The sequence below is a fragment of the Coloeus monedula genome, assembly GCF_965178545.1.
Source record: "Coloeus monedula genome assembly, chromosome: 9".
Lineage (NCBI taxonomy): Eukaryota > Metazoa > Chordata > Aves > Passeriformes > Corvidae > Coloeus > Coloeus monedula.
The window spans coordinates 15403574-15539350 of record NC_138789.1 but is presented as its reverse complement, the minus strand read 5'-3'; the positions used below and the strand labels follow the sequence as shown (position 1 = coordinate 15539350).

Here is a 135777-nt window from a genome sequence, read left to right as displayed (position 1 = left end):
AAAAAATAGGGTTGAGAGCTTTTGGTGAAATAAGTTTGCATAATCTATCAGGTACTCTTAAATAATGCTGGAATCAAAAAGATAGAGGGCTAGGTGGGGAGGAGAAGGAAGTAAGTGGCAAAGGGCTGTGTTGAGGCTTTCTGACCAAATGTTTTGAGCATTCTGCTTGAACCTCTCCTAGAATTAACCAGGAGTTAATTTCTCATCTGTAGCTGAGCTAACGATACCTTTCCCTGCCCAAAAGTGGAGAGAAGTGGTCCAGTTCAACTTAAGCTTAGGAAATGTTTGAAAGAATTTCTGTCTTTCTGAACCAAATAATAAACTGCAATGTAAGCTTTTAAGTCAATTCCTGGAATGACTAAAGTTTTATCATTTAGATTTGAGAAAAAATAGTTCATAAAGTCAACGTGATTGAAAAGCCCTTTTTAATTCTTCCATCAGGTCATTGTATACCCGATGATAAATGTAATGATAAAAACATATTAGAGCCAATGTCTGAACTTCTTCCAAGAAAGGTAAGTGTTGCTCAAGTTCTATTTGAGAAGAGGCTGAGTTTACTTATGAGGTTGAATAACTCCCTGACCTGGGATCTTCTCTAAAAATCTGTTATTTTACAATTAGAGTATTTAGTGTGCAATAGGCCTTGGACATTGTTATAATCTGTACAGATTTATCTCATTTTTAGTGCTAAAAGCAAACAAATCTATGGACTCCCTTTATTTCAGAAAGTAAAGTATATAAGATACTTTTATATATATATATAAAATAGTATGCTCATGTTGTCATATTAAAATATGGCTTGTTTCATCTAGTTTTAATATTTAAACAAGGAGCTAGTGTTCCTGGATCTAGTTCTGATATCCAAGTTACTAGTGTGCTTTCCCTTGCTGATCTAGTAACAAAAGAGTAATGTGGAATATAGTCTTGGTGCTATTGGAAAACCTATTCTGAAAAAAGACAAAGCATTTTTAATGACTAAAAGTATTTATGACAGTTAAGCAAAGTATTTCCTAGCATACAGTAAGTAAATGGAAGGACAGAGATATTTTCTCATCTACTAAATTCTTCTCGTGTAACTAGCTATTTTAAAACATTAGATCAAAATTACTAATAATGGATCATGTGAATCTCTGGACATAAAAAGTTTTCTATATCATCTGTTGTACTAAAATATTTCTAGGATTTTCCTTTAGGCACTTAGCTTTCAGAAAGCTATTAACTAACATGTTGAATTCAATTCCAAAAATACGTATTTCGTTCATAAGAACATGCTTCTACTAGAAGCAGGATTTCTTAAGAATGCTGGTTTTATTCTGGTTTATGCTGTGAAGAAAATGCCACAGGGGAACAAACAAAACCCACAAGCCTAGTATAAAACTATTGTTATGTAAGGATTACATATAGAGGATAGATGGATGCTCTCTGTATTAAAACCTTGTCAATGGACCTTGTGTAAACTCAGCCTTGTGAATTCATGTTTTCTGAAATGAAAAAGTGGAGAGGTAGACTTAAATGGTAAGAATAGCTACAAATGCTAATGATTGCTGGCATATTGCCAACAACTCTCAAAATTGATGAGAACGCATATCAAAGTCTTCTCAGATTGCTGTGTTTGCACTAATATCCTGCCAAAGGAAGGATATTCTGGTGTAGATATTTCCAAACAGGCCCAGCCAAACAACACTGTGCTAATGTAAGAATTAAGCAGATAAAAGATGTCAGTAGTTGCAGCATATTTTTTCCTCTTCTGTGTTTTCCTTTTTCTAATAACTTCAGGATACAGAATTTAAGACTATTGATTCCTGGGTAAGCCTCTGTAAAACGATGAAGATTCCAGCTCCAATAAAAGCCTCTGCTGAGAGCTTCAATCAGTTCAGGGATGCAGTATTAAAGAGGACTGGGCAAGTGCAGGAGTTAAAAAGGCCTCTGGTGCAAGCTGAGAAGGAGCTGCAAAATCTTCCACAAGAAAACAAAAGGTTTGTAACCACATATGTTATGTGTTATGGTTTAAGTGTTATTCTGGTTTTTGCCTGTATGGTATACTGGGTGGCTTAGTTATTCATGAACAAGTGTTTTGGATTAGGTAATTGCCACAGGTGAGGTGAAGCTGGGGAGCCATACCACTGTAAGCACAACTGCACATCCAAAACGCTGTTAGTGTGCTTAGTGTGCGTCGGGTTTTTGGTTTTTTTTTGTTTTGTTTTTTTTTGTTTTGTTTTGTTTTGTTTTTTGTGGTTTTTTTGGGGTTTTTTTTGTTTGTTTGTTGTTTTTTTTTTTTTTTTTTTTTTTTATGGAGGACTGTTTGGTTTTTGTTTGGCCATTAAGGTGAGGGTTTTTGGTCCTCTGGAGCACTCAATGCCTCTGGTCATGACCAGAGTTCACATTTATCCTCAGTATCTTATTTTCCTTGTTGCTCTCCTAAGGGGACACAGGATAACATAGTCTTTGAGAGCATGGTATTAACATAGTTATGCAGGGGTTCCAGTGTGCATCATTTCAGACAGTAGAATTCTTTGCATTGCTGTAGAAAGGCACCTTCAATAAGCCCCTGCTGTAGTATTCTTCCCTAGTTGTTTGCAGCCCATTTTAGGGAATGCCCTGAGGCCTATGGTCATGCTGAGTGGGATACGGGACCACCTACCAATTACTGCATTGCAGTAATATAAAGAAGTATAGACTTTGTTTGCCACCTTTTGGAAACTGTTTTTGCAAGATTTCCCTCTTCAGTAGTCTTGATTTTTCTTGTCTGTTTGACCCTGTGAAAGATAAATCTGAGCTGGTTCCTAATTCTCCTGCACTTGCCCATTCCTGGTTGTATCCGAATAAGTCAATTGCTTGGATTGTTTTATTTTAATAATCAGAGCATTTGAGAGACTTAAGAGTATACTCCTGGTTCAGAATTTAGTGAAATCTACCTCAAGTAATTGGAGAGGATGAAGGTAAAAGAAAAATATCACAGGCCAAGAAAGTAACAGAAAATCAAGAATTTCAAAGCAAGTGTATGTAAGTTTTGTGTAGCACATCTATAAATCCCACATGGACACAGATTAGAAATGGACACAGGAAACATGAACCTACGACAGCCCAACAGCTGTGTGCACATAACTCTTGTGAAGGGAAATCACTATGAAACAATGTGAAAGAGAACCACAGTTTAAGTGCTGGGCACTGATTGAAATTATTTGCAGAATTCTATCAGGTTGTTATGAAAAAAAAGAACTTTTATCCTATACTGATTTCTTCTCCTGCTTTTAAAGGGACCATGAAAGCACAGGAGTGGATGCCATGGCAGCAACAGACTGTGAGCTTGAAAAAGAAATACATAATAGCAAACTGCCCAAAGCTCAACAACATATTCTTGATCAAGACCGTAACTTGGCTAGAAAAATGGAACAAGAACGCAGGAGGAAGGAAGCAGTGAGTTGCTGACTCTTGCTACCTGATTTTTTTTCAGCTTTATTAGAGAATAAACAAATATTAGGTCAGGTCCTTATTTCAAAGGATCTGAATGATTGAAAATGACAGAACTATACTATCTGAAGAGTTAGTCCAGAAAATGCAAAAGGAAACTCAAAGTAAGTCTTCAGGTGGCATCATATGAAAAGCTATCTGCTTGGTCTTATTACTCCCATAAGCTTAGAATAATTGTGTGGTAAAATAAAATTCTGAGGAGGAATTGCCACCCTCTAAATAATTTCCAGCCTTCAGTCTTGCAAGCTGTCCATCCTCTTTAATGTGTTCCATGTCAACAAAAGTGCTAGTCAAACTGTTCTGGTGTGAAATACCAAGCCTGAGCCTTTTTTAAACTATCTGGTTTTATTGGTGAAAGTAATTAATGTTTTTAATTGCTACCTTTTTTAGATTAAACATTTTTTAAAAATTCCTGGTGTTGTATAATGGAACGTAAGTAGCAGTATGAGACCTTGCTGGATTCAGGTAAGTTTGACTGAAGCTTTCATCCTTCAGCTCTTTTCTGAGGGCTTCAACAACAAGCACACTCAAATTTATCATAATAGAGAAGCCATACATTTTTTGAGAAGATGTGTTTATAGTTTTTCCTTAAATCATTAAGTATTTGACCTGCATAGTATTCATTAATGTCTGACTGCTCTGAAAAGACACTTGTTTGCTTTCTTGCAGACAGCTTGGATAATTGATGTGAATCTGCAGAGAGATATTATGGCATCTTTCGAAGAATATCTTGAGTGAAAGCAGTAGTTTATATAGAATTTAACTTCAAACTACTACAAATAGCACAATTTTGTACCTGTTAGGATCTTAAATGTTAAGACTGCTTTAAAGATCTTCTCTAAAATGCTTTGTATTAAAAGCTTTTTCATTAATACCTGAAGTGTCACAAGATTTTTTTTTTTTTCACTGCTTGTTTGTAACACGTAATCTAGTCTGCTACACAGTGGAATGGAGTTGTTAATTTGATTATAGTTTCATCTGTTGTGTATATATGGTATTAAAAAAATGATTTTTACTTTACTGTGACACACCTGCACAAAATCTGGGCTGTGACAAAAAGATCTCTTTAATAGTGGTACTGTCTAAGGAGTGTGTAACGTTACCTGTAATCATAAAAAAAGCTTCCATGAACTCTATAATTTCAGTAGTAAGTCTTATGTACTTGCATGTCTTTTAAGGCCCAGATGTGTTTAATGTATTTTATGTTAACATTTAGCTAAGGGTGCAAACATGTTTACCACAATAGTTCTAGTTCTTCTCAGGAAGAAATTATCTAAAACAACTGGCTCCAGTTTGAAAGATTTTCTGATTAATGCAAGATATTATTAATGTTGAAAAATTGTCTGAGGTAGAAACTGGAATGTAAAAACCATACATTCTTGTTGATTATATACAGCTATGGGAAATTAACATGGGACTAATGAAATACTGTTTTATAGAATTAATACCAAAACACAACGTGTATTAGAGAAACTCTGGGTGGAAGGGGCCCCCTTCAGACAATCTAGTCCAGTAATCTCCAAACCCATTCTGTCATGTACCCCATCATTTAAAAATTTTAAGCATGGACCCCAAGACATGTACATTTATTAATTTATAAGTTATATACAACATTTCACTGTACTAGTATATTTTTTATATTACATTATAATATTTTAAATTTCTGATGTTATTTTTAATCCTGTTTATTTAATTTTGCTTAGTTATTATTTTATTTTGTAATTTTTAAAGATTGTATTCAATTTTTTTTCCCGTACTCCACTTTGGAGACTACAGATCTCATTGAGCCTCCCACTCAAAACTCTGTCCTTACAGAGAACTTCAATTTATCAAGTTCCTGGATGAAAAGTGAAGGTAACACTACCAGTTGTGGTGAGATTCTACCACAGACAACCCAACTAAGTAAGCTAAGGAAACAAAACTTTTTACAAATAACTGAATTTTCATAGAAAAACAAAAAATTGCTTCTAAATTCAAAAATTCCACCTAAAGAATGCCCCAGAATGATAGCCTGGTCTTTCAGGCAGCAGGCTGATGAGTTAGTGCTAGATCCAATATATTTATTCAACAATAAAGTAGTTGTGGATCTTCAAATTCTGCCATTGCTGGAATGGTATTACTTCATTCAACGGCACAATGAGTGTATATGACAAACACTCAGACTGGGCTATCACCCTTTGCAATGTCTAGGGATGTCCTGGCCTGGAGGCATGCTCAAGTGTATGCTGTTTGGGAGATTTGAGGGCTTGGCTAGGACAGGGATTTGGGATGAAAGATGGGTTGTAATGTAAAGTGGTATTGTCAGGGTGTCTTTCAAATCCACATCAAAAGTCATCTGCCTTCATTTGTAGCTTATACATTGTTAATAGCTATTTGTCCTGCAATAAAATACTGCAGTTCACATCCAGGACTCTCTACCTTGCTGCCACTTGGATATATTTTGTCCCTGGGTTAATCCAAGCTCAAGACCTCTTGCTTTGGAAATAGGAAGTGATAGAGGGAAGGGCAAGAATTGTATCTAATTTTATATATATATATAATCCATTCTATATATATGTATATAGAATCCATTCTATACAGCTATATGGGCACTGCTGGTAGGAACGGGTGCTTTTGTCCCTTCAAAAACTAATTTCAGCTTCCATGACTCTATACTGTCATGACAGCTTAAAGTCACAATGTTAGTGCTAATGCTAATCTGATAAACCCTTTATCTGCAATCTCCAAGTCACTTGGAGAGGATAATCAGTTCCTGTCTCCAGACAGAAGGCTGAATCCAGAGGTAAGGGAGATGGCCTCCAAACGTGAGTAACAATTCTCTAAGGACTGTTTGCCCAAAGCCATGACCACACTCAAAGAAGCAGGAATACCACTTGTGTAGATTCCCCCTGCAAACAAGCTGTTTAAATAAACAGTTATCTAACAGTTACAAGGTGTACTAAGTTCTGTTACACCATTCATTTACCTTTATAATTTTGAAAACGGCTGCTTTAACGTGTCCCTTGTATACTTGTGTCTGTGCTAGTAGACTGTATCTACATATAAATGAAAGGTAAGATAGTTATTAGCTTTAAGAAGTTGCTCTGTCACTAAAAAATGGAATATGGTAAATTTCTTACTATCAGCTACAAGTTGGTCAGGCTGGAGGCAGAGGCAGAATCAGTGATGTGCAAAGTTGTCCTCTTTTGTCTCTCAGAGAAACAGGATTAGTTGAGCTGACAAAAGACAAATGGGCAGATGGCACTTTATAGAGGGCAAAGCACACTGTCAAGGCACATAAGACCATCTGCCCTGGGATTGGTTTGGCTTGGCACCCATTAGAACAATAATTTAGAGCAGAAGATGAGAAAATCAAAATATAAGGAAGACAGAAAAATAATTTTTGGGGCAATCAATTTTTCTTAATTCATATGACATGTAGAAGATTCTAAGCTTTCTTCTGCAAAATCTTGGAAAATGTGTGGAAGGTATTTGCCTCGTACAAACAGGTTTGCCACATATGTGGACAGTGTGGTCCTAGAGTATAAAGCAAATGTCCCTGAATAAAAGAGGAATTCTACAGCTTCCTTGGAAAACAGGACAGCTAAAATGGCACAGGTGGGGGCGCCCAGAAATGCTGCATTAGGGTGTGCAGCAATTTCATTGTGCAAACACTGCTCACAACTGTTAGGTCACCAGCACTACCTTCTTCCCAGCTCTCATAATGGATCCATATCCAATACCTGAAGATGGCATAGCTAAACTCCATAGCCAAAAGGTTTGCATAATTTAGAAGCTTGACATGAAACAGTTGAGGTAGTTAGTGATGTATAAAATAAAAACAGACTTAGTTCTATTCTTGTGAAAAAATTGGCTCTGCTTCTTCCTTTGTAGAAGAACTGCTGCGTAGCTTGGCCAAATACCTTTATATAATAAGGCACATCATGGTTCCATCTTTATTCCTTCTTGTATTCTAGATGACTACTGGAATTTTGTTATTGCTGTGCCTAAACCACCACTGGGCTTTCATCAACTTTTCTTTGGAGGCAAGTGAAAGCTTGTGGTCAGTTCCAGGATTTCAAACATGTTTTCCAAGCTTTCTTAGGGGATGTTTTCTAGTAATTCATTCTGATTTATTCTTGTTATTCATTCTGGTTTATTAAGAAATTTGATGGCTACTGTGATACAAACAACAGCATTGGTTGTTTTACTCCTGCCAAACTTCCTCATTTATCTAACTGGGTCACTGGTTTACTGAGGTGCACTTCAGGGAAAATTCTGCTGCTGCTTAGTCTGATATTGAGAAGTTGCAAAGGCTTCTTCGCTACAAGAAAGGTCATTAGCACAAAGTCTGATGCATAAGAAATTAGCTGTATGCGAATCCTAGGGTTGGCGGTGTGAGTAATCTGAGCACGAAGGGAAAGCTCAGGCTCAGTAGGCATGATTCATGTAATCCTACTGGAGTCTGCAGAGGCCAGTGTCTGAACTGAATCATCTGCTTCTGATGTGCCTTCTCTTCCTGCCCAAGAGAACGAAGGAGCCTTAAACAGCCCTGCACCTTTTTCCCCAGCTGACTTTTAAAGCTCCTCACCTTAAGTTTGTAAGGCTTGCATTCAGACAATGAGCAGGGATCATGAACAGTGTTATTCAGAATTGGCAGCTGGTGTAGGTTGCTGGTATTTCATTTGTGTTATTGATAACAGGAACCTTGGCAGCTTTTTACAGCTACTTAAAGATGTTATCTTTAGTAATAGAAAATAAATTCAGATTAGGGTTTTGGACCTTGTTTAAACTTTTTAATTCATGAATTTATGAAAATGCAGTAACAGGCCGTTCTTTATAACATTCCTTTCTGCTGCTTTAGTTCATTTTACTTGATTTTCTAAAAAAGAAAAATTTTGAACTTGTTGAAACCAGCATTAATTCTGTCTCTGCCTTCAATGGGCCTAGGATTCAACACCAGTGTCTATATTTGTAAGTCTGAATTTAGAACAAGTAGGAGAAAGCATTTGGTATATTACAGACAAAAGTCATCTACAAGCTACGTTTCATGCATAGTGAAAAATTTGTATATATTCTGTCTGCATACATGCTTATCCAATTTTTTTTTAAAAAACTAGCTCATTGAATTACACATCTTAGAGTTAACAGATGGATGCTGTCTTTGTACCAGCTTCTACTTGCACTGCTGGACAGAGCAAAATTATTTCTTGGAAGCTAAGTTTTAATCCTACACACTCATGTGGACCAAGAACAAATTCTGTTTTTCATTAAATTCAAGTAAAATTTGACAACTCTGCTCTCTTCAAATGGCAAGAAGCTGCATGTAAACCTACATATTAGCTGTGACTCTCATGTGGTCTCCAAAAGTATCCTCTAGTCTGAGAAGCAAAGGATTAGGAGTAAAGGTAAGCAGGCCATGCTGTGAGTTGGATCAGGATTTGACATGCAAGCTCAATTATACTTTTCTGGTAGTCAGCAAATACCATGTCCACATTTTGTTATCTTCTAGAGCTAATAAACTGTAATTTCTTACAACCTGCACTTTTATAACCTGTAAAATCAATTTCTTCATAAAGTTACACTTTTATTTACAGTTTTGGATTATGTGAACCATTCTAGTTTTAAATTACCCTTTACCCTGCATATCAGTAGGTTAATAGGAGACAGACTCGAGCCTTTTTTCTTACCCTGGCATCTGTGGCCTTGTATGAGACGGTGACCCCTTAGTGTATTCTTGTAGTGATTTACTAATGAGCAGGCAGGGGATTGTTCAGCCTCTGTCAGCCCTCAGGAGCTGAGATATCAATACAGAATAAGTTATGTTTAGGCAATTATATTGATATCTTTTTAAGAAATATTCATTAGTAATAGCATATAATAACTAAAATTGTAATACGTTTACAAAATCACCTCTAAATGGGTAATGGTGAAGGCGCAATGAAAGAATGTTGTCTCGAAAAACACTACGGTCCAAGCACACGGCCCCGAGTCTATCGCTATCCATCTCTAGCACGGCAATAAGGTAAGGGCGCTCAAGGGCGCGCTCGGAGTGTGCAGCGCGATCGCCGCCGGGGCCTGGGGCAAGCACGGTGGTGGGCGCGCTGCTCCCAGTGACATTCCGAGCGCGTTCCGATGTGTCTGGCGGCTCTGCCGGAGCGCGCAGGTGGCACAGCCACATCCCGCCGCCGCAGGGACGTCTTCTCCCTTTTTCACCGCCAAATATCTGGGGAGCACAGCCCCTCCTTGGCCGAGCCCTGCGCAAGCGGGCGCGACTCCGGCCGCAGCGCCGCCGCCCCCGAGGCGCCGCCCGGGGCCCGGCGAGCCCGGGCTGTGCGGGGCGGGCGGCCGGCGCTGTGCCCGGCGCTGTGCCCGGCGCTGTGCCCGGCGGCGGCGCGGGGCGAGGGCCGCGGGGCGGGCGCGCCGCCGCCGCCGCTCCCGGTGCCTCCACTCGGGCGGCTCCTGGCGGCGGCGGCGCTCCGAGCCCCTCCCGGCCGGCGGGGACGGCGGCGGCGGGGCCCGATGGCGAGACCAGGCGCTGCGTGCCCTCCGCCCGCCCGCCGGGTGATGGTGGCCGCCCGGGCGCTGCTCTTCTGGGCACTGGTTTACAGCTACTGCGGAGTGTGCGCCTGCATCGCCGGGCTGCGGCTGCTCTGGAGCATCGGCCGGCGGCCGGGCGAGACCTTCCGCTGGGTGGTGCGGGAGAACCCCCCCTCCTGCCTCAACGACCCCTCCCTGGGCACCCACTGCTACGTCCGCATCAAGGTGAGGGCGCGGGCGGGGAGAGCGGGCCCTGCTGGGCGCGCAGGCAGCCACCCCCGCGCTGTGCATGGCACCCCTGCCCGGCTGCGTGGGCTGCGCCGTGCATGGCACCCCTGCCCTGCTGTGCGGGGTGCGCCGTGCATGGCACCCCTGCCCTGCTGTGCGGGGTGCGCTGTGCATGGCACCCCTGCCTGCCCGGCTGTGCGGGGTGCGCTGTGCATGGCACCCGTGCCTGCCCGGCTGTGCGGGGTGCGCTGTGCATGGCACCCCTGCCTGCCCTGCTGTGCGGGGTGCGCTGTGCAGAGCACCCCTGCCTGCCCTGCTGTGCGGGCTGCGCTGTGCATGGCACCCCTGCCTGCCCTGCTGTGCGGGGTGCGCTGTGCATGGCACCCCTGCCCTGCTGTGCGTGGGCTGCGCTGTGCATGGCACCCGTGCCTGCCCTGCTGTGCGGGGTGCGCTGTGCATGGCACCCCTGCCTGCCCTGCTGTGCGGGCTGCGCTGTGCATGGCACCCGTGCCTGCCCGGCTGTGCGGGGTGCGCTGTGCATGGCACCCCTGCCTGCCCTGCTGTGCGGGGTGCGCTGTGCATGGCACCCCTGCCCTGCTGTGCGTGGGCTGCGCTGTGCATGGCACCCGTGCCTGCCCGGCTGTGCGGGGTGCGCTGTGCATGGCACCCCTGCCTGCCCGGCTGTGCTGTGCGTGGGCTGCGCTGTGCATGTCAGCCCTGCCCGTCCTGCCGTGCGTGCTCGCAGAGCTGCGCGCATCCAGCGCCTGCCCGCACTGCCCGGGAAGCGGTGCCGTGCCCGGCCCGGCTGCGGGGCCTCAGGCCGGGAGGACGCGGAGCCCGGCCGGCCCGGGTGCGGAGCCCTGGCTGGGTGTTGAGGGGTTCGTCGGCCCCGGGTCTCCCGCAACCCACCGCTCCCTGCACCGCCTCTGCTCTCTCTGGTATTTACTGTTTGCCCAGTTGCACCCGGGAGCTCGTTTCGTGCATCACTGAGAGAAAACGTAGAATAAGAAGCTAATTGCTGACCTCAGGTTGTTCAGTTTAAGCCACCAAACAATTTCTGTATTTGTCTCAGGTCTCTACCTGTGATTTACTCCTTTACCAAATGCTCTAAATGAAGTTGTATTACCTAGGTTTCTTTTGCAGTTATAGGTGAGCAGAGAATGCACAGCAAGTTTTGTCAAGTGCTATTTTTCATAAAATAAGCACAAAGATCTCTGTTCCCAGGGTTCTGTGCAGATGGTTTCATGCCAGGCAGTACTAATATAAATTACTGAGCCTCAGTTTGTCATGATTTGCTTGTTTTCTTTTGCTAACATCATTAGGAGGCATGTGTGGGCTTTTTCACTCATATGACATGTTCTTTTTTCCTGTAGCACGAAGCAGTAAATGAACAGGCTGCTGAGGAAGTGAGAGGGGTATGACAGTAATAGAAGAGCATTTGGGGGCAAATCGAATCTCTGTCAATATCACAGTCGATCACTCATTTCAGGAAATAAGAAACTCTTGCTGTTGGATAACAGCAGGCTAATGGATTACTTTCCAAACACATACATCCTACAAATCCATTCAGATTTCAATAAAGCAAACAGTCAGTGTTAGAAAAGGTGGCAACATCCTATGTCTGTTCTGGGGGTGGATAAAAGGGAACAGCAGCAACTGAAAAAGTCGAGGATGGGCTCAGTTTGGGTCATGTGATATTTAAACTGCTGCTGTACAAGTGACGATTGAATTTTCATGAGTAAAGGGGAGGTCCCAAGAGGACACTGACTGAAAGAAGCAACATGGAGGAGGGCTTACCCCCTACTCACCAAATGAGAAACTGTGGAAGGAGACTGAGAAAATTCTACATTTTAAAATATAAAAGGATCAAAGGCAGAGGGATCTGGAGAATTATACAGATGAGGTAATAGCCCCAAAATTTACTAGGAATTTACTTTTACCTCTAGGGACTTCAAGTTCGTTGGCATCCCAGAGGTGAAATATCAGTGTGATTAGGGGCAAAACTGAGCAAAGTCCCTATTACATCCCGAGCAAGTATAAAAAAATCCAAATAGTTCCCTCTTCAGAGCCCTTTCAAGAATCAGAATGTAAGTTAATGGTTTTGTAGCTAGTTAGTGACTTATGAGTATCAAGATATCTCAGAGCATTTGAAGCATCTTTGGCAAGAAAACCTTTTTTGTACGCTTTTGTGATCCTTGCCCTGGTATTAGCTCTTGATGTGCAGCAAAGGCATGGGTTCTGTCTTTCTTTTTTTGAAATAGCAGAGACAGTGCAGGCTTTGTAGGAGCTGTACAACCCTCCTTCCTGCAGTTTCTTTCACATGACTTCTAAACAGTATTTTTTGAGCTAACTCCCAACTTCTATATCCACTTGTGCAGAATTCAGTAAAACGTCTAGGTCATAATCAGAGTTTATTTAAATTCTACTGGATTTGACCTTAAGTCAGTGTAAGCTTGTGTACATCCATTCAATTCAATAGCATTTCAGTGTTCAGCTTCTGCAATAAGTAACTTGCCTGCTTGTAATTCTCGTAAGACCCATTTTCTTAAAAGATGAATCCGAAAAAGTGACTATTGACAAGGCAGAAAGAAGATTGTAACATTGAAGCTTAATTTTCTGAAGTGAGTCTGAAACCTAGAACAGTAAAAACTAGCAAAAACTACTTGCTTTCTAGTTACTTAATTTTGATTGCTGCTGGTTGTTAAGATTCCACATGGTCCTTTATCATGCCAGAATGCAATGTGATGGTTTTAAATAGTTGCATAATCTTACCAGCTAACTGAAAGATTGAAAGTGCATTTAAAGTATACTACCTTTTAAAATCTTTCTGTAAAGCACATGACTGGTGTCTGTGTGAAAGCAATATTCTTGCTTTGACAATAACCTGCATTTCCCAGTGGCTGTGCCAGGCAGTGCTCTGTCAGAAGCGTTGGTGTGCTCAGGGCTGGACTGGCACACAGGCACACAACCTGGCAAGTAGTAGAGATGCTCCTTCCTGGAAGAAGCTATGGTGTCCAGGGTGTGGGATACTCAGCATTGCCAGTGTGTAGCAGATACCTGATCTCAGAAGTGCAGAAGGCTTCAGCTTCAAAACTGATAATTTGATATTTTTAGGTGCAATATATTGTTTCTTAAAATATGGTCTGAAACCATCATCATTGTCAAATCCCGAAATAGCAGTTCTATGGAGCAATAAAAACACACTCCTTTTTCTCTTTTTTTTAAGGATTCAGGGTTACGATTCCACTATGTGGCTGCTGGAGAAAGGGGCAAACCACTCATGCTGCTGCTTCATGGCTTTCCAGAATTCTGGTAAAACTCCCTTCACGATTTTCTATTATAAAAGAGGCTGCATATGATACCCCAGGGTGAACATCTCTGCTTAAATATCCCCAGTGTGATCCCTTATATGTATTTATGAGCACTAACTAATGGCATGAAGTTTTAGTAGGCAATGAACCATTGAAATGGTTTTTTTTAGCTGCAGCATCCACAAAAAAATTCCTTCAGACTAATACAAACCAACCATCTTTTTTGTACTGCCAATCCATTTTCCTTAGGTATGTATCCTTTCCTGCAAACTTTGTGAAGGAACTGCTAGTTTTGAACAAATTTTCTGTGTGGATAGTAACTTGTACTATATGGCTAAACTTATGAATTATAGCAGAGGGTGTTAAACTAAGGATCCATTATATGTTAAGTGTAATATGGATTGCTCCATTTATTAAAAATACTATACATTAATTTTTAACTGGGGGAGGGAAAGAACTGTGAGTTCTATAGGCTATTGTGCAGCCTAATTTCAGAATGCTACTCTGGGAAAAAGCTTCTATTATTAGTTCATCACGAGATGAATGATGAATCAAACCCAATCCTAAATGTTTGTTTATAACAGTGAAAAGCAGTCATGTGTCCAATGATTTAATTAAATTGCTCAGGCTGTCATTGTCAGGTTTAACTAGTGAAGCATGGCTTACAGAACCTGCATGGAAAAAATAGTAAGGGAATATGGGAAGTACAAATGCCAGGAATTCAGCAAGGCAAATGATCCTTTTCCTTTCCAAACTCAGCTAAGGGGCTAGAGGCCACTGTTGGAACTGTGATCTTTCAATCTGTACTCAGGTCATACCATGCTGAACTCATCCAGGTAGAAAAGAGGTCAGTTCTCTTCCCCTAGCAATTTCCCCTAGGTACTAACACCCCTCAGGGTGAAGGGGCAGAATCACATTTATGTTAAGTTAAATTTATGTTTAAGTTAAAGAAGTACAATGTTCTAATAATAAATTACTATCTAAAATTATTAAAGCTGTAAATTTTGATTGAAAGGACAGATGGGGCAGTGCATATTCTATTCAAACATTATGCATATCTTGCATAAAGCATATTCTAACACAGTCAGGCAGTGAGACTACAGCTGATTTCCCCTACAGGGGGAAGAGTATTGGTGAAATTAGCATTTCATATACATATTCTACTGAGATCAGGTATATTATTCTTAAAAGCAGAAAGTCATTCTTACAGTTTAGAATATCGAGTCATGCTACAAGTGACAGCTAATATATTGTATTGTCTGACCATTCAAAAGGGTGAATAAAAAACCTGTTACATAGGTCACGGGGACCACCAATAGCATCGTTTTTCTATCGCTGTTTTTAAAAATAATACTACATGCTAATAGTCTGTAAACCAGTTACATTACCGATTCTCATGTTGGGTTGTTCATTCAATCAGTGAAGACTTTTTCATTCAGGAATAGTGATTGTTCTGAGAGCACAAGGTAAAATAACCACAATTTAAGAGAGATGTAAAGCAGCATCAAATCTGTATTGTTTGTCTAGGAAAATAAAAAGGATATGATCCACAATTCCAGTTCTTAATTTTAGCAAATCCTCTGCCTTCAAATGTCTCAAGGTTATAAATGGGACAAATACAACCAGACAATAGACCACTAAGAGTGATAAAGAATGTCTGAAGATGAAAGATCACTAAAGAATATCATGCACCAGAGCCAATAAGTGTTTTAGATGCATAAGAACTTGAAAATCAATATATTGTGTAAGGTCAATAATAAAATACTTTAAATTGGACATAATGTGTTGAGGCAGCTGAGTACTTATAAGTTGTGTGTGAGCGGCTACATTTTATACAACTTGCCTTTTAGAAAGAATGTGATCAGAAAGTCTAAAAATAGATTCAACCTTATGAACATGGAGGCATTAATAACATTTCCAAATTCTGCTTGCAAAGCAGTTGCCCAATAGTTACATATCATATAGGGTAAAAGGGTTTCTTTGAATATAAAACCTACCCATTTGATAGGTCAGACATTTGGAGACTGATGGGCTGTTGTGAAAACAGAGGATGAGAATAGCTTGTAGACATTTTCTGAAAACAAAAATAGTTGATTTATTTATTTATGAGCCTGGTTCTTTCTTCTTACTGAAGTATATAGAATAGCTGCAACAGTTACCATGGCAAATTCAGCTTCCAAGTCATTATATAATGCCTTTAAAAAATTCATTCCTGGGGATCGCAGCTAAACCTTGTCTGAGCATTATATGGCACTGAAATGAAAATGTTCTGACTGTTTTGTTTATATGAATACAGATTCGTATGACTGAGTGTTCCTGTAACATTATTTAAGTTCAAAGTCCCTAACAGGCTGGAGACAAAGGTAAAGTGGAAGAGCCCATGGTCTGATATAGACACTGTTTGGATTAAGGTAGAATTCTGTGCATCACTCTTACAACCACCAATGATCCAAATGTTATATATCCTTTCTGTGAAACTGTTGAAACAAGCAGAAGTAAAAGCTAGATCCTAGCACAGAGGGATCATGTTTTTCATGTATCTTTCTATTACAATGTAAGATAAGGCCATGTCTGTCTTGGTACTGGCTATTCTGAAATAGATTTGGTTTCAATAACAGCTGAAGGGCAGGTAGTTCTTGCAGGGTAAGACCCACCATTTTATTTTTATTTTTGCTTCATAACACACATCTAGTCACTGCATACTGTTACAGAGTGAGGAATAGCCCAGGCCTTTGCCCGAGTTCTTGATTTTGTATGTCTTTGATGTATGTAATGTTATGACTCTTTTCCATAGAAACACAAGGAAGAAATACTTTGTCTAGTAGCAACACATTGAGAGAGTTTGCTCAGCAACAGTTCTGGTACAGAGACACAGATGAAAGTGTACCCAGGATAAATCCTATAAACTTCACCAAGATCATTTGTTATTAGCTGGATTTCTTTCTTTGGTTTATTTAGTGTATGAATTATCTGACGTTCTTTTTTTGAATAGAGTAAAAAAATGAACCACGCTTTAGGGCATGTGTCCCTGCTCCATCAAAACATGGCTGTGAGTAAGGGAGAAGAGAAAGCTTTTCAGACCTTACTTTTTGATGCTACTATGGCTCCAAGGATGAAACAGAATAATCCTCCCAGTGGTTTGGTTTATGTCTGCTTCCTTTGCAGCAAAGGGATTGTGCCAGACTCCAGGAATTGAAAAACCCTGGCTCTGGCCATGCCCCACTTCTGGCAGCTGCACTTTGTTATTGGGGAATTCAAGAAGGGAGCACAAAACTACTGCAGCCACAAAGGGTCATCAGCACAGCACAGAAAGGAAAAATAATCTAATTGCAAACAAAGCCATGCTAGTTTACCCTCAAATATTTGGGTGCAAAAGCATTGAGTACATTTTTGGTATCATACTGCTTGACCTTGTAACTCCAACTTTTTTTCCCCTTTGTTAGGTATTCTTGGCGCCATCAATTGCGGGAATTTAAAAGTGAATATCGAGTGGTGGCCCTGGATTTGAGAGGTTATGGAGAAACAGATGCTCCTCCTCACAAAGAAAATTACAAGTTAGATTGCCTGATAGCTGACATAAAGGATATTTTGGAATCTCTAGGTGCGTTAGTAGAAGAAAAACCTACTTGACTCATAAATGACTTGATTTTCTAGGAAAAAAAAACCCATAAATATCTAGCATTGGGTTTTTTAAAAATATATACGCATTACAGAGGTGTATAGCTATAAATCTAAGGACACTAATATTTGTGGACTATTATAAATGAAAAAGGGTTGTTTTCTAATTACAATTTGTATGTCAGTATAAGCAATATGTAAAGATGATTTTTCTGTCATGAGTTTTTTTAAAAAATCCTATGTGCTGTAAAATCCAGCAGTACAAGTGTATGGTCTTTTTCCCTAAGAAGTCTTTCTTCCCAACCACTTGTACTTAGTGCATAATATTCTGAGTTAGAGTCTTAAAGCACTTGCAGATGAAAAAATTTATATCAGATGACATTCTTCTTGCACAAAGAAGACATAATAAATATTGTGGGCTATACAGAGATGATGAGAGTACATCTGCTGTATTTAAAAAAAAAAAAAGCCCTCCGAAAATACTACTGCACAATAGTCAGTTCTCAAGAGCCAAATCACTCTGTCTTACACAACAGTGAGAGCAGAAGGGAGAATGAGGGACATGCTGCTCTCTGTGGCAAATACAATGTAAAGGTCTAGAGCTGAAGTGCAAAATTCACCCCTCCAGTTCAGTTTGAAGTGTCCCTGTTTGGGTGATAAAGTGTAACCCCTGGTGAAGGGTATTTCCCTTCCACACCAAGAGCAACGCAAGGGATTAGATTGTCATTCTCTGAATCATTTTAATTCCCTGGATACTCTAGCAATAGTAAAACAACTTACTTCATTTCATATGAAGAAATAATAAAGTAGTGATTCACGTTGTGAGATCTGAATTTAGGATTTGCTTTACTTGTGGTGTTTAAGTATTGGCAAAAGATTGGGCAGGCAGTCCTCACACAGTGTTGACACTTTCCAGCCTTTGCTGGTTGTGTTAATTTCCATGGTAATGCCATGGTTATGCTTGAGAAGTGCTCTCAGCATAATTCAATTTCAGAGGGATTTAAAATTTTTTGGAAAAAGCACTTCAGAGGCTTGTTATCTTTGTTTGTCCTAATCCCAAGTTAAATTCTTTCGGAGGACTCAATTATATCAAAAGTGCTCCAAAAGATTTCTATCCAAGAGGGTTTATAAGGTTCTTTGACAACTGTGTCCAAACTCATGTCAGAATTCTAAACATCTTGGCTTTTATATGTTTCATTTGTAGTCTATGTGCTCAACATTCCAATCCTCGATGAGGAGGGTGATGATATGACACTATAGTATGTTTTCCAGCAGTGGTTAAAGAAGGAATAGTAAAGATTTCAAAACATTTGGTCACTATCCTGCCCATGCCCCTTCTATTCCTGCTAAAATAATACCATTTTTATTGATGAAAGAATAAGTATGTGAATGTCCAGAGCTTAAAAAATTGCCAACAACACAGCTTATGGAGAAAAGCTACGGGCCTCCTAAGTATATCAGTGGGAGTGTATATACATGCTATAATATATATCGCTATTAAGTATAATGCCCACTTTTTGCATCATGATGGCGTTGAGTGCTTAACCTCTGATATTCAGAGAAATTCATTAAGATTAATTTTGTTCTGGAGGTGCTCAGGAGATTGCTCAGTCTTTTTGTCTGCAGTTTCAAACTCCAAACTCCCTAAACACGGTAAGTGTACATGTGTTATAATGACTGCAAATTGAAGTGTCTATCTGACCCTGCATTGGCCAAGATGTCCAGGGTGGCCATCTGGATACTGAGTGACTTTAAGTTGACATGGAGGTAGTATAGGTAAAGTTTAATGAAGTCCAATTAAATAATTTTAAGTATTTGTAAATTTTTAAACTATAACAGTGCCCTATTTTTTCTAACCATTAGTAACGGAACCAGTGCAGTATTAAAGTTACCTTAATAAATGTCCCGAACCAGCTATTTAGCCCAATAATGATTTTATTATATGTGATAATTTCTATGGATACTAATGCCTTTGAAATAAAAGCATGTATCTGTGTTTATGTGGTAGGATATAACAAGTGTGTGTTGATTGGCCATGACTGGGGAGGAATGATCGCTTGGTTAGTGGCCATATGTTACCCTGAAATGGTGACTAAGCTGATTGTGGTTAATTTCCCTCATCCTTCTGTATTTACAGGTAAGTTTTACAGTAGCCTTTGTTAACCCAAAGTATCTGCATTTTGGTTATGATGGTGTTTACTTTGAGAACCAACAGCCTGCCCCTTTAGATGCTCAGTAAATGAGCTGCCAGTACTCTACAGCTCTCACTGTCTGGACTGTATTTTACGAAGCAGTAAGATACCAAGTATTTGACTTCTGGAAATAGATTTATTGTAGGAAGTGGGAATGCTTGCAAGAAAAGTTACCAATGTTTTTTTAATCCTTGAGGGTCCACAAACAATTTTCATACATATGAATCTGTTTTGTTTCACTTTATCAGGATAAAATTCCTGAAGAGGGGTGTATATTGTATTACACTTTGGTAAAGGCTGCACTGCATTATTAAATCTTCATAAACCTGCCTTTGTATAAATACTAATCAGACATTAGAATTAAATCCTGATTGAGGTAACAAGTGACAATTTATGATCTGGTACAATATTCATTGGAAGAAGACAGTCTTTCCAGACTACTTACTAGATGCTCAGGAATATACTAGTACTGTGCTGAAACAAGAACTTGTTTCACAGTTTATTGTGTGATAGAGTTGAGTTTGTCTACAACTCAGAATTACAAAACATTTCATAGGAATTATATCAACATTCAGTAATGAAAATGAAAGTACTATGTCACTACTTTTAATTTTTTCAGTTGCTGGCTTTACCCTATCTCCATTTAAAAAGTTACCCCATTTCTCCAGAAATAGCTAAGAATATTTGGTGCAGCTTTAATTTTTATTTCAATTGAATGTAAATCTGACCTTACACCACCATGGGATCAGAACCATCCACATTTGTTGTTCTCACAGTGTTCTTGGGCGCTTTTCTAAGATACTAAAGAACATCTGCCAAGTAGTTAATCCACACTTACCCTTGGAGAGGTGTGTTCACCACACAAGCAAGCAGGAGTTTTCACTGAGAGCAGGAGCAAGGCTGTAGAGAAGACAATTGTATTTTATTATAGTATTTGTTTGTATATTTGTTGAACTAAAAAATCTGTTCTGTAGCTTGATAAATTCTCCCTACATGAAATTTATTCTACTGTGGATTAAAAGAAAATACAGAGTTTATAAATAGTACAGAAAACTAATGTGATCAGTGCTGACAGTGGTCCATCAGGAAAAATATAATGGGTAATGCAATTTAAGAATGTATAAGATAGGAAAGTTTAGAAGATAGCTAACACTTCAATTTATGTTAGCTTAAAACTCATTTTTATTCACTGTCAGAATTAATATTTCAGAGATACGTCCTGTGTTGGGAATGCAGTTTTACATTCCAGAATTTGCACCTGTAAAGGATAATTTCTAGAATTCCTAGCACCTGCACACATTGTGTGCTTGCTTTGAGGGAGTTAGGTATTTGAATGTCCATGTTGGCTCTTGAAACTCATTGGAGACACAGATTTACAATTTAAAAAAAAGTCAGTGCAAATTTGTTATAGATATAATTTTCTTTTGCTATATATGCTCCTATGTCTTTAAAGATGACTGTAAAAATCTTTTAAAAATGACTCTATGTAGCCTTGATTACAGTTCTTGAAATTGCCAAGAAGGCGCTGTTAGAAAAATTCTATACTTCTATGAACAGGAGTGATGCAGTCTTTAGAATGTCAGTGGATCATCATCTACAGATTTATGTGCATCACATCATTGATGAGAGAAATACCTATTTATGCCTTTTACTCCATATCTGGGAAAAAATGCTTTGGACTAGCTACACAAATAGTTCTCTAGGTGAAAACCTACCAATTAAACTCTCCAGTGTTGCTGTCCTCACCTAATCTCTGGCAAACTTTTGTTTTACTGGCTGTTTGTACTAACATTTGTAAAAGAAGTATCTTCTAATGGCGACATCATATATTTACTCCTGAAACAATAATCATCTTTTGTCACACAGCATACTTTAATGTAATATTTTTAAAACATTCCTTTAAGTTTAAAAAATAGTAATATTAATAGTGATTTTGTTTGAGCCATCAGTTTTCATTTTTAATTCATGGACATTTTTGTTTCAGAATACATTCTACGACATCCATCACAATTGATTAAATCTGGTTACTACTTCTTTTTCCAAATGCCATGGTTTCCTGAATTCATGTTTACACTAAATGATTTCAAGGTGAGCAAAATGAATGCTCTTGTTTATATATGTAACTGTGAGTAATGGAAGAATTGCCACCTACATTGATCCCTTCTGATGTAGTTATAATTACTGAAAAAAAAATACAGAGCTTCCTGATTTTTCTTCTTAAGCTTTATATAAAGCAGGATACAAGTACTTAAGAGTCTCTGAGATTAACTCTTACTTCTGCATTTCTGGGAGGTGCTGAGGAACAGACTTTTAACCTCCAGCACTGCAGTGCATCACTCCACCTAGAGAGTCAGCTGGTTTTACTTGTGCCCATACCAGTGGGACATCATTGGTGCCTGGGGAATCCCTGCTGCCTTGTCTGAAGCTCCTGTGTGCAGTGGGACATCCTCTTATCTCTCGGCATCTGCCACAGGGCAGGCAGTGTGGGAGTCTGGGCATCACATTCAGCCAGGTGGTTAATTCTGCCTGAGAAGCCGAGGCCAACACCTTGTATAACCTTAAATATAATTACAAGCCGATAGAAGAGGACAAAGCAGCTGCAGGATACACCCTCCTACACACCAACAGCCCCCATGCACAGCTCCCAGTGCTGCACACACAGGGCACAGCCAGCTGGGAGGTCATGAATCCCTCCTGCCCTGTCACCTGCTGGGGTCCATCCCAAAAAAAAAAGTATGTGCCTGCACTTGCCTTGCCTGTGACAGGTGGCAGGTGAGGATGCAGTAATCTGGTAATACTGGTATTTCTCTATACTTGATTATTCTGAAATAAGTTATACTCAAGATGTTTACCTTGTGCTTTACACATAGCTCTCTAAAAACCCATTTGAACCATTCATTATACTTTGAACATAAATAGATTTATAAATATGCATAAACTGATTTTAGAAAGATGTGTCCTGTTGAAGGAGAGAAATCACATTTTCTAGCTATCTGACATAATAGCTTTTTCTTCTTGCTTTTATAGGTTCTGAAAAGTTTATTTACCAGCCAGGCCACTGGAATTGGAAGGAAAGGCTGCAGATTAACTGCAGAAGATATTGAAGCTTATCTCTATGTCTTTTCACAACCTGGAGCATTAACAGGACCCATTAACCATTACAGAACTATTTTCAGGTCAGTATAATATTCCCAAACGAAGGAAAATACTCTAGAGAGTCCCCTGGAGCTCAAAAGTGTTACTGCAGCTCCTCTCCTGCCGCTGAAACAGAGAGGGAAAACCCCAGGTGTGTTCCTGAAGCCAGGAATGGGCTTCACTAGGTCAGCCACAGGCCCGGTACAGCAGTGAGAGGCCAGGTGTGTTCTGTGAGGTGTCCACACAAAATGGCAAAACAAGCAGAGTGCACATAAGGAAAATCTTTGTTTCAAAATCTAGTAAAGCAAAAACCTTTCCTCATGCACAGCCCCTGTGGCAATCCCAAAAATCCACCTCTAAATAATACTTTAAAAATTAACATCAATCAATTGTTTGCTTTACAATTCATACTAAGTTATGATAATATCTATCAAGATCTTATTGTTACATAATACTATTAGATGACCTGGCATCCAAGTATGTTACCCTCACTTGTAACTTTACAAAACCATATCTGACACAATTTTATTGTGTTTCAGCTATTCATGTTTTTCAGAAAGGTGGGAGAGGTTTTTTTATAACTAATACTAACACTAACCTAACTTGGTTTGGGTTTGGGGTTTTTTTGTTCCTTTATTGGTCTTAGCAGACTAACTTCATAGAGTAAAACAGAGATAGCATCATAATAGGAAATATTTTTGCAAGATGAATATTTATTTTCTCAAACAGTTTTCTAATGGTTTTAACCTTCCTGAAAGGAGTTGGCTTGGCCTTAGAGACTGACACCCATTTTTAATCTACCAGAAACAGGGCCAGAAGGTCTTAACTCTGCATGTATTCTACTTATAGCACTAACTTGAAGGACTGTATCAAGAAGAGTGGCATTGAACTTGTTTTTCCTTTACTGTCTCCAGTCTTCAGCAGTGATAAATGTCCTGCATGCTTCTCTAACACAAGACCAGCTTCCCAATATCCTTTAAAATGACAATTCCCTTCTTTCCCTAAACTCAGGCAGTAGATATTTGAAGTGGATTACCTTTCCATTTTCCATGGTCCAAATTTACTGCCACTTCTATTGTTCTTTCTGTGCCATCCATGCTGTCACTATCAGGAGAGCAATCAGCAGGGAAAATACTGTGAGGAAAGCAGGGATCTGAGCTAGGTGCTGTCTTGTACAAGCTGAGACAGAACTGGAAGAAGAAAGCAGAAAGCTAACCCCAAGCATGGCTGACAATGGGGAATAAATGGGATGGCTGTGCTGGTAACAGTACAGTGATTTAAAGCTATGCAGAGAGCAGTCAATGACATCAGCTGGGATGTCCAAGGGTGCTGGGGCTGCGTGGCTGCCCAGCGGCTCCCTGGCGCTGCAGCTGCTCGGGGCAGGGCTAATGAGGTGCTGCAGAGGCGTGAGCGCCCCGAGCCCTGCTCGTTCCATTGGCCACAGCACCTCGCATCACTTCGTGTGCACATTAGCCAGATGCTCCTCTGACAGCAGCAGTGATGTGTCTGTGATAGCTGAATTGCTCTGGGAGTGACATGAGACAAATGAAAGAGTTGTGAATGTTTAAACTATTGTGTCAGGCCTTTTCAGACTCAAAAAGAAAGCGTAGTATCAGTTATAAGTCAGAAAGTATCTTCACAGCTGTTAATTCCTCTGTGTGCTTTGTGTGTTTGTTTGTGCCTTGTTTGCTTTATTCTTCTAATGAAAGTACACCTGTACTGAATTCAGAGAACCTTGTTTAGGTGCTATCAGCCCCAATGCAGCAGGCTTTGGGCTGGAAAGAAAAGATCAGTCATTCAGTTCTTGCCACCAGTTCTGATGGTCACACCTTATGGGATGGGAATTGTGAAATGTGAAAACTGGATTGCAATTTTTCCTTTCTCTCATCTAAGTCATTAAGCAGCACTTGGATGCTAGTGACTTGTATTCACCATAACTCCCAGTGAGCTGATACTGGTGACCTACATGTTAAAGGTTTCCAACGCATTACTATACACTTGGAGTTTCATTCTTCAGAGCCTGATTTTTCTGGAATGTTATTTCCAAAGAGATGACTGAAATAACCTACTTCCATCCATCACCAACACATCTTTTCCTACATAGCACATTGGTCATTCCCATCACTATATATTAAATACAAACACTTTGAGAAAAAATCCATAAAGTTTTTCTATCATGCTTGGTTAAGAAAGATAGGTAAGAAGCTGGAACTTGAATTTCTTCTGATACGCTATTTGTTTAGAAATGGGATCAGTTCTCTTATAACAGTTCAGAAGTACTTCACTGTTTACAGAGAAGCTGTATAACAATGCTGTATGAACGTCTGAGTGTTTTTCAAAAACTTCAATAATGGAACTTCCCTTTCTAAATGTGAAATCTGTGCATTAATCATTTTTAAAGGTGATTTCTAGACATTTCAGGCATGATATCATTTCCTCTATTCCAGACTGAACAGAAATAAAGTGTAGTTCACAGGCAATGAAAAGTGACCAAAAAAGCCTGTAAAAAGCCTGATAGAGTTTACTTAAGTGAGGCTACAAATCTTGCAAGGCACAAAACAGTAAACTCTACAGTAGTGAAAACACACACATGTTAATAGTGAGAGATCCAAGATACTGGATTAAAAGATAAAGAGATTAGTCTAAATGCACTGAATCAGATCACCAGATTATCAATTTTTTAAATTGGTACTACGAATAAGATGTGGTTCAGTGGGTGACATCAGGTTGTTTGCAAAATGAGATTTAAATCCACTGGTAAAAAAGGCCATTTCAAGAATTTTTGTAATTCATCAATCAAAATGAAATTATTATCTAAAGTGATCTTTTATTAACATTTATTGACTTCTCATGTAAGTAGAGAGGCAGAATGTCTTCACAGTCTCGATTTCTTTGTCTTATTTTAAACTAAGACATGTCATCTGCTTTGTCTTCCCTTTTTACAGAGCAGAGTCTCTTAACTAACTGCTAAGTTTAAAACTAGTACTTACATATATCATAAAAGTTAATTCAGGAAATCTTTTTTATACATTACTGGTTTAAAACAATCCTGTTTTTGCATTAATATAATAAAGATTTGATCTGATCAGATGGAATCTGTTTTGAATTGTCATAGCTAGTCTGTCACTGTATGTGGCTAAAAGTAAGTAATTCAAGCTTAGATAAATTTTTTAGCATCTTTGAAATGTGCTGGAATAAATTCTGATGGGTTAATGCTGAAAAGTCTTTCATTCTAGATCCTTGTATCTTTCATAATGTCTGTAGTATGAGGTAATACTTATAAAATATTCAATTTTAAATAATTGTATTAAGAAAAAATAATTTATTTTTACTGAAAGTTTAAGTAGGTCATTTTGGTAGAACTTGGAGTCACAGTGGTTTTTTGGTATTGTAGAAGATACCATGGAACCTAGAAAGTTTACAATGAGATTCACTGCATTGATTTCAAAAGCTGTGTTGACTGAAATGTCTTGGTGATTTTTTTATTAAAATAAGACCTAACTAAGTGTGTTTTATTTTCAAAGCTGCCTACCTCTGCAGCACCATGAAGTCATCATGCCAACCCTGCTGTTATGGGGAGAAAGAGATGCATTTATGGAAGTTGAAATGGCAGAAATTACAAGGATTTATGTTAAAAATCATTTCAGATTAACTATTTTGTCAGAAGCCAGTCATTGGCTCCAGCAGGATCAACCTGATATAGTGAACAAGTTGATATGGACCTTTCTTAAGGAAGAGATAAAAAGAAAAAGAGAATGACTGTTTGTACATGTTTTAAGGGGTCTAAATAAAAGCTCTTCAGATTTAAAACCTAATTGTTATCAGGGCCATATTTCCAGCCTGCCTTCTATTTTGAGCTCTGTTAGAGAAAAGTGTTTTCATTGTACTGTACATTTGGACACTAATCGTACTAAAAGAAGTGAGTATGAGAATATATGATACCAACATTGGTTTTACCTGTATACTTGTATTTTGCACATAAAAACACCTGCCTTAAAATACATATGTATTTGTACAGAAAGAAAATCATAGACAGTTGCTTGGTTTTGTTTTCTCCCTTGCTTTACAGTTTTAATGTGTGGTGCCTTTTACAAATTTATAATGAAAAAATAGAGTGGTGCCATACTGAAGAAAGTCACAAGTTTTCATTCTAGATTTGCCTGAATTTTTTTAATGTATTTTACCATTAAACAGTAATTAACTCTTTTTATCTATATTTTAGCATACTGAATGATTGAAAATTTTCTGGGTACGTTTCTAGTCTTCAAGTGAATAATGATCCGTATCTTGTTGTATTGTTGAATGCAGCTGCTATGTGCAATGTGTTTTTCTTTCTTGACTAAAAAATGGGAAACCTGTACACTCCACATGTCTGAACAAGAACAATGGAAAATTAAGATATAACGTATCAAATCCACCTCTGTCTAATAAAATGCAACTTACACGACTCCCTTTACTTCATCTCACTTCCTATGGAGAGATTTCTTGCTGAAGCTAAGAACTGGGTTTGAGTAGCTGAAGTGTCTGGTCTGGTATTCATCCTGGACACTCATGCTATGATTGTTGTAGTTTCTAGAAAATAATGCCTCATTGTTGGCATTATCCTTTCTATGTCAGCAGCTACTGTTCTTGTCTCCAAGAACTGCTGCCAAGCTCCTGTGTTTATTGGAGGAAGAGACAGTGTTTAGGACACAAAGGGTAGAATTAACTTGAGTGTGATGGCAGAAAACTGTGTGCTAACTACAAAGGGAAAAGAAGCAAAAATACAAGACCACAGAATAGGTGAATCACCTGTCTGTCAGGTTTCCAAAGCCTCCGTGTCCACCTGCAAGATAAGCACAGTGTCCTGGAATCAAAGATGAACAAGAACCCATTGGGGGAGGCATCAGGGCCAGGTAAGCCTGAACCAACTGTCCGCACCAGAGCGGGACAGAGCTGAAAGATACTGGGAGTCCCAACACATCCCACACTGCCGTGTGTGTCGTCTCTTTTGAGCCACTGTGTCCCACACAGGTACTTGGTGCAGTCCCTGCTCAGTGTAACCCTCGCAGGGAAGGACCAAGCGGTGCTGTCTGCCCAGCGTTAGCTCGTGGCTGGAAACCTGCTCTCGTCCCCTTCTCCAAATCCCAAAAGAATCTCCTCAGGATCATGACAATGGTGTTGCACTTGCCTCTTTCCATCCACCACCGGGACCTGCCTTTCAAGCATTTTTCCTTGAATACTTTCAGTACTTTATCAGCTAAAATGGTTAGGTGCTTCTGTTACTTACACTATGAAGCTGGAAATGCTCTTCCTTGTCTCAGAAGGTGGCATAGAGAGACTCCTATCACCTGTGTAGCGGTTTTGCTTTGGCTCGACAGCCAGTGCTGGGGAGCACGGATTTTCCAGCAGAGCACCGGCGGCTGGAAGCTGTGGCCCGCCCGCTCGCCCTCCTTCCTTCCTTCCCTGCGGCCCCTGCGGCAGGGGCGCCCGTCGAAGCCCGGGCCCCGCACACGAGGGCGCTGCGCTCCGCGGGGCGCGGCGGGAACGGCCCTCGGCGGGAACGGCCCTCGGCGGGAACGGCCCTCGGCGGGGCGGGGCGGGGCGGGGCGGGGCGGGGCGGGGCGGGGCGGCGGCCGGCAGGGGGCGCCGTCCCGGCGGCACCCGCGCTCTGCCGGCGGAGCCCCCCCCGCGATCGAGGAGGCCCCGCCCCCACGGGAGCCCCACCCTCCCCTCGGGCTCCCTGCCGGGGGTGGGGCCAGCCCAGCGCCGCCGGCCCTCATTGGCGGAAGCCCCTGCTGGCCCCGCCCCGCGAGCGGCGCGGGGAAGGCGCCGCGTCTCGCCCGGCGCGGGTCAGCGCCGGGGGTCGTTTGCTGCCCGCGCCGCGAGCGCTGTCCCGGTGCTCTCCGTGAGTAGGGCGGCCCGCCGCGGGGGCACCGCCTGCCACTCCCGCCCCGCGTGTCTGTCGCCGTGCCGGGCGCAGGGCGGAGTAGCGGCCGGCACATGGCGCGCTGCGGCGGCGGCGCAGCGCCGAAGGGCCCCGGCCCGGCGGCGGCGGAGCGGCAGCGGCTGAAGGAGGCGCTGGCCGAGCAACTCCGGCAGGACCTCGACAGGTGGGCGCGGGGCGGCGGCCGAGGCGGGGGCGGCCCCGGGCGGGGCGGGGACACGCGGTAACGATGCCGTCCTGCAGGCTGCTGACGGAGGGGACCCACTCCGACTTCACCTTCCGAGTAGGCGACGCGGCGCTGCGGGTGCACCGGGCGGTGCTGCTGGCGCGGGCGCCTCTGATCTGCGAAGGTCTGGCGGGGGGGCAGCTGCCCCCGGGGGAGCTGCGGCTGGACGGCATGGGACCCGCGGAGTTCCGGGGCTTCCTGCGGTGAGTGCGCTGCCGCGGCAGGATTGATGGGCTGGCCCCGGCACCACCTCTCTTGTGTCCTGCTTCTTCTTTTTTCCCAGTGCCAGCACCTGTTTTAAAGCTTTTCCCGTTCAAGGCAGTATCCTCACAGCCTTCCTGCAGAGTTTGCAGAGGACTTTTCTGTAACTTCTTTATTTTCCTTTGCCTTTGTCCTTCTGCTTGATAGCGCATGGCTGTACTCTCCACCTTAGCGTGCTTTTTTATGGTGTGTAAAGGACTTGTAATAGGAAAAGAGAAAGGCTCTGCCTTCTAACACCCTTTTAGCCAGATTCCCAAATGAAAACAGCAAATAAAACCCACTCTCAGCTCATATTTTTAAAAGTTATGGATATAGGAATCTAGGAGAACTTCAGCAAGTTGGATGAAAATGCATTAAGTTCAAAACTCATCTCTCAAGTCCTAGTGAGCCATGGGCTAGGCCAAACACAGCGTAGCTTTGATGCAAACTGGGATCCTAGAGGGAGATGTGTGGCCTGGCTACTCCCTAGGGACTAGTGCAAGGGCCAGCATGTTTTTGCACTGCCAGCTATTTTCCCATTGCCACATATGCAACATCTCTCATGTCTTGCTCTAAACCTTAGGTGAGTTACATGAGGGGTGTTGCCTGGTGCTGCCACCAGACCTTGCAATCCTCCTTCTTGTAAGTTCCTCTAATCCTTTTTTCAAAGAACTGCTTTTCTCTAACAAAGCTGTGGTGGTGCCACCTACTTTCCCTAAAAGAGAGTTGGTGTTAGAGCCAATCGGCACTTACAGGAATGCACCAGGAGCAAAGTGGTAGAAAGAAATCACTCTTAGTTTTCACATGAATTCAGGATGTGCCTAGAAAATGTAGGTATTTGCAGGCTTCTGGGATTGTTTTCAACAGGTACGGTATATCATTGCTGTTTTAAAATTTAGTGCTTGAAACGCAACCTAATTATGAAAGAAAATTTTTTCAACCCAGAGTAATATCTGAAACGTAGAATCTTTGTAGTGGAGCAGGTTGATTAACAGGCATTTGTTGGGTTACTGCCACAGCCTGGCAGGAGCATTAGCAAAAGAAGTGGTAAGAAACAAAACCACATGGGTTTTATCTTGTATTTTTCCTGATTCCACTGTTATTGTGATATCATTAATTTCTTTCACATTCATGTAAGTGGTGTTACAGAAGAATTACATGGAGAAACATGATAATGCAAATTTTTTAAAAATCAAATTAATTTAGAAATAATTATTCTGAATAATTATTTTAATTATTTATATACTGTTATATCAGAGGTTTGTATTCCTAATGGTAAGCACTTAATATGTCACTGATACTTGCTTTCAGTTTTGTCTGGGTTTGCGGTAAGGTAAGGAACGATGTCTGGAGTCCTGCATGTTCTCCAAAAAGCTTGGCATTGGAAAACACCTTTAAACTCAGCTCAACTAATTATAAACCTTGTGTCTTTTCACAGTGAGTTTAGAATCTTCAAATGAACCTCCCCATAAGTTCTAAACTGTGTATGAAGTGTGCTTTGCAAGAGAACTGCTTTTTCTTAACTTAGTCTTCGGTGCCATTTGATACTTCACCTTTTGAGTCCTCTAACCTGGCACTATGGAGATTTGTGCTTACAGAGTGTGATGAAGTTTAACAATGAACTCATTTGGATCAAAGAAAGGATGCAGCTTTGATTGAAAGGAGTCTAATCTATTGTTCAGGTGATCAAATAGTCTTGGTGGCTGTTGAATCTCAGTGGTTTCTTATTGTTAAAATGTAAATTATTAGCTCTTCATAAGTGCAAAACAGTGGCTTAAATTACAACTTTAGTTTTACTGGAAGCAAGCCTAGTTCTTGGAGCATGTGAACTGCCATGATGAGTTGTAACAGAGACCTGTAGCTGCAGCTGAGCTCCTGAGAGAAAGTTACTGCCTTCTACAAAAGTTCTGGTTTCTGGTATATATGGAGAAGTGGAATACTAGGAATAGTATTGAAGAGTTCATCAAAGCTGTAACAAAATTTCATTCCTTTTCCTGTTTGTATTCAGCTTTGCTTTTATTTTCCTGAGTAAAAATTATCTTTCCATGGGGATTTGGGGACTTCATTTTCTCATGAGCTAAATCTGGCCTGCATCCCAGTGAGGCGCACTTCCTTTGGGCCTCTGTCTCTCTTCATCAGGAGAGATGTGGGCTTGTGTCTGTGACCTACATGTCATTTGTGTGCTGAAGGCTGTGCAGCTCCTCTTGCCTCCTCTTTTGGGTTGGAGATAGGACATAGTAAACTTCATGCTGATCTTTCTGCATAGCCTCAGCATGAAGTAGATGAGCATCTAAGGAGTGCTTTGTTTCCCTCTGTACACTTGCACTATCTGAGGACACCAGGATGAAACTTCTGGTCACCAGACGTGCAGCGTTCCTGTTGTAGACACTATGCACCCTACGTTTTTGCCCGATGAAGTTAGTGTAATCTTGACTCTGCCCTCCAATAGCCTTCTGTCATTCTTCAGGACACAACTAGAAGAATGTCAACAGTTGCAAGTACGTTGATGGCCGGATACTGCCTAAGCAGAGTTCTGCAGTGTGGCTTAAGAAGAGAAACTTAGCATCCCTGAAGGACAATGTCTGTCACAGATCATTAGATCATTACTGTCTTGCCTGCTGAGAGGCAAACTGCTTTTTATTTACCCTTGCAGTTGGACAAAATATTGCTTTAGAAATAAAAATCTAGACATTGTGTCATAATATTTCTATTAGAGGGGTCTGATACAAGGAAGGACAGAGAAGGACCTAATGACAGTGAGATCCAGTTGAAAAGCAATAAATACAATCAAATACAAAGGAATACGATTGTCATTGTGACATTTACTGCCACAGGGGTTAGTTTGCAATACCAGCAATTGATTCAAAGTAGACCAGCCAAGGTTTCGACCGTGTTACGCTTGTAGAATTCTGTATCAGGCAGGACAAGGATGCATATCTCGCTTACATGCAGGCAGAAACTTCCTAGAAGGTAAACTCTAGACAGCATGGTGGCAATAACTTCTTTCCGTAGCGTCTATGTATGCACACCTTTCCTTTGTATAAAAAATCTTTGGCTATAGTAACTATGAATACAACAGATACCCTATAGCATTGTTCCTGTTTCATCTGTCACTTAGCCACACCTCTTGCAAACTCAGTGTTGCTCATGTCTATCAGATTCTTTTCTGTGTGCAGGGAAAAAAACCCTAAGCTATAAAGTGGGGTACCTGTTAAAATTACACAGCATCATACTCACACTACAGAAGGTGATGGCATAGCACTATTTCCAGCTTGATACTCTCTTGCATGTGAGGCTTTCATAAACAAGTTACACCAAATAGAATGTTTGTGAATATTTGTTCTTTAAGTACGATTCCCAGTTAAAGTTCCATAACACTGGATTACAAAGTAGTGAAAATGGGAAATACTTATTTAAATAAATTGTCTGTGAGTTTCTTCTTCCTGATTGCTAGATTGTCATAGTCCCCATTGGATAATTGCTGTTTTGGAGGAAACAAACCCGAGTTATGCATATGTACACTGAATTCCTTTATGTTTATGCCTCAGCAATCCTACCCTTAATATCTATGCTTGTGTATTCCCCCTAGTGGGTTATGTTTGCAGACCACTTTATTTCAGAAGAATAGCCTGCCTCACATGTTCTTGAAATTTTGTGGTTTACACAGACTATTCTGATATGGTCCTTCCCTTATATCTTTTTATCACTCGTGCCTGTTGATGTGGTGCCATGCAAGGAGTATCTTCTCTAAATGACTGATTCAGGGAACCTGAAAACAAATCAGCTGCAAAAAGGGCTTGTTGTGGCACTTGCAGGTGGATTTTTTGGCACAATAGCTACTCTTTTCCCTGCATTAAGACATAAGGGGATCAGCAGTACAGCTGAAAAAAATCATCCTTCCCGAAACTACTAAAATTAACAAACCTTGCCCTACAAGTGGGGCAATATGGGAGATGTGATATGACTGTCTTAAACTTTGCGAAACAATAAATCCTGAATTGTGGAAATTAAAACGCTCTGTTAAAAGTTACTTTTAGTGTAGAGAAGTGAGAAAGTTGAAAACAAATTATTGTGAACAAAGTTAAGAGATTGGGGAATCTGCGCCTCTTGAATACTTAAGGTGTTCTTTTTCCTACATTTTTTTTTTTTATAACCATATTCTCTGGTCTCAATTTGTCACTACAACACCAAGTTAGTTTTTTGTGGCTATAAAAATGAGCTAAGTCATTCATTGAGAAGAATTAGACTATGCTAAGGAGGCAAATAAGTAATGTACAACATGAAGCTTGTATTTTAGATTTTATGCTATATCCTGTTGGGGGAAGAAAGACTTCACCACGATGACCTGTTCATTTTGATGAAAATGGGCTTAAACACATGCCAGACAATGGCAATCTTATCTCCTTTCCACATACATAGAAACAATAAGTTTGTCTTTTTTCTTACTGGGTTTTTTTTTGATCCATGTTTATATCTAATCTCAGTTTCTCTGAGGCAGTTGAGAAGCTGAACTGCCAAGTCCCAATATATTCGGTAGGGCTGTAATGCTTTGGAAACATAGTATCTTAATGCAATGGATTTATGCCTGAAGGAGGAAAAAAATTTGATCTGTGAGAAATGGTTACAAACCTTTCACTGGGCCCGTGACTGTTTAAGGGTCAGATTCTTCTGAAATGCATGCCTGTCACAAGAAATTAGAAAATTTAATCAGCACCTGTATGAGGCAGTAAAGCAGTTGATGTTTCATCTCATGAGAAGAAATTCACTGAAACACCTCAAGAAATCAGTTAAGTTAAAACAACCATCTTGACTGCAAAAATTAAGCAGATGGTTCTTTTAGCAAATCTAAAGGGAAATGGAAGAATCTTAAGTTGTTAAGGTAGGTTGAAGTGCATATGAAATGCCTAACTTAGACAATGAAGATGCACTGCTTTAGGTGTATTGCTGAACTATTTTTGCAAGTCTTCCAAGATTAAATGCACTACACGAGAGTATTTACTGCAACTGGGTTTGCTAGACATGGGTGCATTAAAACTCTGGGCAGGCAGTGGTTCAGAGGCTTCCTATATTGGTTCTGTTTTTATTAATAGAAGTAAATAGATTTGGGTTTCATTTTGGCATTTAATTGTGGTAACTGATGGCTTTGTTTAAGTAAAACTGTATAATATGGTATTTTACACATGTGCAGAAGATACTTTAGTGTTAATCTGGTTATTGTGGCATTCTTGTCTCTCATCTTGAGAGGCTTGGGTTTAACAGAGGGACCATTCTGTGGATAAGGAGTTGGCTGGATGGTCACACTCAAAGAGTTGTGGTTTGTTAACAAGACATTCAACATGAGCCAGCAGTGTGCACTTGCAGCCAAGAAAGCCAACCCTATGCTGGGCTGCATCAGAAGCAGCCTGGCCAGCAGGTGGATGGAGGTGACTCTGCCCCTCTGGTCCGCTCTCCTGAGACTCCACCTGGAGTGCTCATCCAGCTCTGGGGTCCCCAGCATAAGAAACACCTTTTGGATCTGAGTCAAGAGGAGGGCAACAAAGCTGATCAGAAAGCTGGAGCACCTCTACCATGAAGACAAGCTGAGAGAATTGGAGTTGTTCAGCCTGGACAAGAGAAGGCTCTGGGGGTCACCTTCTGATGATACCTCTATCTCATTTAAAGAAGAGATTTATAACTTTATAGAATTGTTGTCTTTTGCTCTTTAGATAATGAAACTAGGATGGCACATTGAATGATGCCTGCTCAAGAGGTTTGGAACAGTTTTTAAAAACTATTACAATCCTATCCTATTACATCCTACTACAATTCTTTTATTTATGTGAAAAGACACCATTTAATACTCTGGAGGAGACAGTCTAGAAAACTTCACTCTGCTTTAGAAATGAGTCTATAAAATACAGGGTGCTGCCAAGCAAAGTTTTTTATAACAGGTTTTAGAAAACTGCAGAATCTTGCATTCTGGAAACATCTAATGGGAGTTACTGAGATAAAAGGAAATTTCTGAAAGATGTGCCAAAATCATTATTGCTGTCTGTGAAACAAAATGATGGATGCATCCATGAGTCTTTCAAAGTAGTACATTTACAGTCTGTATTAAGCAGAACTCTAATATTAAAATAACCTGCTGAATTTCTGGAAGTAATAAATCCAGGAATGTGACTGGATTTTAAAATGTTAACTGAAAGAGTCAAAGTTTCTTGACTTTTTATAGGAAAAAACTTACTTAAAATAGAACTAACTTTTTTACATCCAGAAACCAGTTACTTAGTTCTGGTTTAAAATGCCACTTTATTTTAAGTTTTTATTTAAAATGCCATTTTATTTACTGAGTTCCTAGTCGTGGTAAGGATGCCATTTTTATTGACTGAAGCCTAGTGATAACAAAATTAATTGCATTCCTGAGGTTGCTGTAGATTCTCTGAAAATACCCTGAGCATTCCCAGGAGAGCGTTGCCTTATTGCCTAGCTTATGAGATTCCCTATGGATGTTTTTCAGTTACTGCAGAAAGTAAGTAAGAATAGTAAAATAATTACTTTATGCCAAAGCACTCTATCTGTTGCTGCTAATTTTCTTTCTCCCTCAAAGTAAATTTGTATTGTCTTTACATGTTAAATATGCAAAAGCTCTGTAGCAACAGAAAGGTGAATAAGCAAAGTTCCAGTGCAAACTTAGCCTAACATGTTCAATGGCAATTTTTTTTTCAACAGATCCTTCCTAGGGAATTTCTTAAAGTTTTCTACATTCAGTATGTGACCAGTATACTTCTGTAATTGTGGTATTAGCTTACATCTGGTGAAGATGTAGGGATAAAGTGCAAATTATTGGATTTTTAATTTTTTTTTCTAGTAGTGGCTTTGTCTATGTGACTTTAAGTGACAATTCTTGGAAGGTCTAATGTGGACAAAAAACTTGAAGACAAAACTTCAGAATGCTTCTGTAAAATTTTGAAATCTCTAGCTTAACTGAGTTTCTACTATGAGTTTCTATTCTTGAGTCCTACTGCCTTAGAGCTGTAAAACACAGATGTTACATACTGTGAAGCACAGTGAATAGGGAAAAATGTGTGGATGTAGTGGTCTTGAATTTTCTAAAGAATTGCAAAGTCTCCCTGCTCCATCAAGCAACTTTTGCTCCTGTTCTTGGTAATATGGCATGTTATTACTTGTCTTTCCCTCATGCTATTAATGCTAGGTTGGAAAGCAATTTAAATATGAAAAGCAATAGGTGGTCAGTTCACAGGTTGGGAGTTCTGAAAGCACATACATACACAACAACCTTAAAATAATACCTTACTCGTTCCACGTGAAATCTTATTACGTGTTACATCCTTTCCTGGCCCTTGCTTTCAAAATCTAATAAAATAGTAAAATTCTCATTCCCTACATTCTTGTTTCTCCTTATTCTCTCCTGGTGAGGACCTGTATCACATAGACAAAAAAATTCTACCTGTCTCAATCCTTTAAATACAGGACTTAAAAAGGAAGATTATTTCTTCGTATGTTTTCTCTGCCCTTTCAGAGTACAGTGTTCAAATAACACGCTCAAATTACTGTTCTCTGAGTATTTACAAAAAAGCCTCTTTGCTGTGGAGTGAGTGACTAAAGCAGATCTCTTGAGTATGTCTGCTACATCCAAAGTAACTGTAGCTCTTCTGTTAAACTTTGTTAACTTCATCTATATGGTATGAAACCGAGGATAAAATGTGTTATCTGTGCTGGAGTGCAGTTATGTTTCCATAAATATGAGATCTTTGCAGTCACAGACTGCAGGCTTTGTTAGCCTTTCCAGATCCTGAGCCAAAAATAAGCTGGTGAAACAGATGGGAAAGTGGGAAGCTGGAATTACTACATGGGCAAAGTGAAAATTCTTGGGTAATCTTAACTGCAAATTTTTGTGCTTTAAGTGCTTCCTTTGAAATTGAAATTAATTTCTCCAATTCATTTATATCTCTATGCAATTTTTATGATTTTTATACTGTAACCTTGATGTTAGAAGGTTTCTGTATTTTGTGGTGCTTTTTTGTTTATTATTTTATTTATTATTATTATTTTGTTTATGCTTTTCAAGAATTTTCAGAAATAAGTTTTCCAGAGATACATTTTTAAAAGGCTGGGCTTTTTAAGCACCAGAGAGTCCAGCTCTTTGTTTTCTGGTCATGAATTTTGTTAGATGGGAAAAAATGTAATTTTTTATTTGTTTTCTTAAATTAAAAAATTACGAGAGTAAAAATTAGTGTCATCTTCTAGGATTCTATATTCATCTGATATAAATCTTAAAGAAGTTGAGGAGCTGGTTATGAGGAAAATACAAGAAGGGAACACTATTACTCTGCAGAACACTCAAAAAAATGTAAATTGTCTTGGACAAAGCAAAAGAACACCAATTGATCAGAATATTCCAAGTGGAGCTGTGCAGAAAGAAGTTGTTTGTTTGTCTGGTATTGAGGAAGAAATTCCAGAAGCAGTCATTGACGCAGAAAGCAACAAAGCCGCTGCAGGTAGGTTTGGAATTACACTTTTTTCTCTTTTTGTGTTTTAAATAATTGTTCAAATACTTCTACAGTTGTAAAAATGCAGGCAAAATTAAAACTATTGTTACAGCACAGCTTCCATGGATATTCTTTTCTATGGCCCACCTCATTCTCTCACACTTTGAAGAAATGAATTGCTGCAGAAGTTAGGCAGGCACAGTTCCCAGACAATGCGTGGTGTAATAAATCTGGAATTGTCAGGCATCAGGCATGGTCATCACCATATCCTGTCTTTTCCCCGGAATACAGTGAGCTCCACTCCTTAACATGTGGGACTTCCACACAGCAGAGTATCTCCCTTGTTTTCCTTTCCTCGCAAATTGCAGTAGTTCCACCGTTGTTTTATGAGGGTTCTGGAATCTTTCCATACCACAGCTCTGAACGAAATAATACGAGGAAATGTTTAACTGCATCTCCCCCAGAGGTGTTGGCTGCTACAGCTGTGTCAGTAACACAGGCTCAAGCAGCAGATCTGTTCAGGTGGAAGCCTGTAGCACTGCATGACCCTGAATTTCCTCAGGGACTACTCTTCTTTAGTGCAGAGGTTCTGGATCTCTGCAGAAAAAAAATGAACTGGGTGCATAATCTTAAAAAAGAGTAACTCTAGCACTTCTGTAGATACCAAATACGGAGCATTGGTCAAGTTTCTGATAGTCAAAATAAGAAGTAAAAAGCAAGGTTTGGAAAACCTTTTAAGGAAAATCCTAGCTTGAATATGCAATAATAAAAAATTTAATTATGTCAGAATCTTTTGAAATGTTTTGTCTGTGCTCTGTCAATAGTCCCTTGTGCACCTGACAAAGTGAAAACAGCTATTTCTCCCCATATGCAGGTAATTCCAGAGTAGAAACTGCATCTGTATTAGGGGAAGACTTATTGATGCTCTACAAGAATTGCTATTGTCCAGATATTAATATTTGCATAGAAGGCAAAGATTTTCAAGCTCACAGGTACATAAGTATTTACAGTAAAACGTTTTTCAATCAATAACCATCTGGTAAAAAATGCTGCTGTTATTACTGTATATCTGTAGGAAGTATTGCTGGTGCTGTTCCCTAGCTGTGAACTGTTCCAGCTTTTAGGTCTTACGTGTGGAGTGGCTGTACTTTGATACTAATGAATATAATTTATCATCAACAGCAACTGTTTTGAAAACAACTGCGCTTTTAGCACTTCTAAGATTGCCACTGAACTCATATATTGAGTATATACTCATATAAATACTTGTAGATTCTTTTGCTACATTTATATATATATGCAATACGAAACAATAAAAAATAATCTGTGCTCTGTTAAGAAAACAAAAAATCTACTAATAAACTATTCAGTTATTAATGCTGAATAAAATTTCCATACAGGCAGAAAATTTCTGGAGTAGTAATTTTTTTTTCTGCTCTTCAGAATCTGCATACAAAATCTGATTTTGGTTTCATTACTTCAGTTATGTAGATGTAAAGATTGTTGGGAGACTTAACTAGATCTAAAGTCCAAGACCGTTTAAGAACTTTGGCTGATCGTACTCTTGTGGCTTGGGAAAGCAAATTGAAGTGTCAGTACCATTCCATGTACCTTTGATATAAGTCTGTTTGCATTTGAGATAGCAAACTACACAGCCTGTATTTTGTTCCCTTTGAGTATATAAATAACAGAGTGACTATAAAAGCCCTCCACTACTTTTAGTACTTTCTCAACATAAAATGGGGAGGGGGTGTGCAGTTTATTACTGACATTATAATATCTTTATAGAAGATACGTCATAATAGTGTGGGGGGGTATTTTATTTTTTTAAATAATAGAATTTGGATGTATGCTACCTTTTCAGAATGTAGTGTAGTAAAGAATGTTTCTTCTGGTCTACACTATAAAATACGTTCTCAGATACGTAAGTTTGAGAAACAAATGCTTTAATGCAGAAAAAATAGTGTAGCAAAGAGTTTCTATCAGTAGAGCTTCTTTAATTTAGGCCACTTAACTGCCTGGAGCTATCTATCTAGCTTAACTAGCATCAAAAAATGCGGCAGTAAATCAGAGAAAACAAGGATGTTCTGAAACAGATGCAGGTCTTGAGCTCGTTTTAGCACTGCATCATGTGAGCAGTAGGAGCTAATAAGGGCAGTGTAACTTTCAGTATCATTGTGGTGAAAGCACCAGAATGATTTACTTACTACAAGGGGGTTTTTTTTAAGTTCTCAAACAGGGGACAGGTTAGACCCCCACAGTCTCCCACCACTTGTGTCAGTATTCCTTACTTTCTCATGAAGTCCTGTGAACTTCCAATAGATTTTAGTGTTGCTGGTTTATGTCTTCCTAGTGTTTTATTCTTACAGAGCTCTGCATGAAGCAAGTCAGATTTGTTTGATAATAAAACTGGCACTAACCATCACAGTAGGAAAGCACAGATAAAATTATTTCCAAATAATTTGGTATCTCCATATATTTTATAAATACATGCTGATAAAATTTAAACTTAGGTAATGCATACTTGTCCTTATTCTGCTGAGTACCTGTCTTACTTAAAATGAGTCTTTGAAATATCCACTCTAACTATGCCCTTGAAGTTGGTTGATCACTGTTCATTACTAAAATTTATTTGGAAGGGAATAAAAAATTGGAGATAAGTGTATTCCATATCTCTAAGATACTGTGTTATTGTATCTTATAAAAAAAAGATCGTGTGTGTACCCAGAATTTCATATACTTCAAGGTAGGATGTAATACCCATTTACATGTGGACGTATTTCACTGAGATATGAAACGTTCAGTAAGAGCTTTGTTGTTATTATTTTTGCTGGATGATTCACAGGAGGAATGTGCGAGAAGCTTCTAATTTAAAGTATTGAGACTTCTGAAGCAGAGGAGGGAAGGGAGATGAGAAAATACAGAATATGTAATGACTAGAAGAGACCAGAAATAGTATTCTTCTTGCTTCTTCCTACGCAAAATGAGAGTGCTCAGAGACATTTTAAGAGACAACAAATACATGTAACAGAAAGGATTCTCATGCCTAGTATAACATTTTGCTTTCTCTGCCACAGGAAATACGTGACATAAGCTAATTTTATAAATAATAGGAAGCTGAATAAGTGTCATGAAAAAATTCTATGTGTGAGAATATTATCTGTGGCTGCAGTAACCCAGATAAGATACATAAAGACTAACACTGTAACTGGTGGGGATCTGGAAAACTGAAATCATAAAGCAGTTTTCACCCACTGTCTTGTCTTCCTTTCTGCCACTGCACTTCCACCTTAAAAACTCCTGTTGCAAAGGTCTTCTTACCTGATATTTTGAAGACTGATAATGGTAGAGATACTGAGCTCCACAGACTGCTGCTCTGGGGGTTCTTTATTTTTTTCTATGGAAGTAGTACTAAATTGAATTAGCCCCATTATGGCCAGTTGTGCCTTTTAAATATAGAAGGGTAGTAAGTGTAAACAGAAGGAACTGATAGCTCTTGCTGTAAAACCACATCATATTGTCCTGGCGTATGTTGATATCGAGTTTTGTTTGACTTTTGGTGGGTAGCAAATTCTAAATACGAGACATTACATACTTACAATTTTGATAAATACATATTTTGCGATATAAGAAGAATTTAAAATGTTCAGAATATAATTACTTATAATGGAGCTGTATAAACAAGGTTATTTATTCTTATTTGATAAATAAAACAGGAGAAATAAATGTGAAATTTTATATGAAAGGAAGATACTTGGGGTAATAGACTTCCTCTGTGTGAATCTCAAAGTCATACTATAAACAAGCTTTAACTGAAAAATTTATAGAGTACTGTTTGGTTTTTTTCTGTAGCATATTTTGACATTCCAAACATACTCAAAGGAAAGGCATGCAGTACACAGCTGACACCTTAATGCATAAAGGGCAAAGATTTAACTCAATGTTATCAAAGAGTCTCATCATGAATATTTGTATGTAGTGGAATAATGTTTACTTTTTCTCTCTCAGGGCCATTTTATGTGCCAGATCTAGTTACTTTGCTGCTATGCTGAGTGGAAGTTGGGCTGAGAGCTCCCAAGAGCACATCACTCTTCAAGGGTAAGTGTTGTCTCTTCAAGTCGTGTGGGAGCAAAGGTAGGCAATTTACAATCACTGCAAATATGTAACAACAGCGCTGTGTACAGAGCGATGAAGATTAATATGCCTTGACACTTTTCTCCAGCCTGATACATCTTCTGAGTACTGTTTTGACTTCAGGATGAAACTGTGTGAAGTGTATTTGTTAATATTGTTAGCTGATTCAGAAAAGTCTTTTTCATCAGCAGAAGGGCACTAATCCTTTTGTGTAGAGTATGTTTTAATATTCACAATCTACTTGAGAATTCTTTTCTTTCGCTTCTTGTACGTGTCATGAAAAATACTGTGAGTGTCTGAACAATGTAATTTTCATACTTAGTTGTACAATAAGTATATTTACAATGTAAAGACAAATAACATTTCCTAAATAGTGTTTAATTGTGATATTCCAGCAGCATATACGAAAGCAATTTTATCTAGCATGCTTGTTCACTGTGAGAAATGAGACAACTCTTAAAAAGATTAATTTACTGAAAACAGAAAAATTGAAAAATTACAGAAATTAGAAAAATATAAAAATTTGGGATCCTATGGCTCAGTAGATGGTATGCCCCAGGAGCGCAGGGATTTGAGATCTTCTGGCTGCGACAGCACTAGACCTCAGGTAGAGAAAAAGAACTTGCAGTGCTGGGCTGACTTTTAAAAAATTACTAAAAGCCCCTTAAAAGGGGTAAGGCTTTGAATGCCCAGCACGGACATCTCCCACAGCTAATCTGGAGAGAGCAAGAGGGGAAAAGAGACCCCGCCTCTCAGCTTCATCTTTTTTAGTGTCTTTGCTCCGCCCACAGCCCACCCACAGCCCGCCCCTTCGGTCCAAGGCGATTGGTGCTTTCCCTTTGATGGATCATCTCTGTCCACCAATGGCTCATCGTTGTCAAGGGGGGTGGTATCAGTTAGAGATAAGGGAATACAATACCTTCATTAAAATTCAGGTATTCCGGTTGCCACGGAGCTTGCCTGCAGAGTAATGGCTCTGTAGCTAGAAATAGCTGCTGGCTATTAGAATTGGGGTTTTGGCCTTGGAATCAGAATGCAAGTGAAAACACCAAAAAAAAAGGTATTAAAATACATCCAACACATCTCAAAACACTTGTAAAAGTATACAGTAAACACAGGAAAGGTAATTCTTATGGTGTATAGGTGGTTTGAAGTTTGAGAAGGGGCAAGTTTGTGATTTTTAACTGGGAAAATTTTAACTGGGAAGGGTGCAACTCTCTTAATAAACTACTTTAAACAATTGAAAACACTGATAATGGAACTGAATGTTTGTACCTGGGCTGATGGGTTCATTTTAACATTCAATTTAAAAATATTTAACTCAGAATTAATTAATTAAAGTACTTAATATGCAAAGGCCAAGCACAAATAGGGATTTCATGTATGACATTCACCATGGCTTTCTGTGTGAGAGTAATTGAGAGTAGGATGAATACTTAAGACTTCATAGATAAGCTGGGGACTGCCAGGTTAGTTCTTTTCAGTATCAGAAAACTCTATTGAAATACATTCAATTTCCTTTAAAAGCAAAGGAGTACTGATCCATGTACATGTTAGCTGTTGGCTGACTCAGTTTTCTTCAGAAAGAACTGTGTACCTTACAGTGCTGCAAAATGTAACTGCTTTGTGTTAATATAAAATTGCTTGGTCAAGTGATACTTACTTAAATATTCATATTAGTTTTCTGTCAGTGAAAAATACTACTGCAAAATCAGAAAGGTTATCTGTCGATTTGATTATAACTTCCAAATCCTTACAAAACAATATACTTGCAATTTAATTTATTCCTTAGTTTTTGTGGTGTTTTAGAGGCTGATAGTCACCAATTACTCTGGTGTTTACACTTCTCTCTCTGTAATTGATTTCTCTGTGGTTAAGAAATTTTCATCCTTATTTTTCAGAATAGGCATTCTTCTGAGAAGTACTAAATCCTTATATGAGACTATTCTCATGCCAATGTTGCATAATTTCTGCTATTATGGGTTATAGTCATAATTTTACCTTTTCCAGTTCACTTTTCTGCTTAGTGCTGGTTTCTGTGCTGTCTTTGACATAACTTATAAATGAAGTATATGGCTTACTCTGAAATAATAAAAATTCTGCTTAAGGTAACAGCTGTCAAGACTGTGGGGAAGCTCCTTCTCTCTGACTTTATGGCAATTGTGTGTGCTGATATACGGGGAGACAACTGTGCTGATTTTGCTTCTTTGTATGTTGCAACGCTGGGTTTTTTTCCTTTTGTTTTTAGTCATCAGTTTCAATTGCATAAACATGTCTAATGTTTTAAAGGGTCTTAGCTCTGCATGACTCTTCCATTTATACTAATGCACAGAGCACTTGTGGGTCCTAAAGATTGCACACAAAAATGTATGTGCACAAGTACAAGAAAGTGGTGTTCAGATCATGTCCATCATTTAGGCATTCTGTGCCTTTCTGCATTATGATGCTGGGACTGTGAAAGGATGCAAACACTACTGTGTAGGACTTGCAGCTTTCTTAATCTGAATAAAGACTTTCTAAATATTCTGAGTAACATTTCTACTTAGCACTGTAATAGAACTACTAAATGTATTTTTAGTGTTGCAAAAGATAAATATGTCATAAAATAAAGACTTAGAGTAATTATAATAAAACAATTATATAGTTACTTAATATTGACTTATTGCTAGTAAAGAGCTTGGCAATGATGAAAAAATCCTTCCTCCATATTATCAGCGTCAATAATATAGTTATTAGTATTAGTCTACTTATTGCTTATTTTTAAAGATTCAAAGTGTTAGAAAATTTCAGCAAGACTATTGAGTAGCTAAATTCACCCCAAATGTTGTCCATTTAGATAGTTTTGCGTTGCAAAATCTTACTGCTTTAATTTTATCAGATCATTCACCTTCCATTCACAGAGCAGCTGGATGATGTATCAGCTTTTTGACCAACTTCCTTTGGTTAAGAATTGGGATGCATTTTATTATGGGCATGTCTTTATTTGTATTTTTTCATTCTTTTTTGCAGCATAAGCCATGCAGAAATGAGTGTCATCTTGCATTTTATATATGGAGCTATTTTGGACTTCCCAGATGAAGTTGATGTTGGGTATATATCAATTTTTTTTTTTTTAATTGTAATTTCTGCTTGTTTGCTTGTTCTATATTTTCTCAGTTAAAAGTCAAAAGGAAAATTCCAAAAATAAAGCTCTTGAAGAAATCTTATTTATTTGACAGCCACTGGAAACGGTGTGCCAGCTGTTTTTGGAATACTCTATGAGGAGGATGAAAAACAGGACGATGTTTAATACCAAAATAATTCCTAATTTGCCTGTACCTTCCTTTTAGTTTTCAGAATAATATATACAATGTGTGATAGTATATAACAGTTAATATTTTTAATTTATTTTTTAATAATCACTCAACTTGATGAGAAGGCTAAGTAGTTAGTCTTAGATCCATGAAAGATGACATACAGGAACCAATGTAAATGTTGGCATTTTCTTCTGGGATAGTTTTTAATCACCGTTTTATACATAATCCTGTATTAATGAAGTAAATTCTGAAATTTGTGAATTATTTTCTGAAACCATTTACATATTAGGTGATGAACTCATCCACTAAACATGAAAATGCTACAATTTCCTAAAAATATGGAATTGTTTATATGTCCCAATATCAGTGTATAATGAATTGATATAGAAAATAAAACTATGGTATTGATTATTATATAAAGTAACTAATAGTTTGCTCACTCTGCTTTCTAAGAATGTCATCAGTACCTTTTATGTAATCTCTGGAAAAAAACCTACAAAATTCCAAAACTCCACTGGCACAAATTTTTTTTTTTCATTTGCTATCCTTAAAATAGGGAAACTGAGAGTCTCCTAAACAGTTTCTCAGCTAGTGGCTGAGGCTTGCTTCTATATAGGCTGAATTCGATGGCTGGGAGATTATTATTAGGTCAATATATGTTTCTGTTTTGAAGATTATTCTTTGGTAAGTGTCACACTTTGGTTATCAATCTATTTCTGCAGTAAGTTCTGACTGAACAAAGAGGTGAAGTTAGCATGTAAATTGTCCTGTAAGCAAAATGAATATATCACAAGGATTTTTTTATTCCTGTCGCTACTGCTTTCTCTTTAGTCGCATGTTGGGCATTGCAGATATGTATGGGCTGGATGGGCTAAAAGAAGTAGCTATCTACATTTTGAAAAGAGATTACTGCGATTTTTTCCAAAAGGTATGTCACTTCTCATGCTACTTTGTGAGCTATAGAGCCTGAGAATTTTGAGTCTATTACTTAACACTTCATCATAGTGACAAGATACGTGAGATCTACACAGTCAAGGTGTTGGCTGAAGACAACAGTCCCTGTTTTTAGGTGTGAATCTGGGATTGATGGTGGGAATAAGGCCTGTGATATCATCCACCTATTTATAGACACTTGGAAACCCCAGCTGATTAAAAGCAGTATTCCACATGACTAATTCAATGTATTAAATCATGCTGAGTATAGTTTAATATGTGCCATTGTAAATGTAATTGTTCTTGGTGGGCATGTGCAAATGCTTTATATTTGCATATCTCGTTTCATGGGCATAGATTTAGAAAAAAATGTCTGTTCAATTAAAATTGGTTTAAAAACAAGCACCTGCGTAGAGTTGAGCATTTTCATGCATTAGGCTCATGAGGCTGAATCCTACTTTACTGACATGTGGAAATAGATGACTGCATAAAGGCAAACAAACTTAAATATCGTGGCAGCTGACATTACTTCTGTTTGAACTAAAGATTTTGTACTTCTGTATGGTTTCTGTAAATCAAAATGTACAATAATAGTGATAATTTTCTAACAACTTTAGCCTGCTCCTGGCAAACAGCAACCTGTACTGGAATGCATGGCCATTGCTCATTCAATGGGAGTGGAAAACCTATATGCTGATTGCATGAGGTAAGTAAAATAAAATAAAATATTTTATTTTTAATTTATCTGCTTTCTGTTGAAAATATTTTATTTTGCAAGATAGGGTTTATTTTGGCATATGAAATATTCACATTTTAAACATGTTTTTTCTTCACAATACTTCAGAGGTATCACTTATGCTAAAAAGTGAATATAGAACATTTTTCATCTCCTTACCTAAGAATGGCTCTCTTTTTAACAGATGGGTAGGAAAACATTTTGCAAGATGTTTTTCAGAGAAAAGCTTTGCCAATTTACCTACTGAACTTCAGAACAATTGTCTTGTTATGTTGATTAACTCTTTGGTAAGTAGTGTGCTTTGTATAAAAATAGAGCAATGTAAATTTTTTTCCTTATTTTGCTGTACAATGTAATTTAAGAGATAATAAATACAGTATCTTAAATATGTAGTACATTTATACTATGTAAAAGTTCCAATTAAAATAATAATTTAAAAAACTGTTTTGATGCGAGATGCCATTGTTATGCTTCGTGACACACAGTCTAATGATCATCACATCCAAGTCCACCATAATAATAGAAAATATGTTTATGAAACACAACTGTGACATCATAATGCAACATTGTGGAAGTGTTCAAGGCCAGACTCGGGGTGGAGGGGCTCTGAGAAACCTGGTCTAGTGGAAAGTGTCCCTGCCTACAGCAGGGAGGCTGGGATTAGATGATCTGTAAGGTCCCTTCCAACCCAGGCCATCCTATGATTCTCTGGTTATGTATTTGGATAGTGAAGAACAGGAAATCACTGTATCAGTCGCTATGTTACATGGTGGCATACATAATTTGTGATTGCCTTTTCATTTTTACCTGTATTCTAATTTGGAAAAAATTGACTTCTTTATTTTCAGACCTCAGGTGGTCACTGGCTATCAATGATCACAAGCTATTTGTTTACAGGCAGGCTGACTTTACAAAAATAAAGTAGCAGTATAGTACCCATATCTTTTACTTCTCAGATGAAAGTACTACACTGGTCCCCCCCAAATCTCTGCTTTCATTTTTTGTGGCACGCACTTACATTGTTCCAATTTAGACCTGCCTAAATTTAAGTATTTTCTAACTGTATTTCTGTATAAAACTGTGCTCAGAGCTGACTTAAGGTAACTGATTTGAACTAGACCTGTTAACAGAAATTTGGTCAAGTACTCAGCCTGTAAATACATGGAATTGTAACAGATATGAAAACTATGTAGAAATAAACGTAAATCAGTAGAGCTGCTGCCAAACATGACTGGTCTATATATGTAGCTGTAGTGTGGAATGTCACAGACAAAATGTAATCTAACTAGCTCAGGTAACATTCACAACATGATTTTGGTTCTAGCACACAACAGACAACTAAATGTGTGGCATCTCGTATATCGCATGCTGAAGTCGTTGTCGCCATGTCTGTGTTACCGTGTTACACAAACTAAATAGCTCCGTATGGCCGTGCACACTGTCAAACATACCTCTGGTTCAAGAGTTGCACTCTTAAATGGTTCTGGCCAAGATCTACCCCTTGCTGGAAGGACTGTGAAGCCTTCTTGGGAGTGTTTTTTTTTCAGGAATTCTATGGTGAAGTACTTAAAGTGCTGAGGCCAGCAGGTCAGCTATGAGTGGCAGCTGCAACTGCATATTCAGGTGAAAGCCTGCAAAATGACAGATTTCAGAGCTGTGTGCCTTTAGGCTGGAGATTAGATAAAGGTTCTATACCCAGAGGGTGGTTGGGCACTGGAACAGGCTCCCCAGGGTAGTGCTCACAGCACCAGCCTGACAGAGTTCAAGAAGTGTTTGGACAGTGCTCTCAGGCACATAGTGTGACTCTTGGGGTGGTGCTGTGCAGGGCCAGGAGTTGGACCAAGTGATCCGTGAGGGTACCTTCCAGCTCACCTGTGCTTCTGTGATCAAGAGAAGCTTGAGAATATCCACAGTTATAAAACCTGAGCAGTTCTACCACAATGCATAAATCTAACAGAATAAAGATGGCAGCTCAAGAGTATGCCTAGTATCTCAAGATGCTGAGTGTTCTGCCCCTATATTAGACCATTAAAGTGAGCTGTTCCTCATAAAATATGCACACAGCTTTGTATTAAATTGTATAAAATTTGAGATGTTTTAAGTAACGTTTTCAGATATAGATCAGTTCATTCTGATCTACACAGCTGTTCATAGTTAAACCACCACCCATCTCCAACTCCAAACTACCTCAGGTGTGTACTGTAGCCACAAGTGCACGTAGACACAGTTCTAGGATCTTCTCTAGGCCCTTTTGCAACATTACTGGGACAGTTTAAAGGTAAATGTTCAGGCCTTCCTTCCCCTCTGCTTATTCTAGTATATAAAGATGCTGTGGTTACAGTTTGTATTGAAATACATGTGCTACCTTGCCAGCATTTGCAGAACAGTCATGGCACTGTGGTACTTGGTACTGCCCCTGTTGTGTACCCAGCTTCTCTGGAAGGTTTTTGCAGTTTGGACTAAAGTGTGTTTTAGTTCCCATATTAATGATTTAAAATTTGTGTTGGTGTGTCTTTGCAAGATTCACTGGTATTTTATGGACTGAAGTCTTTGAAAGCGTCTAGAGTTGCAAAATTAAACAATAAAGTATAAGCCTCTTCTGTCCAGAGAATGGTTCTGGTGAGCATTCATTTAAGCGTTTAAGACACCCATTCCAAAAACTTGTGGAATTCCGGGGGGGAGTTTTTTGCAATCTGCAGAAATGCTTTAAAGCTGCTTGAGGGAGGAAGAAGAAAAGGTCTTACATTAATTTTGCAGGGGCTACTGTATGATTTACTATCCTTTTTCTCTGCTGCTAGAGTTCTCTGCTGTAAAACTAACAGTTACACCCAGTTAAACAGTATAACTCTGCCGATCCTTTCATTTACCAATGCTGGAAATGTAAAACCTAGTTAATGTGACAGCCCTTTAGAGGGAAAAAAGGTGCAAAGAAAAGGAGATTGCTAATGGGAGAATCACTGGGAAACCACAATCATGAACACAGAAACATTAAAATGGGAGTGCCATTTAAAGCACTCTCCAGGTGCTTTATATATACCTATCCCTGATGTCTCAAACTCATGCAAGAAAATTACTGGAGTTTTAGATAAGTAAAGTGGAGTCCACTTTACAATGCTTAGGAAAAAAAGTACAATGAGAGAAGTAAAATTCAGTTAGAACCACTTCTACAAAGTGCTGATTTAATTAGAAGTCAGTGAAGGCATTTTATATTTCACTCTAAGTGTCTAATGGGAGTAAATGCTTATTGCCTTGTGAGCAGGGGTTGAATTCGAGGCAATTCAAAAAGCTTGTAATTGAGTCCAGTGGGAGCAAAATCAACCCATAAGCATATATGTAATTGTTAATTTACGTGATCTGCAGAGAAGCAAACTGAGTTTGCCCAGAGATGAGTAAAATAATTTTTAAAATATATTTTAACAATGGATGGCCAGATTTTCTCTTTCAACTGTAATATGCACAAAGAAGGTACTCCCTGCTTTTTAAGTTGCCTAGGACAAATGTGATTGTGATCTGAATTTGCAGTTGGGGTTTTTGTGTCAAATATTTATCTGAATTGTTGCTTTTTCAAGTGTTACTGCATAATTTATCAGTGTCCTGCCAGGTCATGTTGAATAGAGCTTTCAGGCCATTCTAATGTGGATAACCATAAATTCCAAGTTCTTTTCAAGTGATGTGTTTGCCAGTAGAAGTTGCCCTCAGGTACTGTGCTGATGCCATGCATGAAAGAACCAAAGACACAGACCAGGGTAATAAATATTAGCAAATCTGTTTGCATGTTTGAAATGTAATTAGAAACATCACAGTTACTTTTCTTTGAGAAACTTTAGACAACAAAGAGGGTAAGTTCAGTTAAAACTCCATCTGGGAAGATAAATATTTGTTGTCTGACTCCTTTAAATAAAGCAAAAGGATTCATAATTACGAAAAAGTTTTATCTGTATCCCGAATGCTAGGCCATCCACACCCACCTAAAACCTCAACTTAGATGTTTTATTCAAGAATTTATTACATCTTTCAGTGACCTATAATGTTTTTTCTCTATTCAGCTTCTCCAGCTAACATTTGCCTTATTTTCTTCAGGACTGCAGTATGTAATGACACAGTTGAAAAAAATATAATAAAATCTACTGAAAATGTTACTACCTAACTGCAGGCAAAACAGAACCAATAGATTTTTCTTTTTCTGCTTTAGTTTCAAAGGCACATATAATTTTAAGAATTATAAAAATCCAAATTTATTTAAATAAGGGAAATAATGACATTGTGTAAAAGTTCAGTAACTGGACAGAAGCTACTTTACAATCAGCAATTCTTTAGGTAATTGCTTGGCAACGGGCTAATTTCTGCTTCTGTTTCAAGAACCACAAGAATGCTGCTTTCCGTTTGATGGAGAGTGACCGGCTGATCAATAGCCTTCCCCGAGTGAAATGGACAGAGACAGCTGTGGCCTTGGCATCACGGTTACATGAGGAATGTGTAACCTTTATTGTTGCAAACTTCCCACATGTAGTACAAAGTGAAAGCTTCTCTGTTTTGCTGCAGGTAAAAGTGCCCTCAAGTTATTATATGCTTCCAAATAAATTGAATTATATGACATTTTGGCAAGTTCAGGCTGTTAAATTACCAAAATACTTTCAACTTTTGTTTTGAAGTACAATTCTGTGGAAAATTTTAAAAATACTTGGGCAGCACTAAGATTTTTGGGGGGTGGGTTTTTCCAGGTTTGTTTTAAGGTACATAAATACTTTGATACACAGGGCTAATACTGCATTCAGATTATGTGCTTCAGTTAAGCAAAGGTTCCAACTGATTTAGTGGGACAGTTTCTGTGTTGTAAAAAGTATAGATATCAGCTCCAAAAAAGCTTTCAGATCCCTGGAATAACAGCATGGGTTTACAGGATTATGAGAATGAGCAGTGTACTCAATCTTCTGATTTTTTATTGTGAGTTGCACGAATGTGGCAATGCTGTATGTTCTGGTGAGAACATACCTAGTCATCCAGCCAGTTCGTTTCTCTTGTGAAATATGTTTTTTAATATGTACAGAGGAGTGAAAAATATTATTAGGGAAATGTTAAAACAATTTGTCTTTGGATCCAGAATTGCATGGGGCTGTAAATTCATCACAGTGTGCTTGTTTCTAAAATTTCTGTTAATGAGCGAGGCCTCAGGATAATTTGCTAGAGGCCTGGAGAGGGGTGGGATTATGGAATGGATACAAAAGAAGATGCTCAGTTTTGGAATACCTCCTGCACAGCTTGATAGCAGATCGTCTCTGCTCAGTAATGCTTTTGCATACAAAGTACACGCTTTTGTTTTAAACAACTGCCTTTTGTTGTTTCCTCAGGCACAGGCAATGAGCAGCAAACCTGACCTTCTAGAACTAATTTTCAGTGCAATTGAAAAAAGCATTAATAATGAAAATAGCTGCTCTCTTCTTGTAGCAATGGATATGTTGTTGGACTCTGCAAATGTGAAGGAGATGGTAGGTTCTTCAGTGTGCAGTGTTTGCAGAAAAACTATTCTAGTATTGTTTCATGTCATGGTTCAAATCAGATGATATGGTGTGAACTCAGATGGCTCAGTCATGCAACTGGGGTCATACACAAAAGCATCTGCATAAATCCAAGATCCTTTTGGAAGTACAGATAATGTAGACATTTGTTTACTTTAAAGAGAAGCCCCCTCCTGGCAATCAAAAAATTCCTGTGTATTACTGAAAATATAAGTCCTATGGGCAGCACTGCCCCATTGATCTTTACTATCAATTTTAATTTGTGATAAGAAAAAAACTTACCAAAATGCTGCATTACCTCAAACTTACAGGGGAAGAGAGCTTATTCTCATTCTCCCTAAATATTTCCCCCCATTTTTGTGAAGGTCACAGGTACATTTGCTTTTGTTTAAGACTGTCCTCTAAAGCAAGGACTGACATTTAATCCCATGTGTGTTTTTTGGATAGGGTGGAGATGTCAGGCTCCATGTGTGTAACATACCGTGTATATTCACACATCTAAATAATGACATTTAAGCTGTGGTTGACTGTAATTCTGGGAATAATTCATAAATAGTATGACAAAGAGTAAAAAAAAAAAAAGAAAAATTAATTACTGCAGTCTGGTGCTATTGTAGATCTACTTGGTCAAAGCAATGAAAATTTAATCAAATACATTATTTTTCCCTGGAGTATTTGACCTTGTTGTGACACAGCTGACAGTGAAGAGCTATTATGGCGTTCATTTAAAAAAAAAAAAAAGAAAAGGAAAAAAGAGCAATGAGAGCAATGTAGTGCTTACTAGTGCTGTAATTTGTAGGTTTTAAAGTACAGAAAAAAATCACTGTGGTGGGCAATAATCCTTCAAAAACAGCATCTCCATCTACCAGACCGTTATAAAATATAAGTGATGACATCATTGATCTAGCTTAGGGAGTAAGTAGATTCTGAAAGGAATAATGACTGGTTGCTATGACAATATGCCCCTCGCCAGCTGCTGATTTGTTACTTGAACACAGGGTTTTACGTGCAAGATCCAGGCGCTGCGTGATAAGCTCTGGGTCTTCCTGGTTCAGTCTTTTTATGCTGTTCGTCACACAGAAGGCTGGAAGCTGATGAGGCCAGACCATCAAGAGAAAATACAAGCAGGTATGTCTGGCATCAAATGGCATTAGAATTTTTTAGCAATCTGTTTAGTAGATACAATGCAGATGGAATTGTGGAGCCTGATACAAATTCAATCAAAATTTGTGCTGCTTTGTGTTTTGAAGTGGTGTTTTAGAATAGAAGCATGATGGCATGCTTAGCTAGTTTCAAACATGGGAATCAATAAGTAATTTTCTGTGAAGAGTCTGCCCTGCTTTTCTTTTTAGGAGTATGTATGATAGAAACCTCCCACCCTCCCCATCATGTAGATGGATTCTATTCTTATTTACAGCTACTCTAAATTACTGAAAACACTGCAGTAGGATTAAAAACCTTATCTGCCTCATTTTTAAGGAGATAAGAGCTGTGGATGAATTAAATTTGCACAAAGCAGATTATCCATTCTATGAATTCCGTTTCTGTCCTTTATCTTTTTCTCCATGATGTATAAATATTGCTCATCTCTTGCATAATGCTCATCCTGTGCACTGGGAACAAATGCAGATAGCTGGGCTCCTCAGTTGATTGGCATTGTGATCTTGTGTGTGCTGCTGCAGAGAGCCCCTAAGGAGCTGCATGGTGCTCTCAACATTTTAACAGACAGCACTTCCAACAAAAAGGAGTTTTTGTTCTGAACGCTCCTTTGTTTTGAAGTGCACGAGTATTCTGAGGATGTGGAACTGATGATGGAGTTCGGGTTATGGTTTAATATTAGCTTTGACAGTGCAGTGTTGTAAAAGAAAAGAATGTTACATACTTCTCTGAATTCAAATCACTTTTGATTCAAAGGAGAAATAAACATTTTTATGTCCCTTTTGATAAAGAAAATAGTAGCTAGGATATAATAGTTATAAAAATGTTTATTCCTAGAGGTAGATGAAAATTTTATTCTACATTTACATGCTGAAAGATGCAATGACAGTCTTTCTAAGCATGATTTAGGGATGTAGTCAAATAATATCTCATACTACTCTGTAAAACAGGATTAGGATTTCTTTCTTGATTATAAAATCCTTCAGGAGCAGAGGAGTTGGCTTTAGAAAAAAGGGTGGGTTGTTCTGATTTCGGGTGGTTTACTTTTAAGATGATCATGTATATATTGTGAATGATGTTTTAGCTACTTTACACTAGTGCTTTCAATAGAAAAAAATATTTAAAATCAAGGTGTGTCTTAGTGGTCCAAACTCCATCTTGCCAAAAATTGTTTTGTTTTCTTTTAGGTTAAATTCTAACTGAAGTTGCATACATTTTATATATGAAAAGGCTGAAATGTTTGCATGAATTATCTGGTTTAATTACAGGCAAAGCGATTGTACAATATTGGTAGACAAATTTTAATCCTCAGGTGAAAAATGTCTAGGATAACTTAGGTCAACTTTCATCTTAAAGATTTCTGGTGGTGGCTTTTCTCCTGGAAATTTAGCCTATATAGATTTAGAAAGCTGTAAAAGAGGAGGAAAAATGCCAAAATAAGAGAGATGATATTGTGATTCTTTCATTTACAACCTGTCTTATGTTTTCTTAGGCACAAGTTTATATGGATTTTGTCTTAATATATTGGTATGTATTAATGTGCAGAGTCACTGCTAGAAAAAGGATTAGATCCCTGGGGTGCCATTTTCAGCATACCTTTTGTGTGATTTTTAGAGACCTAAATAAAAATTATTTTTAGTATCTTTAGTAAGAATTCAGCAGAATTTCTGTATTATACATACAAAAAATGTTTCCATGTATAGCACATCAGAACATGAGGCACTGAATGCCTAAATTTTTAATATATTTTTTGCAAAACCTTTTCTTCAGCTGAAATATGAATACAGATATAAATGAAACCTATCGATTCTGGGTCTGTACAGTGTCTATAAATATCCTTTTTGTATTCTACAAGTGCAACTGATTTAAAAGCTTTGTTGAAAACTGCTTTCCTCCCAGAGTACATCAGATAAAAAAAAGGCATTCGCTGCCTGAAACTCCACATGACAATCACAGGGATAATTCTCATGACATTATGCTGCATGCTATCCAAAGAGGCACTATGACCTTAGTGTGTACATTTAGGTATTTTGGCTTTGTCAGTTTTGAAAACTAATTTCATTTACTTTAATGTAATTAATCTTTTCTTTATATAGTATAAATAAATATCTTATAATTAACAATACAGTTAAAAGCCATTAATACTCTAAATTTGAAGGTATCTTTTTGTAAATTTTGTACACTTTCAAAGGTCTCAGTGCACTGCTAGCTTTAAATGAATTGAGCTTGGATAAACAAAAGTCTTACTATGGACATGGGGAAACAGAAGAGTTAAGTAACTTGCTTATGGCCATGTGATGTCATTACAGATCCCACATTTTTTGTTCCAAACATAAAACCATGTATTTCCACTTAACATTTGCTAGCCTTTCTAGAATAATGACAGGACCCAAAGAAGTGCTTTCTGATTTCACATGATGTTAACTGAGTAGGCTGGCTGGATTTCTGTCCCCCTTTTTTCCTGCCAAATAGTAAAGAAACTGCTTGTTCCTTTTACAGCTGCATTTGACAAGGGTGATGACCGAAGACTTGGCAAAAAACCTGTATTCACCAGTTCTCAGGTAAACACTTACATCCAAACATTAAAAACATTCAAATAATTGCAAACAAAACTATTTTCATTATTTGTTTTAAATTAATACTAATTTTCCATATTGCTTAATGGACCTTGGTTTTGAAAAATCTGTATTTTCTTGTGAACTGTTTCTGCATAATCAGTAATGTTCATTACTGGACACATCTTAGGACTCAGACTGTGTTGTGTGACATTTTCAAACCAATAAGCTCAAATAAAAGGCAGGAATTTGTGTTCAGAATCTCACATTCCTCTCTTGCTACATAATGAAACTCATCTGTTTCCCAGAGCAAATGGTTTGCCACTGAGCTAATGAACCTCTGCTATTATTACAAGCCACCACAACACTGAGTCTGTTACACTCCCTGCTCTGAAAAATATTTTTTAGTGCACTCAACAACTCTTCTATTGAAACTCACACTGAAAACTACATTATTAATTGGTAAAAAAACAGTATGGGTTTCACATGATTTGACAGTCTTGGATACATTGCAATGACACTAGTATCACAAAGATTCCCTTTCATGCACTTAATTCTCCATATTTGAGTTCCTCTTTACCTGAGAGTATCGATACTGTCATTTCTCTGTGGATACGCTGTTGGTAGTAGTTAAAAACATCACATATATTGTAAAATAGTTTTTGGCTTTGTTTGTAATAATGCGTAGTATTTATTCCTTTTTGGAAAATATGCACATACAACTCAAATTTTTTTTTACTTCAGCAGACACTAATAATATAAATAAATATTACAGAGTAATTTGTTCAAAGTAAAAGTGAAACTCAGCTTAGATATTTCTGTCTCCTCTACATAGAGCAGTACTTTAATATTCTTGAAAGCCAGCAAACTGAGCTTAAATGTGTGTGTGTATATATATATACCTTTATTTCTATGTTGAATCTTGTTGCTTTAGATTCATGTACTACTTTAATGTACTACTTAGATGTGTTTCAGAAATTACAGATTATGGATAGTTTGGTGTTACAAATGTTTTGTTTGGGTTTTTTTCTGATGCTATTTTTTTTTCCTAGCTAAATAAAAATACTACTGCATCTGTTTGTATAAGGAATACTTCCTGGGCAGAACACGGCAAGAAAGATTGCAGGGGAAATTCTTCCACTAATCAAGATAAAATGAAATCTGATGGATTAGGAGCATCTGGACATGCATCCACCAATAGAACTACTGTTAATAAGACTTCAAAGCATGAGGATGTAAAGGGGAAGGATGGTAAAAAATTAGTTTCCAAGATTACGAAGGATTCTAAACCTGGGGAAAAAGCTGCTTCGCCAAAGGCTAGAGCTGTTATAAAGACAAAAATAGAAAATAATGGAAATGTGAAGGCTGAAAGCATGCTTACCAAGCAAGATACAGAAAAGACATCATCTGCAAGTGGACAAAAAAATTCAGGAAGTAGCAAAGGACTAAAGAATCCTGAGGGAAAAATTGCAGGTGCCAGACCTAAAGTGCTGACAGTAACCTCAAGCATGCAGAACAAAACAAAGCCATTGAAAAAAACCACAGGGAAGGAATCTCCCTCCTTGGTGACTATAGCAGCAACTTCCAGCAAGTCAGCAAATTCAAACATGGATATCCAGACTGCAGGTGAACAGACAGAGGAACCCAAAGAGGATAAATTGGTAGAGGAAGGGAAAAAACAGACTGGTAATTTTTTACAATTCTTTCTTCAGAGTCCTCTTCTGATTAGTCTCAGGCTGGTCATACACTGAAAACCAGCCAGGAAAGCTTTAAGAAAATCTATAAATTGATAAGAGTTACCTTCTTCCCCTGTAAATGAGTATTAGCTGACTTTATGGTCAATTAATAGCCATCTAAAACAGTAAATATTTTACAAGTTTAGCATGTATGGTCTTCTCAATAACTGGTCTTCATATTTTAGATTTTTTTCAGTACTTATATGCAATGCATTTTCCCCTGTAATTAACTCTGAATTTACTTTACAGTAGTGAAAATAAAGGCATCTGTGAAGGTATCAAATGGAGTCACCACCAAAAAAAAGAAGACTGAGCTTGAGGCTAATGTCACAACAAGCAGGTATGTTTATATATGTGTGCATGAGTGTATGAGTTTGGGAAGAAAGGTTTCAGGTGAACTATTAAACCTACCATTAGATGTTCTTTTTAATCTAAGAACGGTTGACTGTAGGATGTTACTGGCAAAACAATTTGAGTTAGGTATTGGCAACATTGCTGTAAAGATAAAATTGGTTTGGCTTTTGTGTTGGACTGTTGCATGCTAATAATTTTTAAATTGTTATAGGTGATTCAGAATTCTGCATACTGGAACAGTTAATGACTACACAAGGTGTTGTAAAATTACCATTTCTGGAATAGTTTAGTTTAAACTACTGGACAGGAGACAGCTGAAGCGCTGTGAAATTGTGAAATAGGTCATTATATATACATGTTTATACATGTTTTTATATAAATTAAAAATATAGATATGCATTTCATTTTTATTTTCAAAAAGTTTACTTTTTATATTGCATTTTCAATGTTTATGTATGTGGGCACATTAAAACACATATATTGCTTGTTTAAATATAATTAAACATTGCCAGACCTAAGCCTGGAAATAATGGATATAATAATTTCTTTGCAGTCTGTCAAAAAAACCAACAGGAAAAGGGTGTAATGAGCAAAATGTACAAGCTGTTCTAAAGAAAAAAGGGAATGTGAGTACCAATTCTGCAGCACAGCAAAAGACTCAAAACACACCTACCAGTTCTCCCAAGAACCAAGGTAAAGTTTCACACAGCAGTTAAATGATCTGCCACTATTATGCAAAGCTTTGAGGTTTGTTTGGTTTTTATCACAAGTATTTGGAAAAATCCTCTGAAGAATTCTGGGTTTTTTCCATATTTCACTTTTGGTGACAATGCTAAACTGTAAAATGCAAATGAATGTGTCAACTTCAAAATACTTAAAAGATGGTCTTCACTGCCAGTTGGTGTTTTCTTCTGCTTGTTTAATCTGCATTGCAGAGTCTTCCATGTGCTGATCCCCTGCACTTCTGCATTTGGAACCATGACTGAGCTCAACAGAAATTCTGTAGGTCGAGCATTTGTAATAGGCAGCAAAGATCTGGACTGCAGACTGCTTTATGACTCCCTATTTTGGTGTTTTCCTGTTTCCCCCCTAGCAGCAGCGCTACTGATACTGGCCCCCAAACAAATACTCGATTTCAACAGCTACTGATAGCAGGTGTAGGAAATGACACTGTAGGACACAGAGATGAAACACTGCTTTAGAAGGATACAAAGTGTTAAGGATGGAGCTCCAATATTGAAGTTATATTATCTTAAATGTACTATGATGTAGAAAACACAGGTTCTGTCAATTTGTGGTCATTAAAGATCTTGCAGTATTTCTGACTGAGCAGGGACATTAATTCTGGTATTCTAATCACATTACAACTAATGTAATTATTTTCTGCCTCTGTTCATTTCCTCTACAATATAAATTGAATACAGTACTCATCACTTCCTGTGCTAAGCTGCTGTGTAGTGTTTGTATGCATTATTAGAGAGCTGCTGCTTTTTACTCCAGGGATGACCACCTCAGTTACAGGCTGAAGTAATTCCTGTATGTATATTCTATCAACTGCTTTAAAGGTGCCAAGATGGTATTTTTATTTACTATTTGTTATTCCAAATCTTAATTCTTTAACATGCCCTAAATCCCTTAGTTACATAAAAAGTTGAGTAATTTGTTTCTTAACATAAACAAACACTAACATAAAACTGGTGAATATACTGTGACTGGCATATACAACCTTTATAGTCTTTTTTACTGTTTGTTAGGACCTCAGGGGGAATCACCCAATTCACTGAAATCAGGAATTTCTCCAAAACATAATGAAGAAAAAAATGTGTTACAACACCTGGTTCAGACAACACTCCCAGAAAAACATCCTTCAGCTAAGAAGAAGAGTATTAAACAATCACAAACACCTGTAACAAAAGCCACTGCAAAAATAACACCTAAGACTCTGGCTCCATCAAAGAATGCTGAGATCACAAACAGTAAAGACCCAAAACAGAAAACAGCTGTACTAAAATCTCAGTCCTCCGCCCAAAAGCATTCAAGGAGTGATTCTCCTGTTGTCCAGAAGAATGTGCACACCTCTGAACACAGAGGTTCAGGACAGAAACTTGAGAAAAACATGGCTGATGCTGTGGCAGGTCAGCTTCATGACAGTAATGAATGCTATTCTGCAAATGAATCTTTAAAACCTGCCATGGAAAGTATCACTGACAATAAATTGCTGGAGTCCTGTCAATCCAATAAACAAAAATTACCAGATTCTTCTGAAAATGTGCAATACAAAATACAATCCCAATCTTCTTCTCCTCTAACTGCAGAAGAAACTAAACTGAATATTTCACTACAAAATGACATGGAAAAAAGACAAATCTGTGGAGATCAGACTGGAATTAGAAAGACTGAAGATCCAGAGAAAGATGATAATACAGCTGAATTTCACTGTCATGCACAGTCTTCCAATGATGGAAATTCAGACTTTTCCAAGGAAACAAATCAGAAGACTATTGTTTTAGGAGAACTGGTCAAAGATTCAAAAGCAGCAAAAGTCTATAATGAACAGAGTGATACAATAAACTCTGAAACAGGTCTTAACTATGGCAAAAACGCTTTGTCAAACTTTTCCCAAGTAACCAAAAAAGAGGATGAGACATCATCTCCTCAGATCCATGTGGAGGGATTTCTTACAGTTGATGAACTGTGTGATGCCTCAGCCTTGACTGAATATAAATCAGTTACAACAGACTTAGATGATGTTTCAGAATGTTCCACAGAACAAATAACAGAAAAATATTCACCTAATTACGCAGAGCTTGTAGAGCCTATGGAAATGCCAGAAAACCATGAAAATGCAGAAATTCCCTTTGTGGACCATTGGAGTACTGGTGCCGTAGATCCAAAAGAGAGTCCTGAATCAGATACTGGCAGTGCAACCACATCCTCTGATGATATAAAACCAAGATCAGAAGATTATGATGCCGGAGGCTCTCAGGATGATGAGGGATCCAATGAAAGAGGGATTTCTAAATGCAGTACTATGTTATGTCATGATTTTCTTGGAAGAAGCAGCAGTGACACAAGCACACCTGAGGAGTTAAAAATTTATGACAGCAGTCTAAGAATAGAAGTGAAAATGAAAAAAGAGGGTTCTGATCTCTTCCGTGTTAATTCAACAAGTGATGATGAAATACCAAGAAAAAGACCTGAAATTTGGTCCCATCAAGAGAGTTCACGGATCAATACTAGAGAAAGCAAAAGTTCTGCTTTTGGTAATGCACAGTTTACTCAGGAAGCAGACCAAGTTTCTTCTTCTGCCGATGAAACAGAAGATGACAGATCTGAAGCAGAGAACGTTGCAGAAAACTTTCCACCATCAAATGCTCCTACTCAACAGTTCCACGGAATTGATAATTTAGCTTTTGAGGATGCAACAGAAAATGATACTGCAAGTCAGGAGTTTTCTAAAACTAAAAATTTCAAACGATCTGTTTTACTTTCAGTAGATGAATGTGAAGAACTGGGAGCTGATGATAAAGTGGAAACTCACACTTCACGTCAGCACTCAATAGATTCTCTTACTCCGTCAGAAGTATTTGACAGTGTTTCTCAAGAGCACCATGGAAAGACATTTTATTCAAGATACTCATTAGAAACTGAAGATGGATTCCTGGATGGCAAACAGCACAAGGATAGAGACAACAGATGTGGAAGTTCTCTCCTCCATCTTCACGGTACTGAAATCCCAGGAAAGGAGAATCAAGGTGCTTCAATGACTGAACAAAATTGCCCAGAGAAAGTATATTCAGCAGATAGTCCACATCCAGGAGAAAAACAGCAAGTAAATATGAAGAATGAGGTGGATAGTGAATTTCACCAGTGCAATAAGTACTTAGACAATGACACAAAATCTCAAGAAAGGCCATGTCATCTGGATCTTCAACAGAGAGAAAATAATTCTGATGTGCAAAAGAGCAGCTCTGCAAAACCTGTAGAAGCCAGTAGGAATCAGATGCTGACTCAGGAAAGTCAAGTGAGAGACAGTCAACCAGCAGCTACTGAATGCGCTAATACTGATTTACTTCCAGGTAATGTACAGAAATAGAAACATTCAGTCATTCAAAACCAAATTAATAGGGAAAGCTTTGGCAATTTGTCTGGGATTGAATCCTGAAGTAATTTTGGCTGAAACTATATTTAAATATTTTTAAGTATTTCACTTGGGTAGAGAATGCTTCTCTGTTTGAAATATCCGTCAATACCCTGCTGTTCAATGAGAAACTTGACTACAAGAAAAGAGATTTTATGTAATGCTAAAAGAAAGATTGGATGCAGTTGTCTGTACTTCAGTTACTTTTGATCCAATCTAACATTGACAGCATCAGCTTTTGATGGAATCTTAGTATTTGTTTTGTCTGCTTGACAACATATAGTATGTCTGAATGGGATGTGCAATAACTAAAGTAATAACCTTAACTAAAGCGCACTGAACTGTTTACCTGAACAGCTATATGAATTATTGTTGTAATTTATTTATTTATTTATATATTATATACAAATTTGAATCATTCTCCCACTGAATATAACTGAATATTTGCCATATACACCAGTGGGAGTAGGTTTGAACTCTGCTTTAAAGCTTATGAGATGTCTAAAATTCTAAATTTTACCAGTAAAAGCTTATTTCCTAAAAGAGAGATTATACTTAGAACTGATGCTTATATACAAAAAAGTTCTAACTTGTTCCATGTAGCTAGATGAATATTTGTCTAGTTTTGTGTTTTGTCTTCTTTATATCAACAATTCAGTCTGTTTATCCCATCAAAAATATACAATAGTGTTGATTACAACTATTGTGTATTCGAGAGTAATGAAACACTGATGATGATCTATGTTCAGCCAGACCACAGAACAAGAAGACATTAAAAGTTGTACTATTTTTTTTAAGTTTGCTTGCCCTTGCCTGCAGCTGCCCTTGCATGTGCAGTGTAGAAATAAGCCTGTGGATAAACAATTTTGGTTTTAATTCTCTTCTAAGCTGACGTAGCTTAAGTCACCATTCAGTAATTATTCTCTATTAATTCCCTCTATGCACCTCCTGGTCTAAATTTAATTTATGTAGTAAATGAGAAATTTCATGTGCATTAAGTGTATATTTACATTGTCATTTTCTGTATCAGAAACTTAATTATGGAGGTTATTGTTAATTACCAGTGGTGATTGCTGCTTTAACTTAATTTATAAATCATACTTTGTTTTTTATATAGGAAATAAATGACTCAAATTTTGTCAATTTTGTATAACCCTCCATCCCCCCTTTTTTAACCTGATTGGATTGTCCTTCCTGAATGAATTAAATTTTGCTCTACACAGCCCTGAGGGGAGGATCATCTACAATTTTTACATTGTACAGTATTGTGAATTATTTCAGGAGACATAGATGATTATGACACAATGGCACAAACCTGCATGTATGAACATCGGCCTCCAAAAACCCTTTCTCCAATATATGAGATGGATGTTGGAGAAGCAATTGAGCAGAGGATGGATTCAGAAACAGCAGTTCTAGAGATGGATTTTGAAGATCAACAGTTTGCAGAACAGGACTGGACTCTACTCAGGCAATTGTTATCTGAGCAGGACTCAAATATAGATTTCAAAAACTCTGTTCCTGAAGACCTTAACTTAGCACAATGTCTTATTAATCAGACACTGTTTCTGGCACGAGATGGTTCAAATCCTCAGGGTACATCACAAGTTGACACATTCAGTAGGTGGACTGAACTCATGTCTCCACTTGACGATTCCTCAGCAAGCATTACAGTGGCAAGCTTTTCATCTGAAGACTGTTCGTCCCCTCAAGGGGAATGGACAATTCTTGAACTGGAAACCCATCATTAAGGTGTCAGCTTTTTGCAACTGAACTCCAACCCATTCCCCAAATCTATTTTTGATGAGTTGTTTCCATACAGTAATGAAATACTGCATCAGTCAAGAATGAACAATTCTTGATACTGAGGCAATCTTTCTGATAAAATGAGGTAAATATGTTAACTTATAATCTAGATTTAATCACAAGTACAATAATTTTTCAAGACTTAAATGTATGTCTTTTCTAAAAATGAACTTTGAGCATGTATTTTCTAGAGTTGTTAGAAAAACTAGATGACATGAAAGAAAAATCTGGGTTTCCACCCTCCCTTTTATCTTTTTTTTTTTTGACATTTAATGTTCTCATTGATCAAAAATTTAAAGATGAATGCACAATTAGTAGAGCTATTCCTCTCCTTTTACCCCCCCTCTATATGGTGACTTCATTTTACAACAATAAAGATTCAGAACGGTTGTGTCAAAAGGTGATGTGTGCCAACACTACTTTAAATGTCAGAAAAACATAATAATAGTCAAAGAAAATGTTTCAATCTGAATCTGCCTTGGGCCTTATTAATATGAGCAGCTTGTTTCATCTGTTTCTTCCAGATTTAATTTTTGTATTTTGGTTTGTTTTGTTTAGAAGTTTCCAATAAATTTTTTAAATTGCCTTTTCTTCAAATATAAGACTTCAGAGGGTCTGTGCTGTATGAAGAGCACTGTTTCTTTCTTGGAAATGCACATATTTAAGTAAATATTTTAAGTGGCATAGTGCATGAATTCAAAGGAGTTGGTAGAATGTTGCTCCTGCTCTAAGAGACAGCATGTCTGATGTCTCCAAAAGTACATCTGAATCTGAAGTTGTGGTCAGTGTTAAATCTGAAGTCTGATGTTAACTAGAATTACCTTCAGGCATTAAATAATTACACTTGCACCATCCTGATGCTGAGGCATAGCAAGATTCTCAGGAATTTGGTTTTGTTTATTTTCATAGATGCCACATTTTTAGGAGCAGTAATAGGATTCTTGCATCTTCATTAATATCTCTAGCATTGCTTTTATAAATTGAGACTAAATGTCACCATAACCTTTCTTTTGACTCAGAGTGAAATAGGATATACAGATCATTCTGCTGCTTTTGGCTCTTTGGGTGTGGATAGGACTGATTATTGTCTTTTCTGATTTGACAGGGGAGGAAGGAATGAGAAACTTTCTGTAATTCTTACCAAGTCAGAATTCCTGAAACATACAGGGTTTTTTTCTTGCAAAGGTTGGACCCTCTTGAGATGTCTGCATTATGGAAACAGTAGAGCTTGTCTTTCACACAGCTTAAAATCTAAAAAGGAAGTATTCTACCTCCTCTTAGTTATTAACAGAAGTGCCTTCAGAAGTGGGTGCCATATAGCAGTAAAAGGCTACTAACATTCTATTTTGATTGAAACTATATAAGTACACAACTTAAGCTGGCTGTAACCACTGATAACATGGTCAGTTTTGCAAGCTTTTGCACAATTCCAGCAGTGCACCTTAATTTTCTTGACAAACTTCATTTCTCTTTGTTCATAGTCAGAAACTCAGTTCTGTGGAAATATGAACTTGCCCTAGTGTATGATTAAAGAAGTTACAGCTTTGGATTTGACATAATAAAGATTTTTGAGGCAAAATATCTAGCAAGCCACTTTGTTGGATTTCTGGTACAAAAGTAAAAGTAATGTTTTATTCTCAAAATGAATGGAGGAAGAATTTTATCTTGTTCTTTAATACCAAGGTAAGAGAAAAAAAGGAAAACCTCCCTTTCTCTTTTATGTCAGTGGAGGACTCTAAACTCATGAAAGGAAGATGTTCAGTCTCATAATAAAAATCTTTCATCTTCTCTTTTAGCAACAGTATGAATAGTCCAAGATATTATAATTCAAAATATTATAAACCTAATACTCTGTATTTAACCCAGTCTTCATATTGAGCGAGCTAGAACCGCCTTTAGAAGGTGCAAATCCTCAAGAAAACCTATTTTTCACCTTCCGAGTTTACAAGGTATATCAATAGGTGATAATTTTTTGCATAAAATAAAGAATTATAGTACTAGCCATAGTAAAAGATGATGCTCAGGAGAAGCTCTTACAGAAGGCTAAGGAATTGTGTTTTTCAATGTCTGTACTAAAGTAAAAATTGTTTACCAAAAAGTTTAATCAACTTTAAAATCCTGATGATATTCTGACAGTGGACATTCACATGCTAGACAAGATGAAGTGATGGAAAGGAGAAGTGACAGAAAGTGAAAGAAGGGATCCTTTTGTCTGTTTTTCGCTTTGCCCATGTTTTTAACTTCTTACTGAATTGATAAAGGGACACTGAAAATTGACACAAAATTTCAGGTTTATTGTATGAAATGCAATCACATGTAGGGTTTTCTTAATTGGGGTTTTTGTCTTTTTCAGTTGTATCAAAATTAACTAGCTTCTCTCTTCAAGTCCCCAGTAATGTTGATGCAATTCCTTTAACAGTTTTGCAGCAGACCACTGATTAGGATATGGTATTGTTCAGTTGGTACATAGGCAGCCATAGAATTCAGCTTCCCACAGCCAAACAGTGTCTGTAGAAGTAGCAGGAATAGAAAGTGGTATTGTTTTTAATTCGCGTTACTAGAGTGCCTGTGAACCTTAATCAGACCAGCATCCCACTGGCTAGACATTGTACAAACAAAGAACAAAAACAGACTTCCCACAGAGTGGTTAGAATCCAAGATAAGACAAAAGACAAAAAAAAAAATGCACATGAATGGAAAAGTAAAATGAGAGTGTCAATATTTGTCTAGCTGATTAGCAATGGTTTCAGCACATCATCAGTTTAAATAGTCATTTTTTCTCCTGTGTGCATTACGAGAAGGGGAAGCTGGAGGGTGAGATTTGAAGGCTGGATAACGAGGGAGCTGGAAGAATGGATATTCCTGACCAGCCTTGTGTGCTGCCTGAACTGTTTTGAGTCTGACCTCATTCAGGAGAACGTTCAAGCTTTAAGTCAGGTGTAGGTGGCTATTTGTTTAATAGTATCAGTCACTTGAGTTCTTTGGAGTCCTGCTCATACCTCCTGACAATGATTTTGTCACTGTATTGGCCTCTTCTCCAAAACATGAGAGAATGGATAAAGGTTTGAAAACTTCATAGAGAAACAATCAAAGCCAGTGTCATAGGCTCCAAGTGAATAGTGATTACAAGGTCCTGAAAGACCTTTAAAGCAAAGACAGGATAGATACATCTGATGAAACAGTGAAAGTGGCATCAGTGAGGAAACTAAAAAGACGGCATAGTCAGAGCACTACCCTTGCAGTAGTATTTTGAATAAGAGCAGTGAAATTGCTTTGTCAAAGCCTGAGGACACCATGTTGCAGTTAACAGGTGACAGTGACAGCTTACCTGAGACTGTTCTGTGAATGGGCAAACATGTCTGTATCCTACAGAGAGTAACGCCACATTTAGTAAAGTATCGGTGAAATTTAGAGGAGAGGATTTGGCAATCAGAGTCTAAGATAATGACCCTACCTCATTTGGCCTACCTCAAATGACATGTTATGAAAGTGAAAAATAAGGAAGGATGTTTTACATGTAGGAATGTATTAAGTTTAAAGAAGGCTAGACCTCCAAGTAGTATCTGTAGGCATAATTACTCTTTTTTTTTCACTTGGAAAGTTAGAGTCTAGTCTGGACTGGAGAAGCAGCTCTGCAGGGTTTTTACATACAGATAATAGCTAAAATTGTATTTGTGGATTAAGTCACCAACAGACATATTGCAGACAGAAAAGGGAAGGCCAGACACTTGGAACCATACATGAAACTGAGGAACGGGAAGGTTCTTCCAAATAATCTATTTTAAAAAGAAATTAGGGAAGCAAAGGAAATAAAAAGATGGAGACAGGAGTCAAATGAGGATGACAGGATTTAAGGAAAACTACCATTGGCTTCACTGAACACAGCCCACAAGGCAGATGAGTATAAAATACCAGTTTTGAGGTTGATTAGGAAGGTGTTCTTAGGGGCTGTGGTCAAAATGAGAGATTGGCCTACAGAGTCAAAGGCAACAGACACCAGTTTGGTGTAGAGCCTGACAGAACTGCAGGAAGGCAGCTGAGCCTAACCACTAAGAGAGAAACAACAGTTAGAAAAGCACAGCAGTTAATAATATGTTTTGGTTTGCTTTTTCAATGCATGAGATTATGTCATGTTTATATAGTGTAGCAGAAGATATGTGGAGGCTGAGACATACAGTGAAGATCAGAAGAGATAAGTAAGCATGAAATGAGATCAGCAGGCAGTCTGGACTACTACAAGTGATCAGATAAGTGCATAAAAAACCCCAGACATCTGCTTTTGTGGTGTAGGGGTAATGGAAAGGACACTTCATAAATTCCTAAGATTTTCCTTTAGAAAAACTTCTAGAATCATAGAATTACAGGAAAATGCAGAAAAATCATATAAATACAGGAAAATGCAGTCTTCAAATGACTAAAGGTGTGTAGTCCAACCTCCTACTAAAAGCAGGGGTAACTTCAAAGTTAGATCAGGTTGTTAGGGCCTCATCAATGTCCATAGCATATAAATGATACTGAAGTCAGCAGGCAGAAACACAATGCTCATGGGAAACAGATATTTGAGATTAAACTATTCTCATTATAATAAAACTACTTTGGGTGTCATTGGAAAATATTAATAATACAAGAAATATGGCTAGCTTGCAACATTTGAAGTTCTGGATGATACGTGACTGAACTGTACAAATTTAATAATCTTATTCCACACCTTTTAGAGTTTTAAATTATTTCAAAATCATACTCAATTTTGAGTTTGCAAATTTTATTATTATTTTGGAAGAACTAGGGCAAGAGAACTTCCCATGTTGCTTACAAAGACTGTGCCTAGGGCGTGTTCCCCTAGCATTGTCTCTCAGTATGTTTCAGGGACTATGTTATAAAAAAATTCACATACCTGTTCTAGGTACAGATTGTAGGAGACTATTTTATACATATTTCAATACATATTATTGCCATCTGGAAAATAATAAGTAGCATGCTTGTTCTACTTTGCTCCAGAAAACCTAAACCTTTGCATGAAGGAATTAAGAACCACTCTTATGTTATTCATCTGTTGCTCAGAACCAAGACATCTAGGAATTCATTATTTTACTTTCACTAATGTCAAAAACAACCTCTTGTTGACCTCAGCTGAATCAGGTTCAGGGCTTGTCTATATTAATGCATGTACTAGAAATGCTATTTTTCCAATATATCTATTTCGTAGTTTTCTAGTTTTATTCTACTAATAACATTGTACAGTTGTAGGTATGACAAATTACAGTTAGAAAGACTTCAATTTAGGAGTCATAATTGTATGCATTCTGTTAATATTTCATGACTGGGGTAATTTAACATTTGTACATTGATGGATGACGTTCTTGCCAGGACTACACAGGAACTGAGGACAAAAGATAAAATGAGAAGTATTGCAGCTTTATTACAACAGATGATTCTCTGGAAATGGGCTTTTAGATCTGAAATCCAATATAATTAGAAGCTTTCATCTCTTGCAGAAAATCCATACTGATTTTCATCTTTCTCTCTTGAACAAAAGCATATGCGGTATTTTTTTTTAATAAGGTTTTATGTTCAACTTCAAAGAAATTACGGCTCAAATGTCTTCTCTAGCGAATTTAAAACCTAGCTTCTTCCTATTGACAACTACTGTGTGTTTAAGGAAACTAAACCTGTAACAGAGGAAAGTGATTTATCTAAAAATTGGATATCAGCTGGGGAAAAATACAGAGTTTGCTAATTTCTTTGGGTTTTTTACATTTGGTAACTAAAAACAGAAGAAGCTATGCAGAGCAGGCATGCACACATACCTGTTTATTTCTTGCATTTGGCCTTCCTTTCATACTTTGCTTTGCAATCTGCACTGTACACTCCCTTAAGCCACGGTTCTGCAAAGACAGAAGTGAACCCACAGCCACATTTGCTGATTGGCTTTCAGTTTAACATTCTCTTTTCAGAAAGGGTAATGGAGCTGACACTGGGGCAGGCACTGTACATACTTGTCTTTTTATACGGTACTCAATTTAATGAGGTTCTAATCCTGATGAACCATCTGGATGCAGTTAGAGTATGAAATAATTAATAATGGAATTCCATTAAGTTGCTTCCCTGTTCTCCTTAATTTATTGCTCAGAAGACTGTCCAGTTAGAGAAATCGAAGTCCTATGAAATCTAACTTTCTGCATTACATGCAACAAAAGTTCTTTTGCTATTGCACAGTAAAATATGCATACACATCTTCAATAACTGAAACCTCAGTATCTGGAGGGGCTGACTATAACTCAGTAACTAGATACATTTAACAAGGACACTGATGGTCAAAATAGGGTTTGTATACTTACAGATGATGACTGTTAACTGGATTAGAGTGCGCATTCTGGTGAACCTGAACAGAGGTTCACATGCACAAATTTGGGGTTCAGCCCAATTACCCAGGTGATCATACTTGGTATTTATGCACTCAAGTGACAGTGACTACATTTTCTCAGCTCCTGCTGAAGTTACTGTGAGTGGCATCAGATCCACATTTATAAAGATCACTTTATTTAAGTGTGTGGACCGAAGGACTAGTTACTGGAGTAAAAATTTTGGCCCATGACCTTAACTCTACAAGCCACTTTTGAGACTCATCTCACCAACTTACTTAAACCTACAATATCCTCACTTACACAAACGTTATGTAGGAACTTTTGCAATTTTCTTAAGTTGTGTTTAATGAAATCATTTTCATTCTTCACTTTTTTTTTAATAACCCTCTTTTGAGTGTGGCATGACATCCTGCCAGTAGAGTTGTATCAGCATGCTTAAGATCAATACAGATAGGACAAACCCTGTGTACATGCCAGATTCAGTGTAGGTAGTGTAAAAACTTTTTGTGACCTTCACAGAATGAGGTAATATCCATGAATGAGACCCACTTCTAAGTCAAACTTCCTACCTGTAACAATATGCCTCCTGTATCTGTAGAGAAAAAACCCCTTCAATCTCTACTTTCTGGATGATCACGTTCTAGTAACCAAGGTCAATCTTAATATATGTATAATGGGATGCATATGAAGAAATGTTTGAGTCACTACCTGTAGTCCATGGCTTTATGGTCCTAGAATATTTTGACCACTCAGTTTTGGGGAGGATCTTAAGCTCTCACACCGAATGCTTGCATGTTTCCCACCCGCTTGCTTTCCAGACTTAGATAATGAGCTGGGGCCTAAGTAATCCTATTTCAAAAATACTCCTTGTCAACATGGTCTTCTGTTTCCAGAATATTTGTATGGTTGCATAGTCCCAAACCTTTCTTCTCCATGCTACAAACTGAAGGTTCTTAGTTGATTTCTGTATGACAGAAAATAATAAATCCTATGTGTAAGTTAAATGCTGAGTCACTGTACTTCATTCAACTTGTGGACTGCTAACATCGATTTTTATTTGTGCTCTGTAAATGGCAAAAAAAAGTGTTACTTTTCTTTTCCATCTGTTTAATGAACATTCACTCCTTTTTCTCCTTTATTGATTTTTTTTTCTTTGATTGTGTCATCAGGGAATAGGACAGGTGATTATGTGTGAAGATAAACAATCAGTGTTCATATAAAAATACATAGAGAGGAAGATACCTATGTAACAGTTCTAAAGAATCAAACAATGGTGCTGATGTAGAACATACAGGATATCAGCCAGGAGAGCATAGAGAAACACTAATATGATGATAGATTTTGCCTTGTCATAAATTAGTTATTCATTCAAATGATTATGCCATTATCTTCATCATAGGGGAGTTCTAATCCCAAGATCTTTCTATCTTGCCTAAATGGGGTTCTAAATTCTTCCAGGAATTATTTGATATGCTGTCAGACACAGCCCTGTTCTTTCTCCCTCCTGCACCTTTACCTGCATGTGAAATGCACCATGTAGGTATGTGGGAAAGAAATGCTTCTGAGATTTAAAGCAAACACTAGCCAAATGTCAGAAACTGTCACAGCAGAGATAACAGTAAGTAGGAAAATAACTTCAGCTCATCAGATAGTACAGGATCCCTCAAAAGTCCCTCTTGGGAAAGGAAACTACTATGGAGAAGAATGCTCTGAAGAACACGCAATTCCGAAAAATTTATTTCCTTTGAGTCTGTGCTCCTACTTAATTAGTGTTCTGACATTCAGGCTCAAAAAAAGAGAAAGTCATGTCGTGAATGCTCAAATGGTATTGCAGAACAAACCTGTACCAGAATTGTCCCTTGGGCAGAGTTCTGGGGCTCAGCATGTCCCATTGCATCAGACTTGTACTAGACAAGCATTAGGCCACAGCAGCTCTTACACAGGACACAGTGTGGGGTCCAGGGTCCATTCTGCTCAGAACCTTCTCAGAACTCTCAGAAAGAGTATTATTTTTATTTCAAATACCAGTTATTGTCAAATATAAGTGACAAGCAGAAATACATTAAGTTTCTGGTATAAATTTTTGCCAACTGTAATTAAGACACAATTTACACTAGTAAATATATAGCAGCTGGAGTCAAAATACTGTCAGGAAGTATTTTCTGTTAAGGTCTGGGTTTTTCTCATTATCCCACACTTATCCATTACTATACTTTGATGCTTCTCAAGTGATATTCTGAGTTTGGGGGTGTCCAACTTCATGCACAGTAAGTGGCTATCAGGGAAAAAAGGTATCTGCTGGTACCCCAGGAGCCAAAATCCAGTACTTGTATTTCTTTGTAATTACAATTTTTTAAATGTAATAATTTACCCTTTCTTTTATGTACTGCCCATCTCCAACAGTATTACACTGAAAGAAACAGAAATCGACTCACCTGTTAAAGATATTTACCCTGGGAATAATTTTTTATTCCATTCTATTCCCTCCTACTATTTTTTCTCTGTCTGAATACTTTTAATTCAATGAATGCATGTATGTAGTAAACATAATCCAAAATATGAATTCAGATACACTGTAGTATTATAGATCAAATATAACCCTTACAAACAAAACAGTTCCTACTCTTTACCCCTGGGATTTCTCTAGTACTGAAACACGAATTCATTCACAGTGTGCATAAATTCAAAATTCATACTGCTGGATCATCAATCCTCATCATGAAACTGCTCTATTATTTTATAACTGTACTTTAAAATAATTCCTGATGTTCTCAGCTCTCTGATTTTTGTATGCAGTCAGAGCACATGGTTCCACTGTGTTACAGGACATGGTTTCACAGTTTGTGGGTCCTGTCACTGGTCTCCAGAACTCTATAGTCAAGATACCAAATACATCTATTATTTTCCTTTAATTTGCTGACTTTCACATTTATACTCCACAAAAGCTCAAAAATTCAGTATTAGAAATATTTTACTTACTATGTACATACCCTTGGCAGAGCAGGGTTACTCTAACTTGGGTGCATTTGACCAACAGGAGAGGGAAATCAGATGTGAATCCATGTCTTGTCTGAAACAAAAAGGAGAAGAGTCATTTTTAAATTACTACAGTGTCTAATTATTTCTATGCAAGCCAAACAATTTCCTACATAAATTTATTTAATTTTTTATTTTAATGTATGAGGTTAGTTTCTTCTATTTTAAAATGCCCTAAAAAGTGTTTAAAAAGAAAAAGCCTTTACTAAAATCTCTGATTTTTAGTAAAAATACCAGTTTCAGAAGATAGTATGAGAAGCTAGACTCATGCCTGGGTGAAGAGCAAAGCTGGATACCAGTGCTTTTAATGGCTCAGCAGTCCAGCTCTTCTTCACCATGTGGAAGTATTGTTCCCTCATGTAATCATGTAAGAACATGATTTAAAAAGAAGCTTCAAAACAGTATTTCTTTTTCACTGAAAGTGGTGCTGTCTCTTGCTTTCACATTTTTCTTCTGTGAACCTTCTGTGTTTATATGTTCTATAGAAAATAACCTGGCCTGTTCTTGCCCAGAAACAGCTGCAGCATCAGCCGCCCATTACGAGCATTCCCTCGAGCCTTCGGTTCCAGCGCCGCGCGGCTCCTCCTGAGGGCTGAGGGTGAGGGGGGGCCTCGCTCCCTTCGCGCCGCCGCCCTCCCGCTTTGCCGCCCTCCCGGAGGCGCCCCGGGGAGCCAGGCCAGCGCCAGAGCAGGTTTTACACCGGGGAAGGGGCTGGGTGAGGCTGGCGTTGGGCGCAGCTGGCACCAAGGCTAACGGGAACCATCCGGGCCCAGGCTCCGGGCTGCCTCTCGCTCCTGCCCGGAGCTCTGCTGACCCCAACTGCTCCGCGTGAGCCTTGTGGAGACACGAACGCCTGCCAAGCTGCACATCCAGGAATATTTTCAGATGAGTGTTATGCCTTACAGAGGCAGCCTGCCCAGATGCAAATTCCTTAAAGCTATTTAGATATCTAACTGCCATCTTAAATTAGCTCAGTGGCAGTGGGCTAAATCATGGCACGGCAATTGAGTCGTGCCCTGGTTTTTAATCAGCTCTTTAATGTGTCCGCGTGCTTTGAACATCTCACCTCGTTAACTGGAAGGAAATACTTGTCGTCTCTCTTTTCCCAAACTTTTCAGAAGTAGCACCTGAGATCTCACTGCAGAGCCATTAAACCATCGAAAGAGATGACAGAAGGTTGTGGGCAGGAGCAGACGAGGTGGATAACGACGATCATTATGAGTACAGCTCTGCAGGTAGGATACAGCATCTGACTCACCAGGAAATGCTGAAAGAAGCATTTCCTATATTCTGTATATGGAAATATTTTATTCTATGTCAACGAATACAGTTTTTTTCAGGCTGAAACAGGGATACTAGTCTGAAGCTGCTTCTACTGGAACACTGGTTCTTTTTGTGTGTATCTGTATTTTCTGCTAGCTACTTCCATATCTATTTAGTATTCTTGCCACCTGCTATTCTGAGTTACACTGCTTTAGGATTGTTCTCCTGACTCATCGTTTTTGCACTGCACTGATGCCTCTTTCAGTTTGCTCTATAAATAATTCCATCAGAAATGTTGCTGAATTTTCTGAATTTCTCCCTCAATACTTTATTTTTTCCTATACAGTATCAACACGGGGTAGACAATTACTCAGTAAGTACATAATTGAGTTTAACATACTGAGTCTTACAGATACTAATATATATTTTTATCTGTTAACATCAGAAGCCTTGACTCTGTTCCCAAGTAAAGTAAAAGGGTATGTCAAGGAGCTGGTAATTAGCTTCTGCAGCTGAGGCCAATTTCATGCCAGCTGGCAACAATTTAGAGGCAAGAGAGCTTTGATTCACAAGCAAGGATATCTTATGCTAGCTTGGCTGACAAGGTTATCACCCCATCTCCACTGTGTAAATGGGTGAACCATGTTGAAGTAATTCCTGAATCACCTCAGTTTAAAGCCTATACTTACTTTCCTACTCATTTTGAAATTTACAGCCTGTAAACTGTGCCTGTTTGTGCCATAATATGGCGAGAGGTAATGGATGGCAGTGACTTCATCAGCTGTACCAGCATAACTCACTCCTACTCCCAGCTCTACTCAAAACTACTGCTGTTAGGGCTCCCCATAAGCAAAGCAATGGAGATAACTGAATACAAGTCCAGGATGGCTCTTCTGTATCAGTTTTAGTTATGAGCTATCATTTTCATATAGCTGTTATATTTATATTTGTACGTTAAATAATTTAGCAGTGGCTTTGAAGCTGAGACTTTTTTCCAAAATGTAGCTATACCTTGCAAGCAATTGCCACTGAGTGTTCCCTTTGAAAGCGTGACATTTCTGATTACTGTCTCCTTCAGGGTTCACTTGCTATCCAGATTTTCTGTTGTACTCTTCCACTAAATCATGGCACTTCCCTATATAAGCAGGCTGGCTGTGTTTTGAATGGGTAGGTTAAAGAACATGTTATTAGCTAAAAAAGGTTCCGTGATTTAACCTTTAATATGTGTGTGTTCGTGCAGCTTCTGTGGAACATACTGCAGAAATGCTTTTTGCAGGCTGAAAAATACATCCAAACACATTCCATTCTGTAGATGATTATGCTGCATAGTGCAGTGTTCTAGTTTTCCTGTGTGGATTGCATTCTGTCAAAAAGCTTTAAAGAAAATCATGTCCCATACAGAATTTCTGAACGATTTTCCAGCTGAGATGCTGACATCTGTGAAAATAATGCAGCCTAATTAACCAGAGTCATAGAAACACACTGCTGTATGATCCTCCTTTCTGCAAGTCCTCCTCTAGCACATCTTACCAAAACAGACTGTAAAACGTTTGAGCTTTATGCATTATGCAAGAGTTTCCTGAGACAAACTGAATGTACACATACAGAATTGTTTTTCGGTGTTTGTAACTTCCAATCAAATACTTCAAAATTTCCTTAATTGAACATGTTTAACATTTTAGTATTTTTTTTTAATTTTAAGTGGAATAAAAAATACTTTTTGAACAACAGTGCTAAATGGTTCAGCTATAATGGTTCAGCTGATTCTTTAAGAACATTTCTAACTTGTTGGCTAAAAAATTTTAAAATAACCTTGTAAAATTTATTTAGGATCATGAAATTTCTACAGTTTTGCAGAGACAACAACACCGAGTTCGATACTCAGAATCAGTGGAAACTGGATCTGTGATTTTTCCTCTTTCTGGTACAGTACTTTAAAGTTTATGCTTTTAAATCATAAATTCCAAAGAAGTACAAAGTCAGGCCCTGTTGTGGGCTACACTAAACTGAATAAAACCTGCCTTGTGGGGATGTTGTACAGTACTGGAAGGAGCTGTGCTATGATTGTATGTAAATCAGAGGATGAAACAGAGAACACTGGGGATTAAATACTTTCATTGTTTTTTACTTTTTTGGTACATATATTATAGAACAGCTACATGAGATTTGGTGATCATTTGCTGAACTACTCAGTAAATTTTTGTTATAACTGAGTAAACATGCTAAATGCCACTAACATTAAACTGCCATCAGGATCTTTAGTATACATGGCTGTAAATATAAGAGTGAACCAACACCTTTGGCTTTCAACTTGAAAGTTGAATTTGCAAGCTGGTGATAGCAGTGGAGGTGAGGAAAGGATTATTGGAGTGGGTTTGATTGGGAAATCACTGAGCTGTAAACATGAAATAGCTATTTTTCCTTTTTAGAACAGAAGATGAGATCCTTTATCTGAAGTTTTCCTGAACTTTAATGACTAGCACACATTGAGATAGATTTTTGTATGCTCAGTTGTTAAGCCTCCTAAACTTCAGCCTTCTTAACTTTCCCTTTTAGAACAACTTAAATTGACAGTTACAATTTCATTTTTCATGGTAGACAGTTTAGCTAACTTTTAAGATTTTACAGCTGCTTCTTTCCTTTAGAAACAGGACTTGCTGAGCTTTTCAGTCAGCCTTCGCATTTGCCCCAAATTCATTCCATTATAGCAGTTGCTTGTTCCTGAAGCATGTACACTCAAAGGCATTCAGATGTGTCTACTTTGAGTGGATTGTATAGTTGGTGGTTTTTTGATGTTATGGTAGAAAAATTACCTGAGATATTTGTAGTGTTACCTTAAAATTACTCATCATCACTGGCCAAATCTCCCTGTCAGAGATGTGGAAATCCATTCATGTTCTGTTCCATTGCCTTTTAAACAAATGGTTGAATTAAGAATTGTGCTTCCCAGTTTGTGGTGAGAACTTAATCCCATTGCTGCCATGACCTGTACATTTACAGCACTTTCCTCAATAGGCATTGCATTTATACTGTCAGACACTCAAGACTTGCTTAGGACAGGGGAAGAAGAGTTTTCCAAAAGGATTCAGAAGTTCATAAACATCCATCGGAACAGTTTTTTGGTTTTGTCAGCTGCTCTTCATGGACCAGAAGAATGGAGTGCCATGTTCAGGATTCAGAGAAGGTATGATTTCAACATCAAACTCAACTCTATATTGCTAAGAAGAAATGAAATAGCAGTCTTGGATTTGGAAATATTATTTTTAGGAATAAATAGGACAAGAGGCAATGGACAGAAACTGATGCACAGGAAGTTTCACCTAAATATGAGGAAGAACTCCTTTACTGTGCAGTGACCATACACTGGAACAGATTGCCCAGAGAGGGTGTATGGCCTTCACTGGAGATATTCCAGAACTATCTGGATGTAATCCTATGCAGCATGCTCTAGGATGACCCTCCTTGAGTAAGGAGGTTGGAGTTGACACACTGTGGTCCCTTCCAACCTTACCCTTTGTGAATTATTTACAGGAATTCAGACACACGTTGTATTTTACTAATGCACTGGAAAAATATTTAAAGTATTTGTTTATTAATAGCAAATAAAAAGAATACCAAGTGAATCAATCTGACATATCATAGGTAACAAAAGAGGATGTTCCTCTAAACATAGCAAATATGCTTCCTTTTTCAATCATTTTAGGGCTATGTAATATAATTCTTTTTCAAGTTTTCTCTTGAATTGGAAAATTACACAATTTTCTTAGCTCTGTAACCATATTTTCATGGTCATTTTCAAAACAGAACAGGCAAGTTTACATAATGAGAAAAGGCTTTATTGTAAAGTGCAGATTTTTTACCAGCTTTTAAAATGTTTACTTGGAACAGTGTCTATTAAAATTGCCTAGAACAATTAAACAATCAATGTTATTTTACACCAAAAGTATAAAACAACATTAAAACTGGTTTATTTAAAACTTATCTCTAATTTCTAATAGAGTCTGAAAACTTGCATATTTTAGTACACACCTGCTGACAACAGCAATCAGATTATGCTCCATGCTTGTAGTCAGAACTATTTTCTTGTAGGTACAGTAGCCCTAACTGCAGCTGATTGTCACTCTTGGCCTCACAGAAGTGACTATTCTAATGAAGTCTTTGATCTTTACCTCCTTGAGGTAACTGGCACCAGTTTCATTAAATCCTGGGCATACTTCCAAATGCTGATGCATGACAGAGTGTATGAGATTAAATGTAAGAAATCTATTACCCGTTTGTGAAAACCCTGTAAATTTTTATGAGAGGTTTTAAAAGTTCAGCCACCATTCAGCAGGACCACGTTATTTAGCTGATGGCAATGCTAATTCTCAATTTACTTTGTGCTTATGTAACAGTGGATTTTGTGCATTGTATTTTGGAGCTGTATTCCAAAATTTATTATGTAATTATTATGTAATTTTATTAAAATAAATATTTTGTCATTCCGAGCAATATCAAATTGATGTTGACAAGGCACAATTATATATATATATTTAAATTCATGTGCTTTTTTTACTACCTGGCAACTTGGAGTTCTGCTGTTGTTTGTAAATCACTGGCTGAGCTTCTTCATTGGTGGGGTTGAAACTTGCACCATGTTCTTTGAAACTACAAGCCACCTGTTGGATTTGTTAAAAAACAAAGCCCCTTAGTAATTGTCAGGTTGTCTTCTATTACTATGTCTTTCTGCTTATCTATCTATGGGTTTGCTGCAATTAGGGAAGGAATTTTTTTTATTATTATTAACCAGAAAATTACAGGATTCTTGTTAACAACATGAACGTTTTATGTAGGGTTGTGTACAGCATGGGGGAAGCAGGAGAAAAGTAGTGTTTATCATCATAGCTTAAATGAGCATTCCACTAATAACCCCAGTACGTCTGTATGTGAAGTTTTAAACACCTTGGAGGAAAGGCCAGACATGTTCAAATGCCAGTATTCTGTCCATCAATCAAATTAATAAAGCTAAATTTAGTCCTGCTGTTATTGGAAGCAAAACTATTTATAGAAACAGGTTGGATCTAGGTAAGTACATGTAATTGTTTCCTTGTTGCACTTTGTTCATTCATGCTTTGTTTAGCCCATTCTAGTATTAGCAAAACTGCATCAATTTTTTTCCCTGATCTCTAAATGTAAACCCAACCCTTGTTCCTACATCACCTTTTAGCAAAACCCACCAGGGACCTGAGTGCCTATGCTTAGAGAAGGACAGTACCTGTAACATTTATTTTTGCTAATTAGAAGCAAGGGGAGACAAGTTCAGCTGAGATACTTTACCAGCATGAGGTCTTAATGTGAATGAGTCCAAGTTATCAGACAGATTGCAGGGAAGAACAGGTGGTAGGCACAAGGGGAGGTCACAGGGGACTATGCAAGTGAGCAGCTGGGCACTTCATCTGCATTATTTAAATTCATTTTAGTTATTTAAAATTCCTCATTCTTTGTTGTGAAGTCCCTCTCCTGTTTTAGCTCTACAACAGAAAACAGCAGCAAAGGTAACACTGTCATTGTTCCAACACACTTAAGGTGCTCCCTCACTGAGGGAGAGGCTCTGTGCTTGCCTAAGCTTTGATCTCTCTCTTCCATAACCGCACTGAATGACAACTCATGTTACTATTTTGAATCTTCAGATTCCATTCTCAAGAACGAATGCATATGAATAACAGTATTTATAGAAAGAATTAATTTTAGGTTAAAGTATTTGAGTGAACAAGCCTTTACATGAAAGTAGTGGAATTATCCCATTATCTTAATCATGCCTGGAATACAGGTTGTTTTATTTATAGTACAGTACAAAGATTTAGTTCAAATTCTGAAATACTTTTAGCACAGTGTTTTTAGATACTTTGCTGTGTTCTTCCAAAGCCATAAAAACAACCTGAATATTTTTTACTGCCACTGAGAAGAGTTTTCAGCAATATCACAGAAGAGGGTTTAGCTCTCTCTGAATGTACACATGCTTAAGAAATGCTGATTGATTGTTGAAGAGACCTAGATAAAGAAATGAGCCCTTCCAAATCCCACCTAAGTAAGTGCTACAGAAATGGGACAGATGGCTTTACAAACAGCATGAATGCTCCACTTGCCCTTTCAAGATAAAAGCAGTCTTCTCCCTAAGTAAAACTGCACACTAAAAAGCTGTTTACATCATGTGGGAATGCTGTTTGAGTTTTATGGCATAACAAATTAAATACATATTCTAAAAGTAATCTTACTTATTTTGATGCGCAGATTCCTGGGCAGTAACGTACGTGTAATACCAGTTCACAATCCTGCTGAAACTGTTAAATTAATGCTAACTATGGCTAAGGTAAGTCCAGTTGCATATACTTAAAAATATGAGTGTATTACTCAGGAAAAGCCAAGAACTGTAAAATATTTGGTTTTCCTTAATGGAACTTTTTGGGTTATACTGACCACAATCCATTAATACACTGAGGTAGGACTGGTACTCTGATGCATTAGCTGAGTCTTTAAACTACTGTTAGAGGTAACTTAATAGCTCTTAATAGCATCTAAGAAAACAGATACTTAAGAGCTTGTTTGGCTGTTATTTACCACTGTTAAATTAGGATGTCTTCATTTACTGCTAACTCCTGTTGAAATACTATCACCTCTGTGTACATCATTCCTGAACACCTACTTCAGAACACGATTCAAATTTCACTGATGAATAATTCTGCATTTCTACTACTGGAAAAAGAAAATGTTGAATATTCTATTACCTAAAATTCACTGTGTCCTACTCATAATATTTTTCTTTTCTCCAAGATAACTTCCAAGCCACAAGCAGATGATACTCGTTGCAAAATGGAAATGACAAAAGCCCAAATAATAGAAAAAAGTCCAGTTTGGAAGATGCTTCAGGAGTACCAATTCCACTGTAATTAACTTAGTATTTGGGTTTTTTATTCATAAATAAAGTTGCTACATTTTAAACAAAATATAAAATGTTCTTAAAAATATAGTTACATTTCAAAAGACTACATACAACATATGCATTTGGAATGAAAATTCATATTAAATAACTATACAGTGAAAAATAGCATACTTGATACCAAATGTACTGGGCAGGGGGAGAAGAAGTGGTTTAGCTGCACTATAGAAAAGTCATCCTTACTTTTAACTTGGTTCTGAACTTAGAGGCTCATCTGTTTATAAATAATTCCCCAAAATATTTACTATATCTTAAGGAAAACTGTATGATTCAAGATAAGGATAATCAGAACAATTCCACAATACAGGTATCCCTAAAATAAGCAGCTGTATGTATGAAACTTTACGCTGTTTTTTAAACACAAGGGTTATCTGTTATGTTACTCAGTTTTAAAATCTTATTTGGCTCAAAGCTGATGTGTTTTTCTTTAAACCTGGTTTCCTTTGCCACAGTGTTTTTACTATTTATAGATAGTATAGAATATACTGTTACCTATCTGTACCTTACAGTCCTGTTTGCAAATATAGAAGCTTGTTTGTCAACATTAAAATGTGCTAATAAAAATACCTTCTGCTTAAACACGGCTTTTTAATTAATGGTTCTTCAGTCACTTGATAAAAATCTTTGTAATTCGCAACACCAGTCAGCAACTATTACCTAACAAATTCTGAAAATAAAAAAAAATAAATGCCTAGCCATACCTCCTTGCCACAGAGAAGAACACACCCCTGCCCTGTTTTTAGTTTCTAAACTTAAGAAAAAGCATCACATTCTGAAGAGAAGTAAATAGACTGTATCTGCAAATCACATGCAACAAGAGCAAAAGAAAATAAACAAGAACAGCAACAAGACTTATGAAGAACAGCATTTGCAATTCTGGAGGCCACTCTAAATTGCTCGTCTATAAAGGGTGGTAGCCTCCCTTGCAACTGAAGTCTCATAGTCCAAATGATCTTGTAAGGAGTATGTTAATTCAAACACTTCAGCTGACTTAACTATTTTCCTCCATTACAGCTTTTGTTTTCCCTTCAATGAGTTCTTCTACTCGAGCTAGAACACTTTCTATTAAGTCAAATGTGAAGAGAGCTGAGTGTAAAACCTGAAATGACAAGAAAGATGAGTGTTATTGTTAGTAGAATTCTTTTTACCTATTTTACATTTACTTTTGTCTCCACAAAAAATGTCAGTACTTCTGCGTGACTCTGAAGGGAAGGGCAAACTCACTTGAAGCTGCATTCCTGTAGTCATGGCAGGCATCTTTTCCCCACTAACAGTTACAGAGCAAACTGGGTTAGAACTGTGTGCCTCTGTAGAAGAAAACAACCAACACAACTCTTAGAATTAAAAGAATATTTAAAATATCAGCATTTCATGACAGTAATTGTTAAGAACAGAAATCTAGGGATGGATGAAATACATGACTAAGGGTGCTGAACCTTAAGAGGAAAACAGTTGGATGCTATCTTTACACTTTCTGTAACACAAATGCCTACATTACTGAACAGGCAAGATTTGCAACTGAAACCAACTTTATAGAGCTCACATGCTCTTTGAAAGGAAAAATAAAATGTTATCTGGTCTGGTTTTCATACATTTTTAGTATTTCCACATCCAGGGAAACAGTAGGAGGTTCTTTAGCTTGACTTAATGGATCCAGACATGAAATACTTATTTTATTAAGAAAAGGCTGCAGGCTTCTCTGTTTCAGAGAGATTACTTGCAGCAGGCTAAACTACAAGGACAGGTCTGAAAAAGAAGGGGAAAACCTCTTACACTCAGACCACATATTTGAAATTCAATGTAATGTTTACAAAGATTATACACTAGGGAAGAAAGCTAAATCATTTATTGTTACAAGTTGGATGTTCTCTCCCAAACTCTCTTTGTACATTGTCGAAGGCTAGAGAAATGTAAGAGGGATTTAAGAAAAAGCTTCCTGATTAATTCTGAAGGATTTCCTTTAGAAAGATATCCACAGGTTGTCTTGAGAAAAAAAATCCCCTTCTTTGCCTCATACTTACATAGTTTTCAACAGAAGAGGATAAGACTAGAGGCAAAAAGCTGTATTGACATTTTTAGTAGCAGACACAAATTCCTTGGGCTGTCTTAATTATACTGGAGACCACAAGGAACAGAGGATCTGACATACAGAGAGATTGCCTAAAGCAGATACAGCTTTTATGCCCTGTGCAATGTGTCTGCTTAACCCAGAGCAGAATCTGATTCTGTGTGTCAGATTAAAAAAAAAAAAAATTAAAAATGAATGTAATGCTTCAGGCTTCAGAGAGCACTGTGACTTATTTTTTCTCTTGTTAACCCCCCCACACCTGGTATGAAACCTAAGGGTTATGCATTCAGAGAGACTTAGTCACTCCTTTGTAAAATTAAAAGTATAAATGCAGAACAAGCTCTGAAGGTCTTCATGTGACAGTTCTATTAGGTTTCCATAAGATTTACAAATATGATGACAGATAAACAAGTTCAGATTTTTCTGAAATTAAATGATCAATTATGAACATTTTCAATATAGAAACTACTGAATTATTATTTGAAGTTTGGAATAGTGTCAACAGTTAAATAAAACCTGATCTATACAGCATTCACCAGTTCCTCATTTCCAAATGATTACCAAAGTTTCTAGGTATGAACAAAGATAAGAACAAAAAAACCCAACAAAAACTGACCTTTTCTGTTTTCTTTCTTATTTTTTATTTCTGCTTCATAATGTGCTTTTGACATATTGAGTCCTACACGCAGTGGCTTTAAGAAATTCTGCTTTATCTTGCCAAGTGTGGTCCATACACCAGTCTAGTCAAACAGAACAGAGGTGGTTACAAAACAGTTTTAATGAAGCATTGCAATACTAAGCTTTTGAGCACAAGTTTTTTGACTAGTCTTTAAAACATACACTTTTGTGGTGGGAGGAGAAGAGAAAAAAATAATTTGGACTCGTGCATTTAAGCAAGAACAGCATTGTGACAAATATTTAAGCTCCTCTTCCTCTCCTGTACATTATTTGTTGATTGGAGAATGAAGCAGTCAAAAAAAAAAGGGGAGCAGAGGGAAGGAGGACCTAGGTAGGCTGATAACTACAGCAATGGAAATGCACATTTTCAGCTTGTTCTTGTAAGCAAAGCTAAAAGGATCTTGATGTGTTGGAGGGGAGGTTCTAGGCCTGTTCTCAGGCCAGAATCTCTACACCAAGTCAATGGCAGTTGGAGACTCTTTTCAGATAATTCAGCAGTAAAACAACAAAAACTTATGTTAACATTCCTGAATTAACACTGTATTGCAATGCCAAATGACAGTTCTGATAAATCTCATGCTTCCCAAATGTCTACAGTGCATTTTAAAAGCATTGTAGGAATGTTACTGGATATGCTACTATCCCATCCTTCAGCACAGCAGCCACAGTGACAACGAATTCTCCCCAGTTTGGCATGGGTGGAAAGAAGGAGTTTACAATAATGGCACTTAGGAAGCAAGAGGTGCAAGGAAAAGATGCTCAAAACCAAGGCTGTTCAGGGTTACAGAGAGGAAAATAAGCTTGGGTTTGCTACAAAACTGCTGTAGAAGGAAACAAATACAAAGCAGCCTTTGTGTCCTTCGATATAAGAGCCATTTATACAACTCTTTTCTTCAGCCAGTATCCTCAAAGGGCAGAATAAGGATGATAAAAATAAGAATTTTCAGTGTTAAATACAGTGAGTCCACTAACAACAGTGGAAAGTCCACCAGATGACACAGTTAACTGTTCAAATAAGAACAGTAATTACTTCCACCAGGATGTGGCTTAAAAAAGGAACTTTCTAGAAAAATACTTATTTTTAAACTCGATTAATGAAAATGCTTGTTATGCAGCAATCAAAATATCTGAACTGACATGAAAGGAGGCATTTTCTTTCTGCCTCACTTGCACTATATGAAGAGAGACAGGGAGGAAGTCAAGAAGAACTGACAGAGCCTAAATTTAAGGGAAAATCTTCTGAAGATGTGATGCTATTTTTTCCTCAAACTGTATGGACATTCTTTTTGCCAGGTACTAGATAGCACTGTTAGAGCAGCTGAGTGCTACTACATGTAGTTTTTTTATTAAGAATAAAAGAGGAGTTCTTACTTTCCTTACAAAGCTATGTATTTCCATGCAATTGAGTGGACCATAATGAGTACCTAGATCACCCCTTAAATATGACAAACAGATACAGTCTACCAATATTAACTAATTACATAAATATTAAATTAGAAATGCACCCACTGAAAGCTAATTTTGCTTTTCATTTTCATTATGGTTTCCACAATCAGTGCAAGTTATTTCACTGTTATTCTACTTAGACTAGTAAGATTATTAGACACTTACAAAATGTATTCTTATATCTCAAATTAGTCTAAAAGGAGATCAGAATTTTTTTCTGTATTTCAGAAACCAGACACCAGTATTTTGTATTATTTTTGTTACAAACATACCCAGTTGGAGGTTTGAGGGATACCAGTGAATTAATAAGCAAAAATAACAAGTTTTTCATATGGGAATACTTTTGGGTATGTGATTTTGTGGTGACATACTCTAATGTTATGGAAATAGATCACAGTTCAACAGGCAGAGTAAAAGGATTCATTTGTTTATAGTAACAGTATATATGCAAAAAATTTCATCAGAATAAAGGAACATCACATATATCCTAATGTCTTAATAAAAGCATCACTTCTGGGGAACTAACCATTGCAAAGAAAAATGCAAAACCTATGCTTTTTGAATCAAGGATAACAGTGTTCATGTGAATCCACCTCTCAGCTAATCAATCATTTTCACATCAAATAGTACTTACTTGATTATCACTTTCACAATCCTTAATGACTAAGTATCTCAGCAGATTTAGTGATGCCATAATCCTGTGAATTAAAAACATACAATTTATAATCCAGAGCACAGATACCTATTACCAGGATAGTAATTTTAATTGTCCATTAGCCAGACATCCTAAGAGTATCTGTTTGTACAAAAAGCAACCACACATCTCCTGAGCAGTACAGCTCCATCTAGAGCACCAGTGTGTAGTGACGTCCACACAACAGTTCACACTTTGCAAGTAAAACTGAAACTGTCATCAGAATGGAGAAGGCTGGTGATTGTGAGGAAGAGAGCTCTCTCAAGAGACAGAACCTATCTATAATATGCATCATTGATGATTCAAAGTCGATTTGAAACTAGTGCGACAATTTTCTTTATTACTGTACTGAATTTTTGAGTGTGCTTTTTAAAATAAGGTTTTTGCTTTTGTTTTACCATACTTCCAAGCAGAAATTATTTATTGTTTTTTCCAGATAAAAAGTACAGTTACACATCATACTTCTGGGCTTTTTTAAGCAGGTATGTGTCCATCTGGACATTATCTCCCCACTGATTTAGAAGTCCAAGCATCATCATATTATTTATTATATAGGAAGGCTTGTCCTATATACAGGGGATTCTCAGAGACATTCATTTTTTTATTTTTTAATGCAATTATTTACTGTTCAGGTGGATCTGTAATCCTACTCATGAGATACTGGATTACCAGCAGCAATCTGCAAAACAGCCTCAAAAATGCCTTGCACTGTAAGTTGCATCTGGTAATTGTTATTCCCCTGTATCACATTAGACAACATACCACATTGCTTTTACTCCTCCAACTGCTTCTGCAGAGAGCTGACAAACCATACATTCCTGAAGAAATTCTTTACCCAGTAATTATGTCATTTCACGACTGAAGTCTTAACATCCTTGGGGAATGGAGGAGGACATCCTTTTTTACTGTTAAAAATTAATGTCATGGCATTGTGACATTCTTCTATGCAGAGCTGGTTGAAATAAGTGACTATTCCCACTTTTAGTTCCAAAAACTTAAAATACACTGATGTTGTCACCTCATTAATTACATGACAGCATACATCATTGTAGTAAGATAGTTTAAAGGCTTTTTAAATGATAAAGAAAGGAGAAAAGCTTCCAACTGTGATTGCAACTCACCTGTCTGAGTTTTGCAGAAGATCGGTCTCAGCACCTTCTGGAAGTGAAAGTACTAAATCTAGAAGGGAGATCAGGTGATGTCCTGTAAACCAAACGTTGTCATATTCCTTCTAAAAAAAAAATACAAAAAGTTTAGCTGAATGCAAAATTTAGATCTTAAATAATGTAACAAGAACTTGCATAAAACAGAAAAGTAAAAAAAAAAAAAAATCAAGCACTGGAAGAAATGCTTTCTAATTATCACCTCCCTGTGAGTGAAGTACACAAATCAGCCTTTTAATCATTTTAAAATTATTTGTCTTTTTGACAGCCAGGAAAGAAATGGAAGAAATGTAGTAAGAGAATTCTGAAACTGCATGGTAAAAAGTTAATCATTTAGTTTTAATTAATTTTCCCAACTTTCTGGTATAAATTACTATAAAATAGGAGATTAAAATGGCTTTGATCTAGCTCAGCCCTTCCTGATGGATTTATCATTTGCGTAGCACTCATAATAAAATGCTCACTGTCATCAAAAAAGCAAAGAAAAAATTAATAATTCTATCTGGACTGTAATGTTTGAATTACATTTTAAAAAATGAGGAACTGTGGGGATAAAACAATATACTGAGCAGTTCCACTTTAAGAAAGAAATGTATTTTCAAGCACAGAAAAGGTAATAACTTATATAGAAAAATACAGTAAGATTGTGCAATTAAAAATACAACTGTAAAATTATAACCCAAATATGCATAGACAGAAAAAGCCAAAGTAATGTTCTTAATAAAATTTTCCAATCTTACGTTTCTTTCCAAAGTGGATTTTTTAATGCATCACTCAAAGTTTAAGCTGTAGACATTTTCTCAACATCATACTGATAGAATTTTGAGAAGGCAACTTGGTTTTTACTGGTAACAGCCTCACCGTTAACGCTATGTGAATCTGATCTTTTATATTTTTAATAATGTATCCTTCCACACCAGCATGGTTGCTTGTCTTCAGTAAACACCTTCAAACAAACAAAACAAAGATATTATCTCTTTAAAGCTCCCGTAGAGTTAGCTCAAAACTTAGATGACATTCACTAAGTGGGAGTTTTACCACAGAAAAACAGAGTGACTATGTAACCTTTAAACACTGGCTTACATAAGACAGCTAATTTTATATGAGGCAATTGAAATTCATTATTTATCAAAAAATTAACACAGTAAAATTAATATGGCTTATCAGATGGAAATTCTGTCAGAAATCATTGTATCTATTCAATTAAGCTGCACTAGGGCTGTTATTGCACAACCTACAGTAACTGGGATGCATACCTGAATAATGTGTATTTTCCCTCTGTGTCAAACTTGTCTATGAACAACTGCAAAATATTTAAACTCTTCTTTCTCTAGAAAAAGCAGAGATGCTTATCAGATGAATTCTAAAAAAATTTATTCAGCATTTACTGTTTCTGTAGGCCACTTAACATACCATATTCTCCATGGGGCAAAGGGTCATAATTTTTACCAAATCCTGCAGTCAGAAAAAGGAAATACAGTTTATAATTACATACAAATTATTACATTACATCACACTGACCAAAATCTACTCAAGACTTTAAAAAAACCAACCAAACAAAAAATCCACAGCACACTTGGGAATGTCCAGGTGATTATGTGAAGATTCTCATCAGAGAAATTCATGCCAGCTTTAGTGGTCAAAATCCCAGGGCTGATCCACAAGAGCTCTACTCTGGTACTGTGAGTTCCACATAAGGATGTAGCCAAGCAGCAGACTGGCAAGGAGGAGACAAAAACAAGCAGGCACCACCTTTCAACTAAGATCTGTGCCCATCTGCTTCAGTGACCTGTACATACACTTGGGTGTGTTTTAATTGTCACTGAAACTTCACGCTGCAGGAGGTAGAAGAGACAATCAATTCTGTATAGCAAGACACTGAAGGTTTCAATTTAATGGTACAGGTGTAAAAAGGTCCAGTAATATGCCCACTCTCAGACATCTACAGGACCGCTAGGCATTATTTCTAATCAAAATTTGAAGACTTCTCTACATTGTTTCTTATTACCTGAGGTACATTAATAAAGACTCTGAATTCTAAATAGGGATGGAGAAGGCTGTTGTCTTCCATTCTCAATAAACAGCTCTCAAACAGATCCTGCAGGGTAGGGAAAAGAAAAGAAGGCTGCCAACAGTATGCACATATACAGGATGTTAATACATCAGCTTAACATCTCATGGCTAAAACACCCTTCACTCTTAAATACTCATTCAGATATTGCAAGTTCCAAGCAGCTGCAATTTTAAGTAAAAACTGTAATTTAAACATTTATGCAGGACTATAAGTTCAATAAATACAGGTATTTTTAAGACTGAAGAATACTTAATTAAGCATCAAAATATTTCTGAAACTATTATCTGAACTATCAGTTGTACCCCTCTTAGAAGGGGAAACAAGTTTTACCGATCCTTAAACTGAAAAATAAAACATTCTAACACTGAAAATTTAATTTAAAAAAACAACTTACAAGTCCTTTAGATAATACAGATTCTTCTGTTCTAGAAAAAAAATCAAATATAAGTTGTTAATTAAAAAGACAGTGGATATTTCAGAAGAAACAGTAGAACAGAGGTCAACAAGAACTTGTCCCTCAACAATTTTCACTCTATTTTTAAAATACAGAATCTTCGTTACTCTTCTCAAAGATTTTTAGAATAAACTTGTGGATGAGAAGTTGAACATTAGACTCATCTCTTCACAATCAAAAATTACTTTTTCTCCCTCAGTATTTTTAAGTGCTCAAAAGCAGTGTCATCTCTCATAGGTACTGAGACACTGATTACCAAAGAAAATGAAATCGTAAGCAGTCAGAATAGGAAACCTGCCTTCCATAGCAGTGCTAGAAGCTATTTGGTAACACTGCTGCTTATGGAAGGTGAAATAATCACAATATATAGAAAAGTTTGGTTTCCTTTAGAAAGCCTGACCTTTAAGTATTTTCTGTATCATGTCAGAATACATTCAAATAAATATTTTCACAATAGTTGCCTTCAGTAATAATTGTTACAGAAGTGCAAGTAAGTGTACACTCTAATTAATTATTCTGCATGTGTTTAAACTACTAATTTTACATTTTCAGAATAAAGTTTCTAAAAATGGTATCACAATACCATATCACATACAAGAGGGAAACAATACATAAATGTTTAGACAACTTCTCCTTCTTAATAAGAGAAGCCATCTTGTGTGGAACTTGCCATTTTAATGCTCAATTTTAAAAACCTCCTCTGAACTTACCTATATTTCAAATTTGATATTATGAATTACTGGAAAAGATCGCACCCACTATCTAGACCTGCAAATTCCACAAACCCTACCTTTTCAGCAGCACTTCAATATGTGTCATATTGCACAGCAGAAGGTATGAAGGACTAGAAGAGAAGAATTAGGCTACATTAAACTTCATAAGCCATACACATTTGCACATAATTAATATATTTGACAGGATTAGTATTCTTTGAAAAAATAAAAATATCTTTCTAAAATAATTAATTTTTAAATAGATAAAAGAATTGTAAGTCAAATCACTGCTAAGAACTCTTATGTGGAAACTGTCTATAGATGTGTAAATGAACATTTAATACAATTAATTTTCAGCATGTGACTAATCATACCAGTTTCTGTTAAAGGACAGCTCATCTAAAATTAAACTGCAATACATCTGCAGGAGTATGTACTTTATATATATAAACTTACATAAAATATAAATGCATAAAGATTGACATAAAATTAATACTAGTGAAATACAGATTTAATTCATAACTGTTCACAAATAAAGTTCTCTTCTGCTCAGAAAGAATCTTCAAAGTACAGACTTAAAGTAATTGAAAAAAAATAGCTCTTACCTAAAAACCATTGGAAAGCATTCAACACCAAAATGCTGAACAAACACCAGATAGGACAGACATGCCAAAGAATCAGTGGAATTCTTTCGCTCTATGTCTGCAAACTCCGGATTCTCCCAGGGCGGACTTTTGCCTTTATTAGGTACAAACACTAATGGTATCAATTCTCTTATATTCCACAAAATGTTCTAAAAAAATAAAAATAGATTTCCTATAGTTGCCTTAAAACACCTGTATACCAATTAAGTTTTAAAGCTCTAACTGTATTTACAGTACATTCTCTTGTACAGTATGCATCTAAATTAATATAAATGTTTTAAATATATAAAATAATATAAATAGGTGATATTTATTATATATGAACAAACGCACACAAAAAATCCCTGGAGGAAAAATGACTAGTGTTGGAAAAATGTTACTAAGATAGCAAAGTCAAGCACACAAAAGTTAGCAAAAAGCAGAATAAAGACCACCTGAAAACTCCTAGTTCAGCTCCTTTATTCCCAATGCTATGAGTAACAATAGGTTCATGAAAACCTTTTGTCACAAAATCTCTGTGTTTTTTGGAACACAGAATACTCAGTATTTTGTTTTTTTCTCACTAATCAATATGGAGCACAACATTTAGCTGCTAGAGGCAAGCCCTGATTTAAAGTTAGAATTGCTTTGTATGGCCTTTCTTTCCTGTGATGCACAACACAAGGAACACCTGACATTTGTACACCAGAAATACTACAGTGGTTACCCCCCAACACCCTTCATGTGTCTGAGGACAGAGTGTAATTCCTGTTGTACATATTACAGAGAAATGAGGAGATCAAGGTCAGCTCACTATTCTGGGGTTGCCCAAACCCAACATCCAGGATGGCATATTTTGGAAAATTAGGATTACACAAGATGTCATCCAGTCAAAGCATGACTTACTGACCTTAGCTTCAGCTCCCACTACCTAATGCCATAAACAGATGTAAATTTCTTGAGAAAGAGAAGAAAAGATAATTCATAATTAGCATTAAAAACATGTTTTTCAGACTGTTTCCAACAGGAAAGGCAGGATGTACCTCACTCCACTAACCAATAATGAAATCAAAATGAGCTCTAGAACAAATTACAGGCAATTATCAACTAGACCACTGGTTCTGCACACACTGCAATTAATTTTGACTGCACTCACTATAATTTCAGTTGCAAAATGCCGAAAAGGATGTTCTTCAAGGCCTTCAAGTTGTTCAAGCTGAGCTGTCAATAATGGGTACTTCAGGCTTTTCATACAGCTGAAATAGAAAGGGATGGAACTAAATCACCAATACAGTCATAAATACAGACTATGATAGTGTTATTGATGACCAAGAATAATGTCTGTATTCATATCAGCTGCTGCTATTCAAGGTATTCCACAGAGAATAAAAAAAACCAAACATCTCCGGTAGAAGCATTCCTTAGACTTCACCTCCAGACTATGATTACTCTCACTGCTGTAAATTTGAGAAGGAGAGGAATACCAAATCAGCTTCACAATATAGCAACTAATAGTTGTTTACCATTTCCCTGTACTAAACAGAAAGTAGTTTTTACCTTTCTTCTCTCACTTCATACATATATCAGGCCTATTTAGGGATTCTTTGTCAAAATACCACATTAGTTGAATATATGTTGGCAGCATTATAAAACACTAAAATGTGATTTATTTGCTATCTATATAATAAATGCCTACTACTCTTTTTGTTAAGTTACAGGAATACGTAACACTGACATAAAATGCTCACAATTTTATTAATTCTTCTTTCAGCTCCATGTCATTGTATTCTGATGACTTTTCCATATTTTTAACAACTTCATTCACAAAAGGTTTAGCAAAGTCCACCACTGCATTACAACATTGACAGAGACCAAGTTTATCTTCTTGTATTTGTTGTTTCGTATAAGGTACAGGTAAGGGAGTAAGCTGATTCATAATCATGGCCAATGACAAACCCACTGAGTAGGCTTTCTTGTTCTGAAGTTTCAAAAGCACTGGAGGAAAGAAAATAAAAAAGGGGAAAAATAGAACATTTTGAGACACTAATTTATTACTTACTTAGTAGAGGAAAACATGAAGAAAAACAACATGACTACGTAGAAAACATTTCCTTTTCAGGGAAGGAGAGGGACTGATACCTGAAATCACATGAGCAAATCCAGCCAGACTAATCATCATCCCCTAGTTTAATATACTGTAGTCAACAAGATCATGTATTTGCAAGTAACAAATATTAAAGCTGTCACACATTTCACCATTCTTCCTTTCTCCACACCACCAGGATGAGGACCAAAAGAAAATCCACTTTTCTAGAACTGGGCTAAATGAAATGGCACATATCTGACCCGGAAAACACATTCATTACTTGACTCCTTTTGTGCTTGGCAAAACCAGAGACAATGGCCCAGCTTTTCTGCTGAGAACTGACTCTGGTTTTTATTCCATGGCAAAACTAACAGAGACTCTCCCAGACTGAGGAAGCAACACCAGAGGCTGTCCATTTTACCTGGACTCAGTGCAGACTAACTGCAAATTGGCTATCCAATAAACCACATATTTCTCTTGTTAAATTCTAATATAATACAATAACACATCTTGGAGATTGCTACAATCAGACTTCAACTTGACACACAACACTGAATTTCATCTCATCTAACAAAACAGCAACTACTGCTTGTTACCTACTGAGAGAATGGCCAAACTCAACATTTTAAATTTTCATATGTAAGCCAGAATAATGCTCCCCCCCTTCACCAATAAAGTATTTCAACATGCTTCAATTGAAATGAAAGTTTTAGACTATAAAAAAATAGAATTGCATGTTTTAGAAGTTAAATAATGAATTTCACAAATCCATGTGATTCCTTATTTCTGCAACAACAGCATGAGTGCTTTACACCTCTAAATATAACTGTCATAGGACCACATTCTTGTAAATGATGAAAAATAGCTAAATGTTGCTTTCTCAACTGATGCTATTAGTCCCATCTAAAATATTTTTCTAACAGGCCAATATAAGCATGAAATGTATGTCTTATGTTATTTTACAGAATATAATAAACTGTAAAGCTTGTCAGGACAGATGTATTCTGAAACCATTCCAGCAAAGGCTAAACTAAATTGATAAATAAATGAGAAAATAATTTATTTCATAAATCGCATGATAAACTCAATTCCCACCTGTCTGCAAAGGCTGAAGCAATAACATGACAGTTTGGCACACTTGCTCTCCAGAGGTCTGCTCAATCTGCTCAAGTAAACCTAAAAAAAGTTCCTTTGGATTGCAGAGCTGCAAGAGTGGAACAATGCATATTTTTAAATAACCATGGTCATAACCAAAAAAATGAATCACATGCAAACTTCAATACCAAAGTTCCTGAACATCAAGGGAGAAGATCTGAATATCCAAGGTAAGATTTAAGAAAACAAATATGAAACAATAAGTACATGCCTACAATTAACAGCTATGGTAGAGCATACCTGTGTGTACACTTTCATATGAGCTGAAAACATGTAATAGTAAAAATTGAGACTAAACCTGATTTTTATGGGTTTTAAAAACCTCACAGTACCTTTGCAAAGTAATCCTTAGGAGCAGAGAGAGAATTAGAATTTGAGTGTGAATTTAATTCAAGCTATAAAGTTTGCAAGTTGTTTTTGGAGTGCATAAATGAAAGAGAATGAGTTTTTTACAGATTAAAACATGTTTCCCCTCCTACTCCATCAGAATCATCAGGTAATGATTCTCATATTGAAGAAGGATGAATGATTTAAAGAAAAGACTTTGCAGAGTGAATGATAGAAAAGAGAACAATAAATACTATTCAGACACAGATAAGTGGAAAATGGCAAGGTCTTGCAGAATGGTTTTGAAACAACTAAAGAGAAAACATCAACAGAGAGACCTTGAATTAGATACTAGAAAACACATTCAGCAACATACTGTAAATTTTACTCAAGCTAGCCAACTCAGCTAAGATTGTGTCCTTTAGATCAACTTAGCTCATTTCAGTGTGAAAACCACACCTCTGATGCTAAGGCTGCCTCTTCCAAAGAGCCCTACCCACTGAACTTGCACGATGAATTCAGAATTTGCTGTACCTTTAAATGGAGGTGAGAGAACGTTAAACTAAGAGCAGCTTATCCAAGCAGTGATGTAGATCCATTATGCAAATATTGTCAGAACCGAATTGTGTATGTTTGTGTAACTGGCCTTTGGTGCACTAGCTTTGTGGATTAATGATCTAGCACCCCTTTCTGTGCAGAACTTCCCTAACATTATTGTTTCATAATCATGTGTTTCAAACCCATACCTGTGCCAACTGATCTAGTATCCTCAGGCAGCTTTCTCGCTTATCATCTTCTTGTTTGTACATGAAAATACATCTAACAAGAGGAGAAATGAGATTCCAACCCATATTCTTGATGATAACCTAAAAACCAGATTTTCAGAGAATAAACCAAAACTGGATGTCTTCTAAACCCAGAATGATTGTATATATAAAGACCAAAAGTGACAACAGATCAAGGTGTAACCGTTACTGCCACTGTCATTGAATATTTAACTACTGTTAGCATAATTTGACACACTTTGTATTCTCTTCCCATACCTATATAAACACAGCTGTATATTTTGTATAGTTTTCTTCTATTTCTTAACATTAACATGTCAATATATACTTCTAAATGTCTATGAAAATACATTTAAAACAGGACTGAGCAGAGGAGTTGTGCTGAAAGAACACTTGGACAAATTAGTCGTAACTTGAGGGGAGGGGATTCAGACTTTCAGTTGTTACTTCAAACTCACAGAATTCAAAACCAGATTGTGAACCCCATGTAACATTGCTAAAATATTCTGCCCTTCACTTTCTTTCTGAACTTCCTATTTATCTCTGTTCAGTTTCGTATATTCTCCCAGCATCCCTAGTGCCCACAAACAGTAGTATTTCAAATTGCCATCAGCCTAGTTGGCTCCTACAGTTTTGGTCAATATTATTATATCCATTTGTGGTGGGCTGACCCCAGACAGCAACTAAGCACCCCACCACTGCTTCCTAGCTCTTGTCCCTCAGATGGGGATGGGGGCGAGAGTCAAAAGAGCAAAACAGGCTAACCCCAAAGGTAAGGACAATGTAATATGTGAATGACAAAAGGTAGCAGGGCATGACAAGGGGAATGATGCAAACCAGCTCCCACCAGCAGACCAATGCCCAGCCAGCCTCCAAGCAACAGCTATTTTGGAATGGGTCCCCATCCACATGTCTTTCCTGCTGAGCATGATGTTACATGGTGTGGAATATCTCACTGCTTTGGGTTAGCTGTGTCTCCTCCCAAATTTCCTACTTACTGGGGGCAGAGTGAGAAATGGAGAAGGCCTTGATGCTGTACAAGCATTGATCAGCAGTAGCTGAAGCACTGGTGTGTTATCAACACCTTTTTAGTCAGAAATCTAAAACACAGCACTATGCAAGCTGCCATGAAGAAAGCCAACTCCATGCCAGCCAGACCTAGTACACCATCTGAAGTCCCTGTCCTGCAGAAGTGGGATGCTGTAGCTTTCTCCTGATTATGCTTTCGTCCTTCCTTTTCTCTTTGCTTCACTCACAAAGAAGAGTTACTAATGGTTTTAAGATTACTGTGACTTGGGTTTCTGTGAGCTACCTGAATACAGAATAATGTGCACTTAACACAAGTCAACTTATCAGCTATTCATATGTACAGCCTTGCTCTACAGGGAAAGTAGCTTTTCCCTCTTAATAAGCAGTTTTATATTTAATGATGTTAATAAACACGAATATATAGTGCAAACTTAAACTCACCTTGTTTTTCTCATTTTGAATTACTTCTAATAACTGAGCTGCATATCCATCTTCCAAACACTTCTGACCTGCTACCTGAAACAGATTAAAATCTTCTCCTTTGAAATCAGCTTCTTCCAGAATTTGCTAGAAAGAAAATATTAATGTTTAACTCCATACTTATTAAAGTCAAGTAAGAAATAAGAAATTCCAAGCCTTCATTTCAAAATTAAATGTAGTATCATTGTAACTTTTATACATTTTTCACATATTGAAAAAGCTACCAAGTTATGATGGAACATCAAGGCAGTATTTCAATAGCATTAAGTCTAGACTACAGGATTCTGTTTGGAAGATGTATTTTCTACAAAAACCTGCTTTTGTTCCTGGGTACAAGAACACTCCTTTCTCCAAGAAGCAGAAATAATCAAGCATCTTGGGATAAGCACCACAGAGAAGTCAATGAAACATGGAGGCTGAACTCCAGTGAGGAGTTCTGCTAACAGCTGACTTGTTTTTTGAGGTCATTTTGGTTTTAATTATAATATATGAAGAGAAATTCACACTACTTATACTTGTTACTTCTAAGGAAAGAAAACTACTTACACATCTTTGTATTATGGCTTGAAGTTCATCAACTGCCATTATAGTTTGACTGTGTTCTTCTGGCATCAAAATCTATTATAAATTAAAGAGGGCAGTATTACATTACATGAATTTAAAACAGAGGCTGAAAAATAATCACATTATCAAAAAAATGTTAATAGAGGAATAAGAACAATCTAGACAGATATTAAGTCTACATAATTGGAAAATAAGGGAAAATTCCTTTTTAAGAGGTGTATGCTATATTGTTCTACTCCCCATATTTTCAGGAAGACAGTATTACAGACAGGAAACAACCTGCATTCTATGCACAGGAAAGCAATTTTTCAAGTACTATCTGGGTCACCTTAAGAAGTTTGAAGGTTTCAGTGACTACTTTGGGCACATATATGGAAACCTGCAGCTAATACAGAGCAAGTCTGGGCTGACTGCATGCCAAGTGTGATAGCCCATGACACACTACATTTTCTGTGACTGTTCTGATCAGAGGTGCTTCTGCTCAGCCCTGACTGGCACACACTAACCCGATATCTGGCACGTGAAGGCGCTCATCCAAACACCATGCTGCTTTATATCAACAGTCCCGTCAAGATTACATATACAATATAATTTATTTCTTTCTAGTGTTTAGGTTGGACTAGTACAGTGGCCTTTTATCTCGAAGTATTAAAATTTACAACTTTCTTGCTAAAAACAACGAAGTTATACATTTAAGTAATGTCAAGTATGTACCAAGTCTTACATAGCCAGGACCATGAATTACAAATACAATCAAGCTTGGGTATCCCATACGACATATCATAGCAGCAGTCATAATCTTTATAGTATTAAGTAATGCCATGGGCCTAAACCTGGTTATATGATCACTACGAGTGTCAATTACCTCTACATCTGGTCAATTAGGTAACTATTCACCAAAACACAGACATCTCCATGTGATGTTCTCAGCCTTTCCTCTTACATTTGACCTAAGCTACATGAGACAACACACAGACAACAAACCTATCTGGATGCTTACAAAAGGGGGACAACTCACAAAAGCTTAAAAGGCATTTTTATGTGACCTTCTTTATTCAAAGAATAAACAACTCACTTTCTATTCTCGATGGTCCAGTTTGACATCTGTATGTCACTGAGACCTATCCTTTCTAGCCTGTCATTTTAACCAGGTCATTACCACACACTTTATTACCACACTTCGTACTATTTGAGCTCTTCACTTTACAGAATGTTACTAATCCCGACAAAAAAATGTAACATACTTTCGAACGCCAATACTGTTGCATTTTCAGCTCTCAGTAACTTCACAATGTACTTACAACCTTGAAACGCTCCCCAGGCACCCACCGTGCTGCTCCAGGGATTTACTGGCTGAGCTCGCAGATGGTCTCCGGCCTTAATACTTAATCCGGTTTCTAACTGAATCTTTTAGGAGGTTTCAGCGGCAAATGGGCAGCATCTGAACCATGCGAAACGTTCTATTAATACTCACCAAACTCCCTCTTAATAAACAAACACTCCAACCCCTTCTCTGGGCGGTACCACACGCAGGCTGGGACGGAGAGGCTGCCAGCCTCAGCCTATAACACAAAGCTGAATTAAAAACCACAAGGGCACAGCACCACAGCACCACACCACCACCTCACCTCACCTCACCTCACCTCACCTCACCTCACCTCACCTCACCTCACCTCACCTCACCTCACCTCACCTCAGCCCCCACCAGCCGAACCCCTCAACTCCGCGCTGCCGCCTCTCCCGGCCCGGCCCCGCCGCAGCAGCAGCTCCGCCCCGGGTGAGAGGTCGGCGGGCGGAGCGGCGGTGATGGCGATGATGGCGGCCGGGACGGGCAAGCCCCGCCGGCGGCGCGCAGGTGGGGGCCACGTTTCGCGGGCCGGTCCCCCCACTCCCCCCGCCTGGCGCTTTGGGCTCTCCCTGTGCCCCCAGGCCGGCACAGCGGCGGACTCGCCCAACCCGCCATGCCGGGGAGAGCGGCGGGCCGGCCGTGGTCGGCTCTGTGGGCCTCTGCCGGGCCGGGCCGGACCGGACCGGGTGCGGGGCCGTGATGAGCGGCGGGCCGGGCAAGGCGAGGCAGGGACCCGGCGCCCCCTCAGGCTGTGAGGGGACAGCCCGCCCCGGCGCGCCCTGAGCGTCGCACGCGGGCTGTGTCGGGGTGGTGCAGCTAGCTGGTCAGAGCGCTGCGTCCTTCCCAGGATAACAGCCCGGTATCTCCCCTGCCTGTTGCTCTTGTCGTAGGGGAGCAGCTGCCCGGGGCACCCGTGTCGGAAGCTGGGTCAGGGCTCGCTGGCGGCAGCGAGGGCGGCAATAGCGGCTCTGTGTGAGGGTGCCGGCGTTGGACCTGGCCCGGAGCAAAAGCCTGCGGTGGGACAGCCGTGGGGACAGCAGTGGGGACAGCAGTGGGGTGCAGGAGTAACGCTGGCCTGGAGGGCCAGGGGGGTGTGGCTGGCACAAAATTATTGTCAGAATTATTCTTTCCTTTTTTGTGTATACAGGATACGATGAATGAGAGTGTGAGAAGAGTTGGGCCTGTCTGTTTTCACACTTTAAAAGTGTGTCTAACTGGTTGCTGAATACCAGCTTACTGAAATCACAGCCATCAAAAGCAAGTTACTAAGCAATTATCTTGATTGTGCTTACAGTTTAGAGGTTTTAATATTTTTCAGGTTCCAGCATTTTCCTCTGTTAAGAAAATACACTAATTTGTATATTTTTATATTTGATTTCTAGGAAATAAGCATTCAGCTGATCTGAAAAATGAAGATGCTGCTCAAAGGTATAATTTGAGAGGAACAGTACATGCGTGACATTTGTCTTGTTTTGCCTCACTTTGAAATTGCAGTCTTTGCATTGCAGAGGCTTTAGTTTTTCAGAGTACTATGACCAACTTCAGTAAATCACCAGCATCAACATCATGCAGATATGTTTGAAGTGATGCTGTGTAACTTCTAACAGCACGCACACCTCAGCATTGTGTAATATACTAAAAGTGTGTAATCTAAATTGTATTTCCATAGCCTGTACTCCTTGCTTTTTGCCATCTTAACTTCTTTGCATACCTGCCATTTATAATTATTTACATCAAAAAACACTCAGGAAGTGGGATTTGTTTGGTTTATTCCTTCCTTTACTTTGTAACCTCACACTCAGTCAAGTCCCAGTCCTTTTTTTCTTCCTATTCTTCATGTCTTACCCAGTTCCTGTTTTCCTGACAGCACTCCATAAATTGTCCCAGGCTCTTTGTCCAGTCAGTTCTGAGTTTCCCTCTTGCAAGAAAATTTGGGGAGTGTATTGCAATACAGTGAGAATCAATACTTTTCTTGACCAGCAAATAAAGCAAACCAATATAAAATATGTAACTCTTTGTGGTTATAACAGAATTACTAGTCCAGTTACTTGTTGCTTTGGTGTGATGCAGGAAAATGTAAGCTACTGTATTTCAGAAAAAAAGATAAAAATACAATCAGAAAATTTATAGAAATCTGCCCTCTGTATCATTCAGTGTCTGTTCTGTTACAGGAAAGCAGCTCTGGAGGCTGCACTGAGAAAGAAGATTGAATTTGAGAAAAAAGCATTGTCTATTGTTGAACAGCTCCTGGAAGAGGACATTACTGAAGAGTTCCTTCTAAACTGTGTAGGTGTTGCAAGTTTTTATACCGTTTTGTATCTTAGTGTGGTACTTTTTCTTAAAAGTTTTTGGAACCATTTGCTGCAGTTTAAAATAGACAAACCGTCCATTCCCTCTTGTACCAGCTCTGATAACGATTTCCTTATTTTTACGCGTTCTGCAGTGAAAACGTGCCCTAGTTTTGCAGGGCTGTATACACTGATGAATCCTCGCTCTTTTATCACAGCTTTTGTTTATACCTCTCTGGTTCTGGACTGACAGATGAAGTATAAAAAATTTAGGTCTACCTCATGCCATCTGTAAATTTAGACAAAGTCTCTAAAATGCACCACTGTTACCTGGCAGCACAGTTTTGTTGGAATGGTATGATGATTAGTCTTGTTAAGGTTGTAAATAGGCTGATAAATAGGTGTGCAAAACATGTAAACAGAGGAAAATTACAGAAATAGGGGCCACATTAGAGGCAACATTATGAAGGTCTTGTATATGTAAAAAGAAATGTCCATGTCTGTTTTCTTTCTCTGTTTACCCTTTTCCTTTTTTCCTGTGTAGGTTCTCAATGTTTATTAATATTAATAGATAACTGTTATAAAATTTAAGATATTTATATGCTTAAGAGATGGTTTGGGTACAAAAAAATGACAAGTTTTCCAGTATCTGTTGTTGAACTATTTTCTTGTCATTTTAGGGAAAATGTATTACTCCATCTCACTATAAAGACATCGTTGATGAACGGTCTATCATCAAGCTATGTGGTTATCCTCTATGTCACAATAAACTGGAAAACGTAAGTTGCTTTTTATTAATCCTGTTATCAAAGGAACCTTTTCACAATTTTTATTCTCTTGCATTTTCTTTTTAGTTTTAAAGTTAGAATATTAAGCAGAGATTACTGTCAAATAATGAACCAGGCATTATATCATTCCATTTCAGTATAATCCTTCTGAAGTCAAAGGTAAAATTTGATGAGTAGACAGGAGTTACTGTATGACAGAATCAGTTACTGAATGATGGGAATCACAATGCATGGATCTGTGTCAACAGTGATAAAGATGACTGAGTTGTGGCTTCATGGCCTTCCTTTGTGAATGAAAAAAAGCTTCGAAATCTTGTTCTTTTGTCAGTGTAGCAAAAGATGTCTATGAGAAGGATTGACATGAAAAAATAATACAACACACGGATATTATTATGTGAATGCATATACGTATGCTATGAAAACGTATGTCAACTGTGGCAAGATCAAAGCTATCCTTCTTTAGGTGTGATATATCAGAGCTTAAGCTGAGCTCAAAGGTCAGTTAGATAACCTGTGATATAATATCAGTGCTACATGTGATTATCTGAAAAAAATCAACTCAAGTACAAAACAATATACTGTTTTGGACTTCATATATTTGCACAGATGTTAATTTCAAAACTGTTACAGTTTACATAAGTTCCTCTCTGGGTTTGCCTGGGTAGTGGCTGGGTCTGACAGTACAGTCTCACAGCATATAAATATCTCTGGATTAAAGAAGGACCTCTATGTAAGTGCTCAGCACTTGCACATGAGGAAAGCTTCTGCCATGGCAGCTCCACTGTTATATGTTTGGTACTGGTTTTCTTATGGAGCTGGCTTTTACTGATTTTTGAGATGTATATGATTAAAGATAAATTGCCTTTCTTACATCTGAGAAGGTGCAACATCAGAAGAATTGAGAGGAAAGGTGGTTGTAGTATGCAGTTCAGTTAAATAGAATATATTGCACGTGTCCACAGATGTGAATTAAGAATGAAGTTTTCTCTGTAGTCACGATGGAACTGACAGTCTTGCTGATGAAAATGTATTGTTTTAGGTGCCAAAGCAGAAGTACAGAATTTCAACAAAAACGAACCGAGTTTATGATATCACTGAAAGAAAGGTATGGTAACAAGTCTGTTTCTAGAATGTGTTTAATGGTAGCAACATCAGAAATTCATTTTTTAACAGCATTCATATAGTGGCTCGATTCAGAGAAAAATGCATTTGATTATTATGAAAATAATTTTCACAAACTGTTAGAATATGAAATTTTTGTGCATTTCACTTTCTAGGTTATGTCTTTGGTAAGACAAAATACATGTGTTTTCTAAGTTTAAACATAAAATGGAAAGTTTTACTTGGATATCAGTTTGAATGTGGCACAGCTGATCTGTTAAAGACATTTGTGAAGAAGTGTTCTTTATTTTGCTCCAGCACAGTCAGTGAGCTTTAGGAGGGTCAAAGTGCACATCCTTTTCAATCACTGAAGTTTGCAGTAGTGTAGTACAAGTTACATCTTACATATTCCTTAGTGTTCCTTTTCGGGGAACACTTAGGTTTCTTTTTGAGGAGTTTTCAACATAAAACCTAACTCTTCACAAAATACTTTTTTTCTGGAAGCATGTTCACACATGTGGTTGCATAAAAGTCATCTTTGACAGTTCACAGGATACGCAATCACCTAAAGACACTTAGACATTAAATGGTAAGATAAATGTTACCAGTTACAGAACAAATTTCTTCAGTGTCAGTAGTATGCATTCCTCTGATTAAAACTCTGGGATACACAAAATTTTAGGAATTGCTTTCTCGAGCAACTAGGCAAGACTCCAGCAAGAAGTAGGATGCTTTGCTGTCCTCCCTTGAGATGCAAGTTTGCAAATCAATTTTTCAAAGATGCTGGAGATTTTTAGGTGTTGTTCCAAGTATTGCAAAATACCAGGTTCTCTTGTGAACCAAAATTTTCATTATTAAACACCTGAATTTTAATGTGTGTCTTTGAAACTGTATTAACAGCATATTGGGTTATGGGTTGCTCTTTGAACAGTTTGGTTTGTTGGGGTTTTTTTAAATTATTGTTACATAGAATCCAACGCTGATTTGCTTCCCAGTGTGTAATAAAAGTGCAGAAAGCAGAAAAATGGGGAAGAAAGAAGCAGCTAAATGTGGCTTGTGGGAATGGGATAGGCCCATTTGATAGGTTGGGTTTCTCAGGTGAACTAAAAACCTGGCTATAGCCTTGAAAAGAAATGTGTATTGGTACTTAATTTTACAAGCATTAAAAGGAATTACTTTTGTACTTTTCTATGTATTAAAGTTGGCCTTAGTCATGTTTTCTTGCTTTCTCTCATTGCCAGTGCTTTTGCAGCAACTTTTGCTATAGAGCATCTAAATATTTTGAAGCTCAAATTTCCAAAAGTCCGGTATGGATGAGAGAAGAAGACAAGTAAGTATAATCTTATACATTCATTGCACCTTTTGAGAATATTATTTCTATATACAGGCTGCAGTGGTAATTAAATAGCTGCAGCGCATCAGAGTGATTTGGCTGAAGCAGAGGTAACTGATGTTAACACATTAGCTTAGCATGGTGTTTGTTTTAAAAGTGTTGCTGCTGTATGGATTACAGTAATTGACATGGTTCAGTACTACTCACGTGTACTTAGTAGACATGACCATGTTAGTTTAGAGGGCAGACGAGTCATAAATAATAGTTAACTCCTATTAACTTTAAAATGTACTTACTAGGATTGAATTTTGACAAACCATACAATGTACAGGTTGAATTAATCTTAACCTGTTACAAGAGATTTTCTAATTTTAGCATAGCACTTGGCATCGATCTTAAGCTTAGACTGTAAATGCTTGCATCTGAAAGCAGACTATAACATGAAGAGCTTGTTTATCTGATATAAATTTCAGATTGCCCATTTCTTGTTCTTCCTGTAATACATGTTTTGGGACAGTGTCATGCAGTCTGTGTTCCTAGCTTAGGAAACATTGGCTTGCAAGTAATCAGTGGAGCCAATGGGTGTCACTGTTGAACAATGAACACTTGCATAAAGAATGTTCAGCAAATTTATTCATTCTCAAAGACACTACTTCTCAAAGTCTCCTGGTTTCCAACAGAAGAAACTAGGTGGACTTATATGTGTCATATGAAATATCTGATTAGTGAGAGAAGAGCTTTTGAGCAGCCTGATTGGATCTGAGGTATTCTAGTAGGTAAAACTAGACTCTTCATTAAAAGTTTAAGTTTACCAGTGCTTTTGAGGTATTGTTTTTCTGTCTTTAAGAAAAGTATTTCTAAAATCTCCCTTTATTCTTCACATCAGAAGTGTATAGTTGTGGTATGCTTGACATAGTTAATTATTTATTTTGGGTGGTGGTGGGGAGGCAGGATTTTCAAAAAACAAACAAACAAACTCTCAGTAGTTCTTGGCTAGCTACACCTCTTTGCACAACCAGTACATGTGCACACACCAATACACATTTACACAGTAGAATATCTGAAATTCCTGTGACAGAAAAGACTACAACCTGCACTTAAAACTCCGAAGAGTTATATGGAGCTAATAATTTAAATCACTCTGTTACCACCTTTAGTTTCCAAACGTAGTTTATTGGTATGAGTGGTGCAGCTTTACATCTATTTAAACCTGTGGGGTCTTTTACATACTGAAAGGTGCTTGTGCATTGACTTGCATTTAGTGCCTGCCTAAAAGGTTCTCTTTCAGTCATAGGACAGATGAGATTTTCAACACTTGGTATTGGATAACAGGAATAGCATTGTGATGCTGCCTCATAACTGAATGGAAATAGAGCTTTGGAAAGAAACTCATCAGAATTTGTTTAGTAATGTTTTTAGTTTCTGGAAACCTTTGAAAATGATTTTCTTAAGAAAATTTTAACTTGATAGCCTAATTTTTAACAAAGTAAAATTTAAAATAAATTAAAATATCCTGAAAATTCATATTTTTGCATTAATTAAAACATTTTCCTATAACTAGCCCAGGATTGTCTTTACTAGAGGAACTTTATGGTCTGTGAGGATCTTGGCATGTTCAGTTTGTTAAAGAGGAGACTAAAGGGTGATCTGAAAGTAGTGTACAACTAGTTAAAAATAGAAAGATTACAGAGCCAAACTATTCTTGGTTGATGGCCACAAGTAATTGCATGAATGGTTCAGGTTGGACATTGGGAAAAAAACTGTGCTAAGGTTATGGTGGAATGAAACAGGATACTCCGCAATGTTTTGAAATCTCCGTCTTTGCTGCTTTTCAAGATTTAAACTTCATGAATTTGTGGCTGACATAACCTAGCGCTGGTGAAGTTGCATTTCAAGCAGGAGGTCAGACTAGAGCCTTCCAGAGGTCCTTTCTGAAAAACATTTGTGTGACTTGGTGACTGTGTTAAATTCTGTTCACTGTAACAGCGATGCGCTGCGGGCACACAAGTCATGCTCTCTGTACACGTGTGCACAAACCTGCTCTTGCTAGCCTTGCTTTGAACAGAGGGTGTTGGACTACAAGATCCTCAGATGTTCCTTCCAAACTCAACTATTTTTGTATTTCTTTGTATTTCAAGAGAATAGATTGAGCAGGAAAATACTCATTCTGTGTCGTCTTTTTGCAGACCACCAGACATAGAGCTGCTGAAGGAGGGACAGAGGTACACTGAAAAATTTGTTGTTGTTGTATCCATCTATAGCTAGAAATTTTAGCATCATGGCAGATGAAAAGGGAATCTTTGATTTACTCTGTTATAGAAAAGAGCTTACTAGAACCTATTGCAAAGGTTTTTTTTCTTTGTGATTCTAACCCAGCATATTTGATCTGTATGATTTAGTGTACAGCTGCTCTTGGATTGTGTGTCTTAATTGAGCCTGTTGAAATCTGAAACAAACGCACTGTTTGTACTTTGAATATTTTATGCCATCTATTCTTTATAAAGAAAATTGTGCCAATTATATGTGATGAAAGCTTCTGCACTTCTTAATCTAAAAGGTCTATATCAGCCAGAATGAAATCACACTACTCTGTCATCTCGCTGTACCTCACTGTGTATTGTGCAACTTTCTGTTTCCTTTCGCAAAGCGTTGCCATTAGGTGGCAAACATATATGCTGAAACAGCTCAGCTGTCCCCCTGATTTAAGGGTACTATGTTCCCGTATGTGTTAGCATGCCTGTCTTCATTTTAAAATTGCACTATTCATGATGCTAAATTTTACATTGGTCTGCTGTCTTTAATAATACCTTGTTGTTTTCTAACTGCCAATAATCAGCTGAGAACTTGCTTCTTTATACTTGTCATCTTGATTGTAGAACAGTGCAACTCTTAAGAGTTCAAGAAGACTTTTAAAAGAGCTTCTTAAAGCAAAAAATTACACTTCTGCTATAAGGGGGGAAAGGCTTTGTTTATCATTCTTATGTGAGAATGAAAAGCTATTGCAGGTAAAAGCCATTTCTTATTTCACTGATGGCTTATGTTTTCTATTGTAGTGGGCAGTCTGGAGAAGAGGTGAAACTACGTGATGAAGTAATTAAAGCATCCGACATTGAAAATCCTAGGATATCTTCAGATCCATGTGAATCTGCTTCTCATGACACAGCCAGTGACAGCAGTACTGATACTGAACAAGAATTTGTTTCTTCTGTCCTACCAGGAAGTCAGTCAAGTTCAGCCAATTTTGCACAGCAATTGCACAGAAAAAGCATCCTCAAAAAGAAGCATGTTCAGAAGGTCCGTGCCAGGCCTAAAACTGAAGATGCAGATGTGGTAGAAGCCATTGAACAACTCTCTCATTGTAAAATAGACACTCAGGAAGAAATACATGCTTGCTCTGTTCATAATGAAGTAACTGCACCACCTTCAAACAATACTGCTCTTGGGAAATCAAGTGCTTCAGAAATCTGTGTAAATACGTGTGGATCACAGATAGTTTTTCTAGGTGTGAGCAAAAGAGGAGCAGAACATCTTAAAAGAACACTAGCTAAGTCAACAGAACATAAAAACCCTGAACTGCATCCAGTTAATTCCAAAGGCAGTTTATTAGAAGTGCTTAGGCAAACACTTATGGAATGGAGAACTGAGGAAACTTTAAAATTTCTCTATGGCCCGAACTATACTTCTTTGTGTTCATCAGAGTGCATAGTATCTGCCAACCAGGAGTCTGAAGAACTTGATGAGGATGACTTAGATACAGCTGATGATCTCAACACTATTGCTGTAGGGGAGTCTCAAAACAGCTTGAATTACTCTTTACCTTTCACAGGCTCAGGTGGAATACTTAAACCTGTTCCTAGTTACGAAAAGTTAAAAGAAGAAACAGAGTTCCTAGAAGTCCGAGTAAAAGAGTTCTATGAAGGAAAGTACATCTTGGCTGAAGAGGCAGCGACACAAGCACAGGCAGGGGAACATCCTAGCAAAGACAAAGTGAGTGTCTGGTGGAACAGTATGGAGGCTGTATAAAGTCTGAACAGGCCTTGAAAGAATTATTACTTTGTTTCTGTTATCATAAGTGGATAAGTATCTCACACAGGGAAAGAGAAAATTATGTTAGCTGCATACTGTATGTTGCATCAGATTATGCAATTGTCTGCCCATTAAAAATTAGTTTGGGGTTTTTTCTCTTCAGAGATAAGTTACTTAATGTTTAAATACTTACTGATTATCTGTGACTGTTTTGATGTACTGACTTTAATTAAACACTAGGTTATAGCTGTTAAAGTTTTTTGTCTAATACAGGATGATCAGCAGGAAGATCTCACCTTCCCACTTGTTGATTCAAATGCACAAATGCAGATTAGGAAGCGAATTGTCCTTGAAAAATTGACGAAAGCGTAAGTACTGTTTACTTCGGTGAATGTCAGTCTGAAGTTGGTGCTCATTCATCAATGTTTTAAGTAACAAACACTGTGCAAGGATGGGCCTGGCTTTTTCTAGGTGGCCCTTGTCATAACTTAAGCCCATTATTACCCTAAAGGACTTACTTATTTCTGCAGCAGTCAGCTGTAGTACAGTTGCAGGTGACAGTTTGCACAGTCTGCATGTACCAACTACTCAAGTTTAAACTGAAACCTTGAAGTTGCTTGAGAGGAGTACAAGTATTTGTTTTGTACATTAAGCATACTGTTACTTGTAAACAAATCTCTGTAATCCTTTAAGCAAAGGTCTTAGAGTTTCTAACGCACGTTTGGATGGCTGATACCGGTATGCCCCTAGCTACAACCATTAAAGGCCCTCAGAACTGAATCTTAAAATTTTCCCAACATCAGACCTTCTTCACATACATAAAAGGGCTTTGGAGTCACACAAAAAAGATTAAGGCATTTCTCACGTAGCTGTTCGAATTATTAAATTGTCAAAGTTGATAGGACCTCGGAAATATTCTCGTTGTCAAGGCAATGCAGATAAATGAGTGTTTAAAAGTCATGATTCTGTTGGTTTTTTTTAGGGGGGGTATTTACTTCTCTATCATTGTAGCTTGTGTTACCTAGCCAAACTAGGTTTTACAGAAGCTTTTTTTTTTTTTTTAACTTAAAAACCTCACAACCAACTCCCCATCCCTGCCAAAATAAAAAGTAAATCCTTTCTGTTTTTCTCTACCTGCAACATGTGGATAGGCCACAAACATGAAATCAAACCACCCCCCAAGTGTCATGTCTCTAAGTGTCGACTGTTTTAAATTTCCTGAGGTGATGCAGTCGTCCTGTCACGAATCAAGAGATCATTTTCATTGTGATAAAGCAACTAATATGCCCAACATTGTGAGAGTCCTGTGTTCAGTTTTTGTAACCATGCAGTGATATACAGGAGAACAGAAACCTTAAGTCTTCCAGTAATACTGATACACTATGTGTTACATGCGTATAGTGCAAATAACTGGATATTCAAATGCAAGAGCATATTAACTATTAAATAAATAGAGGCAAGAGTTTAATCCTAAGTGTGAAAAACAAAGGATGTTATTTGGGAATCCCGACAACGAGTTGAAGAGTATGTGCAGTTTGTGTGGTCTGTCCGTTTTTATGCACAGATAAGTAAGGAGGAAACCTGTGTTTTTCTCTCTTTTGAAATTTTCTGATAACTGTCATCTGGATTTCAACTATCGAGCTCACAGTGGACTGATATTTCTGTTGCATCTATGTGAGTCTGAGGTTAGCAGGTATATTATGTGTGAATACCTCATTTAGACATGCAGTTTCCTTTTGAATTGTTATTATAAATATATAGTAAATATAAACCTTCAAAAATTTGTAAGGCCTGTAGTTCTAGTCCTCAAAATTGTATGAATATTTTTCAGAACTGAAAGGTGAAATTAGTAAGAATATGTATGTAGAACTATATTTAAATCTTCGCGTTCACACTGAACTAGAACTTATTTTTAAAAGCAGGCAGTTGCAAAGTGAAGGTGTTGTCCCAAACACCACACAGAGGCAGCTGAAGTGAAAACTGCAGGCCTGATCTGCTGCACAAAAGTCAATCTCCTCCTTTTTAGTAACTTTGATGTGCTTTGGTGGAAGTCTTACTTGAGAAGAAACGAGAAAGAGAGGACAGTGTCTATTGACTGGTGTCTTTTGCCTTCTAGATTATCTGCAGTTTTGGGCCCTCTTCAGATTGCTTCAGGCGATGTTTATACAGAGCTAAAAAGTCTTGTCAAAACTTTCCGGTGAGTATTGGTCTATACTTAGAGATTCTTATAAATTGATTAATTAAACATGCTGTTGAATGATTTGTGGTTTGGGCACAGAGAGGGCCCTATTGCAGATTTGCTCTTTTCTAGCTGTGTGTTTGTGTAGCTAATGTCACATTCCCTGTGGACTAACAAGTCAGGCCTTTCCTTGCTCCTGACAGTGGCTAGGTCACCAGGAGTATTTGTAGATTTTTTAAAAACTAGGCCAGTGGTCTCTGGAGGATGCTGGTGAGTCTTTTAAAGGTTCTGCTACCTCGTCACCTCCTATTAAGCATGAGTTTCTGAGATCTGTCCCTTTCTTTTGCTCTGGCTCCTTGCAGCTGGGCTAAATGGTTTTAATCTGATTAATAATTTTTACCACTAACTTCCTGAGTCAGTCAGTTGCATCTGTCTTGTTCCTGATTTCAAAGGGAAGTAGATCTAGTGGGCACTTCTATCACCACCAGCAAAGCTTCTGCTTCACGCAGTAGGACTAAAGACAGTATTTGGAAACAGTGAGATAAAGAAGGAGGGAAAGCAGAATGATGGTAACTTCTCTGAACATTTTTAGGTTTTCTTTGGGAGGCAACTCTCATAAGTTGGACCTAGATTGTGTCTTGCATCCTCAAGTATTGTCAGAAAAAGAGCAACAGCAGTTGTTAACTGTGTGTGCATTGTCACTCTTGAAACTCCTTCCCACATCCTCAACCTGCCTGAGGTTTACATGTAAATTTTCCAAAATACATTCATGTGGCATGTGCCACAAGGAATCTAGGCTTTGGTGAATAGAAACCCATCTCTACCCGATTCCTTATGATTTGTCCATGTCTGGAAGAACACCACTAAATGGTGTCTGTGCAAGATTTCTTACTGTGGAAGATTCTTCCTTTCTGGTAACTCTGTGCATTATCTCTTTTAAATAAAAACATTGATACTATTTGAATTTGATTCTGTGATTGCAGTCTTTTAAGTTCTGATTAACCTTTTATTTTAACAACACCACTGAAACCAGCAAAGATATTTTGTATATAGTGTATAGATAACTATTATTTGAGTAAAATCTTTGTGTCTTAAAACTCTTTCGTTGCTCTGCAGTTTAAATGCTTAATAGTCACTTTAGCTTGTGGATTGATAAAACTGGAGAAACTACCTTTGGTGTCTTTCAAATTACTTTTGTATGATTGATTATGTAAGAAGGCCTGGAGGTTCTCAAAAACAGAACTTCTGTTTTAAATAATTTTTGCTATTCAAAGACAGTGGGGCATGAATATAAATTTTTCACAGTGGTTTATAGCAAATGAGACTTGAAACCAAAATAGACTTCTAAAACATATATATATAAATATATATATATATATAAATGTGTATATATATATATACACACACACACACACATATCTGTGGGTGTACAAAATGGAACCAAATCAAATTTATTTGGACTTTGACCCAATACCTGGTTCATGTAGCAGTAGTTCATCATAATTTAAAGGTTTCCCCTAATCTGTTTTGATCTCTTAGATGACACTTTGTGAGTTTATTTTTGTGTCTTTTGTTAGGAAGTAAGTTGAAGGTAATGGTAGCGAGTTCTTGGTGTTCTCTTACTGTGAAGATTCCAGATCAGTTGCTTGGAAATTCAGGATTTTGGATGGGGGATGGCTAAAGACAAAATGCCATATAATAATATAATATAATATAAATCTCAAAATAACTGGAGTTTTATTGTCACTGATAGTTAAATACAAAAATACAGGAAGTAGGGCCCAATGGTTTTTATTGCTTCCCTTTCTTCTTCTTGCATTACTGATATGAAAGGTCTGTTGATACACAAGAGCTAGCTCATGGATATTGAGATGAAGGCATAGACTTGAATCTCCAGTTTGGTATGTAGGTTTAAGTTTATTTATTAGGAGTAGTCTCTTAAGTTTTGGATTGAATGCTTTGGCAGGGAGACTTGAGATAAATTTTAAATGGTGTTTGCATTTACAGGGTATAGAAATTCAAATGTTACTTTCTTTGTTAATGTTGTTCAGATGCTTAATGACAATGGAGGAGCATTGATAAATGCTTGAGCTCGTTCCTGCTTTTGGTACTGAAGATATTTCAGGCTGAAGAGCTTGCCAAAGAGGGTAGTAGATAAAACACATGGCTGTAGCAGAGCTTAGCTTAAGAAGGGTGAAAGAGCATGTGGTGAACTAAGCAACAACGATTTTCAGCTCCATTGGTTTTTAAAGGAACACTTGCAGTTCAGCCTCCTTTGGGCAGCATTTTATTCAATCACCACTACTAAGAAACACACTAGAGAGATCTCAAGAGACATTTTAGAATGGTTAGAGCTCTTCCCAAACAAAGTCCCTCAGTGCCTGTAAGCTTTTGTTACGAAAACTGAGATGTCAAATAATTCTCCAGAGTGTGGAGGGGCACTTTGTTAAAAGATCAAGTGAAAATTAGCTTCTTATATATAAATTGAGGATAAATGATTTTGAATGTGTGGTTGGGTTTTTTAAGGCATAATATTTAATTTTGAAAATAGGATTCCTTCTGTATTTTATGGTTGCAAGTATTTTAATTCCCATTACGGAGCTCATCATTGACATTGAACTCTACCAATTAATCAGATGTGAGATGTGTTCAAGACTTTTTGTCACAAGTTTGTTTTATCATGTGTCCAAGACAGTCTTTTAGCTTTTAAGTATATGTCATTAATGCATGTTATCTTGTATATGTACTTATTAATACCTATTTTACCTGTTACTGTTGTTAAGTGAAATTTTAGGTTCTGGGTTTCAAGTCAATCAGTAGTACTTGGTTGTAGACAAAGTTCTGTGTGGAAATAGGGGAGTATCAAGATGTTAATGACTTTTTCTCAAGTAAATAGGCTTTTCTCAAAGGAAGCCTGAAGTTAAATAGTAGCTTATTTTTTGCTGGTTGTCATCAAACTAAATGATATTACACTATGTAAATGTGTTGCTGTTTTCCAGGAGGTAGAGAAGCTGTCTTTTATGGTTAAATTGGTCTAGTTGAAACCTAAAGAAAAACAATATATGCTTCCATATTTGCCCGTGCCACCCTGGATTAAAGTTCACTCATCTTAGTGCAAGTTTTGGAAAAAATACAGGTAGCTAAGGTTCCCTAAAGTCAAAACTTTGCATCCTAATCCCATGAAGTCTATTTCCTGATTTATGGAATGGGCAGATTCTTGAACTGCAGTTATATATGCCCACACCTGCAAATCTGGATGTGGGAAGGAAAGGCTGCTGCGTTTGCAAAGATGCTGGGTTTACTGGTTTTATTCACTGTGGATTCCTCCAATTTCCCTATTGGAGTTCCCTTCTTTTACAGGCTGGGCACTAATCAGTTATCAGGAGGTCATCTGAGGTGGAACTTTTATGCATTTTACTCTTTAGTCCTTTATCCTGGAAGCTTCTGCTACTTGGATCCATGTGCTCAGTCAGGCTGCTTCACAGGGTGTGAAAACTGCGTGGGTCCTGCTGGGTGGCTGCAGCGTCTCTTGCTGGAGTGAACCACAGGACCCGCAAACCAGCAACTAAGCAACCCACACTATTTGGGATCATCCAGCTTGCCTAGCTTACATATCCTGCCCTACACAGGCCAAGAAAGTAGGCACAGTCCGTTTTGGGAAGTTGCATATTGTTTTCTTTCTCTAGGTAGGTGAGGGAGAATTTGGCCAAACTCTTGAACAGAACAGATTTCACCACAAAAATCACACACACAAACTTTTGTACAGTTTTAACACTTCCACATTTTATGTTTATGACAGAAATCTAGTGACCTCTTTCATGGATTGTTCTGAAGTAACAGTTTTGGCTAGAGGCAAGACAAAGAACTAATGAACCATTTTTACAGAGGCCCTGCAGTTCCCTGTTTTCTGAAAGCTTTGCTCTTCAGAGGCCTTGGTGTTGACCCAGAGCTTGTTTGTGAAAGTGACTGCCCTTCCACTGCTCCTTATTATTTAAGGCTTCACACCTGTAGGTTGCTTGCTTTACTCTGATCTGCCTGAAATGTTTTTTTTTACCAGCTGCACAAGTGTTTTAGGACAGGTGTTGTACTGAAAGGTTACTCAGTTTCAGAGGCCTGACTGTTCATCCAGTGCAGTGACAGTAGTACAGCAGTAGATCCATATTGCTGCGTCCTGCTGGTTATCTGTGTCTTTTGACTACCTCCTTCAGAAATAGCATATTGATGGCAATGACTAGTGTTCAGACCTTGCCAATCAATACTAACATTGAATAAGAGTTAATTGACACAAATAACTGCATCTCTCAGTTTGTGTACGAGAATGACACCTTCCTGTGCTCTAATCAATACTAACTCCTTGTAAAGCATTGAAATAAAGCTGCTTTCTCTATTTGACAGTTTCCCCAGGTGGCTTGGAGCTGTCTCTTTCATTGTGTCTCATCATAACAGATTAACTGGAATGTTACGTATGAATTGCCTGTCAAGATGATTCCATCAGGCATTTCTTGGTAGTGTTTATCACTGTCATCAGTGTTGAGTCAAGATGTTCTGCCTTTGTTTTGTCTCTTGTTCTGTAGCCAGAAAAATGTAACAGTTTACCAGGTACAAATTTTGTTGCTAAATTGACTAACTATTTCAAATAATAATTGCTAAACATGAATCTTTTAAAAACAAATACAATCAGTATTTGCCAGAACTGTTGGTTTTGGTTTGATGTGACAATTCCTGTGTATGTAGTGCAAAACATTGTTTTTCCTTTCATAACTGAACAAAACTCAGATTGTTGAGACACTACTTGAGTGATAATTGCTTCAAAATCAGATTTTGGTTTGAAGACTTAAAGATTTGAGGAGAAATATGAGATAATATTGCTGTGATCATTACAAATTTATTAATTTTTAATATCTTTCTGAAATAGAGAAATGCAAACAGATACTATAAAAGATCTTACTCATAACTACATTTTTAATCACCATTTTGAATATAATTTTGGGGAATTAGTTAATAGAATTTGAATTTTAACAATGACAAGTACAAATATTTCTGCTTTCTCAAATTTCAGCTTTTTTTTGTTTGGTTTTTTTTTGGGTAACTATATACTTGCCTGAAGTAATTTTTTTTTAGGAAAAAAGTCATCTTACTGGGGAAGCAAACCCTGGATTTGAATTTGTTTCCACATAGGAGTGTGCTTAAAATTAACTGTCTTCACCAGTGCCTGTAGGAGTGGGTATGAGTGACAGGGTATCTTCATTCTGAATTGAATTTGTACAAGACTTCATGGAAGGGAAACTAAAAGCAAGAAGGAAGCAAACATAGGGAGGTACTTGCCCCTCAGTTTAGCTGTTGGATGGTGCCATCTTCCTGAATAAAATTAATTCTGCTGGCTCTTTTGGGTGCCTGCATAGCCACAGCTTCATTTGTGACTGACTTTTCCATGAAATTGCTTGTTTTGAACACCATGGGTCATGCCTAAATTGAGACAGCAATTCACAGATGAATTGTTTTAACACAGATTAGTACTTGACTTAAAGCAGATCTGTTTTATTAGGCAGTTCAGCCAAAAGGGTCAGCTGGTATTCAGTGCAGCAGCACTTTTCTTGAACACCCATGTGGTTTTTTATTCACACCTCATTTGTATTTATATAGCTCTTATATTTGCTCTGGCTCCCATTGTGTAAGTTAGAATTCTGGATTTCCATTTTAAAAACATGAATCATCAGAGCATTGTCACCGCTACCTTGTAAAATTCAGTCTGTTTCCACATCAGCTTTTACAGCAAATCTGGATCTGAAGCCAGCAGGAGGGAAACTAAGTGTAAGAAGGTCCATCTTTTCAGAAACACATGTGCAGTTCTGGAGAATTTCCCAGTGGGTATGAGTGAGAGCTGGGGCCTCATAGCAGCCAGGACTATTTGTAAGCAATTTTAAAGAAATAGCTTCTGCTCAGTCTTCCCCATCCCACTTTCATATAGAAAAAGGAGACATTGGAAATTCTGCAATTCCTCCATTAGAGGATGACAGAAGCTTGAGAGTTGGTAAATTGCTCAGATACAGCTGTAATTGCTTCATTATAACTCAGTGTATTAATGGTAGGCTTAAAATTCAGCTGTTAAAATCTGCTTACTTCTACTCTGAAATGTACTGACGTTTTTTAAAATTTTTTTTTCAGGTTAACAAACAGAAATATTATTCACAAAATGCCTGAATGGACTCTAATTGCTATTGTTTTGCTATCTGTGTAAGTACCCTTAAATGTCATATATTCTTATGTGCAACTGTCTTAATTAGCTTATTGGAACAAGATTTAATTTTCAGATAAGAGGAAGATTTCATGAAACTAACTGTGAAATAAACAGAAATCTATTTTTCATGCAAATGTACTAAATTTTCTTGACAAAAGAGGATTGTCCCCCTTGCATCAAATGTTAATGAGGGACAAACGTACATTAAAAAAAAGAAAAGCTAAGTTTTAGGGGGTTTTAAAGAGGCTTTGCAGGATGAAGTAGGAGTATAATTCACCCTCTTCCATTTGCTGCTGACAGACATTCTTCCCCTCTCTGACATTAGGACAAAATGACACATCTATTATATTATTTGGATTTGGCATAACTGTTAAGCTTTTCATTTCTCATTTTGCTTCTAATTTCTTAAAACGTTTCACTTTTATGATTGAAGTCAAATTATTTCTATAAATATATGTGTGCTTCTAAATAGTATAAGTATTCTAGCAAACTTCTTTTAGAGGGGAAATCTCTTTTAGCAACTCCCAAGGAATACTGGGACCCAGTATTTTATTTTTGTGAGGATTAGCTTTGTTTCTTAAGATTACAATACTACAGTCCTCCTTAGCTTTGTTTTACTTACTGTGGAATTAAATTCTTTACAATGATTCCCTAATGGGAAGCCTGATTGTATTACAGTGTCTTTCAGTAAACTTCTACACAGAAGCATGGTGTATAAAAGCTGCATTCATTTGCATCAAGTGAGTTCCTTAATTTGTGTTTTGCCAGTTCATGTACATTTCTGAAGTTAAGGACACAAACTTCGCAGTGTGTTAGACAGAAATGTGTATTAAAAGCTGAACTAATGTTAATGGTTAAGAAATCACTGGTGGTTTCACAGTGCCAGGCTCTGCCTTCCATTAGGGTTAAACCATCAAACAGTCTTTATATGTCTTGAGCTTGAATTACGAGATTGCAAAAATCTTTATTCCAGAGTCTGTTCATTACCACACTGCTGCTGCTTCTTTTGGGCTTCCTGGGTCACTGGAGCCTGTAGGACAGAGAAGTACTTACAGACATTCACAGGTCAGGAAGTACTGTGGGCCAGCCTCATGGCATGCCCAGCACTGCACTTACTTTCCTTGATATTACTTCAGTCTGACACATTGTTCTGGCTTTGCTGTCCCAAGGAAGACGGTACCAGCAGGCATTAGAGCAGGCTTCAGCGAGCCTTACATCTGTGTCACCCCGCCAGATACCACTCAAATGATTCATTAAATCAGAACACAGAAAGTAACTTTACTTGAATGCCTTGGCATAAATTTTTTATCAACTATAAGAACAAATCTTTTGTCATTTTTACTATATATTCTTATGGTTGAATTGGTAATTTGTGAAACAGATCTTATGAATTTTTCAAGTAGTTTCTGTACAGTTGAGGAAATGGTGTTTCTTTTTGATCAGAAGTTAAAATATGTAGCTGATCTCTGCATATGATGAGCTCTAAATGTTTACATAAGTAGTGATTGTTTTACAGCTGCTTTAAAACGTTTTACAAGTAGTAGGCAGTCCTGGTAGCAGTCAGTATAAGCAGAGAACCAATTCTCTTTTTACCTTTGCTTACTAAAGGTCCATCCCTAAAGAAATTAATTACATTTGATCATAAAATAGATTAGATTTTAGTTATAATATTAGTGAGATCATAAATAAAACCTCTGCTGATTTCTGTTTATTGTAAGGTTTTTGCAAGCTCATGATGTTGAGATTTTGAACAACTCTCTCAGCTGCCTCTTAGGAGAGAATGTGGAAGAATGTAGGTGTGATAGAATGAGTGTTAGATTCCTTTTGTAAGATGATGCATGTTGCATCATTTCCAGAAAGATTAAAGTAGAACATTTAATTATTTGAAAATTCTAATCAAGCTTGACTATTTAGTGGAAGCCAGGACTGTGCAGGGAAAGGCTACCAAGGACCTGGACAACCCCTCACAGACAGGTCCTCACTCAGGCCCTTTCTCAGCTCCTTCAGTCTCCCAAGGAACTGTCATATATTGCTAATATTTCTTATAAAAAGAATTAACGCCCTATTTAAGTCTTCTCCCTTAGCTGTACTGAGACATTGTGCACATTGTAGCACATCTAATGTCATTTAGATCATAGAGTTGTGTGGGGCCTGAGTCAGAGTGGATCTTCAATAGCTTCAGTTGCACTTTCACAACATTTATTCACGTCTTGACCTGGTTTCAGACATAGGATGACCATTTTACTACCAACACTAAGCAGTAAAGCTGCATGAGCAACACCCTGGTAGAGGATAATACTTCCTCTTTCCAGGTGGGTGCCAGACCATACTACAGGTATCCCAGGGTGCAGGGACTACAGAAAACAGAGTGAACATGGGTTTCAAAATACACCTCAAAAAAATCTAAGACTTCAAGTATTTTTTGTTTTGCATTAAAGGGGGCAAGGTTGCTCTGTTTCAAGTAGCAACTGTTGGACTTTGCTTGCACCCTATTTTGTGCATCAATGTTGTGGCTCACCACTTCCTTCTCAAACATATATGGCTAGTGTGTGCTGAGGACTTGGTGTACTTAACTTCACAGTGCACTTTCAGAGTGCCCCAACCCTTTTCATGATAAGGTACTGGACAGAATAACTGTTACCATTACTGTTGTGTTGAATTCTAGTGTATTATGGTATGATCATGCTGTCCTCTTTGCTTGAGTGTGCATATTAACTCTTTGTAGGATGCACCATGATGGATATCATTAATGCCTAATTTTGGTGCTTAAATTAGACCCTAGGCTCACTTCATAGTCTGCAGGTCCTTGAAAAGCTGCTGATAGTTCTGTGTGCTCTTGACTCTACTAACTACTAAATAAACCTGGGCTTCTCATTTGTTGAAACAAAGTGCCCGGAACTGGACAGTGTGACATGTTTAAAAGTATAAAATGTTGGAGATTTCAATAGTGGAGTATTTCATGTTCCTAGTGAACAATTGGACTTATTCAGTCAAATTATTGTATAAAATATGAACACAGCCTGTCTCTGCCTTTATTGAAAATCTAGCCTGAGGCACTCCTATGAATATAGCACATTCAGCAGTGCTGAATCGACCTTGTTAGAGTACACTTTGACAGCCAGCGATTTATGTTCAAACAGTGGTATTCATGCCTGTCATGGAGTGGGTGACTTAAAAATTATCTGTAGTTCAAATTTCTTGATTATTTGTAACTTGTAGTAATTTTGGCATTGGTAGATTTGGTTTCTTCCTGTTACATTGTTTATGTTAAATAAAATTTTTTCTTCTAGTAAGAGCTGCTTTATAATGTATTGTAAACTAGAATGCAGAAGTTGCATCTTTTTCCCCCAAAGAACTTTGCAAGATATCAAATGAAGCAGATAAATAGATATAAATACAGTAGTTCAAGAAAGAACGGAGAAAACAGTGGGAATATTGGTTGCTATACAAGCATGGGCACTTTCTGGTTTTAGTGTATACCCCTGGCACAGACTAATGGAAAGCTTTCAAGATATTTTCAGGAAATGTCTGCTTTCATCTTACTTATCTGAGCTGGCTGGTTCCAGTGAACTGTGGTCAGCTTCATCTACAAAGCCTATGCAAGAGGTTCCCCCGCTAAAAGCTTTGAAGCATTTCAAAATGTTCTGGGATTAGTTTATAAGCATTTGGCTGCAGTATTTAAACAAACTCAAAATGACCATGATCACTAAACAAAAGCCATCATTATATGTGTGCAGCCACTTTAGATAAATGTGTCATGTGGAGATGTACTCTAGAGGTTTACTCTCTTGGAGATAACAGTTCAGGAACTGGAGAATCTTGGATTCAAGTATGTGTTTTTACTCCTCTGCACACGAGAGCACATCAATTGCTCAGCACTGACATTTCTAAATTATTTTAAGAGGAATTTAGATGTTTCTGATATCACTACTGTGTTCTTATCTGAAAGTGTCTGAATGTTTGAAATGTATGAATCTAGTGTACAAATAGATATAGGATATGAATCAGACTTGCAGAGTGACTCTTTTTTCCTACAGAAACCACGTACAAGTCAGCTGGATGATCTTTTATTTAGTATGTCTGATGATGGAAGTTTGGTTCTGGGTTTCAGCTGAGAAAAATCATTTATCATTAACCTAGAAATATAATTATTTCCCATTTTGAAACAGAGCTGAGCTTGGAGGACCAAGAATCCTAAGAGTCTTTTTATAAAAGCATTTGAATGTGGTTATAGTGTTGTGTCTATCTGTAGAGTTATATTATCGTGTGAAATAGAGAAAAGGCAACTTTGTCTTTACACATTAAAAAATACCTTCTTCCCTTTTTCTCTTAATTTTAGGCTGTCATTTGGTAAGCGTGAATTAAAATAGATTTTCCGTTAAGCGGTTCTTAAGTCTGTTAAGCAGTTTTTCTATTAAGTTTGCTTACTTATCAGCACTTTCTAAGCAAACTTGAAGCTGCTTATTTGGCATATTATGGACATGATCAGTATTATCTTAGTTCTTCCTGGCATGTTCCAGTATTTTTTAGGAAACATACACAGAACAGCACTGTGAGGGATTTCAGTGTTGTTAATTGCGGGATTAGTCAGTGCCAACTTCAAAATCAATTAAATATCTTCATCTTTCATAAGGGAGGAAATAGGAGAAACCTTTACAGTTTCCAAGAAGGTGTTTCTCCTGGAACAAAAATCCCCCACTGTTGCTGCAGTGATGTTAGACAGGAAGTGACACTGTGAACTTCATTGCAGCCCATACAGCTGCAGTCTTTTCCATTCTGGTATTCTCATGGGTAGCGTTCTAAATGGGACATATGGATGTGCTGTGTAACTTTCATGTATGTCCAGCACAAACTCTCTGAGTCCAGAATAATTAGTTCCTCTTTACAGTGCTGGTGCTTGGCTTCATCAGCAGGAGTGGAGCCTTAGCACATGCTAGGCTGGACTTCTGCTGCTGCAGATTGACTCAGAAAGCTGTCATCTCTGTACCTGCCAGCTCTGCTTCCCAGTGCAAGGGAAGAGCAAGGGCATGGCTGTCCTACAAGTGACTTGGAAATCCCTCCAAGAGATAGAAATCTGCGTGATCCCAGCGGCTGTATGTGTGGACATTCAGACTGACATGCACAACCAGCAGAGCTGGTGTGCAAAGTGCATCACCAGCTAAAAATTGTCCTTCATGGTTATGTTCTGACAAATCTTTTTGTTAGACTCTAGAAATGCTTTCATGTGAAACATCATTTTGGATCTTCTGCTTCAGTCTGTTGGCAACTTTATATTCCAAATATACTTGTGAATTAAGAGGATGGTGGTGGGGAAAGGACTTTCTTCTGACACTTCATTTTAGCCTTTTGTGTGAGTTGTTGCTACTTGTGTTTGAAGTTCTGGGACATAGCGTGCTGGGTTTCAGAAGGCTGCTTCAGCATGTTGACTCATTGGGGAGCTGACTTGGTCAGTGGAGTTCATGTCCCATTGAACTTTATGCCACAACTATGATCAAGCAGATGGAAACATTTCCCAGAGAGAGCGCTGTTGTAAATTATGTTTGTTTAAAAGGTATATACATTTAGATTTCTTTCATAATGTCATGTTTTTCTCCCTTCCATAATCAGTGCTTTGCTTAATGGAAGTCATGTCATAAGTAGTACAGTTGTATAGAATAGTTGTACAGAAGAAGTTGTACAGTAGTAGTAATATAGACTGAACTATATAGTAATATAGTAGTAATATAGCTCTGAACTAATGCTGCAAGCAAGACATTAGTAATTCACACTGTTACCAGCTGCCCTAAACTTAGTTTTAAACTAAATGTATTTTAAATTCATCCACTAAGCAAACTGAAATGTTCATGTTGCAACTGAATCCTGCAGCTATAGCCCTGTGAAAATATTCTTGCTTCCTTATTAATAATTAATCTTAATACATTCAATGCAAACATTTTTTTATCAGGAAACATTACCCATCTGTTAAAAGAAAAACATGACTGGCACACACTTGAATCTTTTATATTCAGAGTTTTAATTCTATCTTTGTTAACTTTGTAAAGAACAGCCTACTTTAGTGGGGATATGACATATAAGCAGTGGTTTTGACTAACAGGAAACTTCATTGTAAGACAAAAATCTGTGTTAATTTGACTTGTTTCTGAACCAAGAAAAATGTAGAGATGCACATCACTAGAAAGGCCAGTACAGCTTCCTGTTGTATGACCCCCAGGTATTTTGTACTAGCAGAATTTTAGCATTAATTCTGGATTAATGTGTTTGGTTCCATGCAGATAGTCATAATGGTACCTCTAGTAAGCTGAATGGTGTGAACTATTCTTCTTTGGCACTGAAATAAATTGTGCCCAAAGTAGAAGTACTGTGTTCCTTAACTCTTCTGGAACCGCTATAACAGAAAAAGTAGATGATGTATAAAGTGTTTCTCTAGGCACTGGGCTATGATAAAGCTCTCAGAATTTACAGACAATCCAAGCCAGTGGACTTAGCATCAGGGCAGGTGGCTCTTTTTACATGTGTGTAATTAAAATAAATACTTGGGATAAGAAGACTGCAACAAGTCAATTAACCAGAATGTTGTATAAGTAAACATAATCATACCTTCAGAAAACTTTGCCTGCCACAATAAAAAGAATCGAGAACAATTATGTCTGCAGCAGTACATGTTCACTTCCAGTTCCTCCCCAAGAAGAAAAGTGTGCTTTAATTGGCTGGTAGCAAACATAACCAGCCAGTATGTGGGAGCTTAATACAGAAACTGCGAAGTGTGTATGTATAATTGCATACTATAGATGCAAAACCAGCATCAGTGCAAAAACTTCAGATACTTGGTTGTTTAGAGGAGTGCGATACCAGCATGTTTCATTTTGATGTATACCCCACTTACACCCTATGTTCCACAGAAATGCATATTTCGCTCTCTCTTCCACCCTCTGTTCATCTGAACATCTTAAGACACTGAATAGATTTAATTAATTCATCATAAAACTCAGTATTTCTGAGATGAGGTATTAGGGTTTTTAAAAAGTTAAAGAATAGTTGAGATTTGTCTGGGTCTTCATATTTGCTCCAAACCTCATCATGTATTCTGCTGGTTTTAGGCATATGTTTAGTTCAGTGTACTTTCACAAATCAGTGTTAATAGTGCTCTTCTGCTGAAGAGCTGGTAAGATTGAGATTAAGGGTAGAAAAGTGATTTACTGGAGATCATCAAGCCAGTAATAGATTTGGAAATAAAACAATTAAGCAGGAAAAGGATTTGGGGTTGTTTTGTTTTGTTTGTTTTTTAAACCTGTGTGCTGTTATTTCTGGGAAAAGATGCTTAAGAATCCATAACTTCTGGGGATTTCTAAGAATCTCATTTTGAGAGGTCCAAAACCACACTGGCATTTCTTTTCAAAACTGGGAAAGGTAAGTAGAAAAGTGTTGAGGTTGTTACCTTTAACTTCTGAATAAAAAAAATTTGGATATGGTGTAAGCAAGGCTATTCCTAGCATGTCTCTTTACTCTGCTGCATTATTCCAGGTGCTTGATCTGTATACTGGACTGTAATCAAGTTACAATGTTAAAAAGTTGTGAAAATAAACTATGATCAATTTTATGACCATTGTTTCTCTAGTAACTGAGCACAGTCAAGTATTGACATTATTTACCTAAGCACATTGCATTGTAGCTGTTTTAACGTACTGTAAGTCAGTATATTTTATTCTGTCTTTTTTGATTTTTTTTTTCTTCTTACATATCCCTAAGGTAATGAATTGATAGGAGTATCCATATATGGAGGAATGAAGTTCAGCACTTGCAAAAATGGATATAGATATAACAATGTTTAATTCATAAAATACATCAGGTTTGAATATAAAGTCATCTTTTAGGTATTAAATTTTTCCACTGTATGTGCACAATAATTGATACAAAGGTGTGTATTTTACAAAGCATTCTTTAATCCAAGACTTCTACCTGTGCTTAATTTCATGTAGCTAGCTAGGTAATCCAAATACTTCAGTGGCATAGATTCCAGTATTTGAGAGATGTCACAGGAATGCCTTGTGGAACATAAAAAAAAGGAAGAAGACTGAAAAGGATGAGAGGATCAATTTTAAAATAAATTTTAAATGTACTAAATTTTAAATTTTGGCTAAGTTAAAGAAGAGGGGGAAGTGGGAATCAAACTGAGAAGTACCTTTGATCTGTCAGCTGGTTAGCAGGAAAGAGGTTTCAAATAAATGGAGCACTTTAAACAAAGCCTGTCCTTGAAATGTGTACATAAGAAACTTAGATTTGTTCGGGAGAAACAGCTGATAGTGATTTCTTCTGGGTTCATATTGTGAACTTTTTTTTGCCTTGGCATTATGCTGATAATTAAAAGTTAGTGGAACAAATCTCTATATGAATGCAAGGGCTTTAAATGGCACACATTATTACAGATGTTCTAATGCTTTGTGTCTGTGAACTAATGTTGTAGTCATCTTTTGGAATATGGTAATGTAGACATGTGTACCACACTCCATTTGTTTTTTAGAAAATCATCCTGCAGTCATATCTGTCGTACAAAATAGTGAAACAAAGTCTAATTCCCTAAATTTTGTAGAAACGATCTCTAGATAAGAAGTCGTAGATGTTATTGAGCTAGTTTTGGTGCTTCCTTAGTCTTTGTGTCTGGCTCAAGGTCCTTCTAGTCCACTGTTAAATCTGGAAGTGTTGTTTTGCATATAATTGCCCAAGTAATTGTTTTTTGCCAGACCTGTGTGATATTTGTGTTGATGGCTGTCTTGGTAGTCATTTAAAAATGAGTCTTTGGAAATAGAGTTCTTAAATATAACAGGAGGCAGGTAGAACCATTGCATATTATTATTGTGGCTTTAAAGGAGTCATGGGTCCTGGAATTTTTGTTACTCCTATTGTTAATAGCAAATATTTCCAGAGTATTGACTGTCATCTTTCTCATTAGACAGGCTAAGCCTGGGTTAAAAACAACCCCAGAGTACCTAATGAAGCCAGTTGCTTTCTGTTACAGGATCAGCATAATGCTAGCAAATGCTTGCAGGCAATGTGATGCCATTTTCCACCTGCTGAATGTTCTGAAATGTGTAGTTTCTTTCCCGGACAACTGATGAGGGAACTGACTTTATTCTGTGTGTGCATACATAAGATCAAGACACTTGCTCAGAAGGAACATTGTGGGAGTGATACTGTGGGAGAAAACCCAGTGGTGAGCAATTGCGAAGGTTAAAATAGTTGTACAAAGCAATAGACTTCTAAATTTTGTCTCAGCTGAATAGAAATTGTTGCTGTTGTGTTTATGTGCTACTGGTCAGTCACAGGGAGCTGAAATATGAGAATACTGAGAAATGCCATTTTCTAGTTACTTTCTGAGAAGAGTTGTATTATTAATTATGTTGTGGCAAAATAGTATAAGTTATGTGAACTGAAAGTTCCAGGTGTTTAGCTAATTTCTGAGGCATTTCAATTTTTTTTGCAGTTATTTGTACATAGAATGTACATTCTAAGGCATGTTGCCTGCAAGTATACAATGTGCAGATCTGACACAAATAGCACCAAACGGCTGTACTGAATTTTCACACCATTTGATGAAATGTCACCATGAGTTCTTTGAACACGTTCTTGATTTTTAGACTTACTTTGGGTGTTCCTTTGCATTAGACCTCTTCTTTGCCTGTAAAATTAATTACTGGCCTAATGATAGAAATTTTCTATATAGGAGAAAGTTTTTTACTTGTCCTTCATTAAAAGTCAACGGTCATCTGTCTTACAGAAGTTAATATTTTGAGGACAGTCTGAATTTTGAGTTTTTTCCTCTTCTGTGTCTTTTTGTATCAGTGTGACATTACTATAAATTTTTTTCATTGCAGGATGTTTGTAGTTACACAGCTGTTTGTTATAAATAACAACTAGCAGCTGATGGAGTGATCCTTAACTTTCAAGGGAGAGGAAGAAAGTGGCATAAAAAATACATCCTGATATTCATGTGAATTGTTTGTTTGTTAGGTTAAAAAAACCCAAAGATCCAGAACATTTGCATTTTCTTAAATCCATTTTAAATGAACAATTTCTGTACCTGATAAAGTAGCTCTAAGTCTGTTGCCTCAACTCTTCTCTCCTGCATAGTTTAGTTAAAACATATAAATGCCTTCAAAATTTCCGTAGGGAGCTTAATGGAAAAACAAAAGCTGAACTCTCCTATGAAGGGAAAGACAAGAAATGACTGGTCATACGGAACGTCAGAGTATAGCCTGCAAAGTATTTTGCAAATGTGCACTGGGCTTCCAAAGCCCTTGTGAGGAGAGCATGGTGTGACACGAGGGAGCTGTGCTGCACAGCCTATGCCCAAGGGCCTGCCCGACTCCCTGACCACTGTCCTAGGAAGCAGTGGGGTCTGGGCTGCTGCCGCTTTAGGTGTGCCCCAGCCTGTTCTCTGACTTGCCAGTTGCCTGTTTCGATACAAATAACTCATTGCGAGGGAGAGGGTGGGGGTAAGAAGGAAAGAAAGAAAAGCAGATCCATTGTCTTTTTTTTTTCAGTTGATAGCAAGCACTTCTGTCAAATGCTTAGATAACCCCTGCTACTGTAAAAAGGCTGTCCTTTTACTGTTAGTAGTATCCATCTGGCTACACCACAAGTGAAATGTTGGCCCCACTAAAAGGGAATGGAAGTTGACTTACGTCTGGACGACAACTATATGAAAAATGTGTGTAGAAGGTGAACTTGAAGAAAAAAAAATATTTTGTGTAACTCTATACATAAACACATATCAAAGAACATATTTATTGCAGAGACTTGTAGAAGCTGCACAGGAAAAAATTAAGGTAGTGGAAACAATTAACAAAGTTAACTTTTGAATGAACTTTAATTTTTGCTGTATACTTGGATTATAGAGGAATTCCAGCCATTGATTTCGAATCACTGTTGGTAGCATTGATTTAAATGTAGTGGACAAAAATTTTAAAGCATGAATAATTTAGTTTCTTTTGCCATCAGAGGATTAAAGTGCCTGTGCTGAATTCTGTGGACAAGTCAGTACACAATAATGAAAGGAAGTTAAATAATAAATAAAACATAAGTTGCACTTCAGTTACAAAATTCTTGTCTTTATGATGAGAATGGGATCTTCAGGCTATATTTAAAACTAGACCAGAAGTGGCTTTTTTAGCTCAGTAAGAAAATTGTCTGTTTATTTCTGTCAGTTGTTGCTGTTCAATATTGTGGGCTTGAGAGTGTTTTATCTTTCATTAATATAATACAGTAATATATTGGAGGAGATTACAGAAAACTGCCCCTGAATGCCAGTTTCCTCTTTGATCTACTGGATATGGTAACAAAAGGCCCCAAACTAGAGACTGCTTTAATTTCAGAGTTGCAAGTGACACTGATCATAATTACTTCTTTCCAGTACCAGTACAGTTTAATTTAAAAAACTCAATTCCAAAGATATATTTAAATACTTTTGCATCTTGTTTGTAAGTTAGATGCTTCCAGTTCAAGATTGTCTGTCAAATATTAATGGGTTCTAATGGAAAAATGTTCACTCTGGAGACAGCCTTTTGCTTTTAAGGGTTTGGGTTTTTTTAATGTTGAGTTTTTTAAATCATGCTCAAACTAAATTTATAAGAAGCAAGTCAGGTTTTGGGATTTTTTAACTGAAACTGTGAACATAACAGCTAAATTATGTAAGTTGAGGCTGTTGTATTTTCTAATTTCTGAGCATATGTTTAAACATAGTAATTAACTGTAACCACCTAATTACACCAAAGTTAATATTTTTTTTAAGCTCCCTGGTGTTGCAGCTTTATCTTACAGCTACACTCATGTTGTTTTTCAGATCAGCTTTCTCTCCAGTACTAACTTTGGCCTGATGAATGCATCATACTTTGGGATTTAAGATACTTTACTAACAAAATTGCACTCCCTAGACAAGTGTACTGTATCTAGTAAGATAACTGGAAGTGAGAGGTTCTACCTCAAATTAAGCAAGCAGTCAATATATTGTGAAGAACATGCAGAATTACAGTGATGCTTTCAACTTACTCTGGTCCAAATGTCTGAGTGCCTTTGGGCATGAAATGAAATGGATAAATGCAGCAAGTGTTGGCGTTCACCACATCAACGGTAGCACTATTGTACGTGATTGATGCACAGCAGCACTACAGTTGTATGTGCAGGCAGATGGTCTGTGGGCTGCAATGCAGATCGAAGTCACTGAGGTTTATTGCTGATGTGTAACACTTGTTGGATTGACTCAGTCTAGCCAGTTGTCTTAAACAAAACAATTGCTTTTGTTAACCAGTTGTGTTGGAGACTTCCTTAAAAGGAACATAACTAAAATGGAATCTAAAAGTGTACTCTATAGAACTGTTATATTGAAAGAAAGGCATTTCTGATCAGTAACATTGTTATTGTGTTGCTAAGCCCATCAAATGTGTAACGTAAGAGTAGTGCAAATATCTTTGGAGTGTTGAAAAAAAAACACCCCAGCCCTTCTGTGTTGATGCAGTAGAACCCAGTACAATGGCATGGTATCTGCAGGGTTATAGCTGGAGCAAGAGCCTGTTGACCAGAGTTTTGTTGGCACACTTGTAACACATATGCAGTAGTCTGTATCTGTGTTTTTGTTGAGGAAGGAGGAAAAAAATGCTGCCTGTAGTGCTACCAGCTCTTGCTTCATTTCTGTGTTCTGAAACAAGTGTTAAGGAAACTTTTGTGATCATTCATTGGTTCAGCTCTATCATTCTGATAGAAAACTAGTTATCAATCATCCTGGTTACGATGATCGTAAAAAATTAAGTGACTAGAACAAAAGGTAGAAAGAAACAAAGAATAAAAAAACCCAACCCTTATGTTATGATGGTTGTGTTAAGAGTCTTATTCACAGTGCTTAAATACCTATAACTGGCAGAAAGATACCTTATTTTCCAAAGCTTACTCTGGGAAGAGAGGTAGTGCTTGCCTGTTCCATCATTCTCTTTTATAATTCTGTTCTTGTTCAAGTTCCAAGGATGTCAAACAAGGTAAGGGACTCAAAAAATTGTGTTTAGATATATGGCTTCTGCCACAACCAGTGGCTTTTATTTTTTTAAGCTTCTACCATTAGAAAAAAATTAGGAAGACTGGCAATGCTATGTTTTTTCTAGGAGGAGCTTATTATTAGTCTTCTGAGAATTAGCATATGGTTTTTCTTCATGAATATACAAGTGCGTTCCATGATATGTGCACTCAAATTCTCAACCATTTTTGTATAATTTTAAGTGACCAATTTTGGGTAATGAAAAAGAACCCAACTCTTACATGGTTGTGTTTTTACCCCTGTTTTCAGGTGTCTATTTCAGAGAGCTGTAACTGACTGGTAACATAGTGGTGGCTTTGGAAATTCTAACTTTTTCAAAGGGAATCTCAGAATTCATCTAAAACAGAAAGTCCAGAAAGCTTTCCCTGAGATCCAGTAGCTGAGAGAAGGATGGTACTGGACAACTAGTTTGGGTTTTTAGAAAGAATATTCACACCCCTGGATAGGAAATACCATTTAATCCTTTTAACTACATAGAAATTTTATCTTTTCTGAATGTAATCAGCTGTCTTCATTAAGGTATGCATAGATCTAAGAATGAGTTGCATACAGTACCATATCAATTAATGAAACTTACTCCTAAAAATAATTCAGGTTTAACTCCTAAATATACTTGCCAAATATTTTTGTAACGCAGCTGATTCATAGGAAGCTTGGGTCTTGAGCTAAAGCACTGAAACTATATAAAGATTTTGTGGTAGCCAGATGTCCTGTAATAGCTTGATAATAATTGATTATTCTTCACATGAATTTCACTTTTGTGGGGTTTTTTTTCTTGAACATGTAACATATGTGGAATAGCCAGCAAATACAAATTTTATCAATCAGATACAGTTTGACATTTTTAATACTTTTTAAACGTTACGAATGCCTGTTTACCATATGGTGTAAGTGGGTGTGCAGGAAACGACACTCTCATCAAGTCTGATACACTACTTTTCCATGATCTGAGCATAAACATTTCCTTTTAGTGGCTCTGCTGAAGGCAAGCTTTTGAAGAATGGGTGTGTAATTTTGGACTGTAACATTTACGTTTGTGTACTTCTCTAGGTGGTTATTTTAAAATCACTTAATCCTTTAGCTTTTCTTATTTTTATTTGACTTTATTCATAAAAGGTTGTTCCAGATTAATGTTGCAACATGTGAAAGAGGTAACAGAAAAGCAAAATTTTTATTTTCTTTTCATTGTTGCACTTGCCAGTTGTTATTATTGTGGTCCCAAGTAGCCCATTTCCTGTTTATTTTCTACATCTTTTGAAGACACTGCAGACTTTGAAGGGAATTCCACAATCTCTGAACTGAAATCCTGTGTATCATTAAATTGAATTAGTCATCATAGTTTGTTGAGAGATAGGATCATTGTAATTTTCTGTGACTTGAAGATACTGATCGTGAATGCTGTTCTGGCTTGTTTGCATACAATCAAGGCTTAATTCAGTTAAACAGTCCCTCAATATTCTGTTGTGCAGTACCTCAAATATACATTGGACCAGTGTTACTTAGAGCATGTAACTTACTACTCCATGAAAACCAGCAACTTGTGCTTGCTCCTTTCCTAGACAAAAGCTTCTGCATCTGCTTCAACAGCCACCTGAAAGTAGAAAAGTACTCAATGATAACTGCTTTTCAAATGACAGGTTAAAGCATCATTTGAAGGTCAAAAGGACACAGTTTTCCAAGGGAAAAGTGTTTGTACATATATTCATAAATATTGAACATGTTGTCCCATCAAGATGGAACTTTTAACTAATTGCTAAAAACTCGCACGTGCCTCTCTGAAATTAATTGCTGATTTAGTCTCTTGCTATCAGATAATTAGTAGCTTAATTAGTTTTAAAACAAAGTTGAGGTAAGAAAAAAAATTCATCCATTGCTAAAACTTCTTTTTAACTTCTATTTCTTTCTCAATATTTAATGCCTGGCAGTTTCTCTGAAAATACCAATACCTTTTTGTTTCTTTCTTGGTGTAAGCTATAATAGTTACTCTTTAAACAGTGTGTCTTCAACAGGGTCTGACATTTAGGACATGTTTGTAATTCATGAAACTATGTAATATCACCAACTGCAGTTCCAAAAAAAAAAAAAGCATGTGAGCTTCATTCATGGTAATAAATATTTTGGTTTTAGAGTATTCCTTAAAACTTCACAAGCTTTCTGCTGGTTTTGAAAAATAATGTCCTCTTAACATCCTCTTAAGCCCATGGCAGGAGTAAGAAAATTCAGATAAAAATGCATGTAAAACTGTGTCATGGCCAGGAGAATGGTTTACAATGCTACAGCTGCCTCACACCAGCACTCAGGAAGTCATGACTGTTTTTGCCACCAGTCTTTTTTCATATACAACCTGCATAATTCGGAGAAGGGTGAATTGAAGACGAGTAGTAATGCGTCTCCTTGTCGTCCTCCTGCTATCCCTGTCTCCAGACTAACACTCTGCAATGGTTCCTTTGATCCTCTATCAGCACTTCCTGTGCTCCACTGCTGATAAAGCGTCCCAATGCAAACCCAGCCTCCAGGCTGCCAGCCCTGGGCAGGGGCGCTCTGGTTCACCAGCCCAAAGAGTAACCCCCGTACCTCTCACCAGGAAAGAAACAACTCAGTCCCATCTGACATAAAGTAAATTACAAAACCCAATGGCCTCAGGCCAAAAATCACAAACCTGCCTCTGAATACTTCTCTTTTTAATATATATATGTATGTGTGTATATATATATATATCAGAGTTTATGCCTAAGTCATTTCTTTCCACACCTTCCCCTTACTTAGAGCATCTCTGAAAGTCCTTCTCAGCAAGTGACAGTGTTTGATAGCTGAAATATTTAGCTAAATATACATACTGCAATGGAATCCAGAAAGAAATGGGAAGTAATTTTAACTCATTACAAGTTAATTTTTTTTCATTAATTATTTTGGTAAATTTATTTTTTATTAAGTGATTCTTATTTACTATGTCTTGTCAGGTCCTTTGTTCATATTTTATCTCTCTTCTTGCTTAATTTAAAAGAATCTTCTTTTATATGCAGTTTTTTTCAAGTGGAGGTAGTCTTAATACCAGTGACTGCAGGGAGATTGATCTCCGTTGTTATTCACTTCAAGACTTCCTGAGCTGGGAAGTTTTTAGGAAGCTGCAGACTATCTTTAATTTCTTATTAAAAGTACATCATTTCACAAATGTATTCTAAAATAACTATTTCGTGCGGTGTCAATGGCACTGTATTTGAGACAAAGTAACTTGCTGGGATATGAGTCTTGTTAAGTGATCTTCTCAGTAATGTTTGGTGTTGAAGTTTCTTAACATTCAGCATAAGCTTTACTATTTGATTTTGTTCATTAAAGATTTTTTTTTAATATATATTTGGGCTTAGGAAGTAGATTCAGCTATTACTACCTTTGCAATATTCTGCAATAGAATTAGGAGAAAAAGAAAGGACCTTAGGATAAAAATATATTCTGATAAATTAAATGGCAGATGAGAACTAACAGTTCACCTATCTGCATACAGGTATTATTAGGTGGTCCACATAGTGGTAGCCCCTTCCAAACTGAGGAATTTTATATCTCTTTTATATTTTAGTCATGTGAACAAGTATATAACCTTTACTGAATGACTGTTTAGGAGCTTTTTGGTAAAGAAATAAATAATGACTGAGAGCTTTCCTTTTATATGTGTAATTGTATGTTTTGCAGTTTGTTCTGACATCGGTCTACATTATATAACATCTATGTACAACTGATTAGAAGCATACAAACTACTCTCATTTTTTCTAATTAGATTTTTTTTGTTTCACTACATATTAATAAATCATATTTTGGTACAGCTCATATTGTATAACATACAGTCTATTATAAACTGTAATTAATCAAATGTGACATTATAAACTGCCTTCTTCAGTTCAGTTGTTTGAGCTCACAAGCTTTGCTTTTTAACATCTGCCACTCAAAAGCTGCTTTTCCGTATGAAATATGTTTGGGTTTTTTCCAGATTGTCACAAGTTACTCCACTTTTCAAGAATACTCAGACGAGCCCAATGTACACACAGTTCCTGACCACATTACTGGAAGAACTGCATTTCAAAAATGAAGATCTGGAAAGTTTAACAAGAATATTTAGAATGGACTGACAACTTGAATGGTCAGTTAACTTTAAGCTACTTTGTGTGTCTTAATACCAAGCTGGTTAACCACGGGTTTAATTTTCAGCATTTTCTAAGTATGTACAGTAACTACAGATTGTATCAGCTGGAGTAGAAAATGTGTGAAGCACATTTTAAAGTAAAGAAATATATATGGTATGGAAATGAGTGTCATCGTTTTGTCACTTACAGTAAATGCCAACTGCTTACTTATCACATTAATCTTCTGATAATGTATGGTTGGTTTACGGCAATTTTGAGAGGAATTTTTTCTATCACAATTTGTACAAAAATAAAATTCTGTGTGACTACAATGGCTAAGACTCAGCAGGGTTTTTTAATTACTACAATAAAATCGTTATGTTCAGTTTTTGCGATATAAAATTGAGCTAAGAGCCATGTATTTTTTGCATAATATTGAGATTACATTTTTTATTCCAGGTAGGCCAAAAAATTTAAGAGCAGATACCTTACTTATGTTGATCATATTCAGCTGATTCAATGAATATAGCATTATAGTATTTAAGTAATTAGTGTATTAACATTACTGATCTCACTCCTTTTTTCCCTACAGAACGACATAATCATCTTAGCATCTCCTACTACCTGAAATAGTTGCACAGAGAACAAAAGAGCACCTTCAATTGTTTGAACTTTTTAAAATAAAAAATGAAACTTAGTATGAATTGTAGTACTTGCATTTCTGCTTTTTCATTTCCTTCCTATTGGTAAGGATTTTGAAGTCTTGTGAAGAAGCTGACTGTAACTACAGTTGTTTAAGGTGTGAAGACAAGTTAAAATATGGATCATCTGAAAAGTGTTTAAAAGCAGTATAAAGGAATTTGGATTGGTCTGGTTTTTCTTGGTTTGAAAACTTTGACTGAAAGTTTGTCTACAGGGATCAGGGAAAGAAGGGGAAAAAAGCGTATGAGCCTCCAATGGTAAGAGCAGTGCTGCTGACATTTTTCCAGTTGCCCTGTGCATGGAGCAGGAACCTTTAAGAGTGGTGACAACAGTACACAAATATGTCTGATTCACACCCTGTTTGTCTTGCTACTTCTAAGAAAAAGGGTGGTCTTTGAACTTGTTTAAAAGTTATTTTTAAACAGACTCTAGTTGTTACTAAGTTGGACTTGAAAATATATTTTAATAACTAAAAATTTTTGGCTTTCAGTAGTCATTTCATTTCAAAAGAGTTGTGTCATTTTGGCTGAGTGTGTTTGGAATTGCTTCTGTCACTAACTGATTATAAGTTGCAATTTAAAACTAGTCCACTAGTAATTCTTAATGTTTCCATAATACGTTTTATTGCATAGTTCTCAGTTCATAGGACACTTGAGAGACTTGAGAAGAAAGTTGTAACTGACAGTGCTTAGTCTGCAGCAAATGCCAGCACTAGTTAAGCCTGAGACAAGCCTTACCAGGGCTGCAACACAGGGACTCCATTTAAAAAAACAAAGTTTATTCCTTTGGTTTGCTTCTGTAATTGGACACCATAAAGGAACTCTACACTTAACTAGTTTACTGCTGTGTAGTTCCTTCATGATAATCAGGACAAATATACAG

At 37.5% G+C, this 135777-nt stretch overlaps 6 protein-coding genes across 12 annotated transcripts in view; 5 read left to right on the top strand and 1 right to left on the bottom strand.

The window, feature by feature from the left end:
- BRDT (bromodomain testis associated) overlaps positions 1 to 4209 on the top strand; it is a gene marked incomplete at both ends in the record, with an annotated part of 20993 nt that extends 16784 nt beyond the window's left edge. Inside the window, 4 exons of the mRNA XM_082287578.1 lie at positions 442 to 515; positions 1777 to 1997; positions 3258 to 3417; positions 4141 to 4209. Coding sequence (XP_082143704.1) covers positions 442 to 515; positions 1777 to 1997; positions 3258 to 3417; positions 4141 to 4209 — 524 coding nt within the window. The remainder of the gene's footprint in view (positions 1 to 441; positions 516 to 1776; positions 1998 to 3257; positions 3418 to 4140) is intronic.
- A 5763-nt stretch (positions 4210 to 9972) lies between these two features.
- EPHX4 (epoxide hydrolase 4) lies at positions 9973 to 26233 on the top strand (the record flags this gene model as incomplete). The annotated part of the gene is made up of 7 exons (XM_082287210.1): positions 9973 to 10215; positions 13445 to 13530; positions 16973 to 17130; positions 19156 to 19284; positions 21324 to 21427; positions 22367 to 22515; positions 25999 to 26233. 7 exons carry the CDS (start codon positions 9973 to 9975, stop codon positions 26231 to 26233), a joined length of 1104 nt encoding a protein of 367 aa, XP_082143336.1.
- A 2223-nt stretch (positions 26234 to 28456) lies between these two features.
- On the top strand, positions 28457 to 64494 carry BTBD8 (BTB domain containing 8; the record flags this gene model as incomplete). Of its 3 annotated transcripts, none has more annotated exons than XM_082287057.1 (18): positions 28457 to 28566; positions 28644 to 28829; positions 37114 to 37364; positions 38230 to 38347; positions 41364 to 41453; positions 44499 to 44579; positions 45617 to 45713; positions 46336 to 46424; positions 46639 to 46741; positions 50814 to 50996; positions 51803 to 51940; positions 52969 to 53098; positions 55628 to 55689; positions 56736 to 57369; positions 57672 to 57759; positions 58327 to 58466; positions 59528 to 61852; positions 63196 to 64494. In XM_082287057.1, the coding sequence occupies 18 exons, from the start codon at positions 28457 to 28459 to the stop codon at positions 63663 to 63665; spliced, it is 5295 nt and encodes a 1764-aa protein (XP_082143183.1). In that variant the 3' UTR covers positions 63666 to 64494. The 3 variants fall into 3 exon arrangements, with proteins under 3 accessions (XP_082143183.1, XP_082143182.1, XP_082143184.1); XM_082287056.1 differs by having other exon boundaries at positions 57669 to 57759; XM_082287058.1 differs by lacking the exons at positions 28457 to 28566; positions 28644 to 28829; positions 38230 to 38347 and having other exon boundaries at positions 37237 to 37364; positions 57669 to 57759.
- Positions 64495 to 74234: 9740 nt separating this feature from the next.
- Positions 74235 to 81330, top strand: LOC309576080 (protein SPO16 homolog). The gene is made up of 5 exons (XM_082287064.1): positions 74235 to 74356; positions 76215 to 76308; positions 77400 to 77568; positions 80655 to 80733; positions 81195 to 81330. Exons 1-5 carry the CDS (start codon positions 74288 to 74290, stop codon positions 81312 to 81314), a joined length of 531 nt encoding a protein of 176 aa, XP_082143190.1. The 5' UTR covers positions 74235 to 74287; the 3' UTR covers positions 81315 to 81330.
- Positions 81331 to 81347: 17 nt separating this feature from the next.
- On the bottom strand, positions 81348 to 99450 carry GLMN (glomulin, FKBP associated protein). 5 transcript variants are annotated; one of them, XM_082287063.1, is made up of 20 exons: positions 99393 to 99443; positions 99174 to 99261; positions 97682 to 97753; positions 97097 to 97222; positions 95588 to 95707; positions 94455 to 94563; positions 93022 to 93268; positions 92430 to 92529; positions 91256 to 91443; positions 90728 to 90781; positions 89878 to 89908; positions 89418 to 89507; positions 88823 to 88864; positions 88666 to 88739; positions 88271 to 88355; positions 87368 to 87474; positions 86187 to 86250; positions 84045 to 84168; positions 82585 to 82667; positions 81348 to 82459 (listed from the first exon to the last, which is right to left on the bottom strand). In XM_082287063.1, the coding sequence occupies exons 3-20, from the start codon at positions 97745 to 97747 to the stop codon at positions 82352 to 82354; spliced, it is 1818 nt and encodes a 605-aa protein (XP_082143189.1). In that variant the 5' UTR covers positions 97748 to 97753; positions 99174 to 99261; positions 99393 to 99443; the 3' UTR covers positions 81348 to 82351. The 5 variants fall into 5 exon arrangements, with proteins under 5 accessions (XP_082143189.1, XP_082143188.1, XP_082143187.1 ...); XM_082287062.1 differs by lacking the exon at positions 99174 to 99261 and adding an exon at positions 99001 to 99140 and having other exon boundaries at positions 81350 to 82459; positions 87368 to 87477; positions 99393 to 99450; XM_082287061.1 differs by lacking the exon at positions 99174 to 99261 and adding an exon at positions 99029 to 99140 and having other exon boundaries at positions 81351 to 82459; positions 87368 to 87477; positions 99393 to 99450.
- A 39-nt stretch (positions 99451 to 99489) lies between these two features.
- RPAP2 (RNA polymerase II associated protein 2) lies at positions 99490 to 135059 on the top strand. The gene is made up of 13 exons (XM_082286824.1): positions 99490 to 99554; positions 100430 to 100475; positions 101219 to 101333; positions 102016 to 102114; positions 103163 to 103228; positions 104466 to 104554; positions 106744 to 106779; positions 107611 to 108544; positions 108857 to 108951; positions 110700 to 110780; positions 116928 to 116996; positions 134061 to 134210; positions 134786 to 135059. The coding sequence occupies exons 1-12, from the start codon at positions 99506 to 99508 to the stop codon at positions 134197 to 134199; spliced, it is 1818 nt and encodes a 605-aa protein (XP_082142950.1). The 5' UTR covers positions 99490 to 99505; the 3' UTR covers positions 134200 to 134210; positions 134786 to 135059.
- The last annotated feature ends 718 nt before the right edge of the window (positions 135060 to 135777 follow it).

What these genes read in the sequence shown, in the direction of transcription:
- GLMN (XM_082287062.1), bottom strand. Translation starts at nt 97,747, where the DNA reads ATGCCAGAAGAACACAGTCAAACTATAATGGCAGTTGATGAACTTCAA. An exon ending in ATTGAAGTGCTGCTGAAAAG is followed by an intron (nt 89,909 to 90,727) that starts GTAGGGTTTGTG and finishes TTTTTTTTCTAG; the next exon opens with AACAGAAGAATCTGTATTAT. An exon ending in TTTGCCCCATGGAGAATATG is followed by an intron (nt 88,740 to 88,822) that starts GTATGTTAAGTG and finishes TGCTTTTTCTAG; the next exon opens with AGAAAGAAGAGTTTAAATAT.
- LOC309576080 (XM_082287064.1), top strand. Translation starts at nt 74,288, where the DNA reads ATGACAGAAGGTTGTGGGCAGGAGCAGACGAGGTGGATAACGACGATC. An exon ending in TTATGAGTACAGCTCTGCAG is followed by an intron (nt 74,357 to 76,214) that starts GTAGGATACAGC and finishes AAATTTATTTAG; the next exon opens with GATCATGAAATTTCTACAGT. An exon ending in ATGTTCAGGATTCAGAGAAG is followed by an intron (nt 77,569 to 80,654) that starts GTATGATTTCAA and finishes TTTGATGCGCAG; the next exon opens with ATTCCTGGGCAGTAACGTAC.
- RPAP2 (XM_082286824.1), top strand. Translation starts at nt 99,506, where the DNA reads ATGGCGATGATGGCGGCCGGGACGGGCAAGCCCCGCCGGCGGCGCGCA. An exon ending in CTTGAAAAATTGACGAAAGC is followed by an intron (nt 108,952 to 110,699) that starts GTAAGTACTGTT and finishes TTTGCCTTCTAG; the next exon opens with ATTATCTGCAGTTTTGGGCC. An exon ending in GCTATTGTTTTGCTATCTGT is followed by an intron (nt 116,997 to 134,060) that starts GTAAGTACCCTT and finishes GGTTTTTTCCAG; the next exon opens with ATTGTCACAAGTTACTCCAC.